At 37.7% G+C, this 135,376-nt stretch overlaps 2 protein-coding genes across 4 annotated transcripts; both read left to right on the top strand.

The window, feature by feature from the left end:
- The first annotated feature begins 5,099 nt into the window (after positions 1-5,099).
- cfap74 (cilia and flagella associated protein 74) lies at positions 5,100-88,716 on the top strand. The gene is made up of 39 exons (XM_038293107.1): positions 5,100-5,229; positions 5,398-5,526; positions 5,628-5,715; positions 9,481-9,624; positions 11,689-11,787; positions 11,878-11,985; positions 12,346-12,519; positions 12,677-12,787; positions 16,203-16,305; positions 16,792-16,949; positions 17,105-17,318; positions 18,428-18,592; positions 21,349-21,507; positions 21,600-21,718; positions 30,944-31,010; positions 32,553-32,642; positions 33,244-33,429; positions 33,649-33,760; positions 37,452-37,552; positions 39,197-39,319; positions 39,407-39,528; positions 51,280-51,408; positions 64,311-64,398; positions 69,380-69,553; positions 70,428-70,561; positions 70,646-70,901; positions 72,005-72,139; positions 74,542-74,648; positions 74,832-74,966; positions 77,023-77,132; positions 77,321-77,376; positions 78,424-78,543; positions 79,632-79,787; positions 82,023-82,161; positions 82,467-82,621; positions 82,818-82,935; positions 84,272-84,399; positions 84,559-84,693; positions 88,218-88,716. Exons 2-39 carry the CDS (start codon positions 5,430-5,432, stop codon positions 88,320-88,322), a joined length of 4,920 nt encoding a protein of 1,639 aa, XP_038149035.1. The 5' UTR covers positions 5,100-5,229; positions 5,398-5,429; the 3' UTR covers positions 88,323-88,716.
- A 6,294-nt stretch (positions 88,717-95,010) lies between these two features.
- Positions 95,011-130,592, top strand: gnb1a (guanine nucleotide binding protein (G protein), beta polypeptide 1a). 3 transcript variants are annotated; one of them, XM_038293103.1, is made up of 11 exons: positions 95,011-95,411; positions 117,511-117,617; positions 118,018-118,056; positions 118,208-118,314; positions 120,006-120,069; positions 120,729-120,891; positions 122,251-122,317; positions 122,720-122,921; positions 123,683-123,899; positions 127,171-127,286; positions 128,432-130,592. In XM_038293103.1, exons 2-10 carry the CDS (start codon positions 117,561-117,563, stop codon positions 127,275-127,277), a joined length of 1,023 nt encoding a protein of 340 aa, XP_038149031.1. In that variant the 5' UTR covers positions 95,011-95,411; positions 117,511-117,560; the 3' UTR covers positions 127,278-127,286; positions 128,432-130,592. The 3 variants fall into 3 exon arrangements, with proteins under 3 accessions (XP_038149031.1, XP_038149032.1, XP_038149033.1); XM_038293104.1 differs by lacking the exon at positions 95,011-95,411 and adding an exon at positions 116,285-116,366; XM_038293105.1 differs by lacking the exon at positions 95,011-95,411 and adding an exon at positions 116,873-117,002.
- The last annotated feature ends 4,784 nt before the right edge of the window (positions 130,593-135,376 follow it).

The following is a 135,376-nucleotide window of genomic DNA, read 5'->3' on the forward strand; positions in this document are numbered from 1 at the left end:
GGATGTGGAGGCTTGGAATGGATATGACTTGCTGGTTGGCTACCTGCCGATGGGGGCCGGTTTTTCTCTCCTTGGTGTGGGCCTGGGTGATGTTTGGTGCTGGTTCTGGGCTGAACTGCTGGGGGGGACTGGGAATCTCCTCCTGGGTCTGTGGTCCTGTCCCCCCTAAAGGGATTGGCCCTCAATGTCACAGTCTTAGTTCTGTTATGTTTTATTTTGTGTATTTTGTTTCACTTTGTTCCATGTTTTCTAGTTTTAGTGGTTTAATTCTTATTTTGTTGTGATTTCTGGATATTTTCAGTTTTCAGGTTTTTATTTGTTGCCCTCTGCTGTTGTTTTGTTTTCCCTTTTCCCTAGCTCCTTTCCTGTTCTGCTCTGTTCACACCTGCTCCCAATCTGCTCGTTAGTCCTCTCTTTGTTTCAGTCTCACATAAATACACTCTCTGTTCAGTTCCTCAGTGCTGGTTTCTCGTCTAACTTCCTCCAACTCCATCTCTCTGATCTTCCTCCTCGTGATAGTTTTCACCCCCTGTCGTCATGGTTTCTGGTTTGTTTGGCTTGGTTTTCATGTTTGATTTTTTGGATTTTGGATTCCTGCTTCAGTTGTTTGTTTACTCTTCATTAAATCATCAAGAAACTCACCTCTGCCTCCCTGTCTCTTCATTTGGGTCCACAAACCTCAACCCAATCTCAACACTCAAACCGGGGATGACAGTGTATGTATTAGGAGTGTGAGAATATGTTTAGTGTGTGCCTTTGTGTGCGTCTCCGTTGAGTGCTTGTATATATCCATATGGTTGTAAGGGTGTGATTGTGACTGGATATATCTGAAGTTGTTTCTGTCTAATTGTCTTATCTGGGGCTTGCAATGCCTCTTTTCCTATCCGGGGCTCTGTAGGGCGAGACTGGGGCCACCCACACCTGCTATTAAGCATACTTTCCTTCTGAAGAAGCTTTGTAAATCCTTTATACAAAGGATAGCCATGCTTATATACCACAGGAGTTTGGCTCAAGGTTTTCAAGGATGCATGCTTATACTAAATACTAAGCTGCAGCTACCACCCTGATTAATATGGATATCTAAGGGATATGAACTGCTCTTGAAGCTTCTTTACATTTACTTTGGTTTTCTGTTGTCTTCTTTTTGCTGTAATGCTTTCTGTTTTTTGTTTTTTTTCTCTTGTCTCATACAGGTATGGAAGCAGATTTCTAGGAGTTGCTGTATATCTTCTGTTGCTTTCTATTTTTGCTGTTACCAGTTTATTTTTGAATCTTTTCACGGGTTCTTTCCTGTCTCACTCTCTTTGTCTCTCCCCTTAGTTCATATCCCCTCTTTCTTTCTCACCTCTCTGTGTCTGTTGGATACGATTTTACTCGCAAAATAATTTTCAATAAAGTTTATTATACAAGTATCAAGTGGAACCTTATGTGAACAATCATAATGGTCTGCTTGTGAAAGCAAAGCTGCTGGGCTATCATATAACTCTGAGACATTTATACCCAGAGTTTCTTTAACAAAACAGGACAAAAAAATAAAAATAAATAAATAAAATGATTAGATATTATGCTCGTGTATTTGTTGGGCTTTTTTTCTAAGTATTAATAATCTAATTCAAATGGAAAAATTACGGGAAAATGTATTTTAAGAATAATTGATGTATTTATATTTCAGTGTTTTCAGTGTTTGTGCCATAATTCGTAGGGATCTTATTCTGAATATTTAAAAATATCTCTATTAAAGTCTTCTAAAACACCACAGTTTTTATGATAAAAAATCTCCATACTGCCATGAAATCTAAACGTTCCAGCCCCCCTGCAGAGACGCAGGCATCTCACAGCATCATGGATCCCTCACTGTACTTTACAGTTGACCTTACGTGCATCATGCATTCATGTCAAACACTGCTGGAGAATTTGATCCTGAAAAGGCAAATCTGATCAAAACACCTTTGCACAGTTTCAGTTAAAATCCCAGCAGAGTTTACCAAACAGGGCATGTTTATGTTTGTGATGGTGTAGAGAAAATAATCTCTCTTGCCATTCGTCTTAAACAACCTGCTGCCATTAATAGCAGTTGTTATGGAAACCAAGTCACTATTTGCTGCAGTTCTCTAACAGTGAACTGTGTAAATGTGTAGATCCATCCTACAAATTTACCAAAAGCTACCATTTTTTAACATGGGATTTATTTTTTTCACCTGGTAAATATTTTAATACAAATTTTTTCGTATATATTTAGTTTGAAAATGTGCTGATGCTATGCTTTTAGCTACATTATGGCAACTTGTATTCTGCCTAAAAATCCATCTACGATTGTTGGAAGAGTTAAGAGGGATATAGTATCCCAATCCATGTTGTTTTAACCCACATTTTGAAAACTTGTGTCATCTTAGAACAAAATAACTTTAATAGCTTATCTTAGGTTACTAATTTTGGTTTTCAAGGGATGTGCATTTTTTTTTTTTTAAGTGTTCACAAACTATGATTCTTTTTTCGACTCAATAAGATCATCTGCTGTTCTCTGGAGCAGGCCCTTGTTTTTATAATGCGTGATTCCTGAGTGTTACATGATTAATTTCTAAAGCCCCTAAACATCAGTCCTGACAGACAGTATGAAAAAAAGCTGATCAAAGACCCTACTTTTAAGAGATTAAGGGTAGTCTCAGAGGAAGTGATCAAAGATTAAATGTCAGTACAGAGAGAGAGAAACTCCAGACAATAATAACAGAAATCGTATTAAAAGATGAGGGAGGTTTGGATCATGCATGCGCTGTGTTTTGAAGCTGGAGATATTCACGGCGCAATGTTGCAAATTCTTTCTCTTTGCCCTATTTCTGTCTACTGCAATCAGATATCTAAAGAAAGGCAATTTCAACATGGTAAAAGTGTGTAATGTTAAAAATGGTGTACAAAAACACTCACCAACCTGCGGCAATAAATGCTAGAAGGAAACGTGCTCATATAAATGATCCAAGAGTTCAATTCAATTCCTTTCAGTTTATTTATATAGCGCCAATTCACAACACATGTCATCTCAAGGCAGTTTACAATTTGGTCATATTGGTTCGAAATCTTTTGTTGATTAAAACCAGTTGATTGCATCAACTCATGGACTAGAATGCAATCCCTCAGAGGAAGCATGCTTTTGGGGAAAGTGAAGAGGAAAAACTCCCTTTTAACAGGAAGAAACCTCCAGCAGAACCAGGCTCAGTGTGAGCGGCCATCTGCCGAGGCCGACTGGGGTTCAAGGAGACAGAAGCAGAGATACAAAAATCCATATGTTGTTTGTCCTTTGCAACATTTTGCTCCTGTTAGATCTTCTAAAGTAAATCTATATTGTTCATGCCTGCAATGTCGGTTTAAACATGGGTTCGTTGTTAGCCGCCCAGGGTGGCAAAGCAAAGGGGAGGATGCACATACACTAGAAAAAATATATCCCTTATTTTTGCTCTGGATTGGTTTTCTATTGATTGGGCATAGTGACAGTAAACTGTGAATAACTCTTTGGAAATCTTAAACAGAATTTTAAAAAGACATTGTTATCAACAATGTTGTTCTTCTGTTAAGTTATGAAGATTTGGAGTTTGACTTGCAATTAAGGTAGAATAAAAAATTAAACCAAAAAAAAAAAATACATTTGAATGCACATTCAGCAGATCAAAGTGCTAAGTTAACAAAATAAGGGAAAAAAAAGAATGAACTAATTGTCAGAATCTCTGAACATAGGACCTAGAATTCAAGCAGAGAGATCAGGGTCATTTCAAAACAAATGTTTATTGAAGAAATAGGTGTGCAGCTGCTCGTCAGCAGGGACAGCCTACTTTCAAATAAATTGACCAAAAATAAAGGCCACTAGAGCCAAAAAATAGTCTTTGAAAGCCTTTACTGTAACAGATGATTTTTTTTAAATTAAAAATAGTTACTGCCATTTTTACAATGCATGTTAAATATTCTGATTTCCCTACCTAAAAATAAGTGGTCTCCATAAAGAAGTTTTTTATCTGTAAGTGATGTACATTTTTCTTGATTTTCAAATAAAATCATGTCTTTTGATCTTTTCTTTCATAAATGAAATGTTCTCAGGCTAGTATAAATGCTAATTCGTTTACATCTTTTTTATATAGCAGAACACTCATATTTGAACTGAAGAATAGCTTAGAAATCAATATTTAGTGAAATAATCCTTATTTTCAATTGTTGTTTTCACAATCGGCTGATCAGGAGCTCATTTAGTAGAATAACAAACAGGAGAATTAGGCTCATGTTTTACTTAAAAACATTATTTTTGACTAACATTAAACTTTTACAAAGTCCTCTTAGTGGATGTTACATTTAATATGGCCGAATATGAAGGGTGGTTTTTGTTTTTTGTTTTGTTTTTTTTACTTAAAGACGTTTAATAACATCCAACAGATAGATAAGGCAGTTTCATGGATTTGGAAACAGCAGAACATAAAATTCAAGGTGAAAAATATTGAATCAGTAGATACAATTAAATAAGTAGGTCAATTAGACAGGCTTAGATTTTATTTTGTCATTTTGTTTACACAAGTGTAAACAAAAGTAAATTTCTTTAAGAACAGCTCTCTAGACTATTTCATTTTTTAAAGTGCAGCCTTGATAAGGTAAGCAGAAGTGATAACAACATTGTGATGAAAAAACAGTAATGTAAACATATGACTGTATAGTTACGGGTTCTAACATTCAGGGTTGATTTATTTGTTTTTGTTTTTTGTTTCTTTTGTTATTTTTGTAACCCATTTTACATAACATTCAGCAGTCTAATGGCAGTGGGGAAGAAACTGTTCTGGAATCTGCTGGATTAAATTAATTAAATCAAATTAAATTAAATTCATTTTAATTTTATTTAATTATTTAATTAATAATAAATTAATTAAAGCAATAGTTTAATAAAATAGTGTGGAAACATAAAAGACCAGGTATTTAGAAAATATACTTTAGTCCCCACCAGTAGATGGCAACAATGCATCTTAACATTTGAGGCCGCCCACCAATAATTCTAAGAAGAAGAAATGATAGCCCCGTCCCCTGGCGCCCCGTTGTCATGGAAACCGTGGAGCGTTACCAACGGAAACAGTGAGTAAAGGTCTCGCGAAAGTGTCTTTTATATTTTAGTTGGACGTCATTTGTTGAAAGTTACTTTAAACGTGACGCATTTTAAATAAAAGCCAAAAAAGGGACCGAAGTTAATTTAGCAGCACCTGTCAGGTAAACAGTCAGATTTTACGTGTTTTTGCTGCAAACCTTGGATTTCCTAAGGCGGTGTTTTTCAAATATTTTAATAGTTTATTTAAATGTAGCTTTGGTATTTAAAAAAAAAAAGATGTAGACAGTTTTAACTGTTTATTAAAAGCTACAATGTTTTCTGTCCGACAGGTTGGACTCTGTCTCATCAGTAGGAAGGATTAATGGCTTCTGATGACAGAGACGGTTCACCTAAATCAAGGGGTTCGATGAGGAGCGGAAGGCTGGATGTCGCCCACAGCAGTGCCGACGTCACCGAAGGTAACAACCAGCTACTCTCACAAGACTAAAGTTACATTTAATTTTACAGTGACAGTGACAGATGGTTGTTTTAAGTTCCATAAACGAGGATGTTCCCACAGCTGTAGACCTTGGTCCAGGACAGGAGGCACCTATGGATGAAGAGGCAGATCTTCCCTCTCACCTGGAATGGTTGCAGGAATTGTCTGAGTAAGAACAAAAAATAAATAAAACCTAAATAAATAAACCTAAAACATGAATTCAGATTTTCAAAATTGTTAGCTTTGTTACATAATCCACAATATTGATGTGATCCCTGAAGTATAGGAGGAGTCTAAATATATGCATAAATACGAATGTGCCATAAAATTAGTATGTCCCATTAGGTAACGTGTATGTGTATATATATATGTGTATGTATATATATATGTGTATGTATATATATATATATATATATATATATATATATATATATATATGCAAATCAATTAATCTGTCAATAAATTTTTCGATTAATCGATTAATAATCGGATAGCCAAAAGTTCCTTAACGAAGACTTTTTATGAAATATACCCAGGTAAAACTTAAGGGCTTCTGGATAGAGCATATTGACAGACGAAAAAAAAAATAATTTTTTTAATTTCAAATGCAAAATATTTATGTTTTTTTTTTTTTACAATTTTGGTTTAATTGCTGGTCTAACTTGGTTGCTCTGTCTGCTAAAACTAAAGCTAAAACAGTACCAAATGATTCAGTCTCTATACTTCAACAATTAATCAATTACTAGATTACTTGACGATTATTTCAATAATTGATTAATCATGATTAATCCGATTAATTGTTTCAGCCATAACATATATATATGATTGAATTCACTCTATATTTATAAAGAAGTGAAGCAGTTACGAGTATTTTTAGGTGCTCACCAGTCTCTAACTTTGTTATCATGTTAAAAAAACAATTGGAAAGAATAGTTTTTAGCAAATCACCCGCTTAACCTTGTGCATTAACAACATATTGAATATGAAGCATGTATTGCTATTTACACTCTATTTTTTATGACTAATATTGTTTCCTTGACTAGAAATATAATTTAACACTAATGCCAATTGTTTTTAGCATCAGACCAGGGTTTTTTTTTTTTTTTTTTTTTCCCTTTTTGTATTTGTTTTTTTTTTTTTGCAAAAGCATGACATGAGCTGATTAGTAAAGGTGATTAAAATAAATAACCACGCTTACTATGAGATAATTTAACCAAGGAATTGAAACTCTCCATAATCAACGGTTGGCGTCCACAACCCAAACTGTTATTGTCTGGGGGGACGGTGAAGCCAGAAAAAAAGCCATGCTACTGTAAACATGTATTAATGATTTAAACTGTGACTGTATCCTTTAGTAACCAAGAATGAACATGTGCAGAAGCCCCTCATGCTCTGCAATAAAATTATAAATCTGCTTCTTAAAAGGGAAACTAAAACATTTGAAACACCAGGGGCTTAGAGGTAGATATAAGGTGGCCTCTGCCAGTTGTCTTCAAATGGTTCATCATAGAACCACTTGAGAACATATGACTGAGGATCAGGCTTCTGAATAAGCTAAACATAGATGCTCCTACATTGTAAAACGTTGAAATTACAACTGGCTCATCAGGGGCACAAATATTCTTGCATCTCTTAAATTGATTTAAAGCTACAGTGTGTACAGGTGCTGGTCATAAAATTAGAATATCATGAAAAAGTAGATTGATTTCAGTAATTCCATTTAAAAAGTGAAACTTGTATATTATATTCATACATTACATACAAACTCATATATTTCAGATGTTTATTTTGTTTAATTTTGATGATTACAAATGACAACAAATGAAAATCTCAAATTCATCATATCAGAAAATTAGAATATTGTGAAAAGGTTCAAAATTGATGGCCCCTGGTGCCACACTCTAATCAGCTAATTAACTCAAACCACCTGCAAAAGCCTTTAAATGGTCTTTCAGTCTAGTTCTATAGGCTACACAATCATGGGGAAGACTGCTGACTTGACAGTTGTCCAAAAGACGACCATCGACACCTTGCACAAGGAGGGCAAGACACAAAAGGTCATCGCTAAAGAGGCTGGCTGTTCACAGAGCTCAGTGTCCAAGCACATTAATAGAGAGGCGAAGGGAAGGAAAAGATGTGGTCGAAAAAAGTGTACAAGCAAGAGAGATAACCGCACCCTGGAGAGGATTGTGAAACAAAACCCATTCAAAAATGTGGGGGAGATTCACAAAGAGTGGACTGCAGATGGAGTGAGTGCTTCAAGAACCACCACACACAGACGTATGAAAGACATGGGTTTCTGCTGTCGCATTCCTTGTGTCAAGCCACTCTTGAACCACAGACAGCGTCAGAAGCGTCTTGCCTGGGCTAAAGAGAAACAGGACTGGACTGCTGGTGAGTGGTCCAAAGTCATGTTCTCTGATGAAAGTAAATTTTGCATTTCCTTTGGAAATCAAGGTCCCAGAGTCTGGAGGAAAAGAAGAGAGGCACTTCATCCACGTTGCTTGAAGTCCAGTGTAAAGTTTCCACAGTCAGTGATGGTTTGGGGTGCCATGTCATCTGCTGGTGTTGGTCCATTGTGTTTTCTGAGGTCCAGGGTCAACGCAGCCACATACCAGGAAGTTTTAGAGCACTTCATGCTTCCTGCAGCTGACCAACTTTTTGGAGATGCAGATTTCATTTTCCAACAGGACTTGGCACCTGCACACAGTGCCAAAGCTACCAGTACCTGGTTGAAGGACCATGGTATCCCTGTTCTTAATTGGCCAGCAAACTCTCCTGACCTTAACCCCATAGAAAATCTATGGGGTATTGTGAAGAAGAAGATGCAATACACCAGACCCAACAATTCAGAAGAGCTAAAAGCCACTATTAGAGCAACCTGGGCTATCATAACACCTGAGCAGTGCCACAGACTGATCGACTCCATGCCACGCCGCATTGCTGCAGTAATACAGGCCAAAGGAGGCCCAACTAAATACTGAGTGCTGTACATGCTCATACTTTTCATGTTCATACTTTTCAGTTGGCCAACATTTCTATAAATCCTTTGTTTTTATTGGTCTTCAGTAATATTCTAATTTTCTGATATGATGAATTTGAGATTTTCATTTGTTGTCATTTGTAATCATCAAAATTAAACAAAATAAACATCTGAAATATATGAGTTTGTATGTAATGTATGAATATAATATACAAGTTTCACTTTTTAAATGGAATTACTGAAATCAATCTACTTTTTCATGATATTCTAATTTTATGACCAGCACCTGTAATTTTTAGCGACATCTAACGTTCAGACTGCAGACCGCAGCAACATGAACATCTCCCCCCCACCGCTTCTCCCCCCCAACAGTACGGCGAGCGTTACGGGACAAAATGTCTTCAAAGACGTCCGCATCACCTACCTTCTCAAGTGATGAGGTTTGTTTACATAGATAATTTTAATACTGCCATCTATTGTTCAGTACCGTCTCAGTTCATCTCTCTCAACTTGCCGTAGTTACTTGCAATCACTAGTTTGTTGGCTCTGTGCTGCCGTAGCGCAAAGATGTCTGCCTCCATGGCTGCGAGACCCGCTCCTATGTAATTATAAATAACGAAATCTAAGGCAACGCAAATATTAAGGTTAAGAGGCTGAGCACGGAGATGATGATAAATAACATAGTTATGTATAATATATTACATTTCTGACTGTATATCCCTGTAATTATTACACACTGTAGCTTTAAAGGTATTTTTACAAAGAAATTGGGTTTCTTTTCAGTTAAATTTATGCGTTTATACTTCTGCACTAAAATATTAATTTATTTTAGGGCTTTTTAGACATCTTTGCAGTGGTATAAATCAGCTTTTTTTTTTTATTCATGTGAAGCATAACCAGGATTTCCATTCAACATTTTTTCCCCATATGTCCTTCTTCATCTTCCCCAAGAGAGAGCGATAGCGATGGTGACCTTACCCTTGTGGCTGACAATAGCAAGATGGAGAGTTATGCACGGATGTTCAAGCTGAGACGAAACCTGGACCAGCTGGACTCTTTTCAGCGACAGAAGGAGCGTGACGTGCAGACAGCCAGGTCTGGACCTGGCATTCATCAACCTCTAGAGCAAACTTGCCCGTTTAACCCAGATGAAATCTGATGTTCCTTTCAGGGATTTACAAACACCTTCACAGGCACATAATTGTCCTTCTCATTGTCACAAGTGGTTTCTGTTATTTTTAGGGTTTCTGTACACCTTGTTCCATTTGTTTGTTTTGTTATCCCTGTTTTCCATAATCTTCGCTCTGCTGCCCTTGTCACACGGGCGCCAATCATTTCTGTACCAAATGATTCAGCAATTTGCAGGAAATCATTCCTGCCTGAGAAAGAACATTTCCAGTAATGACCTCTCCTTCCACTTTTCTTCCCTTTTTATTTGTCTGCACGGCGAGCCATTAAGCACCTGATGAACTGTGATGCAGTCTCCATAAAACAAATGTCAGTCATCATCCTTCAGCACAAAGCAGCGTTGGTCAGCGTGGAGCTTTAGTGCTCTCTGAATAAGCATTGCTTTAATGGAACCTAGGCACAGCTGGCCTTAAAACGGTCTGAATCGTTTACGTTACAGCATGCATCAATTTCCTTTAGGAGAAAAGAGTAATTTTCCCTCAATCACAGAATGTAACCTTTTTGACTGAAAGAAAAAAAAAAAAAAACCTTTGTACTTTTTACACCAACCAGAGTCAATGCTTCATCTTCCAAAATTTGATATCTGGATTTCTTTTTATTTGCAGAATAATTTGGTTTTGATTGTTGCCTTAGAAAATCTCATTATTTTTATACCAAAAAGCATAATATAGTTCAACAGCTTTGAACTTTGCAGGATATTGACTAACAGAAGCATTTAACTTTATCACGTATTACATAACATACCTACTGTTTTAGTTCAAGTCCAAATACAAGGTGCTGGATAATTTTGGAGTGAAAACAAAACGATGCATGGTTTCCAAATTTCGTTTTCACAAGTCTAAATTAATTGAAATCTAATTTGACTTTTTTTTTTAAGACTAATTGTCTTTATAAAATGTTTTTTTGTAGATTCCACCAAAGTTCTGCTGTTTTTCAAAGGCTACAAAGCTTTGATGAGTTGACATAAGGTTAGCTAACAAACAGCAACTAGTGGAAATGTTGCAGTTAGGGTTAGGTTATATACAGAGGTTGGTAGTAACTAGTTCAATTTACTCTGTTATTGTTATTTGAGGGTTTTTTTTGTTTGTTTTTATGGCACTAGTGGCATTTTTTTATTTATTTAAGGACAGTAGGCTGACAGGAAAGGGGGAATGAGAGGGGGAGATATATGCGGCAAAGGACCACAGGTCGGACTCGAATCCGGGTCCGCCGCGTTGAGGATTAAGGCCTCCGTTCATTGGTCATGTGCGCTAACCACTGCGACACCGAAGCACACGCCATATTGAAGTCATTTTAAATTTTCGAATTATAATTTACTTAAAATATTTTATTATAGTCCTTAAAATACTAGAATTTACACATAAATTTACATTTTGGTTTGTTTTTAATACATAATTTTTATATCGGATGTTAAGATGAGTTATTAAGAACTTGAGTAGACTTTTAACAAAATAATTTTTTACTTTTACTTTGGTGAAAAATATGAGGAAGTACTGTCACAGTACTTCCTCATATTTTTCTCCAAAGTAAAAATTTGAACTGAATAAGAACTCTGTACTAGTGTTTTTGGGTATCCTACCCACCTCTTACTATATATAGGTATCCCATGGTTTGGACACCACACAGATCCCTGTTCAGTCCATTGTTTGAAAATTAAAGAAAATTTTGGCTGTTTAAGAATTTAAACATAAGAAGTCTTGTTTGCCTGAAGACAACACAGAAAGTGTATCTCCTGAAATCTGCAACAATGGTGAAATATTATGGTGGGAGCAGGAAAAACAGAAAAATTGTAAACCATCTACCATGTTTCTCTTCTGAAAAATTCACAAATCTTTTTTCTTTGGGTAAAACCCGAATTGAGTTTATTTAGGTTTTCCTTTATAAGATTAGATAAGATTTCCTGATGTGAAAAAGTAAAGAAGCGTATGTTCAACAATGCAGCTTTTCTTTTTTCAAACTTTGCTTTTTTAGAGAAAACCTGGAAATTTGCCGTAAGAATATAGAAAGCTGGATGAAGCAGAGGGACAATTTGGAGTGGGAAATAGAGCAGCAGAAAGCAAAAGACAGCAGGTGAGTACAGAATAAGAAACTATATAATCTAAGCATGCATTGGATAGGCAGGCTGTCTGTTTCCTTTCACTCATTCCTTGTCGTATTTAGCAGCGTGGCTGTGTTCCGACTGCAAGCTCAGCATAAGCAGTTGTGTCAAAAGCTGCAGAATGTGGAAGAGCTGGAAGGCCAGATCCGTGCTGAAGTGAGGCAACAAGAGTGGGTTCAACATGACGATGGTTTGTTTGTTCCTGCTCGGTTTGACAGGCATTAGTGCTGCATGAAAAGGGCAGTCCTCTCATTTGCTCGGATTTGATCACTGCCTCGGTTCTGAGGAAGTAAACAGAAGAAACACTGCAGTCTCAGAAAAAAGAACGACATGTCCAAAAAATGAATACATAACATTGGGTACACTCCTGCCTTAATACTATTATGTTCATGATCACTAATAGATCAAAGAGTCAGATTATATCCCCAAGCATTGCTAAACTGCTTTACTGTGTATGATGCAGATGATAACAATAAGAAATAGATTGCTGCATTTTGTTATGCTTACTCCCAAATTTCTCTGCTCCTCAGACTGAAGCTAAATGAGTTGGAGGTAGAACTTGGCAGGGTCTCCTTCCTCCGCCAGGAGGTGCAGAAGGAAGAGAAGCTCTTCCAGGTCCTTAAAGCACAGAAGGCAGTAACAAGGTTGCAGCAGGAGAAGAAAGTGTGCCAGAAGCAGCAGCACAAGATGAAGCTTCTGAGGGAGTAGGAACAACAACAGCTCACATCATTCATCACACAGAAGCATATTATGCACACAAAATATTGTCTTATCATTTTTGAATTTATCAAACCATTTTTCAGCTTTACAGAAAACCCATTTAAAAGGCTAAATGAAGGGTTGATGTTTTTGTTCTGATAGTAAACATTCAGCAAAGCTGAAGGAGGAGGAGTCCGACTGTCAAAGGAAGATTGAAGAGGCTCGAGCAAGCCAAAAGAAAGTTGCCAAGTACTTGAAGCAGACCATTAAGAGGTAATCACCAATAAACCATCGACACAGTCACGCCACAAAGGAGATATTTATTGTGAAGAGTCGACCTGTCCTATTGATTGTTCACTGACACGGTAGAGCTAAATAAAGCAGCCACCAGTGTTAGAGCTGAAAAGGATTCAATCTGATTGCTGTTTATAGGGCTGAAACAATTGATCGTGATTAATCGATTATTGAAATAATGATCAACATTTGGCAATCAACCGATGACTAGAGAATAGACTCTAAAAAATGCATTTAGCTGACAGAGCGACCCATTTAGAGCAGTAATTATAACAAATTGTAATAAAATGTATAAACATTTTGCATTCAAGATGAAAAAACGTTTTCATCTTTCAATATGCTCTAATCAAGACTCAGCAAGTGGAAACGTTTTAGGTCCACTTGGTTTAATTCTGTAAAAAATCTTCTTTGAGGAAAATTGCTGTCTCAATCGATAATTGAGAAAATAATCCACAGATTTATCAATAGGCCAAATAATTGTAAGTTGCAGCCCTAGTTGTATATAATTTGACCAACAGTAATCTCTTTGCCCTGTGCATGATGCTTATTTGTTTGTACAATGAATGTAGAGTGGGTTATCTCTGTGTTGTGTAGAGTGTAAACGCTATGAGAAAATGTGACTCTGATGGTAGAGTCATGATTTAACTTTACATGCTCCAATCTTTTACTTCATGAAAGACCTACCGGTATTTGGTCTGGACTGGTTTTGAAGAGTCTCGACAGCATTTGATCATATTTAGTGGAAAATTTACATTTTTCCTTTAAGCAAAGTGGACTCACTGCCATGTTCAAGAAACCAGTCTGAGATGATTCATGCTTTATGACAGTGTTATCCTGCTGGGAGTAGGCATCAGAAGATGGGTACACTGTGGTTATAAAGGGATGGACATACAGTAGTCAGCAACAATACTCTGGTATGCTGTGGCATAGACGCAATGCTCAATTGGTACCAAGGGGCCCAAAGAGTGAAACGAAAATATCCTCCACACCATTACACTACAACAAGCCTGAACCTCTTATACAAGTCAGGATGAGTCTATACTTTCATGCTGACGCCAAACTCTTACCCTACCATCCGAATGTTGGAACAGAAATTGAGACTCATCAGCCTGAGTAATATGGGATTCCGTTAGTGCCAAAAATATGTTTATGTGTCTTCTGGTGTGTCCATGTGTCTATGTAAGGTGTGCATGTATCGTGCTTATGTAATGGAAGTTGTATATGTAGTGGGTTAAAGTCTATATGTCAGATTCATATGTTGTGTCTATATGCTGTGAGCATATGCATTGTGTCTACATGAGGGATAATGTGCATTGCATTATTCTTCACTTTATGTTGTTTGACCATGTTGTTGAACCAGTCAGCATGTGATCTCGTTTTGCTGTTGTTTCCTTTGCTGTTACAGCCTCTCGTTCTCCCCTGTCGTCTCCCTCTGCTGTTATACCTGTCGTTGTCCTGTCATCTCCCTCTGCTGGTACAACCTGGCATTACAACCTGTTGTCTCCTCCGTTTGTTAAAACCTGTCGTTCTCCTCTGTCTTCTCCTCTGCTGTTATACCTGTCGTCTCCTCTGTTGTTAAAACCTGTTTTCTCCTCTGCTATTATAGCCTGTCCATGGTAATGCTCATTGAAGCTCAATTTTACAGAAGAGGCGTTTGTGTCATTGACTCTTATTTTGAAATCTCCATTAAACCGGAAGTGTGTACGTTATTTTATCATGACCGCATTGGTCAGTAAGTGAAAAACTAAGGCGTTTACCAGAGCTAATATGTATGAACAGTCAGATTTGAAGGGAATTATTACTGTTGTGACATTAAAGATTAAAACAATATAGATAAAATAGCCAACCACTTGCAAATGGAACCAGGTAACGGCACAAGACGGCAGCAGCAACCCACCATTGTAAAAGCAGTGCAACGCCCCGTTAACGGGGACAATCACAAGTATAACGGAGACAGGTTGTAACAACACAGAAGACGACAGGGGACAACGACAGGTTGTAACACCAGGTTGTACCAGCAGAGGGAGACGACAGGGGAGAATGACAGGCTGTAACAGCAAAGGAAACAACAGCAAAACGAGATCACATGCTGACGGGTTCAACAACATGGTCAAACAACATAAAGTCAAGAATAATGCAATGCACGTTATCCCTCATGTAGACACAATACATATGCTCACAGCATATAGACACAACATTTTAAACCACTTTAAACCACTTTAAACCACTACATATACAACTTCCATTATATAAGCACAATACATGGACACACCAGAAGACACATAAACATATTTTTGGCACTAACGGAACCCCATAGAGTAACATTTTTCAATTCTCCTATTGCCTGTGCAAATTGTTTCCTGTTCTTAGCTAACAGAAGTAGCACCCAGTGTGGTCCTCTGCTGCCCTAGCCCTGGCCATTCTGTTCTGACCTCTGGCATCAACAACTCAGTTGCACCTACAGAACTGCTGCTCACTGGATGTATTCTCTTTTTGGACCATTTTCTGTAAACACAGAGGGTTATGCGTGAAAATCCCAGTAAGATCAGCAGGTTCTGAAACACTCAGACCAGGCCATCTGACACCAACAGCCATGCCGCGTTCAAAGCCACTTAAATCATCTTTCCTCCCTATTCAGATGCTCAGTTTGAACGGCAGCAGATCGTCTTCACCATGCCTAGATACCTAAACACACCGAGATGCCGAGATGGGACTGACTGATTAGAACTGTGTTTTAACCTGCGATTGGACAGGTGTACCTAATAAAGTGGCCGGTGGGTGTAAAGTCCTCACTGCCATCAAAGTTGGATCAATTAACACCAAACAGAATTTCACTAAAACAGATTTTTTCCTTAGCTATAATGTTTAAATCTTGCTTTTAGGCAGCCCTTTTCTAACAGTGATCGCATAGAGGAAAGTGTAAAATCTGTGAAAATGATCAAACCCAGACTTAACTATACTGCATACAGAAGGTGCAATTTATACCATGGCTAATTCTGTTGAAGTAAAAGCTACCATAAAATCCCATGTAGAAGCTTTGTTGCTTCCACATTAATAAGCTTTGCTTTTTAGCTCTTCCCTGCTTTTTCCACATCACTTGTTTAATTAAGAATGCTAAGTAACACATTCAATTAGACCAGGCCAATCATCATGGGGAGAGTGTGTTAAGAAAAATAGAGCATTTATTTAAGGAGTTGAAATCCAAATCTTTTCTTTGCGACAGCCTTTCACAAAAAATCTATTACAAGAAATTAAATACAGAAAGAATCGCTTCGTCAAATTACATGTCAGGTTTAAGAATATATAACGCGTGTGGGGTTGGCTACACTGCCAAAAAGCACTCTTGTTTTCTCTCCACCTTACTCTAAGCTGTTTGTGTCCATTTTATTTTTAGGTTGCATCAGCAAGAGGCTGAGAAGGAGCAGCAGAACAGAGAGTTTATGGAAAGGAGGGTGCATGCTGTTGAGTCTCTAAAATCGAACATAGCAGCCAACCAAGTAAGCAGCAGAACAGAACTCAATCTGATCCTTGCTTTAAGGTTGTTGTTTTTTTTTTGTATATTTCAGATTTTTTTTTCTCCATCTACTCTGCTATGCACTAAATACTGTAAGCCTATTTTTAGAGGTGGAGGAGAACCATCTGCTAATTGGTTTAAACTGTAATTTCTGAACATGAGCAAAAGAGAGAGTTAAAACATAAAAGTCAATATTAAAAACCTTTCAAACGAACAGACGTATTCCATATTTAGACTCATTAAAAGCAGTGAAAAAGTTGAATTTGTTTTTTCTTTTTATTCTCTGGTTCCAATCAAAGGTTTCCATTTTCTTTCCTAAATATGGTTTGAAGATAAGATGCAGTGCATTCTGTACATAACCTGATGCTGTGGAAGAGAAGGAAGCCACATATTCCCATTTTATTTATTATTGCAGTTTTTGGCTAAACTTCTCCTGATGTTGTTTCCAATTTGATATTTGTTACTTTAGGAGAAATTACAGGTTCAGCAGAATAGAGCCAAAGAAGAAGCCCGAAAGAAAGAACAACAAGAAAGGCAACTAAAAGCTGCCTTGGAGGCTCAAGGCATCGACAGTATGAAACATATGTATCAGCAGAAACAGCTAGAGGAGGCAAAACAAAAACAACGGTATGTCCTCTTCTCTCCTCTCCTTTCCTTTTGCTACATGTATGTCCTCTACTCCCACTCCATGCAGTATGGTGTGGGTGTTTTTTTCTCTGTGTGCTGAGGAATACATGACCCCATTTCAGTGTAATGCAGTGTTTCTGATATATACCTCTAAGGGAATTGGAGGAGAGACAGAAGTCAAAGAGATTGGAGATCCAGGCAAAAGTTCTTCAGGAGGAACAGCTGCTAAAGAGTAGAAAAATTTACCAGGGAGAGCCTCCCAGACCAGCAAACAATGGCAGGCCCTTACCTTTGAGGATGAGAAGACAGATTCTCCGGTCTTATCAGGATCCTGACACTCCATCAGTCTGTGAGGAGACGACAACATCGGTGAGAGGTTCTAACATCTCCAATGGTGTTCCGGTCCCATTTGGTGTTCATACAATTGTTTCACATTTTCAAATTACTGAAAAAAAAAGGTTAACTGATTTTTTAAAATATTATTTCAGTTTAATATGGGGAAAAAAGTGAGAATTCTGACTTTTTTCTCAGAATTCTGAATTTAATCTCAGAATTCTCATTTTAATCTCAGAATTCTCACTTAAATCTCAGAATTCTGACAGCTAACAAACATGTTAGCATTAAGCCTTAGCCATGTCTGTTATAGAGACTACTGTAGCTCTCTTGTTTTAATCACCTTCTGCTCTTCTATTAATGAAATATCATCACCTGGGACCCTTTAGTACGGAAGAGGATTAGGGCCACTGGAAAAAAAAAAGTTTTTTTCTCAGAATTCTGACTTTTTTCATTGTCAGAATTCAGTCAGAATTCTGAGAATAAAGTCAGAATTCTGAGAAAAAAAGTCAGAATTCTGACTTTAATCTCAGAATTATGAGAAAAAAGACAGAATTCTGAGATTAAAGTCAGAATTCTGACTTTTTTCCCCATGTTAAACTGAAATAAAATTTAAAAATCAGTTAACTTTTTTTTTTTTCAGTGGCCCTAATCCTCTTCCGTACTTTAGGCATGTAATAGGTCGCCTCATTTTCCACCAATGTGTTACTGGCCCTCCCAAACAACTCACATCCTTGTAAGTGAAGCTGAGTGTTCGTTCCCACATCTCTTCCTTCATGGTGCCCATCTACATCAAGACCCAAAATTCTGAGATTAAAGTCAGAATTCTGAGAAATAAGGTCTTAATTCTGACTCTTTTCTATAAGTCAGAATTATACTGAAATAAAATAAAAAAAATTGTAAAAACTTTTTAAATTTTTTTCAATGGACCTAATCCTTTTCTGTAAAACACAGAGCCAGAGCTGCAGTAGGATAGTTTAGATCAAACCATTTTTATGTTTTTAGACATAAAACACTTTGTCCCAATTTCTGTTAGTCCAACACATAACATGTTGCAAAACAAACTGAGAAAAGCTGCAGGGCGTATCAAGCAACCTGGGCATGACATGGTGTTTGCAAATGTGTGTTTCTTTACATTCCTCCAGCTTGTGAGAGAGTCCAGTAACATCAGTAGGTCTTCATCCCAGTGCTCTGTTGGTGAACATCTGGAAGAAACGGAGGAAACTCTTCCAAAAGACACGGCCAACGAGAGCTTCACTGACAGCCTTACAGAGCCTGAATTCTCTGGGCTGTGGGAGCCGGAATGCAAGGTGTGCTAAAACAACAGCTCCTTCCTACTATATTCAGCAGCCACATAAACAGCCTGCAGGAAAGGGAGCAGATACTCCAGTGTTTACTGAGCTGGTGGGATCAGGATGGAAAATGACATGAACCACCACATGCTCACAGTGACGCTTATTTCTGGCAGGCGGAAAGACAAACATTAAGACTGTCTGTCAGCTCAGGTAGCAGAAGCCTGTCTGAAAGTAGGCTGAGAAGAGCCAGAGTATCTGTGATGCTTTTTCACATATTTAATGTCTGATATCTTAGCTCCAAAGAAGGCTAGACTTTGCTCTATAAATTGTTACATAAAATAAAAAAATCCCTTTAAAGGACTTATTTGATCTATTAAACATACTGGAACTATATAGTTCCGCTCCGTTAATTCAATATATACTTTACTGTAGTCATTTTTATATTCATTTATTTATTTTTTTGTTTTATTTAAGCTAATTGTTCGTTATGGCTGGTATTTCAAAAAAGTTAAAACCATCAAAATAATTTCCTTCATCCAGACAGTTAATTTCTTTGTGGCTGGACTTGATACTGCACCAACTTGTTGTTCTCCACATACCAAAATAAGTAGTTTTTCAAGATGATGCAAAGTTAAATTTAACACTATCATTAGTTATTAAATTAAGAAACTTAAGTGTACGGATGTGTATCATCCAGAATTGTAGAAAAATGTTCCTTTAATAGGGTAGTGCAGTAACCTGTATAAGGTTTCAAGCTTCTCTCCTTATCATTTTTTACTGCATTACTTTTATACTTTAGGTAGTTTTAAAAAAAAATGGTACTTTTACACTTTTACTTGAATAAAAAGTTGATATCCTAACTTCGACAAAAGTGTTTTTAAATAGGGTTTTTACTTCTACTTGATTATATATATATATATATATATATATATATATATATATATATATATATATATATATATATATATATATATATATATATATATATATATGTATATGTATATATGTATATATATATAACAACATAAAAAAATTTTTCTTAAGCAATTGTGTGGGTTGCAAAACCACTTTAGGGGTAATCTGATAGAAACATGCTTTTATAATGAGAGGTGTAATCAAAAGAGAAAAATGTATTTCCAGAAATCATCCGAAGTTTAGAAAGAACAATAATTATAGGGGGGTCTGTAAATGAGCCAATTGCCACAAAGGAAACTTAGCTCACTGTCTCATTCAGCATCCTGCAGCAGCTGAAATAAGGGTCGACAGGCTTCGGTTCCCATTGTGTTTGTGCCTTTGAGGCTTCAGAGCAAACACAGAGTTACAGCTCAGAGATCTGAGCATGAAACGAGTCAAGTGGAAGGGATCTGTCCTGCCAACATACAGTTCAGACCAATTACTATATCAAAAACTAACGTCCAATGCAGCAGCTGAATAAAAGTGGTGCAACAAAGCTAAGCAAATGAAAGTATTTTTAGCTTAGTATTTTTAGAAGAAAACAACAGCTGGAAAAACTAATATGCTTTAAGATCGCAAGCCACAGAGTTTTACATGAAGATAGAAAACAAATGCATTTACAAAACATCTATTTGATTCTACATCTAAATACTAATTGTATATAAGGGGAGTATCAAAGGACCAACTTTGTTATCTTTTAGACGTTTGCAGTGGAGCAATGTTAAAAAGTATATTTACTTGATTAAAGTACTTAAGTCCTTTTTTTTTAGTATCTTTACTTTACTTGAGTTATTTTTTCAGGGGGTCCTTATAACTTTCACTCCACTACATTTCAAAGTCGAATATTGTACCTTCTACTCCACTAGATTTTGAGGAAGTTGCTCGTTACTTGTTCCTTTTAGCTTAGCTTAGCTTTGTAATCCACTGTTACTGTTTCTTTTTTTAAATGAAATTTCAACATGCAGGGTAGCAGCCCTTAGGACTGAATTTGGACAGCACTGTTTTAGAGATTAGCATGGCATTATATATGTGAGACACTCAGGGCAGATATTATTTGTAATTTATACATTTTATTAAGATATTAGTTGTTGCCATGTGAGCAAGTGTTTCAGTAGGATGAGTTCTCAAATCAGAGTTGTAGATTCAACATTAAACCTCTATTCCATAGTGAAATTGTGAGGAGAATCAAGACACTCCTGTTTTCTTTTTGGCCTGTTTTTAAATAAGAAATAATGATCTAAATAAACTGTCCTTATTTTTTGTGGTATTTTTATACTGAAGTTCTTTACACACTAGAAAAACGATCTTAAATTTCTTAAATTAAGTTTATTTACCCTTAATTTGAGTCGGTAAATCAGTTTGCCAATGGAATGAGTTTTTTTACTCTTAAAATTAAACAATAAGACAATGCAACTCTGTTTTCTCATTTTAAGTGTAAATTGTCTTGTTCCTTTGGCAAAATGTCTCTTTTACCTAATCAATCCAATAACAAATGAACTTATTTTAAAAAAAAAATTACTTATGTAGATTTTGATTTTTTTTTTTTCAAAAATATACTCATATTAGAAAATTTAATTAGTATTTTCGAATATTTAAATACTTTAAAAATGCATGTACTTTGAATACTTAAGTATTTTCAAAAGGAGTACTTAAATATTTGAATAGATGTTTGAAGTTTTGCTTGTTGTTAAGTAAGTTTTGACTATGAGTATCAATACTTTTACTCAAGTACTAAGGTTGAATACATCGTCCACCACTGGTGGTTTGGGTGTAAAAGTTTGTTTATTGATCTGGTTAAAGATGTGTTGTGGTTTCAGGGGGCCATCACCGAGGATATGACACCTCCAAAAGCAGAAGTAAAGAAATATGAACCTTCCATGACAAGCAAAAAGTTAGGAGTGACATCTAAAAACATTAATGGAAAAGAGATGAAAGGGCCTCCATTCATCAGCAAACCCAAAGTCGTCCACTTTAAGGTACAAACTTAATGGTCAACCCAAAAATATGCTAATAGCCGAGGTTAATTTATGGTGTTATGTTTTTTTCTAATGTAAATGATCTGTTGTAGGACTTTGAAGTGGGAAAGTTGTATAAGCAGAAGATCACGCTAACAAACAACAGCTACACTGTTAATCAGTGCAGGTTTCTAAAGGTCTCTGCTTCACCAGAGGATGTCATTTCTGTCAAGTAAGCTTCATCGATGTGTTGTTTGTCTCAAACTGTAGCTGCTGGATGTTCTTGTGTTGATCGAAAACAGGTCAAATCTTAAACTGTGTCAATACTGAAATGGCTTCAGCCTCACACAATTTTAGTTGTTCAACTAATTTATAAAGGCTAAATAGTTTATTTCCACAAGTCAGATTTAGGTTACATAAAAACTTTATGTTTAGAAGGATTAAATTAGAAGAAAATCTATTTTATTTTCTACTGCTTCTATACCAGATGATTGATTTAAGGCATTCAAATTTACGCTTTGAATGTAAGCAAAGTCCTCCAAGACGCAGCATAGTTTGACAGGACCGTTTAAAACAGCCTGAATTTGACAGTACTGAAAGTAACATACAACCTAAAATATTTAATTAAATGGCGCTGCTTTACTCTGTTACATTTATCATATAAAGAAATCGTACTTCTCATATTAAAAAGATAGTTATTAAAACACAACAGAGAGGAGAATTCTAAGAGTTTTGAATGTGTTCTAAAAGCACAGTAATTGTGACATTGTGCCCACAGATATTAATAGGAAGAAAAGTGGCCATCACATGTTTGTGCCCTTCAAAACGCTTCTTTAGAAGCTTCTCTCCTCTCAGCCGATAGAAATCCAGCCATCATTTGTCATTTTTAAATATGATGGAATATGCGTGAAAGCAGAGGCTGTCCTCCCACATATGGACGCCAGTTTGGATAACCACGCGCACAGCTCTTCTTATGAGTCCCTGCTAAATGAGTCAGATGATGTTTCTTCTCTCTCCTCTCTGTGAAGTCGGCCTGCAGCCCACAGGCCGAGTTGAGATGCATTGTTCTCCGGGTTGCTCTCTGTGGATCGCTCTCCCATTAGCTCTTATATGGATTGAAGTGGAGTTCTTCTCTCCTCATTCTGCCTGACTGGGTGCAGAGTCTTTAGCAGGGTCAGCTGGAAACTACCGATGCTGTTATTGAGCACTGCTGCGGGATCACTTGTCTGAATATATTACCTTCTAGTTCTGCATTCCTTACTTGCATGTAACAGACACAAACTTCTACCACATATATGTAAATTATACATTTTATAACTTTAAACTTTGTAGTATGTCAAATAACAAATTCATTAACCACATACATCTAGTTGGGTAAGAAATCATCAGGAAAGATAATCACACAAGTAATCAAATTCTATTGACAAACAATACACCAACTGCAGTGTATGCAGCCCAGGAAGTAAAATTATTTATTCACATTTTTTCAGATTGCAACCACAAACTTTATTTTGTCAGGAACTAATTTAATCACAACACAAACTAGTGTATATTTTTAAAGTGGAAGGAAAACGATGCAAAATAGTTTTTAGTTAAAAGCCTTGAAAGTGTGCTGTGCATATTTATTTAGCTTCCTTTTTAAAGTATGTGTTATCATCTGTCTTTGGGGGGATTTCTCTGCCTTCTTGCAGATATTGAGTCTGATGCTTCTCCACATTTTCCTCTGCGGATCTCTTTGCAGTTCGGATGGATATTATCTGGGAATACCAACACCACTATCCACAAACTCTCAGTTGGATTTAGGTCTTGATCTTGTCTGGACCATTTAGACACATTTATTTAACCAACACCAATTCAATGTTATAATAGATGAATGTTGGAAGGGGAATCTCTACTTCAGCTCTAATATTTTGGAGCTTCTCCTCCAGGATTATCCTGTACTTACGTTTATGTTTACAGGATGATGTGCTGAGAGAAGGCAGAGCAGAAGCATATATTTCATATTTCCTCTACATGGCGAGTGGCAAAGTACTGACATAGGTTATATATATTGTTTCTCTCTGAATATACTTGTCAAATAGTTACCGTGTCAACTCCTGCATGACTTGTGGATCTCTGCAGCTCCTCCAGAGTTCTCCGATTAATGGTCTTGTTGCCAGCCCTGCGATTTATTGGAACGATCAGATTGTGAGAGATTTCCTTTTTCAAACTGATTATTTGATAAGCTAAACCTGCTTTAAATTAATCCACAAATGTATCCCTGACCTATCCAGTGTGTTCTTTAATCTTTCAGATTCTGTGTTAGTTTAATAATTCATTTTGGCGTAAAAGGAGCTCAATACATGCCACTCTTTTTGCATTTGCTTCCCTCCTTCCCTCATTAGTGCTACATTTTCAATGACATAAAGTTCCACTAATATAGACAGAAGCTAGTGGGTTTAAATGCGAGAAAATCCAAAGGGTGTGAATACTTTTACAAAGTATAAGCATTTTTCTTTGCATATATAGCACATTTCATTTGCAAACACAAATCATGTGCTTTACATGAACCAGACATAGTAATGAAACACTCATTGTACTGGCACAGAAAGATAAAAAAAAATAAAAAGAATAACATAGAAATAACACAGCTGAATATTAAAGGCAATAGAAATTCATTTTAGTTCAAAAATGATTAGAAATTAGAATGTTAGAAAGGGAAATGAAATGTTGTAACTAGTTTATTTCAACAAGTTTGTTGTATATGTTAATAGCTGTAGGCAGGATGGATCTTTGGTAGCGGTCTGTCTTAGAGTGAATCTGGAGAAGCCTTTGACTGACGACACTCTACTGGTCTTTAACAGTGCAAGAGGATTCTCACTGTCGTCCATAATGTTCTCCATTTTATGAAGAATTCTGCTTTGTGAAATAACCTCTAATCATCTTACAACAGAGTCGGCCTTCTTTAACACCTTGTTGAGCGTGTTGGTTGAATAATTTAAAGTCACAAAATTAGTATAAAAAAACAATAATAAAAGCATTAGTAATATCGGGGCATTGCGATGGACTGGCAAATTAGTATTGATAATAAAATAATGCTGCAGTTAAAGAGAGCTAAGGCTGGTTTAAGCTCAGAAACCAGGTCTCCTGTGTGTGTGTGTGGCAGTGAAAGCAGATATGCCCCCAACCCTTTCGCAGACACTCTGTTGCACCTCTCCAAAATTGTAGTTGACCGCAGACAGTTTTTCCACCTGGATCCCCGTTCTTTTTCACTCTCAAGTCCCTCCGTTGTCACACAAAGTTGGCTCTTGCGTTTTCCCACTTCCTCACCATCTGAGCCGTATCTAGACCCACAGCTAGTCCTTGAAATTGGGCATAAATTAAAAATATCTGCGTCATACCTGCGACAAGCTCACTGTGACACGCTGCTGTGAGAGGATAACCAGCCCTTTAGATTACATACATAGTGTAGTAAAACTGCTTCCCTAAAAGTTTAGGATTGTTATGTCTGTTGACGATGAAGTACAGCAGATTTCTGGTATAATTATTTACTATTGGATACTTTCATATTTAGGGTTTTTTTTGACTTACTTTTTAGTGGCTTCCACTGTGTGGTTCCTTTGGACACTTGGTGCTTTGTTCCTGGTACGATTGATTATCTTGTTAATACTACTGTTTTCATTACTTCAGGAAGCTGCATTAACCCAAATCCAATACAACACAGTGTGTCAAAGATCATTGTACACAGCCCAGAAATACAACTGTTAGTTGCAGCAAATGTAAAATGGTGACTGTTTAAAATTTCTGACAAGGTAATTCTCTTGTTTTTCACTTACCTTCCATTTTCATGGAAACACCAGTTACTCACACATTCAATCCTACAATACTGAGATCAGTCGTGACGACCATAAAGAACAACCTTAAAAGAGAAAAACATGAACTGGGAGCACACTAGCCTTTTTCACACCAGCCCATGGTTTCCTTTACGCCCATTGAAATGCTAAAAATGGCTTCCTCCCTTCCAACACCCATTCCAGAGTGGGCTCTGCTTTTTCTCTTCTGAGACAAAAAGCAGGAAAGCCTGAATTCTGTTAGATTTGGTAGAGAGCCACAATATAGAGTAGATGCTGTGTCTAGTGACTCTTCTAAAGATGAGTAGAAATGAGGGGCGTAGAGGAAAACACCCCTCAGGGAAGCGTACATCCGTGAGCTAAGGAGATAAATAACAGTTGAACTTATAGGGGTAGTGCCGTACAAGATCTCTTTGGCTTTTTGATTTGGTCCAAGCTTGGATAGCCTCAAAATTAAAAAAGATATTGCTAACTTCTTTATCATGACGTTATAAATACCTCCAAAACCCAGCTTTACTTTTTAACTCAAAATGCTTTACAGTACCTTGCGAAAGTATTCTGCCCCTTTTAACTTTTCAACCTTTCTGCCACATTTCCGGCCTCAAACATAAAGTTGGGCACAATCATGAAGAGTAACCAAATGTATAGAATATTTTAAACACTTTTAAGAAACAAGAAAGTAAAGAGTGCAGTGTGAAAAATTAATCAGTCCCTTTAATTTGATGATTCAATGATGGTGAATTGAATCCACCCGTGTGTAATCCAGTCTATGTATAAATATATCTGCACTGTGATAGTCCCAGAGTTAAAGCACAGAGAGCATCATGAAGAACAAGGAACAGACCAGTCACGTCTGACATACTGATGCAGAAGTGTTTAAAGCTGGATTTGGGTACAAAAATATTTCCCAAGCTTTAAACATCCCAAGGAGCACTGTGCAAGCACTACAATTGAAACCACTGCAAATCTATGAAGACCAGGCTGTCCCCCTAAAACCTTCAGCTCCAACAAGGAGAAGTGTGATCAGAGATACGGCCAAAAGGCCCATGATTACTCTGGATGAACTGCAGAGATCTACAGCTGAGGTGGGAGACTCTGTCCATAGGACAGCTCCTGGTCATTAAAGAGAAAATCAACACCATGCTAAGATAGAGAGCTGTCTAAGACCTTCAGAAAAAATATTGTAGCAGCTTATGTTCAAAAAAGGTCTCAAAAGAATTATAGATCAGTCATTCCGCTGTGCAGGAAAGGGTCGGCAAGTGGGCATGCAGAACAACTGCCAACATGTCAAGGTCTGTTAGCCTGCTGGAACTGGCCACCTCACCATCACTAAACCCAACATAAATTTTACTGTGTGTCAGAGGGAGCTAAAGAAAAAGGGAGAACAAAAGGGGTCCAATTAAAAGTGAAGAATAATCAGAGCCTACAACATGACAATGACCCAAAACCTACCGGGAAATCTACCAAGAACTTTCAGAGAATAGGGAATAGGAAGATCTTGATCATATTTAGATGGTTTGGAAGGACATGAAAGGGGCTGTTTATGTAAGAAACCTCACATATGTGGCACATCTTAAAGTGAGAAGTGAGGTATCCTTTCCTTAATTCAGGAAGTGGTTGATTATAAGCCGAAGCTTTGTTTGACCCCGTGCACACAGCATTGTCTTATACATAAAAAAGAAATGTTGAGCCGCAGTTGTTTCTCTACATCACCACAGCGCACTTTTGTCTTACAGTGGCATCAATTGAGAACAGGCTTTAGAGCAGAAAGATTTGAAAATTACTGCCCTTCCTTCAGCATATGCACAGTATGACTTAGCCTGATAAACTAAATGTGAAATGAAATGTGTAATTTAGTCTGACCCTGATGAATGAGACATCGGAAGACTGTTGACGAGAACAACCCATTTTTTTTCAAACCACTGGCTCTGACCAATGAGTGCAACTGACTGTGACGTAGTAAGCGTGACAGAAAGCTGGTGGGGGAGTGTAAACAAACAGCCTGTCAGTAAAACAGCAAACACGTCCTTCTTAAAATGAATGACTGTAGAGCCTGTAGAGCCTCTTCCTGCACATGTTTCAACGAAAACCCCAAGTCTAATCCTTTCAAAACTGATTCCAAAGTTGAGTCAAAAATCGCCATCAGAGCCAGCGGACCTTCACACTCGACCATGCCGCGAGAGGGCTGCTGCAGACAGGCTGAGGTTAGCCCTGGCTGCCGTTAGCCTTGGAAGTCCTCTTAATTGTTTTTTTAATTACGCATTAAATCGATAAATGGACCATATAGTGACACTTTAAAGTGTAATATTCTCGCCTCAAATTATCTTAAAAAGTTCTTTTATTGAACAACAGCAACAGGAAAAGAGAACTTTGCCATCTTCCTTGTTGTGCTTTCTCCAGCGTTGCGCAGATTTGTCGTCACGCCCCCACACCCCGCCCCCTGTGCATCTAAAAATTCAAAACACATCTCTGCGTTGTGATTGGCCTGCCAGTTCTAGGGCCTGGGGCATTGATCAAGGCTAGACCAAACTCACAGGCAAAAATGATTTTGGCCGTTGGTGGGTAGGGCTAGTTTATTAGGCTATAGTATGACTGCAATGAGTAGAAATTAAACAGGGAGTGTTTCTTACCAATGCACAAGTTTTTTTTGTTTTAAAAGACAGACCAACACTGTCATCTTTCCCAGGTTTTATAATTTGTATTTAATATTTTATATTAACCTTTTGTTGTTTTCATCTTTTTGCTTTTATTGCTTTCATATCTATATATATATGAGCATTTCCTAATGTTTATTTCAACAGCAAAAACTGTTTAATGGCCTCATTGTCATATTTGATCAGCTGAATATCCGGCACAAATAATAACAATCCCTAGACTTTGAAGAAATAAGTCTGAAAGTGATTGTTAGAGTTCTTCTGTAGTGTCTTTACCCTGCAAACATCAAGTTACATACTTTAAAGGGTGTTTGAATATTAGGTGAATACATTTTATTCCAAACATAAGCTTTGGGAGTGTTGGCCTAGTAGTTAGAGCAGTGCGCTTGTGCTCTGAGAAGGTTGTAGGTACCCGGTTAGATCCCAACAGCCTGCACTCTGGGTTCCTGAGCAAGACAAGTAACCCCTGATTGCTTCCTGGGCGCCAGACAGTGGCAGTCCACTGCTCCCCAAGGCGATGGGTCAAATGCAGGGAGTGAATTTCCCCATTGTGGTATGATAAAGGGGTTTACATATAAAGCACCATGGCATATTTACACAATATAAAGAGTTTTTAGCCTTCTGCATCTCTTTTTAAATTACTCAGAATGAGAATGAGGTTATTTAGCTCTAAATCATGTCTAAAAGTGCTTATGATTTACAGTAGGAGAAGCCAGTTGGTATCAACACAGCTGTTCACCACAGCACAGACAACTGACAGTGATACTATAAAAGCACATTTTCGCTTCATCGTTTCAGTCCTCTTCAGCGGACACATTGGCCTCATTCGCAGCAGTTTATATAGGGCTGTAGCAGGCATTCTCAAATGCTGCCTCACTCAGCATTTAATCCCAAGTGAACTGCTCTATTTTCCATCACACATCTTTTCATGCCACCTGTCTTGAAGTTAGAAAATAACAAAAGCACAGACAATGGATTTCTACCCATGGATGAAAAAGAAAATGATTGTGATGGTACAACAGGACATTTCTGATTTTCCATCCAGTAAGCAGGTGGAGTCCTTTTATACATTTCCATTTCACAGTCGTGAACCACATGGCAGCTTCTCCCTGCTTGAGAGCTAAACCAGCAGCTTCAAATAACAGGCCAAAATTAAACCTACTGTACTGATCTATTTCCTCTCTGCGCTGATGTACTGTATGCACAGAGGGGTATTCATATGGGGATATCCGCCGATGTCATGGTCAGGCCGGCGCCTATCAGCTATCTATGGGAAAAGGGTCAGGATACACCCTGGACAGGTCACCAGTCTGTCGCAGGGCAACACAGAAACAAACAGGAGCAATTGAAAGACACAGATTGAGCTAACAGTCATGTTTAGCCTGTGGGAGGAAGCCAAAGTACCCGGAAAGAACTACACTATATTGCCAAAAGTATTTGCTCACCCATCCAAATTATTGGAATCAGGTGTTCCAATCACTTCCATGGCCACAGGTGTATAAATTCAAGCACCTAGGCATGCAGACTGTTTTTACAAACATTTGTGAAAGAATGGGTCGCTCTCAGGAGCTCAGTGAATTCCAGCGTGGAACTGTGATAGGATGCCACCTGTGCAACAAATCCAGTCGTGAAATTTCCTCGCTCCTAAATATTCCACAGTCAACTGTCAGCTGTATTATAAGAAAATGGAAGTGTTTGGGAACGACAGCAACTCAGCCACGAAGTGGTAGGCCACGTAAACTGACGGAGCGGGGTCAGCGGATGCTGACGCGCATAGTGCGAAGAGGTCGCCAACTTTCTGCAGAGTCAATCACTACAGACCTCCAAACTTCATGTAGCTCAAGAACAGTGCGCAGAGAGCTTCATGGAATGGGTTTCCATGGGCGAGCAGCTGCATCCAAGCCATACATCACCAAGTGCAATGCAAAGCGTCGGATGCGGTGGTGTAAAGCACGCCGCCACTGGACTCTAGAGCAGTGGAGACGCGTTCTCTGGAGTGACGAATCGCGCTTCTCCATCTGGCAATCTGATGGACGGGTCTGGGTTTGGCGGTTGCCAGGAGAACGGTACTTGTCTGACTGCATTGTGCCAAGTGTAAAGTTTGGTGGAGGGGGGATTATGGTGTGGGGTTGTTTTTCAGGAGCTGGGCTTGGCCCCTTAGTTCCAGTGAAAGGAACTCTGAATGCTTCAGCATACCAAGACATTTTGGACAATTCCATGCTCCCAACTTTGTGGGAACAGTTTGGAGCTGGCCCCTTCCTCTTCCAACATGACTGTGCACCAGTGCACAAAGCAAGGTCCATAAAGACATGGATGACAGAGTCTGGTGTGGATGAACTTGACTGGCCTGCACAGAGTCCTGACCTCAACCCGATAGAACACCTTTGGGATGAATTAGAGCGGAGACTGAGAGCCAGGCCTTCTCGTCCAACATCAGTGTGCGACCTCACAAATGCGCTTCTGGAAGAATGGTCAAAAATTCCCATAAACACACTCCTAAACCTTGTGGACAGCCTTCCCAGAAGAGTTGAAGCTGTTCTAGCTGCAAAGGGTGGACCGACGTCATATTGAACCCTATGGATTAGGAACGGGATGTCACTTAAGCTCATATGTGAGTCAAGGCAGGTGAGCAAATACTTTTGGCAATATAGTGTATATGCAGATTGCAGCACTGTTGCATCAAGAACATTCTGGGTTTGATTCCTGACCCAGGAGTCAACCCCATTAGTGAAATTCGGACTCCCATTTGTATTTAACAAATGACAAAGTGGTTGTGTCTGGTCTTGTTCTCTTAAAAGTAGATTTAAATCATTTTTCAACTTTCTAAAAGTGAGATTCTTTAAATCTTTAGCTATTAGAGATGACGGTGCATTTTGTTTTTATAAATTTTTATGTTTTTGATACATCTATAGTTTTGTAAGTTGTCTAAAAATACTAACAATTGTTTTTTGCTCACGTTGATTTCTGCTTTAGCTTTGATCCTCCTGGTTCTTTAGCTGCTGGGATGTCATTCGACATAGAGGCTCTTTTCCAGCCTCTGGTAAGTACTGTCGGCGCTACATTCAGACACCATATTATGACCTGCATGTTAGTGAAGACTCCTTCCTTCTCCAGATCATTTTGTGTTGTTGAGTAACAGAGCAAACAAATAGGAACAAAACAGCATTGATTGACCTCTGAAAGGTGAAAATATTCTCTTTTTTGTATAAATCAAACTCACAATAGAGGTATTTTTTGTCCTTTTATAACTGCAATATTCTATATGGTGCATTCAATGCTCTATTTACTAGTTCCCTGCTAAACTTATTAATACACCTGACTCACATCCTTAACTGTTTGTTATGTGTCCTAAATTAAAATGGTCAATGCATGAGCATAAAACTGTTTTGAGATCAACAATAGACACCATTTTTTTTATCCCAAATGTTCTTTTTTGTTGTTTTTTTTTTTTTTACTCTGCTGAATCTAAGTAGGTGTTTTCATGCCTGCTCATGCTTGTCATTGCAAACCTTAAAACACAGTCTTGGGATATACTTTTTATACTAAAATATTTTTTTAATATTCGTTCTATCAGTATTTTCTTTATCGTTGCCATAGAGCAGATTTTTCCAAATGCTTTGACATGTAGGTCCAAACTGTCGGGTTGAAAGTGCATGTTGGCCTCAAAATCAGACACACACAAAAAAGGATTTATTATTATTTTTATAAATAAAGTCAAGATGGACATTCTAGATGACATAACAAAGTAATCTATTTCTATATTTTGCAACCTTCTCATCAGTATATCATATCCCCAAAATCAGAGATGGGAAGTAACGAAGTACAAATACTTCGTTACTGTACTCAAGTAGATTTTTCTGATATTTTTACTTTACTTTACTACTTATTTTTATGGTGACTTTTTACTTCTACTCCTTACATTTTTACACAAGTATCTGTACTTTCTACTCCTTACATTTTAAAAAATTGGCTCGTTACTTTAGTTTTGAATCATTTCAATGGAGTTACCGTTATTATTTTTTACGTCATCAATACCAAATTCAATCTAATAGGATGGGAATCTACGTTGCATTTGACGCACCACCACAACATGAATTGACAGATTCTGCGGTATTCATTGGCGGCAAATCATTGCAGCTTGGTGGCGTTAGCATAGTAGTATGGACGACGAGATGATTGAAAATGAACACAATGGAGATCTAGTCCTATTGGCAGACATCCATTTAAAATGTAGGCAACGGCATGAAAAAAGTGGTTTCTACTTTTACTTTTATACTTTAAGTAAATTTACAAGCCTGTACTTTTACTTACTTTTACTTGAGTAAAGAAGTTTAACCACTACTCCACCTTTACCAGAGTATTTTTTAACACAAGTATCTGTACTTTTACTCAAGTACGGAAAGTCAGTACTTTTGCCATCTCTGCCCAAAATTGACCAGAACATTTAGGGGGGTATTTCTGCTCAAACTTTGCTGTTATTTTGGATTTGTTTTGTTTTTTTGTCAGACTTAATTTGTTCATTTTATGTGATAAGGCACATTTTAAATTCAAAAGGACATGTTTTTATCTCCAATCTCTGCAGAATAATGAAGACGTGGAGGGAGAGCTTGAGTTTGGATCATCCCTGGGCCCCTTCTCAGTTCCTGTCAGATGCACTACAAAAAAATGCATCGTGAGTAGACCCTAATAAAACCAGAGGTATTTGTTTTCCTCACCTGAGTTGGTATATTTCATGTTTTTCTTACAATTCTGTTTGTTTGTTTTTTTTTTACTGACTTTACTACACAAGTACGGTGCGCATCTGGGGTTCAGGTGTTTGTCTGTTTATCAACACAGGCTAGACTCAACTAGAGACAGACAGCATAGAAAAGCAAGTGATAACTTCACAGGTTTAATACAAAGCCGCTCAGTCTAAACAAGCCTAAATCCTGAGGGCATAAAAAACAAAGCATCAGAGAAGCAAAGGGCTGTATGAAGAAGAGAAGAGTGGAGCTGTGGACAACCTGTTCAGGATGAAAGATTCACATAGTGAATATAAACACACCGGTATAACTTCATGGAGCAGCAGATGAGGGAGGAAACCCAACTATTTATCATTACATCCATTTTATAGTAACCTTTAATGACTCCTTAAACTACTACACCAGTTTAATTAGGCTCACCTCCATTAATCAGTTTATCTAATCCTCTGAGAAAATGAAGTGGCAGCACATCAGTTCCTGCTAATTCACTCAATTAAATATGCAGTGTTTATGATTATTTCTTTTCTCCAGCCGGAGGTCGACTGTCAATTGGTGGATTTTGGCTCTCAGGTGGTGGGTCAGACTATTTCACGCACTATCACCCTGAGAAACAAGGGAGCACTGGCCACCTTCTTCAGCTTGGACACCTCCACACATCGCTTCCCAGAACGCAGCTGCGTCCAGATGCTATCCCAGTCATCCACCAACACAAGCCTGGTCTGTCATTACTGTTAAACTCAGAAGCTGCTCTAGGTGTAATGCTTTTCCCCCTTTTTAGTCTTATCTTTGAACTGTGACCTGTAAACCAATTTGGAAATGAATTAAGTACAACCTTTAACTGTAAGATTTCATTGTGTACAAAATAGGTTATTTTGTTATTTTGTTTTGAGATTGTTCATGTGCTGCTTATTATTATTTATTTGTGTTTGCTTATAGAACAAATACAGTGACAACACAACTTCAAGCGATCACCAGATTTCTGATTCATGGGATTCAGAGGAGGTCCAGCCAAAGAGTCTTTCCAAAGACTTAGAGCCTATAAAACCAGGTAAAATTCTGCAAAGTCTGCACAGGAAAAATTAAGAAAAATATCCTTTCCAAACACAAATAACTTAATTAATTGTTAATTGCCTCGCATAAACATTTATACTAAAAATGTCTTATATTTATCATTTTTAGGCTTCAGGTCGTTCACAGCTTCTTACAGGTTTGCTTTAAATGTGCTGAAGGAGATCTTGGAAAAACGGTTCCAGCAAGCTATTTTTTGAACATACACAACCGTGCCTCTCCCTTTAGACCATCCCTCGAAACCATGCCTTCAAAACACATGAACGCGCAGGCTGTCTTCAGAGCTGATGCAGTGATGCAGAGCTCTATGGTCACTCCTCTGAAACAGTTTATTAACGACGAAATTAACTTAAAATGCCAAAATCTGCCCGTAAAACATGTTCGCTTTTATTATCCTGGTGCCTGCAATTTGGATGATGTACATGAAAAATGCATTCCAGCCCCCGCGGCAAACTGCAAGGAGGCGACCGGGCCATAGGCTGCGGTTGAATGGGATTCCTAGTTACACTGGTGTACGGGGGTCTGTGTGGCTCCGACAGGAATAATATTTGAAGGCAGGATGGTAATCTGGATGAACTGATTGCACTGACAATGTTTTCAGGTGGACTTTCTCACTTCAAAATAGATTAAAACTACTTTTTACCCACTGATCACAGCAAATATAGCTGCCATTGTTACAGGCAAAGAAAGGATAGGGTAGCTCCACCCAACGTGCATCAGAGCCACTTTGACCAACGCACAGCCAGAGCAGCAAAGATGCTTACGCCACGCGTCAGAACTAAACTTGTACAAGCATCAAAAATGAAGCAGCACCCGCGTTTCTGCTGCTCTTGCTGCTTTAGGTGTGAACGTAGCATAACAGTGGCTAGCTTCCAGCCATGGTGTCCTGCACGAGCATTGAGGGGTTGAATCATTCATGTGTCAGGGTACACGCACCGGGCGGAGGGACAAGCAGACCACCATGATTGACGTGTTAGAGCCAAATCGTGTACAACGGACCGTGTTTTGTGATTGGTTGGGGTTATTCATTGATTTCTCACTGTAGCAGGGATCATTTATTTTAGTTTCACTTCCAGACCTTCTATTTCACTGCTTGCTAAGCGGCTGTGAGATCTTCAAGCCACATGGTAAAAGAAAATGCGTCAGAAAAGATCTCCTACTGCACCTTTAAGTATTGCTGTGTGTTTAGCTTTAGTCTCTCCATCCCAGCTGAAAAAGTCTCCTCACATCATGATGATGTCACCACCTAGAATCATTTCAGAGTTATCAGTTCTTGTTGATGTGCAATATTAGTTTTGCACTATACATAACGTTTTTAATCGTTTAAAAGGTGCTCGGTTCTGGGTTCAACGTTTAGGACAGGGCTGTTTCTTCACTAATGTACTCTTTAAAAAACTCTGCTGTATTTCACTTCAGGTAAAACTGCACATAAGGTAACTGATTACTAAATATGTGACTTCTAAAGGGAGTTGTTTTTGCTATTAAGGTAGAAGAGACTGAATACAAATGCAATCCAGACTTTCTAAATTGTTTTGAAACTCAGCTTTCATGCAGAGTTGAAAGCCAACTTCACAATTATGCTTTATTTTTAAAAATAATGCAAGAATTGTGAAATACAGTAAAGTTTGTAATTGTAAAAAAGGTTTTTTTTTTATTCATAAGGTGTGGATACTTTTGCAAGGGAATCTAATTTCAGTATATATTTAACAGAAGTGCTGATAAATAAGAGTTGGAAAATCTGACTTGTCATTCTGCACCATCAGGAGTTTGGCACGAGTGTCAAACACATGCACCATCTTAGTTTGGCAGATGGCAAACATTAGCAAAATTAACGTGCATCTCAAAATACTGCTGTGTATAAATTCAGACTCACTATGCAAATTAGCTGTATTTGAAAAATATTTCTGTAAAGCTCCAGTCCTGGAATCTACATGAGACTGCTTCCAAGACATAGGGAGGGAGCTGTGGCTCTATCTCCCCATCTCTCCATCTAAGCTAGGACATTTGGTCCTTATAGGAACAAACTATAAAGGAGGACTCACAGAAAGCACAGGGTTCACCTTGCTTTCACTGCTGGTGATAAGGAGGCATCTCCTCTTTTATGTAGTCTCACATCTGAAGTCTTCATCGCTGTGCTCAGCACTCTCCATAGCTGATGCTTTGATAAGAGATTCAGTCTTTTGCTTCTGCTCTGCAGGCTTTGGAAGGTGTGTTGTTGCATCTCTTCAGCACGGAGAGACTCCCTTACCATCACCCTAATCACCCTTCAAAATGTACGCTTGGTTATAGAAACATGCTGGTTTAATCAAAATTCAATTTAAACTTATGAGGCAAAATTCACTCTTTGGCACATTTTTGGTCTTCCATTTATTCCTCTACTGCTTCCAAAAAAAAGCTCAAGTGCTAAAAAGGGAAACATGCAGCAGCCATCTTGGCAATAACTAAATATTTTGTTGGTTTCTAAAAAACCTCAATTTCATTAGATCCTAATCCACCAACATAGCCCCTCACCAATCAGAGAAGTGTAATATACAAAGAAATATCAGACATTACTTTTATATGAAATATTTCATGGAATTATTATTAGAATAAACCACATACACAACTTAAAACTGCCATTCATACTTGCTGAAAATTTGCAGATAATTCACTTGCCCTCAACTCGAACATGTTGCCAGTTTGTATCAAAAATCCACATATGGATGCTAGCATTATTAGTATGTTATTTTTTTCTCAGATTTTAAGACCTGAAACAGCAAAAATTCTTCAAAGACGCACCTAATAAACATTTTATTTACAAATATTTTAGACAAGTTAAAAAAGATAAAACAGAAAAACCAAAAATTGCAAAAATGTGGTTTTCAATTTAGATCTCTGATTCTCTCTCAAAGACAGCAGTGCACTGCAAAAACGATCTAGAAATAAGTAAAAAATATCTTAAATTAAGTGAATTTACTCTTAATTAGTCTATTTGCCTAAAATTACAGCCATTGAAACAGCTCAGCTGGGTTGGTTCCTCCTACTGTCAGTACTCCAGTTGAGGGTGGATGAGGGAGGATAGCATTCCCCTTCTTAAAAAAATCTTAAACATTATCCCCCTTCTTAAATGACCCCCCCCCCCCCCCCCCCCACCCCCACCCCCACTCCCATACCATCCTCTATGACATTTCATTACTGAATGTGTAACATTTCTACTATATATTAACAGTAATTACAATAATTTTGCCCTTTCAACATTTGGTGGGCTGCAGGTTTACGAGTAGCCTAAGCAAAATAAATAAAATCAAAGAAGTGGCGTACCATGACTATGAAGCCGATCCCAGTGGGGAAGTCCTATGCATTTCTCCCTAACTTTGTAGGGGCAGTGATAGCCATGGAAGTCCAGGGACTAACTGCAGTTCTACTGTAAAGTGCCATGATCAAGGTCAATGACCGGCGTACCTGACATGTAACAACCATACTATGCATATTGCTTTAGGTTAATAGACAATATTAATTAGGCTATGTATGCTTCCACAAAAAAAAATCCCCCATCCCCCACTCTTTTTTTTCTTTTTCTTTTTTTACAACTAGGCTACTCCCTACTGTATGTTAAACTCCAAGAAAACAAGGGATGAACAATCAATGTGCATTTTCAGCTGTTTTTTCTGTTATGTATCTGTTTTGTCCAGAAACAGCTGCTGAGTCTGTCAATGAGGCCGTCCTACCCTCTGACATGGACACACAAATAAACCAGAACCTCTGGGACTGTTGTGATATCACATTTGGGGATGTAAGTATGAAACACTATCTCATCTTTTGTTTATAACATGTATGGAAATTACTTATGTTTACATTCTTTTGGAGAATACTTCAAAGCAGTGGTTGTAAAAACTGCATCTAACCGTACATAAATCTGTAGAAGTGATGCTGACTGATGGAGATGAGAGTAAACTGCTTTGAATTTGTTATTATTGTAGTTATTTTTAACAGCTCGTTTGTTTCAGCTGTGGTATCCTCAACATCTGTCTTAACTTTTGTTCTGCTTCACATAAATATGAAAAAATGTGAGTACAAAGATGTATAATTTTTAATTTATTTTGACTACCTCGCTACTGTAGAAGACTATAGCCTTCTTTTTGGCTGCTAACCCTGAAGCTGTGTAGCAGATCGGGGTCCATTCCTTTTTTTCTACTGGGAGTCTAATGGTGCATCACCTCTCCCTCTGTGCTTGTTGCGACTCTGGGTGTTGCGCATGCCTGCATGCCCTCAGCTCTGTTGTCATTTTGACTGATATGTTCGCATGAAATGGTTGCCGGTTGCATCTTAAATTGTAGAATATTCATCAAACTGTCGAGTCAGTGCCTCACGCTTCTTATGTTTTTATTATTGCTCTCAATTTACTGATGGTTTATGGAGGAGCACACAGCCTCACTCCTGCAAGCAGAGTAACATTGCAACCCTTCTGTGTCATTTCAAATTAATGCATGTGACTAATGGAGGCTAAAATCCACGCTGTGGTAATGCTTTAGGAAAGACAAAAGACCGTTTAAATAATAAAATTTTGCATATTTTCAATATACATGTAATGTTGGGCCATATAAATTAATATCAAAGGTATAGTGAAGGAAGTTCTTTTTCCTGGTGGATCATCAAAATAGGTGGTACTCGTAATCATCAATCTTTGTGGTGATATTTTAATGTAAGGCCGTCTGATGTGCTCGTCCCCATTTTCACTTATCGGTGGTGAGTCTGACATAGAAAATTGCAAATCTTATTTTGGAAAGTAAGCTTATATGAATGATGCAAACAGCAACTTTTAAACAGAGCATGCACGAGGAGAAATGGGCTTGTGCACACTCTCACACGTAATAGACGTTCCCTCTCTGGAGCGGGTACAGGGTTGTGCATAACCATTTTTTTTTTAAGTGGAGAGGGCGGTTCTTTTTAAAAATTCATGAAAATTCTCCACTATACCTTCAATGGCAAAGCAGTGATTGGTGATCAATTAGCATACATGAAATTATAAATATTTAAGTATTTTGTTGACAACCCTTAGCTCACATGTGGCATCAGGATAAAACTGTAGATGGGTCATTGCTTCAAATGTGACTCAGATGTGCTACATGTTCCAATCTGGGACTCTAATCTGTAAGCATGGGCGCTAAAACCTATATAAGTACCATATATGAAAGCAGCTCAAACGCACTGCAGCTTATGTAAAGCTGTCCCTTAGATTTAAAACCTAAATTAAGTTCTGTCCATTTCCCTTCACTGAACTTCAACTGAGAGAAAAAAAGCTTTAGGGATCTATGAAGAGCCCCTATAGTTTTTTTTTTTTGTTGTTTTTTTTTTTAAAGATTATTCATTTTATTTTGAAAAAAACTACACTCTATGTTGATCATGTTTGTGCCTGCTGTGTTGTTTACTTCACTAGATAAGAGAGGGAGAGGTTGGACCTTCTCAAAGCATCAAGCTGGAGATTTTATTCACTCCAACCATTCCAGGAGAGACCAAGCTGGACTTCTACATCAGATTCTCTGACACAAACACAAAACCAGTATGTAATTGATGGTTTTCATGCCACAAATATCTAAAATAGCTGGAATTAATCATGATTAAATAGACTGATGATTGATTCAAACAGATACCCATCCAGGTCAGAGGCTTAGCTGTCAGCATCCCTGTATGGGTGGTTCAGCCCAACATTGACCTGAAGATCTGCATGTTTGATCGCCTCTATCAAAGCACTGTCACCATTCAAAGCAGGTGAGTCTTAAAGCCTGAGAAGACTGGGAACTTATGCACTTTGTGGTTGTATTTATATGCAATGACATCAGTACAGTCTATACAATTCCTTCCAAATGTATTCATACCCTTTGAAAATAAACCCTTTGGTTGTATTCTACTGGGTTTTTCTGTGATTAACAAACATTTATCCATCATTGTCAATAAGAAAGAACAGAATAAATGTACTTAAAAGGTTTTTACAGATGGAAATCGAAAAAAGGTGTTCTGTATAGTTTTAATCAGCCACCTTTCCCCTAACAAAATGCTACGTAATTATGTTGCTTAAGAGTGTAGTTAATCAGTAACTGAATTTAACTGTGCATTGATAAAATGCCAGTTCAAATACAGCAATGAAGGCATAATAGCTTTGATAGAAATCATTTGAGAACAGAGTTAAATAGAGTTATTGAAAGCTGATAGTGTGGTTAAGGTGTTAAAACACTTACACATCTCACACAGCATCTTCATTCTATCTTTGATAAGGTATGACAACAAAAAACAAGATCAGATATTAATCATAAAGTAGGGTTAGCAGATATGGGTGACAGTGCCGTCGGATGAAGGAGTTTCACCTGCAACCAGAGGGTTGTCAGTTCTAGCTCCGGCTTTCGGTGTTGTTGTGTCCTTGGGCAAGAGACTTCACCCGCATTGACTATTGATGGTGGTCGGAGGGATGGCTCCGGCCAGGATACTGCAGCTTCGCTGTGAATGTGAGTGATTGACTGAATGTAGCGCATAGTGCTTTGGTCAAGTCTACATAAAGGCCATTTACTATGCCATTTACAAGTCATTTACAGACGTCACATAAAGACGTGTGGCAGAAGGAAAGAGAGTCGATTGTAGAAAACCAGTTTTCATCTCCTTTCATTGTAGCCTATCATGTAGGTTGATGCTACAGTCGCAATCGCAGACCCAGGCATGCCGTAACAAAGCGCCACCTTCTCAAACGACAACACAGAGCATCACAAGATATGAAACTTGTCAAAAGGAGAGGAAGAGGAAATTGTCCCAAAGAAGGGTTTTAGTAACTCACCAGTTTGGTAATATTTCGGTTATAGCAAGTTAGACAAAAAAAAAAAAACACTATGATTTGTAAAAGTTACAAGGAACCGGTAAAAACAAAGTCTAGTAACACTATCAACTTGTTTTATCATCTAAGCTGCTCACACCCGCCAGAGCACAAGCTGTTTCCAAATCGTCGGAGGAATCTTCGAGAACTTCTGCCAAAACAAAGCAAGCTAAACTGGGCTTTCTTTTTAGTGATAAATATGACAAAGTGTCCAAAGGGCAATTAGGAAATCACTCTTGCAGTAACATGTTCATAGCGATGGATATGCTGGGGTTGTCTGCAGTTGAAAAACCTGGCTTCAAACAGCTGTTCGCTACTCTCAGCGCTCCATAATTTATAAAATGAGTGCAGGGGATCGGTACAAAATGAACTACAATCTGTGTCTTACTACGCCATAACATTGGATCTCTGGTTAAGTCGCACATCCGAGCCCTACCTCAGCCTCTCATTTTACTATATAAACAGAGAATGGAGATAATTTAGATAATTTTAACTTTTAGATAATTATTGATATCGATCAATAGGCCTTTTTTTTATCAATATACTTTTTTTCTACATTGTCCAGGCCTATCATAAAGACCACTTGTATAAAAGAGTGGCAAGAGCAAAGGTAACAGTTTAAATGGTGTGCAAGAGATTGGTATACCAGAGATGATGTAGATTCCAGTCTAAAAGAAAACTAGGACACATACAGGATTTAAACATTTTACATTTATTGAGCTGTGCTTGCCACACTGTATGAAGGGAGATGCCAGCCTGCATGACAGGAGGATTGCATCAGATTCGACAGAAATGTCAGACTAACAATAGGAAGACAGCAGGTTACAGGTGTTAAGCTTGATATAAGAGTCAGATCCTAAAAAGAGGAAGAGGATGATAATGAAAAGCAGACAGTTATGGAAGAGCTTCCCACTGGTCCATTGAGAAGATCCAATGATCTGGATTCACCTGCAGTCCCTGAGTTCGATCCATCCTAAACATTTCTTCTGGACAATAGGCTCTATGCACAGCTCCACTACTTCCTGAATTTAATGCAGCTTCTTTGTTTCCTGTCTTTCATGATTGGATGCACTGATTAATCCAGGTGTGTATGACCTAAGTAACTGGCCAGACACACCTGGATTAATCAGTTCGTCCAGTAATGAAAGACAGGAAACAAAGGAGCTGCCTTAAATTCAGGAAGTAGTGGAGCTGTGCATAGAGCCCATTTGTATAAGTCCTATTTACTTGTCAGCTAAAGTGGTGGTCAGTGAAGTGGACACTCTGAATGACCACAGATTTTCTTCCACAGAAAAAGATTTAGGCTAAGATGGACGACTGTTTAACAGTGTGATTTTGCCATAGAGTCTGTAGAGGACAGGGCTGGGTTGGACTTTTGCCTCTTAGTGGGACAGCTTTCCTAAACTTACAACCAAAGAAACTATTTAGTGGATTAGATCAAAGCACAAACCTAAACCTAAACTAAAAATACATTGCATTGCTTTGAAACTGATGCGCCCAAAAGATTTCCATCCAAAAGGAATGAGTAAAAGCTTCTCAGCCTACAATCATGCAAAGTTCAAGAGGAAAATAATACTTCCTAAAATGTATTGCACATTAGATTAGGAAAGCTTTTTTTAAACTAATTTGTTTTAAAAATGTACAACTTTTGAGTATAGTAAGTTGCTGAAATGTGTACTCCAGCATACCCACAAAATTGATAGATAACACTGTCTGTACCTCAGTCTATGAAAAGGTTTTGCTTTTTACCTCCAGTTCTATAAGCATTCGCTCTGAACAACCGTTTATCCATCAAATGCTTCACTCTTTCCGTTTAATTAATCAATATTATGCAATAAAACAGGCTCACTATTGTCTATTGCAGGCCTGTTGTGAGGACTGTCTAATTCACGGCTGTTGGACAAGCATGTAGGAGAAAGTTTAAGAGGCACTAAGCCATGAGAGACAATGTCAGCACTTTTCAGACATGTTCAACCAAATACACAAAGCTGCAGGCTTAACATGACAGCCTTGCATCCATCTAACAAATTTTCAATAGCAACTTAATCCCGTTCATGTTATCTGGGGGCTGGTGCCTATCGCCTGGAGTAAGTGAGAGACGAAGGCTACACCCCAGACAAACTGTCAGTCCATCACATGGTGTTTCATACAGTTATCAACTTTAAAAGCCTTCTGGTTCTTAATCTACAGGGTTTAATATGTTGGCCAATCTTCTGCTAACCTGACAACAGCCAGATGCATGTCTCACTCCGCCTAGCTCCGCTCACATACATCTGGGAACCCGCCATAGGAATTGCCTTTACTGAAGGCTGGGCCTTATCAAAACTCCTTGCATATGATTGGATAAGCCACTTGTCTGTCATCTTTATTGACGTGCTATTTCAACCACTCACACCGAAGCTAACCCGTGACGCTGTGAGAGGAGGAGCCATTTGGTAGATCAAGCTCTTGCCAAATCCGGTCGGGAGAAGGGCGAAAACATTGTTTCCACCAACAAAAGCCTTCAAAGCCGTTCTCTGATGTTCTTTTAATTAAACAATATCAGATAGATTGGACAACACAGAAGAAATAGCAGCATCGATGCTAACGCTTGCTTCCTCAATGCGAGCCGCCATTGTTGTTGGAATCTCACTGTCGCTTCTCCACTCCAGGACACACCCACCCTACGTCCTGATTGGACAGACCATAAATTCGGTTGGGGAAATCCCTTTCAATGAGCGGGTTCCCAGATGTATGTGAGTGGAGCTGGGCAGAGCGAGACATGCATCTGGCTGCTGTCAGGTTAATCTTCTGCAGCCATAACGGCTTTAGTCGCTCTGGAAGACTTTCCATAAGGTTAGCAGTGTGCCTTTCAGGGTTTTGAACATTTCTCTTGAAGATCACTCACTGAAATTGGATAAGTGAAACTTACCTGGCTCAACATCCACAAATCAGAGGATACCAGTCTGTTGCTCAGTTTTTCTGAAGAACTTTCAACTCCTCTCCATGAGTCTTTGTCAGTTATGTCATTTCACACTAGAACAATCTGTTGTTGAAGCGCTGGTGTTTTTAAGGACCTGGAGGCCCATCCTCCAAAGCATATTCCAAGTGTGATGCAAAATGATGACCCAACTGTTATTCTACCGGTTTGTAGATTCTGGCAAGTTGAAAACGCAATCTCCTTTTGTTCAGTTATGGCTTTTCTCTTTGCATAACGATGGCCTCCTTCACCCTTCTTTCAAACCATCTGTCCGCATTGTCCAAACGCTGAATATTTTGCCATTAAAGGTGTATCCTTTGTTCTTGATGTGCAGGTGTACAGCTGACTCATGCCCAGGCTCCCCGGTGTTGCACCATGTGTCTCTGTAGTTGTTGTTTGGTTTCTCTGATGTAGGAGTCTGAACAGTCCTCACTGCTCTGGACTGCATAACCAAAACCACTCAGCTGTTTTGTCTTTGGGATAAACCAGTTTTTGTGTTGTTGGTTATTTTAAATTCACTGCTAATTCACTGTTATGTAAAGAGAAAATCCTTCTTGAGTTTTCAGAAACTCTTGATGCATATGGAATCACTATGTTTTTTACATCCCTCTGTGTTCTGCTCTGTGTTTTACCTCCTGCTAGATTTTTTATTTTTTTTTTTTTTTGGCGGACTTCACAAATGGCTAATTTGGATAAAGACATACTTTGATTGATTTCCTGACCTGTTTGTGTTCTTTTTGGTTCTTCTCTGTAACTGAGGAAATATTGTCATCCCAGTAACTCAGAGGTCAGACAACAGAGTTGGTGTTCCAGTGGGTGATGTAAGTTGAAATGTAGATGTTGGTCATTGTTCTGTATGACTATGACAAGGCCATCTCCAAACCGATCTCTCAAAGTTAAGAATAAGGAACATACACTACAGTCAAACTGCCAACAAATACGATTCAAATGCGATTGTTTTGCCCGTTTGCAACTCATATCCTACTTTTTTACAGGCGGGTTGCTCTGTTCGGTGGGTAATGCCTTCAAAGTGAAAAATTTGACATGAGCGCATGGAAACAGTTCCACACACAGGGAGGAGGGAGGTTGCGCTCGTGTGGAAATTAAACCACACACACACGTAGAAGAGGAACCAGCACTCATGTGTGATATATTGGGAACCCCTGACACTGTATTTACACTTGTAACATACTAAACATGCGTGTGAGGAATAGTTTATGAGTGTCTGTATAAAGTAAAGCTGCTCATAGAAGTATTTATTGTGTGTGTAAACTTTTGGCAGAATAATGATGCCATAGGCCTGATTCCGATCTTTTCACCTTCCAGAATATTCGATTTGAGTCATTTTAACATATAGTACTAAATCAGATACGTATCCGATAGTTTTCAAAGTTTTCAGAATGGGCATGTCACACTTTACCCAACTTTTACATCTCCAACACAGAGACCTGCAGCTGCAAAGCAATTAGCCACTGATTGCTTTGCAAGCAGCTGTTTTTAATAGTTGTGCTGTCTTTTCCTACCTTCCTTCTTTGTTTTGCTCTACTGGGTTTCTTAAAGTGGTAGGGAAATCATATCTAAATGTCAAATCATTCTGGCTTAAACATGTATATAATGTACTCTTTATCAGACAATTTATCAGAAAATTTCTAAAAAAAAAAATATCCTGTCTTAAAATCTGTGCTTTTTTTTCGTCATCTTATGAAGGCCAGTTAACTAGACGTCAGCTTGTAAACTTATATTCACCCAATCATATATCAACGGTCATCTGACAATAAAATTTTTTCAGTCATAGCATCTTTATTCATATTTCGCAACTAATATACGCAATGGTTGAAATAAGAAATAAGAATAATTTACTTTACCATTGAGTTCCGTCCCAGTGTTCACGGGGATGGACGGCTGTGTCTTCAGCAGGCGTAGAGCTAACAGAACTGGCAGCGTTGCGAGGCAAGGGCTCAAACATGTACGGCTGTAAACCTTCTACACCTAACCAAGCTTCTGCCGCCCTGGCGTCCTCTTCCACAACATCTTCGTCCCCACTTTCCTCCTCTAAGTAAAAAATGTATGACGGAGGAGACTCATCCATAACCTCCAACACAAAACTCTCCTCCTCTTGCATGATTCCGCCGGTGTGTGATGCATACTGGACTCTTTCATGTTACTGACCGTTAAGACTGAAGCGTGGCAGCAATCTATTTAATTAGAGGTATGATAGACGACACTGAAAGGATTAGAGTTCATAAAAAACATTAGAATTGAGCATCAAGACCTACTGTGGCTTTGGTAGGAGATAAGAGTTAGTTTCATTGGAACAAAGTTCAACTCCTGAAGAACACTTAATTTTACACCTGACACAACGCAGACGCATGATTTCTCCCTTGAAGACGTGAAGAGTCTTCACTGCTTTAGAGTCCAGCGGTGGCAGGATTTACAGCACCACTTCAGCTTGCATGTTGTGATGTAAGGCTTGGATTCAGCTGCCCGACCAAGGCCGTAATGGCTGAATTAACTGTAGAAATGGACATTGCAATGCTGTAAATTCTAAAAACAGCCATATATAAGTAAAAAAAAAAAAATCCACTGTTTTTATGACAACATGGATTATCTGCTTAAAGTGAAGCTAAAACTCCTTCTATTGTACACATTCATCTCTTTCATTATATTACTTATGGGAAGCAAGTGGAATTTTTTTTTTCAAATCGAATTAAAGGCACATTTCAACACAACATAGTAATCCAAGGTTTCTGAGTGCCCAGGACCATGATAATTCATTGTACCAATGCAAGGATTAAATACAAAAAAAGAGAAGCTGCTTATAAATGTTCATAAATGAGTGATAATGTAAACTGGAAGCTTCAGTCCTCTGAATATTTTTTTTTTTTCAAACAGCACAGAACTGAAATAAATCCTTCTTGATTATGGATATGATGCATTTTATGTAGAGCAAAGACTGCACCAGGGGCAGCAGTATTTCCAGAAGAGTGGTCCATCACCTCTGCCGTCATCAGGGGGAGGGTGTGGGTGTTTGTGTGTGTGAGGGGTAGGGATTTGTGACAACTGCCATCTGGTGCGCTGGCACACCAGCACATGTGACAACATGATGATGACAGTGTCAGTGTGAAGTGCAGCTTTTCAAGTTAAGAAATGCCAATGCTTGGACCGGCAAACTATGCAATATGTCACTCTGCCTCCAAGACAATAATCTGAATACAAAATTGCTTGGCAGACTTTTGGAAGAACAATGAGAGAGCCGCTACTTTCATCACTTAAAACTGACACTTTTTTTTCCTTAAATAGATAACCATCCCACAAGTAGTCTTTAGCTTGTGACAGATTGGTTGAAAGAGCAGCACAAAGCACTGCTGAATATGTCTACCCAGCCTGTGTGCCAGAGATTTGAATATCTCTCTGACTAATTGAACGAATTTTAAGAGGCTCTAAGTTATGCAGTTTTTTGACTTCAGCTTGTGAACCAGTGATTGAATATTCTGAGCAGTGCTGGCAGAGTTTTTCTTTTTTTTCTTTAACATTCAGCAGAGACTTTGAAACCCTCATCTGTTACGAATTCCGGGGTTCAAGATTCTTGCCTAATTTCAAACCCTTCTGTCTTTGTTTTCTGTCTATTTACGGTATTTCTGCTGTGCCAGCTGCACCTCTTCTCAGTGAATTCTGAGGTCTGTTTAATTTATTCTTGAAAAAAGGATGTAATTATTGCTGATGTAAAAGTAAGCAAACAACTGATAATGAAAAGATTGTATTTTACATGTGCATCAACAATCAACTCATGAAAAGTTTATATTTCACGCACAGACATATATATATATATATATATATATATATATATATATATGGATTCTATCGAAATGCCTTACATATCTTTTTGAATACGATTACCAATGTGAATACCAATGTTGCACTCATCCTACCTGTACCTCATTGATACTCTACAAAATTCATGATTCTGCATCTTGCTACGTGGAATTAAGAATAAAGACAACGACCATGGCGGACAATAATGCGGAGAGCAGTCTATCTTGAAAAGATTGCGTTGTTAATCTACAAGCTTCAGTTGGAAAAGACATGAAAGATTCCAAAATGCGCTCCAGCACTACCATGCATGTTTACTTCCATAAACACAATGCAGGTTCGCTACTTGTGTTGCCATTGCATCCTCTCCTGCGCATGAGGAACACTTAAAGTCGTAGGATCGTCATATTTAAATGTCCAATCATTCTGGCTTAAACATGTATATAAATGTAAGCTTTATCAGACGATTTCTATTTAAAGCTAAATCCTGTCTTAAAATCTCTTTTTTCAGTATTTTGTTTTTTCTTATGCAGACCAGTTAGTTATATGTCATCTTTTACACCCAAATTCATTATATATCAGCGTCATCTGTCAATCTAATTTTTTTCCATCATAGCATTCAATACACAAAACTTGATTATTTGATTCATATGTCGCAGCTAATATATACGCAAGGGATGAATGAGGAAATAATCATTTACTTTCCCATTGAGTTACGTCCCAGTGTTCATGGGGATGGACGTCTGTGTCTTCAGCAGGCGTAGAGCTAACAGAACTGGCTGAGTTGTGAGGCAAGGGCTCAAACATGTACGGCTGTAAGTCTTCTACACCAAATCAGGCTTGCATGTCTTCCATTTACTTACAGTTGATCTTGTAATTGATATATTCAAACTGACCCACCTGCTGTTGTTGCTGCCTGGTGCAGGTCTACAGTTTTCCCCTGGTCTCCTTCCACAGCTCTTTGGTTTTGACATGGTTGAGTTTAGAGTCTGGCTCATTGAGGCTGTAGACAGGTGTCTTAAAACAGGTGCCGTTAATAGAGATAAGGAATGGAGAACAGAAGAACTGAAGAAGCTACAGGTCTATGAGGGTTGGACATCCTGCTTGTCTGTGGGGGACAAAATGCTTGTTTTTCACCATCATTTGGAAATGAATTCTTAAAAAAAAATCCTGCGATCATCATGTTGGTTTGTAGTTTTTTGACCAACATGCAGAATCACACGGAGAACCAGTGAATTTAACGTTTTATTTACAAAAGCAGCAAGAATCTGGAAGCAGAGAACTGCAGGAAGTCAGTTAAACTGTCTGGCTGGTTTGAGGGAAGAAAGCAGACTTATCAGGAAGGAGTTGGTTGATGAAAAAAGGATGACTGATTGATTTGCTTACTTGACAACACCCAATGAAAAAAAAAGGCTTTGTTTTACCAAAATCTGCTATCTAAAATCCCTAAAATGTTTCGATTTAAAAAGAAAGAATATATATTTCTTCTTTTCTCTATCATTTTTATTATATTCATAAGATAAAGTTTAATTTTAGAAAAAAAATAGCATTTAAAATTCAAAGATGCAAAGCTCATAATTTGTTTTGTATCTTTCTAACAGTTTAAAATTGTGCATTTTACCATTATTTTAAAAACATTAAAAGGAAATATAGGATGGTTAAATTATTACACTCGATTATTAGACTACAACAACTTTTACAGAAATACTGAATTTATCAAGAGGTCAGAATCTCTGAGACTACCTAATTAAAGGTGATTGAAATTCACACCTCCTTTATGAAGTACTCATATTTTGACTTTTTATAGTTATGCTTAGACAAATAGGATTGCATTATGGGTATAAAAGAAACCAGAACAATGTTTTATTAAGGCCAAAATTGTTGACAGTGGATCTTAATATTAATAGGAAACATTTAGCTCGTTCTGGGTGTAATAAACCCTAAAATGAATTAATCTTTTATTGCAGTTGTATGATTATGTTCATTTATTCAATAATTATTAGTTACCCTTTAAAAAAAAATTTAAAAATAAATGTAACTGAAAATGTTTTATTATATTTTATTTTTGAAAGTTGATCAAAGTTCCTACTAACTTGCTTACCAACGTGTAAAAAAAAAAAAGTCATCTTCACAGGCTGTGTTGTTTTTTTGCTTGTATTTTAACCCACAATTCACTTTTTAAACCTTCTAAATGAGAATTTTTATTTTTTTTAACTCAGACATTTACACGTGTCCAATTATTTTTGCAGGTTGCAATTTGACATGCTGCTTATTTTTGCCACCACGCACAGTCGAGAAGGGTGGTTGGGGAGGTTAAATAAATCTCTGAAGCCCACTGTTAGAAAACTGAAGTAATTTATCTTTGAGTCACCATAACAACAGCTGGAAGTCTAAAAGCCTTTTCCTTCTTCAAACCACAAACATACAGTATGTAGCTTACTAAATGTGACTTTTCATACTGAACCATGTGTCTATATGCCAGAGGAAATTAAGACTGAAATTCATTTTAAAGTGAATTAAGTCACCTTATGCAACATAGGATCTTTGTTGAGGTTTCTCTTATAAAGATCCTGCAAACAGTCTTAAAAGGTCAAGGCACTTTGGAGAAGAATTCAGTGGCTTCTGACTAACATTTGACAGGATGTCTAGGCTTTTACCACTTTTTTTTCACAGCTGTCCCAATAAATGTAAGCAGCGCTTTATTTCTTAAAATATTTTTCTCTGCAGATTTGAATAGACTTCTCTCAAATATCAATTTATATACATGGATAATTATTTTACCTCTATTAGAATAAAGTAATAAATAAGGCATACATCTTTAAGAAGGCAGAGGTTGTATATTGATATCGACATTAACAAAAGATAAAACAGAAAGGTGTCAAACGGAGGAATTAATAAAATAGTATACCCAACAGACATCAATAGGCATTGCTTTAGTAATAAACCAATGACTCTCTGCCAGTAAAACTACAAGCTCAGCCAAATGACCCCGTTAATTAAAATGGCTCATTGGCCAAACTGATTATGTTGCCATAAATATTCCACCAAGCTATTTGAAGGTTGTCATTTAATTGGAGAGAAGTTTGAAACCTAATGTGTCCCGAGTGTCCCTGCAAGTTCTTGCCTCGGGGAAGCGAGCATCTGGCTGACCTGACAGTTTAAGTGGGTCATTTCAGCTGAATGGGGCGGGGGGGGGGATATCTGTGTCGTTAAAGATGAGGTTACACAAATGCGTTATTGTACATGTTCCATCTCTGTAGTTGGATGTTTTTAAAAACCAGACAAATATGGAGTCATTTGTCTGAGTTGCACTTGTTGCTTCTAGTGGTGCAACCATCTTTGAAACGCCACTTAATTGATGTGAACTTTGTGAAGTTATTCTTTCTGAAGTGAAATCCACTGGAGCTACTAAAATGAAGGTCAATTGTCTGTATTCTCGATCTATAAGCAGTGATACGGTGCCTTTCGAAAGTATTCGTCCCCTTTGAACATTTCAACCATTTGCCACATTTCAGGCTTCAAACATAAAGATATAAAAAAAAAATGTGAAGAATCAACAATAATTGGGACACAGTCACGAAGAGAAACTATATGTTTTGGACATTTTACTACTTGTTTTTTTAACAAATAAAAGGATGGGGATGTTCAAAATTCACCCGCCCCTTTACTTTCAGTGCAGCAAACCTTCTCCAGAAGTTCAGTGAGGATCTCTGAATGATCCACTGTTGGCCTAAAAGACTGATGATGATAAACAGAATCCACTTCTTTGTAATCAGGTCTCCATATAAAGCACCTGCCCTGTTATACAGTATTCTCATGAAAAAGTTAGTTACATGAAAGCACTTGTGTTATTTTTATATTCTAATAAAGCTGCACCCTTTTTGCATTACAGAGCAAACAGAGCTTTGAAAGTAAAGTTTGAGGTGTGCCCAGAGATGAAGAAACACATGGAGATTCTGCCAAAAAAGAGCTTCATCCAGGCTCAGTCAACTCTTAATGCCCAGCTGAAATTCAAACCCAGGTAAGGAAGGACACATAGAGGATGTAATGGTAATGGAGTCACTGGAGCGACTATAATCTTATTGTAAAGTCAGCTTGTTAAGATTTGGTTGACCTTCTATTAAAGTGCAAACTGTTTCATTTTAGAGGGGTCTTTTACTGAACCTACACAGATAACAAATGTTTCTGCTCTCAGGCTTTGACTCTTTCTTTGATGTTGTCACTGGATTTTTTTAGACTACATGAATTTTTAAAAAATGACCTAACAGGATCCTATTGGTATCCAGTTTTTGGAGCCCTTTATCCATTATATTAAGATGCCAAAAGATGGGACACCTGTTGGGTTTAAAGGCTGTGAAATTCATAATCTTAATAGCTTGCCTTCATATTGTTCCCACTGTGTTTTTAAGATTTAATTTGGTTTTATGGAGCATTAGGCCACAGCTGTGTCCGCTCAGAAAATTTTGTTCATAATAGGAGAATTCAGCTGTTATAGTTATCTCACTACATTACTGTTGTTCCTTACATGATACCACTCTAATGTACAATGCCAAATCCATATGTCTTTAGGTCACTTTAGATGTACATAAGCGACCTTAATCTCTGCCCTATTTTTTTTATTTATTTTCCCAATCCACTGTATATATGTGGACGCACTGTATATACGCCATGCACCTTTCCCTCCGTTTGGCACCTTCTTTTGGCTATTGAGCCGATATGACAAGTGAATTTCTCTACTGTGAGATCGATAAAGTCTATCTTATTTTAACTTGTATAAACATATCTGATATAATAATATATTTTCATAATTTCTGTAGATGCGATATAATTCCAATATAAACAATATAAAAGCACTTATAAAAACTGCCCAGAAACACAACAACAGAATCCTGTACAAAACTTTGAACGTTATTATGCAAATTGCTGGTGAAGATTCTCAGTGATCAAGATCACACATTTAGCTACATCCTGAACCTTTTTTTTTTCCTGCCAAACTTCCATATGTTCAAACAGACAAACAAACCTAATTCAAATCAATTTACAAATGATGTATTAATTTAATTTCAGAACAGCACATCCAACAAGACAAAAACTCGACAATCACACATTGCCCTAATCACCATATAGGGCACTATGTAGTGGTAACAACCAGTGGCAGCTGGTGAAAAATATTTTTGGTGGGGCTGATATAGCCTAGTGTATGTCTCCAACTAATCCGGAATAAGAATTCAAATAAACAATTGGACAATACATACAATTTAACAGTAATGATTTAATTTACTATATAATAACAGTAACAGTGATGATTTGGGTCACTGTGACGGGGTTCTTTGGCCTCCAAGAATCTAGGCTCAGTCGGGTTACCGGTGTTGTTGATTTATTGTGCTCAAAAACTCAAAACAGGGTGCAAAAGAAACTAAACATATACAAGATCCTCTGGGCCTCAGCCTCCCTCCAGTTACCAGCAATGTAACAAAGAAACAGAAAACAGAAATGGCCGCTCTTCTTCCCACAGCCCTCATTAATTAGTTTAAGCCCCTCCCCTCAGGCTCTCTGATTTCTGATTTCATCTCATAAATCAGTTTTGTCCATATATTACCTCCACAAACAATTGATGTACAAAAACAAACAAATAATTTTTACAACTTAATTCTTTTACACAGATTCATTGACTTATTCAATTACACCAAACTGGGTTTGAACCCAGCAAAGACGCAGCCAGACTGAAGATGACAAGTCCCTGTAGCGCACACACACACACACACACACACACACATGGCTAACCCCACTGAAATATTAAGTGTGCACCCTCAATACGCCAGCAGGTAACCAGGAACAGCTTGTGTGTTTTAAGTTAATGGAGCTACTGGGCTCAGCGCGAGCGGATTGGTCCTCACAATCACAGTATAACAGGAATGTGTGTGTGGCACGCAAAGTTTTCATTGACGAGGTGGATTCGTCGCACTCACAATAACCATGACAGGAAATTTTCATACCCTACAACAGGGATGTTCTTCGGGTAAACGGGTAGATAAATAAGGGTCTCACCGAATTTGGTGGAAGCTGCATCTTGCTCGTTACGTTCGCCATTGTCCCTCTAATTGTCTGCACCTGCGCTTGGGTGCAGAACCCTGTAAAAGCGCAGTATTTTCAGCGCCCCAAGACCATAAAGTTCTGAGACGCTGATTGGCCATTAAATTCACCTAGCAATAGTACATGATTGACAGATTCTCTGCAAATGTGGGGCTGTCTGATCAGCGCCCCAAGACAGAGACGGTAGGAGTCTGTCTGTGGAAATCCACAAAAGAATGACAGTAGAGAGGGAAATGTAAAATATCATTTGTTTTGCTTATAGGTACACAGTCTAGAGAGTAAAATTGACATTTATGAGTTAATTTCTAAAAATATATTTTACGTTTCTCTCTTCTTATCAGGGAGGGCGGTGCCCCAGCGCCCCCTATGGGCCGGCCGCCACTGGTAACGCCATTTTGGATAAGTGACCAAACGTCTAGTGGATGAAAGAGTAGTGGATTCGAAATTTCTGACAATGCACCTTGAAAAGTGGTGTTCATCCATGGTCAGTAGATGAGCAGATATATCCTGCAATCATGGGATTTGTTTTCACAAAGGCCTGCTGTCGCCATAGGCTTTCGCTACCTGACAGCGGCGACAAAAAACAAACATGGCGCAGGCAGCGCGCGGTGGCGGCGGAGTCACATGACCAACAGGAAGTGAAAAGTAGGGATCATCTATTGGAACAGTCAGTTAACGGAGTTCACTATAAAGGCCCCTATATAGTCCCTGCTAAATATAGTGATTTAGGGGATTTAGGCGTTAGCTCAGAAGTTCGGACGCAGCCGCAGTGTCCAAGCCTTGCTGCCGTGAAAGGTGCTTCCCTTACAGTTAAGCAAAAAAGAGAAAAGGATCACAATCAGTAACCTTGAAGGACTGTGTTAACAAATCAATATAATGATTAGAACATTTTATTTCATTAATCATTAATTTCTTCAAAATCGTACTTTTTATAAATTCTTATTGACACTGTAGGAAGCACGTTACAGTCTTTATCTATTTCAAAAATCATCAATATAAGGTTTCTCTCACTTTCTGTCAATAATACCCCCCCTGGTCTAGGCTGCAAATACTTATTATACATATACTTACAAAACATTGCAGTGACAACAGCTTTTATTGTTAACTGTAGCGTGTGTTCTATTAAGCCCATATGATAAGCCAATAAGAAACCACCTTGCACGCTAGTGGCACACCGGCATACAAGCCTACGTGAGGGAACTTTCGAGGTGTCTAGATGTGAGTCGACTCAACTTAATTAAGTCGACTTTTTGGGGAATGACCTACTGCATTGGAGCTTATCCGTTGAGCAGCACAGCCTACAGCTGCAGAGCCTGTTGTGTACGTCAACGCTCACCAGCAAACATACTGTGGCTTGTTCTGGAATCATCTGAGCCTGGAACATCAGTCCGTGACTAATGACATAACCACAGACTGCAGCGTATATCAACATACTGGACATGTGTTAAAATCACCATTAATGAATACAATTATATTGTGAAATGTATAGATCTTTAATTATTGTCCAGCCCTGCATTGAATTTATACCACTATGAAATAATGATTTTTTTTTTTTTACTTCAAATTCACCAGCAAAAGTTTAATCTGCAAAAATAGTCATGCAAAATCTCAACTGCAGAAATTAGCCTGAGAATATTCACCTGTCAATTTGCTGACCTTTTTCTATTGCTTTAGCTTGAGCCACCGGAAGGTCAAAACATTTGGAGTCCAGCTTTTGCAGGTATAATTTGTTAATAAATTTCAAAAAGAAAACAAACTTCTATATTCAATTGTCAAGAAACAATTAATTATTATATTTCAATGTCAATAAAAAGTTTGATTTTAATAGGTCTTGTTATTTCTTCCCTACTCTACGACTCAGAAGGGTAGCAGACTAGTTTCCCCTTCCTCTCTAAAAATATTAATTAGACTGTATAGAGCCACTTTCACTCTCAAAAGGTTTATTTTCTGTTTGAAATAAAAAAAATATCAATTAGCTCATGTTATATGATGCTGCTTTCTTTTTTTGAGTTAATGCCATTTCTTTTTTCTTTTTGTTTATAAAACCTTGAGAATCTTTTTCCCTCTCATGCCTCCTGATGGATTTCTCAGAAGATTACCTGCTCATTCTGATTTTTCACAAGAAAGCAGTCCAGCTTTTACAAAGTGCATAGATTTAAACCGAGCCAGCAGACAAGAGGAGCGAATAACCTGATCAAAGCAGAGCCATGAAGGCTTCTGATAATGATGTCTAATGACTCTGAAGGACCTGCTAATTTTCTCAACAACAATCCAGGTTCTATACATAGATGGAGAGGCAGGAGTTAAATTGTGGTTTGAAAGCCAGGAGAGAGGACAGGGGACCCCCAGGGCGAATATGAGAGGCGTGCAGTATGTAAAAAACCTCTGCGTGGGCGCCCCTCTGCCCACCCTCCTTCTTTCCTCCTTTCACAGTTCGCCAGTTTTGTGTATTGATAGCTGGGCTGATGTGTTTGTTTTTAAACGAAGAGAACGTTTTCACTCCGCTTTTCACAGAATGTTGGAGGCACGTGCTAGTCGTGGAATAGCTCTGTGACTTTAGAGGAAAGTGGGAAAATGTCAGTAATCTGTCATAATGAATCAGCAGAGGTTTAAACACGAGGATTAGAGGACAGCTTTACTCTTAGTGCTGCTGCTGGTTGCTGCGATTGTGCGTTGTTCACAAGCACTAACATAGTTACAGCTTCCACCACCTCCCTATTCCCTCTATTTCACACTCTTTTCACTCTTGCTTCCTTCACTTGCTGTGTTGTCTTCTCCCACTTCCTCACAGATCACTTATTTTTCTTGGCCTCTCACCCTTGTGCTTCACTGTGCTTCTTTCTCTTTTGGTTTCTTTGTCCGTCCGTTTGCACCTTCAATCCTCCTGTTTGTATTTTTCCCTGTTATTATGAAACTACTCCTAGCCATCTCTAAGGGTCAACCATCCTCTAGACTAGTGTTTCCCAACCTTTTTCGACTTGTGTGCCCCTTGGGGCATTTTTTTTTTTACCATGAATCCTAAATAACTAAATCTAAAATCTGAAAGTCTTCTAATTTGAGCTTTTAATTCTTAGGCATTTTATCCTTCGCATCTCAAATAAAAAAAGATATAAATATGTTGCCTTGTAGTTAGTAAGGAATCGAAATAAATACAATATAAAATCATATTATACACCTGTATTTATAAAACTGGAACTCCTCAGACTAACTCCGCTATAATCACATTTAAACTTGATGAAATGGGAACAAAATATAGAACAAAAAATTTTATTTAGACCTATTTAATTAGTTTTACTTTGTCTTCATCAAATCACCTGAGCTGCTTTGGTGAGCTCTGATACCTCAGTGTGAAAAGCAGCTTATCCTAGGCTCTACATCCAGTCTGTTGCTCTGCTTGGTTTTGATGAGTGTCAAAGCTGATGTGCACTCATAGAAAAAAACTACTTTTTGGGTTAACACATAGGAAAACATATCCTAGCATTACTTTGTTGTACGACCTAAGAAAATATTTTTCATGTACTCCTTGCAATGCACTGGCAGGCCACTAGGAGTGCAATTACCGACTTTAGTCAATATGCAGAGGTGTCAAGAAACAAAGTACAAATACTTTATTACTGTTCTTAAGTACACTTTTTAGGTATCTATACATTTCTGATTTTTCTTCCAACTTTTGACTTCTACTCATTACATTTTCACACAAGTATCTGTACTTTCTATCCCTTACATTTTTAAAACAAATGTTACTTGTTACTCTTGGCTTCGGTTTAATGTTTATAAATATTTATTTCACATCATGTCTGCCATCCAATGCAGATCATTGGTGCCATCCACATCTAGTGAAAACTAGTGTAATTGGATGAGTCATATAATGCAAACACTCATTGGTTAGCTAAAGGAAATCATCAGAAGCAAGCAGGAGGTCTTCAAACTGCAAACGTGAATTGTCTATGCCATGCTACAATGTCGGATTCAGAAAAAAATGTTGAAATGTCTGAAAGGTCGGACACAGGCGACAGCATATCATCCTTGGCTCTATCTCAAAGAATTTTTCAAAATAGTTGAAAAATTGAGTTTACAATTCATATAGTGCTATCTGGCTGTTTTTAAGGTTAATTTATACTTTTATACTTAAAGTAGTTATTGGAGCACATAGTTTTTCACTTTTACTTGAGTAAAGAGGTCAAGTTGATACTTCAACTTTTACCAAAGTGTTTTTAAACTGCAGTATCAATATCAATATAAAAGTTATAACTCAGTATAAATGATTGGTTTACATCTTATAAATCAGTAATAAATCAGTCAATCCAAGTCATGTAAGACATTTATCAGTAGTAAGTAGACTATGGTGATTGTGCCCTTCTAAGTCTACGTATTCCTTTCTGTGTGTCTTATTCAATTGATCTTTATTTATAAAGCTCTTTTCATACAGAGTTATGGCAATATAATGTCCTATAAGGAAAAGAAAAATAAGACAAAGGGGAAAAAAAGCGCAATAATGATAGATATGTGAATTTAGCAGAATTGATTTGGTTAGAGAACCTGAGGAAGCATATTATGATCTATTTTTACCTAATCTGTGTCTTTATTTTCTGCAACTCATATATTTTACCTCCACAGCTTTGCTAAGTTGGTTTAGTATGGCATAGCTAGTTTAAAAAAAAGCACAAAGCATACAAAGCAATAAATAGCTTCCTCTACTAGCTGTATTTTTGTATTTGGATAAGCCAATGCTAATGCTAAGGTGTTTACTTTGTGTTTTGATAGGACTTGCTGATTCTTATCTGACCAACGGTGAGAAAAGTAGAGGCTACAAAGCTAAAAAGCTGAACAAATAAAATAAAAAAGTGACGTTATACCAGCTCATATAGTTTTGCTTACACTATGAAAGTCATTGTCAATTGGTATTGCTATTGATCAACCTTGTGATGTCTAGAGCTCATAATATGGGTTTTTCAAAATGGTTACATGTACATCAGCTGACAGGCAGAAAGAGAAATGACAAAGATGGATTACTTCTTTTTATCCAGATTAAAAATGTTCAAGTCTTTCAGGGCTTGAGGAAACAGAGCAGTAACTTATGCTGAGTGATGGTTTAGGCCATGGACTTGTTAGGATCTGGAACAACATATGGGTGTGCCTATCTCCATATGCTGAGGGCACACTGCCTCTTAATTGGTTCAGGGATAGTCAGAAATTACTGGTTCAGAAAAATAAAAGCTTCGGTTTGTAAATCAGCAAACAGGATGATACTGAAAAATCACTCATAGTAGATAAATTCAGTGTTATAAACTATAAAAAAAGGGACCTTAATGAACCAACATATATTCCAATACCCAAAATGCTAATTTTGCAATATTCAGACTCAGAAAGGAAAAATAAACCAAACGTTTGGTCCATCAGTAAGCTGGTTCCTTCCTTTCCCTCTGCCATGGTTGAATCTTTCTGTTCCGATCCGTTAATTTTTGCTTGCTTTGCTTTTGTTTTGTGCAGAGCCAGTGTTTCATTTAAAATGGCACAGCCATTTCTACCAGCCAGAGCACGATTGGATTTCCAAGTCCTCATTATCTGCTCTGGTTCCACTCACTGTCACATCCACGCACACACGCTCTCACAGACACACACATAAACTGTTAAATCTGGAATCTGAAATGACTCATAGCTTTCATTCCTCACACAGGTGATTGAGCCTTCTCTGCCGTCCTCGGGCTTCTGGGAGAGAGCGAGCACATTCTTACTTCCTCCTCTGAGGGACTTCACTCAAGCTGCCCACATCATTCAGCTGCCTTTTCTCTCGCCTCATCCTTTCTCTGCCTGTCTTCCTCCACCTTTATTTGTTAGCAGCCAGCCCACACTCTCCCCTTACACATCCTCACCATTGCTCTGTGCAATGCATAATTCCTTCCCCATGGTATCCACAGTAGCCCCCCACCCCACACACACACACACAGACACACATGCGCTGGTATTTCCAACTAGGATTCAGATTGAATCACTGCAGGTTTTATGAAATATTTATCATTAGAATGTCAATTTCCATTTGGATTTTACCAGTTCCTGTTTAAAACTGATAAAGTTGGCAACCATGATTGTACACAGTGCCCTTTCAAAATATTAACTTGGAGGATATTAAACCTTGCTGCATTCTGACACCTTAATTCACTAAATTCCAGATTAGAGTAGTTTGTATTTAGTACAATTGAAGGAAAATAGTGCTTTATCTTCAAAATATTCTTCAAATAAAATCCCAAAGACACACTTCTATATTTAAGTCCCTTTGATCAATGTTTTGGGTTTTTTTCAGGGGCAGGGTTAACCTTTTGCACATTAAATGACCAACATTTTTCCAATCAGAATAGCTCAAACTCAAAAGTACAGATCATTTGCTAAAAAAAATAAAGTTTTCCCAAAGGCTCTGTTTAATTTTTACCATTCTAACACAGGAGGGCTTTGATCTGAGACATTGTATTGTCCTTCTGCCAGAGTGTGTTGAGGTTTTCATCCACTGGAAGGAAAAACTTCACCCTGGTTTATTTTCTTTCTTTACGTCTTCTGTGATTTGCTTCGGCCCATTTTATTATCAACTTGTACACTGCCTGGCCAAAAAAAAAAGTCGCCACCTGGATTCAACTAAGCAAATAGGTACGAAGCTCCTATTGGATAATTACTGCATTATCTTTCAGCTGGCAACAAGTTATTTAACCCCAACTGGTACAATGACTTGCTTCTCATTTCCTAAACAACCATGTCGAAAGACACATCCCGTGGTCGTGGAAAAGATGTTAGTCTGTTTGAGAAGGGTCAAATCATTGGCATGCATCAAGCAGAGAAAACATCTAAAGAGATTGCAGAAACTACTAAAATTGGGTTAAGAACTGTCCAACGCATTATTAAAAACTGGAAGGATAGTGGGAACCCATCATCTTCAAGGAAGAAATGTGGCTGGAAAAAAATCCTGAATGATTGTGATCGGCGATCACTTAAACGTGTGGTGAGATCAAATCGAAGGAAAACAACAGTAGAACTCAGGGCTATGTTTAATACTGAAAGTAAGAGCATTTCCACACGCACAATGCGAAGGGAACTCAAGGGATTGGGACTGAACAGCTGTGTAGCCGTAAGAAAACCACTAATCAGTGAGGCTAACCGGAAAAAAAGGCTTTAATTTGCTAGGGAGCATAAAGATTGGACTGTGGAGCAATGGAAGAAGGTCATGTGGCCTGATGAGTCCAGATTGACCCTGTTCCAGAGTGATGGGCGAATCAGGGTAAGAAGAGAGGCAGGTGAAGTGATGCACCCACCAGGCCTAGTGCCTACTGTACAAGCCCTAGGGGGCGGTGTTATGATCTGGGGTTGCTGCAGTTGGTCAGGTCTAGGTTTAGCAACAGTATGTGCTCAAAGAATGAGGTCAACTGACTACCTGAATATACTTAATGACCAGGTTATTCCATCAATGGACTTTTTCTTCCCTGATGGCACAGGCATATTCCAAGACGACAATGCCAGGATTCATCGGGCTCAAATTGTGAAAGACTGGTTCAGGGAGCATGACACATCATTTTCACACATGGATTGGCCACCACAGAGTCCAGACCTCAACCCCATTGAGAATCTTTGGGATGTGCTAGAGAGGGCTTTGCGCAGCAGTGAGACTCTACCATCATCAATGCAAGATCTTGGTGAAAAATTAATGCAACACTGGATGGAAATAAATAAAACCTTGCAGAAGCTCATCGAAACAACGCCACAGGGAATGCGTGCCGTAATCAAAGCTAAAGGTGACTTTTGGTGCCGACTTTTTTTTTGCCCAGGCAGTGTATGTTCCCTTTCTAGGAAAAGCATCTCCACAGCATGATTCTGCCACCACTGTGTTTAAAGGCTGGGGAGGTGTGTGTGATGGGCTGAAAGGTTAAGTTTGTTTTCAACTGGCCTCCTTCTGTATATTATGATTTTTGTTTTGTTTGTTTTTTATTGGTAACCATCTTCTTTCCAATTCTTTATAAATAGTTAAACAGTTGACAAATTCTTCCACCTGAGCTTTGGTCCTTCCAAAGGGAGGAAGAACATGTCTTGTCAGATTTCCAGTAGTGTCCCCCTCTCTACAGTGATTACCTGACTGATGCTCCAATAGATGTTTACAGCGTGGCCTACTACTCCGCTCTTAGCTTTCCCCCAGCTTTACTCCTGACCTGTCTGCTCTGTCGTTGGTACCCATGATGCTGATGCTCTCTAACAAACCCCTGAAACCTTCACAGAGCAGCCAGATTTATTTAAATTATTATTATATTTATTTAAATTGTTGTGTTTTTGTTTTTTTTTACTTGTTTGTTTTACAGGACTATCAGTTTAAAAGTACCTGAATGCAAATGTAGCCACACATTAAGAGTTTATTTAAAATTTTATGAAATTCTTTTTGTTTCCACTGCCCACTGTTACTCTTATTTAGGTCAAAGCAGATCCTAGTGTGACGAAATTTAGTGGTTTTATTTTCTTTCTATTTATGAGGCACTATGGGTTTTCGTTTTGCTTTTTTTTAGCATATGCGCTTTATTTCTCGCCCATGTGATCCAACTCATTTGATCCTGGATTCAGTGCTTTGAAAACAGCTACCCAATCTAATACATGAAGAGATGATTGTCTCCTTATTTTTGCCGTGTAAACCTGATGACGGGATCCTCTGAATGGGATTGCTTGTCTGAGCGGTTTAGGTGTAATCTCTGAAGAGCAGTCAGTGGGGTCAACCCCGGCAGTCCCAGCTGATAAAAGGGAGATTACAAGGATGATTTATTACAGATTACGTCAAACGGCTCTCCTCAGTGTTTTTCTTTTTTCTACTACCACACTGTTAAAACTTGAAATTACTATGAAAGACAGAACAAAAATAACTAGTTTAGTTTTCATTTCATATAATGATTTATGATGATGTCAAATCTTATAGATCATTGAGTTGTTTGTAGTCATCTTCATCTTTATTAGTAAAATAAATTCTAGTAATAAATGCTTATTTTTTTATCATACATATAAATTATAACACTTTGGACTGCAGAAGGGTTTACTGATATTTTATGTTTTTCGGGGGGTTTTGTGAGACACTTTTAAAGATTAAACTTTCAACTATTTCCCTTTACTTGTTTATTTCACAGCTCAGAGGTAAACTGTTAAAGGACTAGAAAACTGTCTTAAGGTGAACTAGAAATGCACTCTAAGAGCATAGCTTTTAATGTTTTTTAAACGCCATCATTTGTCCCATTCTTACTTGTGTCCGTTTCTCCCCTCCTTCTCTGTTTCCACGAGCTTCTGTCTCCGTCCTTTCGTCTGTCCCGTACACTTTTATTTCAGATTTTTCTTCACCTGTTTCTCTCTTCTTTGTTTTAACAACAAGTTTTATCTTTTCTTCGTTGTCGGGAGGTCAGTCAGATTGGTGGTATCGCTTCGTATAACCAAACTGGCATGCAATTTGGACGCATGACCACTACCGTAAGAATTATAAAAGCTAAACCAAAAAGTGCCCAATAAGATTTTAGGTTGTTGTTTCCTTTTTTAGTATCAGGTACAGGTCCACATGAGACATCACTGTGGTCTGGATCCGGACCGTGGTCCACCTATTAGTGACCCCTGTCGTAGACCCTCGCCAATCAGGAAATTTTCCTCCACATTGTGACTTCACATGATCTGGATCGTCAAAAAATTTTAATAAATTGATCCTTGACATGAGGTGTGCTTCTGGTAAAGATTTCGTCAATAACTTTTCAAGTTATCCTGTACACAGACACACACACAAACTCAAAAAAAAAAAAAAAAAAACTCCTTGGGGAAGGTAATAATTTTGCAATGAGAAGGAGGAGCACACAAGACAAATCTGTGCAGGACACCAGCAAATCTCTAGCACAAATTCTCCCAAACATATGGGCCTGGCGACGCCCTACCAGGCTTTTCCACTCTGCCTTGCCAAGCTAATTCAAGAGTGACTCTCCAGCAGCGATGCTATTAGCAGGCAGAACAAGAGTGCTTCTTTAAATATACCCTCTGAGCTCATTTGTCAAATAGACAAGTGGAAAGGGATGGAAAAATTACAGTGTAATTGAAGAGAGGGGAGGAAGTGACCTTTACCGGATTTTGGGATGTAATTGTGAAGCCGAAGGCTTAAGACATAACGTGAAGGTGTTCGCTGTATATGAAGGGCAACTCTCAAACATGTTAGCAGCGTTTAAACTCCTGAAACTATCGGCTTTTGAGGCTTCAGCATCGAGAGCATAATGAGAGACAGCAGAAAGATGAAGAGGGCGAGTAGAAAGGAAAGGATTCCTGGTAACAAAAGTAAAGGAGGCTCGTGAATAAATGTAAAATATATATAAATATATGTATATGTATATATATATATATATATATATATATATATATATATATATATATATGCAGTATGTAATGAGATCAGCTCTCCACTTCTGCTGAAGGACTGTAGTTTTACATAAGCCTGTGTATGACTGCTGGTCCTCTTTGAATCATACTTACGTCTCCCATCACCATGGCTACAACCTACAGTAGTGTGGAGGCGCACTCTTCATCTCTCCCCTGCTTTCTCTGGCAATCCGATCCTACAGTCGTGGGTTACAGTAGCATAACGGGTCTGAATCTGATGAGCCTGAGAGCAGAACGCAGATTCTGACTTTTTAGATCTGCCATCTGTAAGGAAAAACATGTGTTGTTGAAATCACTGTTACACTTAACGTTTCTAAGCATTTATAAGTTTGCTGTTGCCTATAAAAAGCATTGCTCTACATAAACAACTCTATTCTCACGCTGCCCTTCCCTCCTCTCTTGCCTTCTCCTTAGACAATCCTTGTCCAAAGATGCAGAGGATTTTTTTGACAGTGACACAGGAGTCCTGGAGGTTCCAATGACAGTTCAAGTAGCAGGGCAGGTTTGTACCGGATTGCACAAGTCACATTCATTTCACAGGAAGCCTCTGTGATCCTGAGGAGAGTGTGCTTCCCGTGCAAAAGCGAGCTGCTTGAGTCCTACTTTGTGACAAACAGAAGCAGCACCACTGAAGGTTGTAACCTATTTTGCTGGTAACAAGCTAAAATTATCTCCGCCCTCAAGGCCCAGTTGCTCCACAGGCGCTAATAAGCCAAGCATAAAGGTTATCCAACATTGTTTCGCTGAAAATGCCTTCGCTTGCTTCCAATGGGCATGCAGAACCTGAATACATGTAGTTCCCTTCCTTATAAAGAGGGTAACACTACAAGGAGGTCATAATCTTTCTTTATTCTAGAAATATCCAGTTAGTTTGGAGCGACACTCAGCTTTAAATATTTTGATGTTGATGAGCCACATACATCGTGGCCATAATAGGAGCCCAGTGAAAGAAAAAAGTCTGATTTATATGATCATATAAATACAGAATGTCTTTTTGTTTTCTTCAAAATAACTTTAAAACATAATTTCTGTGACTTCTTCTGCAGAATAAACGACATGAATAATTTAAAAGAAATCATCGTGTGAATCTTATGTATCTACCCTTTTCAAAAACAACGTCAAACAAGAGAACTAACCTCTGTCAAGGCCTGAACATTTGGAAAGCTTCTTTTCCGTTATGCTCTTTTACACACTTTCATTAAACAGAGCAATCCCTGCTTAATGAGGCCATCACCTTCTTGTTGCCAGGGGTGAGCTGCTTCCTCTAATGACTGCAGCTTCTCGTTCCTATTTTCTCCATCTGCAGTCTTAGCTAAATGTCACACAGATCCCTCAACTAAATTTGATTTTTAAAATTATTCTGCACCTTGATCTTTAAGCATCCTCATTGTTTTTGGTGCATACTGTTTTTTGTTGTAAAATTTTGCTTTTACATTTTTTTTATATTCAGTGTAAACATTCATGTATAATGACGATAGTAGTTTATTATGTTGAGTTTGTTTGTATATTTACATCCTAGTTAAAGTGAATTTGTATAAAGGACTGCTGGGCTCTGATTTTTTTTAAGAGGATAGGTTAAGGGACTCTGTCTACCAGTTATGCTGCACATTTGGCCTTGATGCCCACTCTGAGTTTATCTTATAGTGACTCAACCTGGAGCTAACAGATAGTTGCACTTGCATGTTTCCTGATTTCACGCAGCCCTGCACAAAATCTCCAATTCATTTGTTTTAGACTTCTTTAATCATGCTCCCATTTTATAGGGAGGTTTCGTTTCTTTGATTCTTCTGTACCGCTATTTATGCTAGGTTCGAATAGAAAAGAAGGAAAGTCTACTTCCTGTTGCTGATTTATTAGCGGGTTTAAGAGATCATCCAGGATTTATTTTTTACAAACACGTATGGACTAACTACAGACACAGTCACATCATGATGTCTGAATTTCCAGAACAACTTTTGAGAACTAAGAGAGAAAAGAGACGGCCTAAAGCTGCGTAATTGGGATGATAACTGATCGGCTGCTATTGATGGATATTATGGCGGAGGAGCGACTTGACTGATTCAGTTCTAGATCATTCGATTGCATTTGAGACATTACATTATTACATCCCTCTGGTGTCGATGGGAATGATGGCGGTGCTGTCACGAGGCTCGCTTGATTCATGATGAGGCTTATTTGGTAGAGTTTGGCTGTGAGTGCCTGCTTGCTGACCATTTTTCAGGAGTAGTAGATAAAATATTACTTCTGCATTAAACATCAAATCTAAATCACATTAAAGGAACAAACAAAGCAGGCACAAGACAACTTCAAATTTGTTTAATTGTTGGAAATTTTTACTGATATCTGTGAAGTGTGATGGCTGAGATTAAATTGGAAAGCATGTAATCTAATTTTATTCTGCCTATCTGACTGTTTTAATCATACATTCTGGATTTTTTTTTTTAAACTGGAACATTTTTACTTGTAAAGTGCTTTGTGTTGATATTTGGTTGAAGAGTAGCCTTAAAAAACTGAACTGAAATAAATCTCTTATATTTCTAAAACCTTTGGCTGCAGCCATGCAGTATACAGGTCATCACACCTGAGAACGTGTAAATATAGAGGCGGAAAGGCTTCAATCAATCGTCTTGTTGAAACAAGAAAACAATTTATGAACACATAAAAGAAAAAGACACTAACTGTCCATGTAGATTTGGATTATTTGTTTCTAAATTCTGATTATAGGTTTAAAGCTATAATCGACGCAGGATCTTTTAGAGCTTTGGACATAAATTCAAAATGATTTGAATTCCTGAATAATGGAAGCCATTGTTTTACGATTAACTTTTAAATCACACAATAATATTCTGGTTTATTGCTGCTATTTCTTTGGCATGTTTGGTCTTCCATTTTTCTGATACCAGAGTCTTAGGTGCAAAAAATTAGAAATGTAAGGAACCTAGAAACGAGATCCTTGATTTGGAATTACATTTTAGATGTGATCCTTTCAGTCATTTCTGATCTGTATTTTATGTGGATAGAAATGACCTCTCTGTTTATATTTGAAGGGACTTTCTCCTCTGGTCAGAGGGCATATAGACATAAATCATACCTGCGAAATACCCCTCAGTGCAAAGCTACTGGATCCCATCACTGTAGGGGTCAAGCTCTCATGTTTTTTCTTTTAATTAGCCTCCATCTGTTTTTTGACTTCAGTGCACAAACATTTACAAAGTTGCAATTTGCAATTCAGCCTTCATTTAAAGCTCAAATATAAATGTTATTTTCTTAAGTTTTATCTAGTATGTTTAAATTATGTAAACTGTATTTTTTATTTAAAAAAAGGAGCCCAAAACAGCCGTTGCAACATTTGGGCTGTGCGTCTGCCAGCTTTTTTTTTTTTTTTCTTTTGGTTTGTTTTCAGCAAATCTAAATCTGGTTACACTTCTTGCCAAACCGTCACCTTCCTCTCATTTGCCAGCCAACCAATGGTCCACTCCTCTACAAGGGCAGAAAGAGGAGAGGACCGCTGTGTCTGAGCCAAATAAACCCAGCCAGGATGTTCCTGTGAAGCATCAAAGCTGTTGCCCCCAGCCTTGGGCCCTGGGCTCCTGGCATTTAACCATCAGAAACAGTCGCACACATTCATACACTCACCGTTTGGTCAGCAGACAACACAGCAGCTGGGAGAGAAATGCTGCAGCAGCAATGTCCACCAATGAGTACTGACATGACTCAAGAGGATGCCAGCTTGAGTCAAACAAGAAGAGGGGGAGAAAAATGTCTCAAACAAGTTTTCTTCGTTTTCTTTTGTTTAATGATTCTAATTAAATACAAACACGACCACAGTTCAGTAGTTTTATCAGACAATGAAACAAATTATCCATTTTGGGCCAAAGTATTGCACCTGGTGATAAAATGACTCATTAATGCCAGCATGCTAGAGTTTATTTTTGGATGATGCTGCTTTATCTGTTAACAGGGATAAAATCTGCATTAATCCTCCTCTTAAAATAGTCCTACAGCATATGTTTGATTTTTCTGGCTTTTTTGAGAAGCAAACACATTTCAGGATGTGACTGGGGTTCTTACTATAAGCTTCTTGGTACAGTCATCCCATCCAGTGGATCAAAAGCTGAACCAAAAATTTATCAATGACATTATCTTGAAAATAACATCATTTTCCAAAACACACCAGTTTGGCTAAAAGAAAGCTGGTCTTCAAAGAAACATGGACCAGAATTCCTTCACTTGTTAAAGAATCACATTCCCCACCAAGGGTGGCACGATCAGTTTAAAGGTTCACAGAGTAAGCACTCTTTAACAGGGGGTTAGGTAAGTCTGTACATCTTTTTTCCCTACATTATAATAATAACATTTAGACTGACTTTTGTTTCAACAGTTAATCCTTCTCTGAAATATTAAAATTTCTGTGACAGTCTAAAACATATAAAAGGGTTTCCGCTGGTCATTAAAAATTGTTAAAAAGTCTTAAAATTATGATTCTTGTAAATTAAGGCCTTAGTTGTTTGCGTGGAACTGCTTCCAGTTGATGGTAAAGTTCTATGTTCAGAAAAGAAGCTCAAGGCAGAGATAAAGGTAGAGAATGGGAAAATGCATAAATGGCTGGAAAACGAGGAGTTCGGGACATGGCTGCAGCCTGTCAACGGTACAGATGACTAAGGATTTTGCTGTATTTTTATATAAATAAAGCTAGCTCCTTTATATAGATATATATATATATATATATATATATATATATATATATATATATATATATATATATATATATATATATATATATATATATATAAATAGATATTCATGGGTACCTATTGATGGCATTAAAATTGTTTCTAAGACCATTAAAAGAACATTAAAAAGGATTAAATTAGAGTTACTCATTCTTGTATAAACCCTGTATAAGTTTGACAAATAAAGTCAAAAGAAATTTGTAAGGGAGTAGATACTTTTTGCTGCACCAACAATGTACTTAAAATGAATGTAGGTATTGATAGATCCAACTTTATGTGACCGAATGAAATGTGAGTAAAGTTTCACAGGAGGAGTATAAGGAAATGTTACATCCTGTACTTTCGTTTGATGTGAACACATAGGACGACACCAAAAAAAGGAGAAAGTTTGATGTCCTTTTCATCTGTTGTCTATTTCAACTTCCACTGCACACTTCAGGCCAGAACTGTGTCTGATACACTCACAGAAACACACATTTAACGGCTGCCGAGTGATGAAATACAACCATATGCTTAAAAACATACTTTGTCTTTTGTGTTAAGATTAAGGTTAAACAAGTCGATACTGTTCTATTTATTTATATCTCCAAACAAGAATGACTTCTGTTTTCAATGAATGCTGGGTCTCTGTGTTTCGTTAATGTCATACTATAAAAGAAATGAAAAAACAAAACTTGAAATGAAATAAAAGTTCAAGGAAGGGTAAAAAATGTATCCCTTATCCACTGTATGCATTATATATCTCTCTAGGTGCAGCCTGCCCATTTTACAGTACAGGCAATTGTCACATCTACAGACCTGCAGTTTGACCCAACAGAGGTGGACTTTGGTTACTGTTCAATCTACAGTTTGGTTAAAAGCAGAGTCCGCCTGACCAACATGTCCTTCCTCCCTCAAGACTTTGGCTTTGTGGCCGTTCCTGAGGTATGCTTGTTCCAATACTGTTGAGCTCATAGTTAACTTTTACTGGTTTACTGACGAAATCTTGATATTGACTATTTTTAATTAAATACGAGCATAATAAATATGATGCATTTAGTTAGTAACACTGTAATTTAGGAAAGGTTTCAAACTTTAATAGTGTTTTAAAATTGAGATCTACAAAGATTGGCTAATTAGTATTTTCAGAGATCTTTTTCATTTTTGTCAACATAACATGCTTAAACTTGTGTTTCTCTGCACATTCAAATTTTTTATTTTGTGCAAACATATTGAATTAAGGAGATTTACGTGGTGCGTCTGTGAACGATTTAAGGAAGGAAAATTTATCTGTGGGAAAATACACTGCTGCTATCACACATGCAAGTCGGCCATCTTGGATCGTGAAACTCTGGTGTAATCACTCTGAACCCCAACTTCTGGGGATCTTTATGATATTTTTCTCATTTAAACGGTAGAAATATCAACTTTTTATAAAAATTAAACACATAGTTAACTATCACCTGCCACAAAATCTTGCAGTACCAACGAAGGAAAACATTATTATTGTCCTTTTATTGATAACCACCACTTCTGGGTGTGCTACTATTCTTAGAATCTGTATAGATGAGGTTCAAGGATGTATATCGGATGGGATTCAAAGCTATTCTATAGCAAATTCATGAAAAACGTGGATTAAGCCAAATTAAGGAGATATTTTAATCCCTTGTTTCAGCCTCATGCTTATGTAAAAACCTGTCATCAATAAATACCCAGCTGCTCATTGTAGATTAATGCTATTATTTTGATTAATGACATGTAGAAAGTTTCATCTGTCAGTTTGAGTTCTTGTCATAATTTTTAGCTTCTGATCCTACAGTTTATTGAGGTCCAGCCTAACGATGGCTTTGGGACTCTGCTTCCTCAAGAAATTCTGGAGGTTGATCTTATTTTCAGCCCTGAAAAAGCAAAAGAATATAACTTCCAACTTATCTGCAAATCTGGAATCAACAGGTTAATTTTCAACCCTTTTGTTTTTGAGTAAATGTTGCATATGTAAGTTTATAGAACATTGAAAATCTTTCTCTGTTTCACCAGAGACTTTCTGCTGTCTTGTCGAGGTGTGGGTGTCCGTCCTCCGCTACAGCTGTCCCACTCTCTGGTTCAGTTCAGACCTACTGCACTAGGCAATGAGTCCACTGCCTTACTGTACCTGACTAACCAGCCGACTGACGGTGACCAGTGCAAAGAACCAACAACTCAACCTGATGGCCCCAGGTTGTTCACCTTCAGTGTGCCAGAGGATTCAGACATCAGCATTATTCCTTCAGCAGGACGCCTTTTACCCAGAGAGGTTAATAACAATGTCTCCTATGTTAATGTTTTAATTTAAAACGTAGAGGAGCTTTTCTGATGCAATGATTTTTAGTGCATCTTGAATCTCCATCATTTTAGGGCTTCTACACAGAATTAAATCAGATCTATTTCATGATGATTTTTATTTTATGGTAAATAATACTAGAGGATCATAAAGAGAAAGCTCTCCATGTCACAATTACAGACAGTTTTGCACCAGGAGACAGTCGTCACTTATGGTCTGCTGATGCACTCTACTGGAGGCTTGATAAAAGTGAAGGACTAATATTTTCTTTGCTCTATTTTCATGAATGCTTCAAAAAAGTGAAGAAATTCTTTTTTATAGTAGAGATTATTTCCCAATTAGTTTTTCTTAACCTTTCAAAAAGGAGCATTCCCTTTAAATTTATGCTAACTTTGTCACGTTATAAACAGAATTCAGTGGAACCAAATATATTTTAAAATCACCTGATTAGAATTAAATTCCAGAGTAAATCAAGCTGCTTTTGCATCATAAAGCCAAGGAACACAGCAGAAAGGTAAAAGTGAAAGTTGTAAAAGAATATCTTAATCTTTTAGAAAATATATTGAAAAACTGGTGGGTCTACAAAGACTTGACCAACCTCTGTGCCAAAATCTGAGGGGATGCAACAACAGGTGGAAGACTCGTCTCTGCTCAGATTAAACAAAAAAAACGCACATTATCTAAACACACCATCCCTTTAATGACACATAGCAGTGTTTCTTAAAAGGGATCAAAAACTCCCATGTAAACACTGTGGACTTCCAAGAACAGTAAAGTTGGTCAGAGTTGATGACGAAATGGGGGGAGCTAAACACCAAAGCTGTAACAACATGCTTAAAATAATCAGTTATATCGCACGAGTTGTCTGGTTTTAGTTTGTTTCATTTTTTTTTTAAATAGCTTTATTTTCCTTTAGGTTTCTTATCAGTTTTGTGCTTCTGAATAAACACAGATTGGCATAAACACAGCAGTAATTATCCTCTGTGGTCCATTTAATGTTTTTCACCTCGGGAAAAACCCATGAAGACCATAATTCTCTGAATCTCTCTAAAATATAACCACACTTCCCTCTCCAGAAATGTCTGGTTCGGGTGATATTCAGACCTCGACTTTCAGAGGAGGAGATTAAAGAAGAGGCCCTACGTCAGCTGCACTGCGATATGTTGAGCAGAGAGAATGAGGAGACAAAAAATAGACCGATTGAACAGGAGGTACGAAAGCACACCCACCAACCCGCTTCACTGACCTGCTACTATGACAAACATTAAACAGGAACCCTTCTCACGCTGCTGTTGTTAAACTTATACATTATAGCTTCTAAAATCCTTCTCTTCTCATTCAAAGCAACATAGATTTTTTTTTGGTAATACAAGGGGTGCGGTTACGATAAACAAGCAAGGTATGATGGTATATAATGATCATGTTGTCTGTAGAGATCAAAGCAGGATGACAGAAAAGCATGAAGCAAACAGCCTCTCTGGGCGTGTTATAAAGTATTGTAAAGTCACGAGTGTGGTATGAAGTATTGTAAAGTCACGAGTTTGGTATGAAGTATTGTATAGTCACGAGTGTGGTATGAAGTATTGTATAGTCACGAGTGTGGTATGAAGCATTGTAAAGTCACGAGTGTGGTATGAAGTATTGTATAGTCACGAGTGTGGTATGAAGTATTGTAAGGTCATGAGTGTGGTATGAAGTATTGTAAAGTTACGAGTTTGGTATTAAGTATTGTATAGTCACAAGTGTGGTATGAAGTATTGTAAAGTCACGAGTTTGGTATGAAGTATTGTATAGTCACGAGTGTGGTATGAAGTATTGTAAAGTCACGACTTTGGTATGAAGTATTGTATAGTCACGAGTGTGGTATGAAGTATTGTAAAGTCACGAGTTTGGTATGAAGAATGGTAAAGTCACGAGTGTGGTATGAAGTATTGTAAACTAAGGAGTGTGGTATGAGGTAATATAAAGTCACGAGTGTGGTACGAGGTAATGTAAAGTCACGAGTGTGGTATGAGGTAATGTAAAGTCACGAGTGTGGTATGAAGTATTGTAAAGTCACGAGTGTGGTACGAGGTAATGTAAAGTCACGAGTGTGGTATGAGGTAATGTAAAGTCACGAGTGTGGTATGAAGTATTGTAAAGTCACGAGTGTGGTAGGAGGTAATGTAAAGTCACAAGTGTGGCATGAAATATTGTAAAGTCACAAGTGTGGTATGAAGTATTGTAAAGTCACGAGTGTGATATGAGGTATTGTAAAGTCACAAGTGTGGTATGAGGTATTGTAAAGTCACGAGTGTGGTATGAGGTATTGTAAAGTCACGAGTGTGGTATGAGGTATTGTAAAGTCATGAGTGTGGTATGAAGTATTGTAAAGTCACGAGTGTGGTATGAAGTATTGTAAAGTCACGACTTTGGTATGAAGTATTGTATAGTCACGAGTGTGGTATGAAGTATTGTAAAGTCACGAGTTTGGTATGAAGTATTGTAAACTAAGGAGTGTGGTATGAGGTAATATAAAGTCACGAGTGTGGTACGAGGTAATGTAAAGTCTCGAGTGTGGTATGAGGTAATGTAAAGTCACGAGTGTGGTATGAAGTATTGTAAAGTCACGAGTGTGGTACGAGGTAATGTAAAGTCACGAGTGTGGTATGAGGTAATGTAAAGTCACGAGTGTGGTATGAAGTATTGTAAAGTCACGAGTGTGGTACGAGGTAATGTAAAGTCACAAGTGTGGCATGAAATATTGTAAAGTCACAAGTGTGGTATGAAGTATTGTAAAGTCACGAGTGTGATATGAGGTATTGTAAAGTCACAAGTGTGGTATGAGGTATTGTAAAGTCACGAGTGTGGTATGAGGTATTGTAAAGTCACGAGTGTGGTATGAGGTATTGTAAAGTCATGAGTGTGGTATGAAGTATTGTAAAGTCACGAGTGTGGTATGATGTATTGTAAAGTCACGAGTGTGGTATGAGGTATTGTAAATTCATGAGTGTGGAATGAAGTATTGTGAAGTCACAAGTGTGGTATGAGGTAATGTAAAGTCACGAGTGTGGTATGAAGTATTGTAAAGTCATAAATAGTGATCTGTTTGCCTTAGGATTCAAGCAATGGCTTACAGTAGCTTGGAGGTGGCATTACTTAGAGGTGGTGAAATGTGTTGTTCTAGTTTGTTTCAGAGAGACAAAGGGCATCATTCATTGATCATTATGCTTTTTAATAAGCAGGAGTGGTCAGAAAGAAAAACTCTCCTCAGCCCTCTTTTCACTCGCTGTCATTCCGAGCTTGACTACTGCTATCCTCACCATGTTTTGTAAAGTTCAACAGAGGGATTGTTTTTAATTGGGCCTCAGTTCTATGTGTTTACTCTCATTCCCACTGCTCCTTTGCTCTTGTTCTCCTTCATCATCTCTCCATTCAGGGAGCTCTCATTCATTATGAGTTGATCTCTGGCTGTGGTTGTAAGCAATGCATGCAGATCAATGGGGTTATGTGAACTATAAGAACTGTCTACTGTTTGTGGAGGGTTTTGTTGAGTGGTGGTGACCTCCACCTCCTCTGGATCACGTCAGTGGCGCCTTTCTGTTTACTGTACATCTTTGTTGTGTGATCCAAGATGAAAAAGGACATCTGTGCTGAGGCCAACAAAGGGAAGAGGCCATCTGGGGATACAGAAAGCAGCAAGATGACCGAATCATCTGATCCAGTCAACTTAAAGCCAGGGTGAGTGAGATCCCCCAAAGCCTTTTTTTATTTTCTTTATGTATTTAAACGATATTAAATAAATATTCAATGACTACCTATTGATGAGTACTTCAATAAACGACAATGTGTTTACATTGGAAAGTCATTTACCTTTTAAGAACAAGTATCTAGCCCAACCTGAGAAATAGTTTCCTTTTAAAGGTCTGTGCTGTACGGGAAGGCCAGGGCCTCTTTGCTGAACTCCTTTGTGCGGCGCTACAGAGAGTACACCGTTCCCTGCTTTGTTTCAGATGGAGACCCAACGAAATCAGAACCACAAATCCAACCAGCATGGAGGTAATACGAGTCTAAAACTTCATATATCCAACACTAAACCAGTCGGTAAAGAAGTGCTTAGAAAAAGAAGAACTTCAGTTTCTGCAGATTAACTGTTGTTTTTAGAGAAAGAAGAAAAGAAATGCAAAGAAATTGCAAGCCTTAGTTACATCCTCTAATAAACCTTAAAGGGATATTGTGTTAGAATTACCATCACCTAGCGGTAAAATGGGGCTATTTCACTCCAACGAACACTAAACGCCAGCGCGACAATGCCTAAAACACACATTATGGCAATGATAGCCGCTTAGTGTCAAAAAAACATTGACAGCGCAGACGAAGTGAAGTCTCTACAAGCTGGAAATTACTGTGACAAAAAGCCAGCTTTCACCGCGGCTTTGAAAGCTGCTAAATCCTCATAAACCTACAATTCTGTACCAACAAGGTTTGTTAATGTTTACAGGATTACTGGTATTGTTTCTGTGGTAACAAGCAACAGTGTCTAATCAAACCAAATGGAAAAGTTAGCTTTACACTAATTTAGGCAGAATATTTACTTTACTCTTTAAGGACAAACATGTTAACTTTGGCGTCACTTTTAAAATCTTTCTCCTTCATTATCTCCTTCCACCCTGAAAAAGACTTACCTGATGTTTATTTTTGTTTTTTGATGTCTGCAGTTTTGTTCTGTTAGAATTCTCTTTTTTGCTTTCTTGGGGACGGTGAAACCGTGTTTCGTGCTGTTACTGCATATGCATGGTCCTGCATTCTACTGCATTGGTGCAGACTTTCAGTTGTTGGGTTAGTGTATCCAAATAATCTACACCGTCGTCGCCTCTCAAGCCCCTGTCACACCTTAACGATTTAGACCGACGCATGCCTGACGTACGAGAAATCTGGTAAAAACGCTGGAATACATTGGATAAGTTATGGGTACTTTTTGTTTAAGTTATGAGAACGCTGAAGCACGCTGGCACACGTCGACATACAGCGAGTACGTATGCCAGCATATGCCATACGTGAGGCCTAAGTTACGGGTAAGTTATCTGATTGTTGACATAAGTTAAGTGTAAGTTACTCATAAGTCATGGCGTCTAGCTTATCCTAAACCTATGAGCAACTTGTGCATAACTTATGCGTAACTTATCAAGAACTTATCTCTAACGTACATTAACGTATTTGACGTGTTCCAGTCGCTCGCTGAACGTGTTTCTAACTTACAGCTACTGTATAACAGTGTAATGGGAGAGTTTTGGTATAAAAGGTGTTTCACAGGAGGAAACAGTCATCTTTCCTCCAGACTTCATCCTCCTCATAGTGTGAGCGAGAAGGTGCGTTTGAATGATCCACCCCGCCTTCACTCCGACGTCCAACAATCTTCCTAGCAAACATGATGTTGAATCTGCTGCGACTGCAAACCTTCTTTCTTTTTCTCGTTTTTTTATTTATTTATTCTTTTTTTTTTTTTGGTGGGTGTTAAACAGCAGCTTGGTTAATACCACAATCAAAGACATTTTTTTATGCACATACGCCGAAACTTTAAAAAATACATAGAAAGTTCAGCGTATGCCAGCGTTTTAGGAGATTTTGGGACGTCAGGCATACGCTGTATGAATCAGCAAGGTGTGACAGGACCCTCAATCACACTGAACTTCCAGCCAGGAGAAATGCTTTATTATTCTTTGCATTGGTACTATTTTATCTCTCACTGGCAGACGTCATGGAGCGTCTCAAATGGGTGACCAACCCTATGTATAAACTCATATAACCCTATGTATAAACTCATATAACCCTATGTATAAACTCATACTCTTGGGAAAATGTATCTGATTATTAGTGGAGGTAATAATGCACCAATATTTAGACAAATGTAAATAGAGTCATGGAGTTAAGGCAATAAAAAAAGAGTAATTGTTGCACAATGCCCCTTAAATGTTTTGCTTCCTTTTTTTTTTCTCCCAAAAAGTCAGTTTAATATATTACTAAGAACTTGTATGATTTATCCAATAATTATATATATAAAAAACATGTTTTAAATAACTCTTTTCATTGTTTTCCACATACTTTATCTTTTTAGTCCCATAAATAAGCTCTACCTGAAGCTGGAGTGTCCTGCTGTACGGCCCCCTCTGCTGGTGATATCCAATAATGGCAGTAACGTCTTAGACTTCAACCAGGTTTTTGTGGGTGAGAAATAGATGTTTTGTAAATATATAAGATATGCCTGGATGGATGGATGGATGGATGGATGGATGGATGGATGGATGGATGGATGGATGGATGGATGGATGGATGGATGGATGGATGGATGGTGTACTTTGTACTCATTTGTGTTTAAGTGTTTCATTTGTTTTCTTTTTGTGCTTCCTTTGCAGGAAACAAAGAGCTGAAACAGTTAACACTTCAGAACATTTCAAACGAGCCTTTGGATGTATCTTTTCTCCGGGCAACTTTAAATGTACCTTTAAAGTCAGATTTTTATTTATATATATATATATATATATATATATATATATATATATATATATATATATATATATATATATATATATATATATATATATATATATATATATATATATATATATATATATATATATATATATATATATATATATATATATATATATATATATATAGCTGACTACTAGTAAAATGCATACGCTTTAAATAAAAATAAATATCCCACATAGTATCTTAGTATGCACTCTGCATCCAGCCCCCTGACATTTAGCCTCTTGACAACTTTTTTTCTTTATGCTCTTTAAAGTTACTCTTAAGAAAACTGCTAGAGCCTTCTTACAAGTTCAGTTTTATCTTTGAACGTGCTAACTTTTCAAAGCTGAAGCAGGCTAAATGAATTTTCATCAGACCAGGAGGAGAAATGGCTGGTCTGTATGTCCATATATAAAACATCATGGTCTGTTTCATCTGTCTGTTACCCCATAGATCTTTGCTATTTACTACTACTAACCGAATGAATCTCCAACAGTTAACGACATCATGGTAAAAAAGTGATGAAAAGTGGCAGATCAATTGGCCATACATGCATGATACACGATGCAGCCTGAGACCAAAGCCAACCTAAAGGGGCCTGCAGAAATGAGTGGAGTTACTTAGAAATATTTATGTAGAATGGAAGGAGTTTATTGGGCTCTAAAACTACCCACACGTGTATTGATATGATCAAGCAGCATCTCTGTTGACTTAATCCAATCCACACAGGAATCTACAGAGCCCAGAGGACACTAAGAGATGCTCTTAAAGTTAATTATAATGTTATGCCCAATCTATATATGTCAGATACTGCAGAAACATCAAAGGAGTTTAAACCTTCAAATAAAATCTAGATGGATGGAAGAACTGCAAACACACAAATCTACACAAGATGCTCTAATGCCCAAAGTAATATCAAATGATGTCCTTGGATTTCTATTATTGTTATGAATAATAAAATTTTTCTTTAACTCTTTGCAAGCTGAGGTCGTCACTGTTGGATCTGAATAGTCCCTTTTCTCTGCTTAGCGCTATGAGAGGCGTTAGTCCTGGAGAACAACTTACTTTGGTTTTAGCTTTCAGTCCGACGCTGGAGAAGAAGGTGAGTTTACAGCAGTGGCAGAGCTGGGCTTTTTTTCTTAGTGGGTCAGAGGGAGGCAAGGAGACACTCCACAGATTCCAGAATGATGTTTTCTCTCAATCACTTTTAACTGGAATTTCTCAACTTTACATATATTTGAGTGCATGTTAAGAGATAATATTTGTGTGTAATTTCCATTTATAAACAAGAAAAATGTTTGTGTTAATGTATTTTGAATGAGTGATTGAATATCTTGAAAACAAAAGTTAAAATAAAATGTTATAAAAGTACAGCCATTTTACCATTTAACTATTGTTGGTCCAAAGTAACTCATTATTTTTCAAGATTCTAATTTCTTATCTTATTTATTGCAGCTGTTGATTATTGATTGACGGTTTAAAGCCAACATCCCATTTTCCTCTATGAGGGACTTTTATTCAGGGAACATTATGCTTTAGAAACTTAACATTTATTGGAGTAAGATTGTATCTTACATGTAATCTAAGCATGGCTGCTCAGTGGGTAGCACTGCTGCCTTGCAGCAAGAAGGTTCCGGATTTGGAACATGCATGGAGTTTGCATGTTCTCCCTGAGCATGCGTGGGTTCTCTCCGGGTACTCCGGCTTTCTCCCACAGTCCAAAAACATGACATAATTGGCTTCTCTAAATTCTCCTTAGGTGTGTGTGTGTGTGTGTGAATGGTTGTTTGTCCTGTTTGTCTCTGTGTTGCCCTGCGATGGTGTACCCCGCCTCTCGCCCGTAGACAGCTGGAAATAGATGATGGAGTGATGGAAAATAGATGGATGGATGTAATCTAAGCTATTTTACTTTTAGTTGAGTAATTTATTTTTTCAACTTTTGTACCTCTGTATAGCACCAATTACTCTGTAGGAGTGATCTGATGCTGTGAGATCAGATATGATCGGTCCTGCCACCGTTAACAATTCAAAAGGCTATTTACTTAGAAGTGTTGTTGTCTTTTTCATTCTCTAGTGTACATAGATTAAGGATTTCGATTAAGAAATCAGCTAATAGATCAAATAATAAACCAAGTCATCATTCTAAATGTGAAGTTATATGTTACCCAGCCTGCATTTTATTTTTCACAGCACTGTGAGATACTGAAGGTTCAAACCATGAATATAGCTTTGGAAATCACTCTTCGAGGGGAGGGTGTGCTTCCTGTTGTCACTTCATTTCCCACTGGAGATCTCCTCGACTTTGGCTTCATGTTGGAGAAGGAGCAAGCCTCTAAGCATGTGCAGGTGAGTTGGTCACCATGGTACAAGACAGAGTACACAATGCAACTCACAACTATATTTGAAAAGTTTGATTAACATGTTTAACTTTATTCAAATATAAATATCAAAGAAATATGCTGAAAATGTTTACTGCATGAATTATCAAGTCGTAGCAAAATCTCCCTGTGAAAAAGGCAGCCTTTATTTACAGTGCTTTCATTCAGAGAGGGAAGAATAATTCCACAACAATCAATAGATTTAAAGTCAGAGAGCAGACACAACAATTATTTTAAAATAAATGTAACTTTTTTTAAACTATATATTTGTGTTGGCAGCTGTTGAATATTGGAAAAACAAAGAAACATGCCCGGATTTGTTTGTGTCTGTTAAATAATCTGAGAGTCTTTAAAGGCTTTTTGAACACCTTTATCAGCTGTACTTTCAAAGGTTCAGGACATTATAATAGAAACAATTAAACTCTACTTTTTCTAAAACACACACACACACACACACAAACACACCACCCCCCAAAAAAACAAAAAAGCTGGATGTGACACTGTGATTTGTGAAAAAAAGATCTAACAGAGGCCTGATACATAATGGATGAGCACAATATCAAGAGAAAGGACAAGAGAAAAAAATAAGCATCTTTCATTAGTTCAGATGACCTTTAAGACCAAGAAACAAATAGCTTTGGTTCCTAAGCAGCAAGGGCGGAGCTAGATGCCAATGATTGGCTAATGGTGGCCATGGGTGGCCATGGCCACCATTAGCCAATCATTGGCCACCCCTACCATTTTTTCCCTCTAATACAGATGGTGGCAGCAGTAATAATCTCAAGTGGAATATTCATTTTAATTTTTTATATATTACTTACTATATTTTCATGTATTCATAATTCCTTGACAACAAAACCACTGTGGTTCAGTATACACATCGATATACTAACACATATATCTTTTCAGAACTAGATTTTCTGTTATATGGGCTAAAGAGAAAATGATGTGTCTCTGCAAGTCATCTAGGAGTCTTCAGGGAAATCATAGATAAATAACTATTTTAATAAAAACGTATTTAATAACCAATTTATGTAGATATTTGTACTTGTAAATAACAATTTTATGCAGAATGATTATCGATAAGTAGTGACAATGGAAAAGATGTTTGCCCCAGATCTTAAACCTGAAAGTATTTTATCCACTATACCTTTTATCTACCTAGCACGGATGTTTAAATATATGTGTCTGTTTGTTAGCAAAGGCTGCAGGAAAGTATAGTTATTCTCATCTTAGGCTTGACCCTGAGGTTCTGGCGCCTTTTCACTTTCGGCCACCTCTCAGTGTACATTGGTTATTGTCTGGCCACCTAGGAATATTACTAATTTACAGCGATGGGAAGTAACGAAGTACAAATAAATTGTTACTGTACTCAAGTAGATTTTTCTGATATTTTTACTTTACTTTACTACTTATTTTTATGGCGACTTTTTACTTCTACTCCTTACATTTTTACACAAACATCTGTACTTTCTACTCCTTACATTTTTAAAAATTGTCTCGTTACTTTAGTTTTGAATCATTTCAATGGAGTTACCGTTATTATTTTTCACGTCATCAATACCAAATTCAATCTAATTGGTTGGGAATCTACGTTGCATTTGACGCACCACTACAAGATGAATCGACAGATTCGGCGGTATTCATTGGCGGCAAATCATTGCAGCTTGCTGGCGGTGGCGTTAGCATAGTAGTATGGACGACGAGATGATTGAAAATGAACACAACGGAGATCTAGTCCTATTGGCAGACATCCATTTAAAATGTAGGCAACGGCATGAAAAAAGTGGTTTCTACTTTTACTTTTATACTTTAAGTAAATTTACAAGCCTGTACTTTGTTACTTGAACTTGAGTAAAGAAGTTTAATCAGTACTTCCACTTTTACTAGAGTATTTTTTAACACAAGTATCTATACTTTTACTCAAGTACGGAAAGTGAGTACTTTTGCCATCTCTGCTAATTTAATAACTTTAAGACATCCTAGTAAAAAATAAATAAAGAATATATATAAAACATTTTTTTTACAAATTTAATATATAAATGTTATAAAATCTTAATATAATAGATACGGTTTACATCTTTATAACCCTTTTCAGAAATAAGGACATCATTATGTTATTATATCATACCCCTTCACCTCCCTTCAGTCCCTAACAACACCAATATTCCTAGAGAGTGTTTCTCTCTGTTTTCCCCTTCAGTTACAGAACAGCTCCGTGTTGGCAGCACCTTTCAGAGTGCTGCTGGCCAGTCAGTCTCTTACCAGGTCTGAGAGTGATGCTGAAATCATGGCCTTGCTGCAGGATGGACACAGAAGCTCTAAGATCCGCCCAACTGTGGGTAAGATCTGAAGGCCTTTTGAGTTAATTATTTCTAACTTGTCTTTTGTATCTTTTTGGACATTGGTATCATTTTGGATGTGATATTCTGGTAGATTTAAGGAGGAGAAATGTTGTATAAACCTTACAGTGAGTTAAGTCTATTGGACTCTCTGACCACACAGTGACCCATATGGTGTTGATTTAGTGCTGATCTAAGTATGAATAAAAAGGGTGATACTTTATCCATCTTAAATCTAAAGGAGGTGCACGGATGCAGCTGTGTAGCAGGTATAGAAGTCAATGAAAACCCTCCGTCTCCTGCAGGAACCCAGAACTACAGTGGGTTAAGTGCTTTCAGCGTAACGCCAGTAGAGGGCACCATCGCTCCTGGACAGAAACAAAACATCACCATCACTTTTCAGCCCGACCATCCGTCTGTCTGCTACTCTGACAAACTCACCATAGAGCTCATAAATAAGGTCAGCACCACCACAAACACATTTGCTGTCACGCAAACACCAGTTTTCAGGTTATATCAGTTTTCTGCTGTCCTTTATACAAAGTTTCATGGGGACTTTCTACTCTTCTCATGATAAAAGTCATTATTTAATGGATTTTCTACACTTTGATCATCATGATGTTCTTACTTTGAACATGAGCTTGTTCTCTTCACAGAGAAAAGTCTGTGAGATGGATCTGAAAGGGGCAGCTTCTTCACATAACATGTATCTGTATGGAGGATGTCCTCTAACGTCCCCTCCTGAATCCCCCCTTCCTCCTCTCATCATCCCAGGTATCAAAACCTCACCTCCATCCCCTCCTGAGACTCTGATGAAAGTCACATTCTCTTAGGAATGAAAATCCTAATCAAATGTTTGAAATGTCATTAATAAATTGCTGACACATTTTATAATTGATCATAATCACAGGATCCTGAACTCATCAACCATGACATCTGATGCCATGCTTTTTGATGTTTTGTCTATTTTGGATTTTATGATGCGTTCATGAGTTTAAAAGAAAGTATGGCATAGCTGAGAAAGTAAAGGACAGAGACTATTTTACATTTCTTTTCAGACCCCATGCACTTGAATTTTAAAAGATGTGCTCTTGTGTGTGTAATTCAATCCCATTTTTTTCAATCCGTAATCCAAAAAAGAGAAGAACTGTGCCACAATTTTAAACCTACAAAGGTGTCAGTCCATCGAAATGGGAAAACCAGATAATAGAGAGATATGATAAGAGATGCAGCCAAGAAGGCCTCAGTGAAGACAACCACAGCTCAGGTGGGAAAACCTGTGGCAGGAGAAACGGTTTGTGGACGGCTTTGACTTTACAGTTGAAGAACGCCAGGTTGCACAAGCCAACTATGTAACAGGCTGGGCTTACGTGTGAAAGAACACCCTCTACTTAATTCAGACCAAATTTTACTTGTTAGCATGCAAAGAGTATATGCTTCTGATAATAATTTTTTTGTAGATCTTTAATTAGGCTGCTTTTTTACCGAAATACTTCTCTTTTCTTTTCAAAATTTTGATTTCTAACTCCTTACTGTATATTTTACAAGTTTTCGCCTGATGTATTCCTGTATGTCTTCATTAGATATTTACTTTGCCATTGAGGCGCCTGAATCTCCCCCTGTGGGATAATAAAGAGTATTTTTATTGAATTTTACCACTCTATCCTTCTATATCACATTTGTTAAAATTAGGAGTTGAATTTGGATAAAATGTGAAACGTTTCAACAGCTAAATACCTTCAAACCTTTCAAACTGTTCCCGGATATTCCAGATACCTGCTGTTTATTTGATGGTATTTTTAATAATTTAATGCCTTTTCCTCCTCCATTTACTTAAAAAAGTCCCAATTTTATCAAAAAATATATATTAAAAAATCAAAGAAAACATTGACAATGGATAGCAAATAGAGGGAGCTGCAATACATACGACTCACTGGATTTTAGCCCATGGCTGCTGAATCATATCTTTGTCATGAATGAAAAAGAATTCCAAAAGAAAATGCAAATATCGGCAAAAATAGGGATGGAATCAACTTGTATTCAAAGAGAGATAAAACAGGATATAATTTGTACCTAAAGCGCTAAACTGTAAAACTTTCTCCACAAACAGATCCAGAGGAGGAGTCAAGTTTCCATGTATTAGTCACCCTGAAGGCCCGGTGCAGTGGAGGTGTCATCAGACCTGCTGTCAGGGAACTGCAGGTGGGCTGCATCCGCTCCCGAAAAGCCACTAAGAAGGTACCTGGATCGTACTGGAGCTCTCCGGAGACAACCTAGTTATGTTTGATCAGCTGGAGGGGACAAAACATCCTTCAAACATGACACTGAGCTTCTTTACTGTATGATAATCAGTTATCAGTGACGTTTCTAACCTTTGCGTTTTACATGTTTCTCCAGAGTGGTAAGTTTTCTTGGGATGACGTAGCATCTCTGCATCAGCAGGGCTTTCAGGTGGAGCCTGTTAAAGGCAGCGTGAAGGCAGAAGACAGGTGCTGTGTCACCATAACATGGACGCCCCAAAGCGGATATAAGGTGAGCTACAGATACATTTATGCTCTGGTACCAATATCTTCTTCAACAATAATATTCACAAAATATATATATTAACCATCTATTTGGAGTAAATTATAATATTTAGTTTCATATATATTTACTTTAAACACTACAGAAAAACTTGATTATTTTTTTCACTTTTATTTCATCAGGGCCATTTAAAGACGAAAGACTACTAATCAGTGCCTGGTTGTGGTTCTTGGCTTAAAAACATAAAAAAAAATTAAAAATTGCACGTCCAAGTTAATTAAAAACAAGGAAAAACGTTCCTTAACAAATACTTAAGCTATTACCGTACTAGAATTCAGTGATAAAGCACCTTAGATTGATATGAATAAGCAGGTGAGATGATTTATTTTCAGGCCAGAATGAAATACTTCAATATTCCATAAGGCAAGATATTTCCAAACAACAGCAGTTTGGAAATATCTTACTAAAACATTAAGAAAATAAACATCTTCTGAGAATGTTCAGCTGACCAGGGACATTTCATTTTGCCGTTTTACCCTGTCATCATAAGTCCATGATTTTCAATGGTTTATGGAAAGGACAGCAGTGCTCACAGAGAAGTATCAAAGGGAAAAATTAAACTACAACCAGAACTTTGTGGCTATTAATGTGACTCATAACACTGCTCATTTGTGTAATGATATAATGAAAGTGACACCAGTGGTGTTAAAAGTACACACATTTGGTACTTAAGTAGAAGTATAGATACTGCAGTTTAAAAACACTCTGGTAAAAGTTGAAGTATCAACTTGATCTCTTTACTCAAGTAAAAGTGAAAAAGTATGTGCTCCAAAAACTACTTAAAGTATGAATGTATAAAGTAACCTTTAAAATAAACAGCCAGATGCCACTATATGAATTTTAAAGTCTTGTTGGTCTCCATCTCCCGATACGCTCTCGCCTGTGTCTGACCTTTCAGACATTTTAACATCTTTTTCTGAATCCAACATTGTAGCATGGCTTAGACAATTAACGTTTGCAGTTTGAAGAACACCTGCTTGCTTCTGATCATTTCCTATGAGTGTTTCCGTTATATGACCCATCCAATTACACTAGTTTTCACTAGATGTGGATGGAGCCAGTGATCTTTATAGATATTAAACCAGGGGTAACCAATTAAAAATCAGTGTGGTCCGAATAAAGCAAATCATCAACCAGTAAAGGTTCCATCCGGTTTATCCTATGTAGATTAGACTTACCTGGTTCAGTGGTTGGACAGAATAAAAACATGACATACAGATGACTTGTTGACTCCAGATCCTCCATCTCTGGGCTAAGCCCAAAGGAGGTATGCTAAGAGGATGGAGCAGCATACAGAGGTGGAGGCAACCTGATCTACAGATGCTTATTATTTTAGTAATGAGTGACTAATTTAATAACTTTAAGACATGCTAGTAAAAAAGAAATAAAAAATTATTTATAAAACTTTTTTTTTTTTTTACAAATTTAATATGTAAATGTTATAAAATGTTAATGTAACGTTTAACATCTTCATAACCCTTTTCAGAAATAAGGACATCATTATGTCATTATATCATACCCCTTCACCTCCCTTCAGTCCATAGCAACACCAATATCCCTGAATGCTGTTTAACTTACCGTACTAGTCCATACTGCTGTAATTCCATTCCAAAAAAGGAAACTTTTGTTTTAAATGCATTTATTGCACACTGACTCACACATCTCAAATATTTATTTCTTTTCATTTTGAAGTTTATATTGTATAACTTAAAAAGACAAATCAGCATCTCAAAATTTTTTTTTGAAACAGTATAAAAAAGGATTTCTACAAATGATGGCCAACTAAAAATGTTATATGGAGTTAAGGCCAGGTGAGTTTGCTAGCCAATAAAGAACAGGGATACCATGGTCCTTCAGCCAGGTACTGGTAGCTGTGGCACTGTGTGCAGGGCTGCATTAACCTTGGACCTCAGAAAACACAGCAGATGATATGGCACCTCAAACCATCTCCGATTGTGGAAACTTTAATCTGACCTCAAGCAGGCTGGATTCTGCGCCTCCGTTCTCCTCCTCCAGACTCTGAATCTTTGATTACCAAAGGAAACGCTAAATTTACTCTGATCAGAGAGCATCCCTTTGAACCATAAAGCAGCTGTCCAGTCCTTCAAGCATTGACTCCAGTTACCCACTCTTTGTGAGTCTACCCCACATTTTTAAATGGGTTTCATCATCCTTTCTAGTGTGCAGTTATCCCTTTTGCTTTTACACTTATTTCTACCACATATTTTCCTTCCCTTTGCCTCCTTATTGATTCCTGTGGACACAAAGCTCTTAACAGCCAGCCTCTTTAGCAATGAGCTTTTGTGTCTTACTGTCCCTGTCCATAGTGTCAGAGCTCATCTTTAGGACAATTTTCAAATAAGCAGTCTTCCTGTGTCCGCACATCCGCCCTAACCCCTATATATGGCACTACAGTAGTAGCCATTCAAAATTTCCCCAGTTTCCTTGACGGGCCCTTGGCTGGTCCCCTATAATTCCTTTTTAGACATCAATCTTTGTACTAAAATATTGTTTCTTTAATGACTTGTGGACAATAAGATCTAAAGAGAAGCGTCATCTCCTGGTCAGACCCTGTAATTTAGTGAACGGGTGGAGTCAGAGTAAAAAAATATGCACGCCCAGGAAAAGGAGGCTGGAAGTTGGAGGGGAATCTGCTGGGAGTTCCAGGGAATGGGCTGCCATTCGGCTGGCAATTGACTAGGAAGGTCCATTTTGAATGGCTGCTACTGTATATAGTATTTACACCATTTTAGATGAGTGTGCAAACATCTAGTGTTTAAAAACAGTAGTGGAATTGAAATTTCCCACAGTGCCCCTTGAAAATTTGTGATCATTGAAGGTCACTAGACGAACAGATATATCCCTGGATGCTTTGCAAGAGCTGTCCTCCCAAAGCTTTATAGGATTTGTTTTGGTGGCGACGAAAAGCAAAGATTGTGCATGCATCGTGCTGGAAGGTGAAGCTATAGCCAACGGGGACTGAAAAGGTAGTGATCATCTGTGCAAACAGTCTGTTAACTGTGTTCACTATAAAGTCCACTATATGTTCTCTGCTCTGTATAGGGCTGAGGGATTTAGGGCTTAAGTCGGATGTTCAGACACAGCCTGAGAAATCCTTTAAAGGCCTCGCAGGCAGCAGGTTTCTTCAATATTCAACCTTTTCACAATTTTGTTATTTTCTTAGAAAATTAATTCTGGGTTTTCATGAGTTGTTAGTTATAATTATTAAAATTAAAAGAGATAAACACTTTGACTATATCAGTCTGTTTCTAATGAATGAATATAATATACAAGTTTCCCTTTTTTTTAATGGACTAACAGTAAAAAAATCAACCTTTTCATGATATTCTAACTCCATGAACAGCACCTGTATTTTGTGTGTATTAGATTTTGCCTTCAAGTTGACGATTTAGAAAAAATCTGTTTTTGATCAAAACTTCTTGAAATGATTTATCATGCATCTGTTGTTTCAGCCCTCTGACATTGTCCAGGTGTGTGTCCCCCTGACTTTGAAGAGTGATAAGGTCATCGTTTACAGAGTGACCTTCATGGCGATGGTTTCTTCCACTGCTGACTGACAGATGCAGGACATGGATTAAATGAGAAGACAGGAATCTTTTCATTAACTCCACTTCTTTAACTGAAAATATTGTGAGAATGAAATTCATTGAAAGGTACTTAAACTTAGCGGTTACAGGTTGTTTTTGTTTTTTTTTCGAGGGGGCTTACTCTTTTTGTTTTATTTATGATGCAGAAACCTTTCACTCTTTGGGAGCATCAGCATTTTTTTTTATCTGTTTTTAAATACTTAGGATATACAAAAAAAGAACATCTTACCGTATTTTGCTACTTTAGTTTGAAAAAATTGCCAAACGAAAAACTTGGAAAGCATTTCTTTGAAACTGTGCCTCTCTCATAAAGTTTCATTTGTCTAGTTTAAAAAAAAATAAAAGAGGAAATATGTTTGAGTTATTTGTGGGGTTTTTTGTCGTTTTTTGTAGAATGTGTGAAAATACCCAGGGCGACATTAAAAACAGACAGCCAGAATCACCAAATATGAAATATCTAACTTTTCAAACACCTGACCCTGAATACACTGTAACGGTTTTATTCATGTGTAGTGTATGCAGAGGAGGTACAGTACCTCCATGGGTAAGAGCTGGAGTCCTATTTATTCTGAGAGAAGGAAGACAAAGTAATGTTTGTTGGATTTTTATGCACCATTGTCATTTAAGGTGGATGCTATAACAGAGTACATAGGGCTGACAACAATATTCTAGGTTTAAACTTTTTTTTTTATGTATTTTTCTTTTTCCTTTCATTCTAAATATTAGAAGCTACTGTATGTTTGTCTATCAGATAAAATTCTACTAACATGCATAAAATGCTTTTGTGTTATAATTAACACAATGTGAAAATCATTTGCAGGATGTGAACACTATTGCAAAGCATTAAAGAGTAGAGTTGATTAAGGTGTAGATTATATGAACACATTTTTCTTAATACAGTTTAAAAGTGTACATTTTTCAAGGTTTATTTCTATATTTTAGACTACTTAAAGCTCCGTCTTTCCATTTATGCACTAAAAAATATGATAGACATTTCAGGACAATTATTGTACTTATTCATTGTTTTTGAATGTCTTGAAGTATTTCTGCATTAAACAACCAGTTCAACTGATTGGAACCTCCATTTAATACAGCTTTATTGGAAAAAATATTTCATTGATAACTATCCCTGTGACTGAATAAAAATTCTTAGGGAATAAAAGGATAGTAGCCAGATTTTATTGTATTGTTGTTGCATTAGTTACATAGTCTCCAGCTGAACTGACATCAGGGGTGATTCTAGAACTAGAGTTTTAATCGTGCCAGAGAGCTGTCTGGCCAGACAAAATTAACTTCACTGTTTTCTACTCATATTTTTGAAACTTGTTTATTGCGTTCTGATAATGACTAACTCCATCATTCACTTATGCGAATGTCTTCAACAGGTGTCCACGACCCCTAGGAGGTTCACGGAGGTACTGCATGGGGGTTGCGAAAGTTTTGGTTGTTTAAACAGTTTTTTTTTATATTCCCCCCAGCAATTTTTTCCACTAATTGAAATATCTTTATCTATTAACATGAATTCAAACCACTGTAGTAAACAGATAAATGGAGGCAGAAGATGTCTTTCAGTCATCAATGCCAGTGGCGGTTCCAGACCAAATGTACCCAGGTGCCAGGAGTGGGCCAGACTGTTTTCATTTGGGCACAGAAAAGCATGAAATAAAAGAACAGGGCAAGGGATTCAAATATATTAAGAGAACTGCATGAGGTGGAATTTATATTCAATTAGGTTTAATTAAAATTCTATGTCTTATTAGGTCAATATACATTCATAATTTTTTTTTTTTACATTTTTTGACTTAATTTAAGTTAAAATGACCGTTTTCAATAAAATCTGAATTAGAACTCAAGAAAAACTGATCAATTCAGCTGTAAAAATGTTTAAAAAATAGTATTGTTTTGAAAAAAACATTTAGCAAATGAAAACTTGGATCCTATCTCAATGCTACTAAATCTATCACCTTATTGTTTTTAAATAATTAGTAAAACAGAATTTGTAAAGAAAAAAAATGAAATAGATCCAAAGGACCTATCAGTAACCATGTCTGATCTAGCACAGACAGCAACAGGACATGAGCTACAGGGCCACTGGCCCCCGTTGGCTCCCATCTAGAACTGCCCATGATCAATGCACACATTCAGCGAACCACAGGAGCTCTTTCAACCTGAACGCCGTTTCATTCACAACACCTGTCCCATCAACGAGGAATCAGAAATATTTTAATAATCCCAGGGAGACATTACTTTTATTACATTACTCCATCTGTAACAGAGTGACTATAGGACCAGTTTGATATAACACAATTTCATACAATATATATAATTGGGGGGTCCCCGCTCCATCTCGCCATTAGTTTGGGGATCCTTGGCCTGGAAAACGTTAAAGACCCCTGTCCTAATGCATCGTATCTGAGACGTGTGCCAAAAACCTAACAACCAAAACAAAAAGCAAAGAATATTCCAACCAATTAAAGCTTTTAAATCAACTCAATTCATGGAAACCTTTGAATCAGTTTTCATGAAATGAGTTTTCTCTTTTGTTTACCAAAATTACCTCCGTGATATATGTAAAATAATCTCCTGAATTTTCTTTGCCACGTTAACAGCTGCTGCTATTCTGTCAGTTTTCTTACCTGGTTTTTCCTCACCTCTCACTTTGCACACACCTTGCTGCTTGAAGGGGTTAAATAACCAAATACTTTATAGTTTTTACAATGTCACATTTTTTTTTTTTTTTTCTATTGTAAAAAGCACATACAGTATTAAAAAAACAACTCATATTTTAGGGGTGCTTTGATTCAAATTAGGGTTGCTTCAGCACCCCCAAGAAAAGACTAAAATCTGCTATGCCTGACATTAAACCTAACCCAGATTGTGACTGAATTATATGTTGGATTTCTATCCGCTCCACACTACATATCCAACAAGGCTTATTTAAATTGTTTAGTTAGGCTCTGTGCGTCTGAACAGCAGATGTCACTAATGCCTTGTAATGGACCAATAGGAGCTGACCTGTCTGAGATTCATGCAGTAAGCATTTATCAGAGATTGTAAGAGATTATAATAAATCAGATTACTGCATCCTAACCTGCCTATAAAAAGCAAGGTCATTAAGAGCTTAGCCTCATGTAATGTCACTCGTTTTATGAAATCTATTAGATTATATGAGACGATATTTGTGTTGCTGTTTTGCCTCTTTTTTTAATCTGATTTCTGCCCTGATCTCTTACTAATACGCTTAGATAGTGCTACTTAAACTCCACATTCAGGCTAACTAGGATCTTTGAGTATTTCTATAAATCTGAACAGAAACGTCAGAGTGAAAAATATACAGATGTTTTCCAACATTTCTTTCTTCTGTCTTTAAGAATGTGGAATCCCAAACCAAAACACTGATTTTACATTTAAGATGTTAACCAACGTTTTATTATGTAGAACAAGAGTGAAAGTAAAATGAAACATTTTGCAAACATAACTTGTTTTATTGTCAATGAAAACAGTCTGTTGTATGCAGTACTTGAGACGAGGAGGGATGGCATCCCCTTTCTTAAAAAAAAATCTTTAAAATCATACCCCTTCTTAAATGACCATTCCCCCATATCATCCCCTATGACATTTTATTGCTGAATGTGTAAAATTTCTACTATATATTAACAGTAATGGCAATAATATTGCCCTTTCAACATCTGAAGGGCTGTGGGCTTATGAGTAGCCTAAGCAAAATAAATGGCCTACCATGATTATGAAGCTGATCCCAGTGTTAAATTAGTCCCTAACTGTGTAGGGGCAGTGATAGCCATGCCAGTCAGGGACTGACTGCAGTTCTACTGTAAGATTTCTTGGTCAAAGTCATACCTGACATGGAACAACAATACCATGCATATTGCTTTAGGTTAATAGACTATATTAATTAGGCTATGTATGCTTCAAATTTTTTTTTATTTTTACTGGTTGTATGCGGTGGACTTTTAATGTAACAGGTTTAAGAACTGTGTCTGTATCTGTTAGAAAGTGATGTAATGTTTGATTCGGTCATATGAAGATGAGGAAAGATTGTTTTTCTTGAATTGTTAGTGTTAAAGCAGATAAAACGGAGGTCTCCTTACAGCAGGGCTGAGGAACCTTCACAGCACATGTCTGCAAACGGATGAGAGGGTGAATCCAGGGGCGACTAAATATTGGCAGCAGGTAGAAACCATCACCTGTCTCTCTAAAAAAAAAAATGGCTTAAATGTTTATTTACTTACATTCTAAAATCTGACTCTGCTATATCAAGTAACCCTGCTCCTTTACATACACCCACAAGAACAGTACATTTGCCTTTGTGGGTTTTATTTCCTTCATACAAGCGTGTGTGCTCACCTTTATGGTGTTTACTTACTGTCTTTGGAGGTGAGCTTAAATGTGGCTAACTAACAACTAAACAAAAATAGATGAGAAAAATAATATTTTGACAAATAGTTAGAATTTTCCCCTTTACTTAAATGACTGTCACCACTGTATTCATGTTAAAGTTGCAGTATGAGTGAAGGCAGAGTCGGCAGTAACATTGTGGAAGGTTCTCACAAACCAGGGCTTTCTCTGAAGCTGCTTTCGTCCCCCATCGGACCGAACCCAAAGCACACTTTGTTGCCTCAGAGGACTGCAAAGTGTTCCACGTCTCCAAGTAACGCCTTAACCTACTGAGCATTAACTCCTCCTCAGAGCGTGCTGCCTGGAGAACCGGTGATAATGATTAAGACCTCTCTGTGTTTCAGTGATGGTTCACCCACAGGACATGTATCCCTAGTGATTACTTATCCTAAGCAAAAGCACAGAGACATTAGTTTTATAAAATATAAAAAATGACAAAGGTAATCTCATTAAAATGCATTTCATATGCACACTTATTTAATAAAACTGCTTATTTTAAGAGTTAATAATGAACATTGCTCAGAATGAAATAAACCAACAGGAAAGTATTGGAGGAAATAACTAAAATTTGATCCTTTATTTTTCCATCCTTTCTGAAGCACTTTTCAGGCTGGCACCGTGTGTGTGGTAAAAACTGGCCCGTCTGCTTTGAATTTCAAATGAAACAGTGCTGTTACTTCCGAGGTAGCAGTTCAGCGTACCGACATTTTCATATCACACGTAAAAAGCAACTTTCTGTCACACACTCTGCTCACCAAGATTCTAGTATAACATACATACTGTCAAACATTTGCTTTCCCAGATTTAAAAAAAAAAAATTAATTATGCAATAAGTATTTTATTCCTATTGAGATTATTTCTGGGCTAATGCTTCAAGCCTTTTAAAACACAATCATAAGAGGATCCAGGTAGGTTTTGCAACAGACAAAGAAAAGTTTTTTCTATAGGGATGTCTTCAACAGGGGGTCAGTAATCCCTAGGGGGTCTGTAGAGATACTGCCTGGGGTTCGCAAAAGTTTTGGTTGATTAGAATTTTTTATTTTTCATTTTTTTTATATTCCCCCCCTGCAATTTTTTCCATTAATTGAAATTTCTTTAAATTCACATTATCATGAATTCAGCACACTGAAATAAACAGATAAATGGAGACAGAAGATGTCTTTCGGTCATCAATGCACAAATTCAGGAGCTCTTTCAAGCTGGGCACCATTTAATTCTCAACACCTGTCCCATCAACCAGGAATCAGAATCAGAAATACTTTAATAATCCCAGGGAGAAATTACTTTCATTACATGTCTCCATCTGTAATAGAGTGACTATACGATCAGTTTGATATAACACAATTTCATGTAATATATATAATTAGGGGGTCCCCGAAAACGTTGAAGACCCCTGCTCTATTAGATTTCAGATCCAGTATGCGTTTAAGAATGCTTCATAAAAATCAGCATCTAAGGATATTTATGTTTTGGAGGATATATAAGTTTCAGGATATATAAGTTTTGAATTCAAAAAAAAATTTGAGAGTAAATGTAAAAGTTTGAGAATAAATAAAAAGGGGCTACGGCCAAGAGATGCCCCTGCTTTCTGATAGATGTGTAGATTTATTTATTTTTTGTGGTGTAAAGTGGGTAAATATTCTCTAGCTCTATCTGAATAAGACAGGAGACTGTAATAAGATTTTAAGATTTAGATCTATTTAATTTCTAAAACTAAGCTGTTTGTGTTCCCTGTTGAAAAATATGCATTATACATAAAAAAATCATTTGAAAAATGTTTAAAAATTATGTGTTATTTACTTTTTAACAGATGTAAGAGTCTACCACTGTCCTGTTTTGTATTTCCTGTGTAATAATCTTTTTATTCATGTTTGAAATTATGTTAGTTCACAGTTAAATAATTTTTCTATTTTAAAGCCATGTTAAGCTAATTATAGGGATATGTTGTTTTGCTAATAAAGTGTTTTTGTCACTTTTAGAAACTGAAAATGTGGAACCTCTTGCTTGAGACCAATGTTTAAACTTACTTCCGAGTATACTAGTTGCTCACCGTGTTATTATAAACTTTGATTTCATGAATATAACCCATCTGTTGGTTTGGGTATCAGAGTTTCGCAGGTATATGTCATTTTTGGGGGGGGATATGTTTTAGTTACCGAAGATGGCAGTGTTCGCTGATGTGTAGAAGTGGTCTCCGACCCTCCGCCGTGCGTTGTGACGCTGCCGTCAGCGTGGGGTTTCCCAGCGCTGAATGCAGGGTTACCGCGCCCATCTCTGCTGTTTGATGGCCGCAGGAAGAAGCGACTGAGATCCTGGCGTGAAGGAAGAAACAGAAGGGGACGACGACGGTTGGGAAAGACGAGGAAGGGACATTAGCTTTAGTTGGAATATTTTTTTAACCAAACATTGGGAACGAACAAACGAGGCTTTGGCTCTTCCGTCTGGGTGAATACCGCCTCGTCTCTGCGCCTCTGAGCCGGTGTCTCCCCCTGTCAGTGGGTTAAAAAAAAACTGGGTTCGGGGAGTGCCGCTCCTCGGTGGCTAAACTTGATCAATCTGAGCGCCTGGGCTAAGAGGACACACAACATTTAACCGTTTCCAGTCAATGTGATACAAACGACGGATACCTTCGATTGAAAGCGGGTAAGGAACTGTATTTCTACTCTTATTTGCGCTTCAGGAAATGCATTAACTGTGTGCAGTTGGCTAGCCTTCCGAGCAGAGAGGATGAACGACAAGGGTTAAACTTGGTTCTCCTCCGCTTAGTTAGCCGCCGTTAGCTTGTCGCTGACTAGTTATTGGTGCCAAGACTGTGGGTGGGGGGGGTCAAAGATAAACTTAACTAACTGCCTCGTCGTCAGTGCTAATTAGCTTGCTCTTTTTAAAAGCACAACAAGCTAACAATTCCCTCCAGTTGGCAGAAAGGCTAATTAGCTATTCTGGACATTAATTGCTAGAATATGTGCGGTACTTAAGTTAGCTTAGCACCCCTCCAACGTCCGGGTATCTCCCCTCTCTTATTACCTGTGCTAAACCGCTGAAATATATCTACCAGAAAGCTATTTAGTCCCCATCGTTAGTCAATAAATTTGATTATTTCAGTTTTCATCTGTATCCTAGATTTTCTTTTTCCTAAATAGGTTATTTTTAAACATTTTCTCCACAAACCCCACAGTAGGAGCTAACGCTTATAACAGAACATGATTGCAACTAGCACTCTCTGTCATTATAGGGCTAATTTAGAAGATTGCATAACCGTAACAAACACCAGTGGGCTTTGGATACACTTTCACTCGCTTAGGGCTTTTACAGCATCATGGATTGACAACGAAGGAAGTCTAAAAATGGCTACTTCGCCAGCAGTATCACCACTACCACCCCCACTATTCTGTATCCTGCCCAATAAGTCGCCGGCACTGGTCAGAAAATATGTCTGTGTAGTTTTGATTGCTGATCAGTGCGCGTTTGTGTGTGTATTACGAAAACGGACCAGAACAAAGGTTCTATCCTTATCGTGGATTGGATAAAAATAATCTGGTTGAAATTAAATCCGGACTACATGCTTTCCAAGTTCAGTTGATCTCACGGTATTTACTTAATTGAATCGAAACTAAACCTGTCGTGCATTAGGAGCATTGAATGTCACAGATTTCTGCTCCCACTAAGTCAACCAGATGTTTACTCATTGCGTGGAAAATAGTCACCCGATTATTTATTTTTATATTAAATTAGTTTATAAACAGCTGCTTAAAATCAAACCGACCGCTGTTCTGACATGTAAGAGGCCATTTTAATGGGGTGTTTAGATATTTGTTCTTTAGTATGCCAACCAGCTATTCGACCCTAATCTGAACTTCTTCTTTTAACGATGTGAAAACAAGATTGTCTAATTGGATTTTGACAATCTGTTTATCTTGATCACGGGTCAGGCTGTTGGCGGCTTCGTTGGGCCGCGCCGCTTCATAGCTTCCTTAGAATGGGCACCACCATGTAGCATGGAGCCCTCAGCGGCTGCTGTCATATTGGTTTGAGGCGGATCGAGCATCACTGAATGTTTAAGTTAAGAGTTCGGTGTGTCGAAAGTGGGCTTAGCATCGAGTTGTCACAGGAAGCCATGCTGAGCGCCGAGGGAAAAATCCACCGAGCGCTCGCAAAGTTGTTTCCCGGTGACCGGATCCCTCCAGGGATCTCTGTCTCCTCCAGTGGATTACTAGTTGCTTGGTTAAATGATTAGTTTCCTAAAAGAACTAGTCGCATTTACTGGTTCACAAAGATGAATTGATTTAGCCAGTGGGCCCCCTCCCTCCCTCCGCCTCCTCGAATGAATGGGTTCCTGTATTCAGGGCCCAGGCAGCTGCAATGAACAAGATGGCGTTCAAAGCCTTTTTCATCAGCGCTTTTTCTCAGACAGAGAGAGGCAGCTGCCGAGCAGCGGATGGATTCAGCTCTGTCAGCTTCATGCGTCTGATATGTCCCTGTCAGATAAACCTATAGAATGCTTTGTGTTGGATTATTATTATTTTGTTGGATTAATGTTTCCTAGATTATACAATCATTGCTACCAGGTATATGCTAACTCAGGGCAGGGAGGGTGTTGCACATCTAGGCTAATAAGGAATCGGAATAAAACGTCTACCTATGTTAAATATTTTCTATTGCTGTATGTTGATAAATTAATCCCTGATTTGTAATTAGTGCTTTATGGCTAAAAATGTAATTTAAATGCTTTAAATTGTGGGTTAAACAAAGTTTTGCTTTTAAGTAAAATTACATGTTTTGACTAATTTGTTTTCTTGGCTCTAAATCTCTTAATTAAATGTAAATATGGAAACCTAATGTTAAATTTACTAGATTTAGTTCTTAGGGTTTTATATAAATCTCCTTATTGCACTCTGTCACATTAAGAACAGGATTATACAACTGGCTGTTTTTATTTTATTTAGTTAATGTTTTAAAGTTGGTCCTAAAAAGCGTTGGGGTATAAAAACCTTTAGTGTTTTTTTTTTTTTTTTTTTTTCCAGTTCAGATAGAGTAGTGTGACCCGACTGTAACCCATAGTTCAAACACATCTGCTCAATCTATGCTTCTCTGGGGTTCAGCTTTTTTTCCCCCCTCTTCCATCCCTTTGGGTTGTAGGGGGGTGCTATAGATTATGACCCTGTGATTTAAACTAGAATCCATTTTTTCCCATGACATTCCAGTAAGGATTATCAACTTGTCAATGTTTTAATTCGCTTCCAGCCTTTTGATACAAGATGTACAGGGGGTTACATTTTTGGGTTTCTGACTTTCATTCATCAGAATTATGGGGCTTCAGTCTGTAATAGTGCTGATTTTTCTTTCTACCTAAAGAAAATGTTCCCAAGGTAAGTTTGAAGCACAATCAATATATATATATCTTTTTTTGTTTGTTACTTTCCAGATATTACAGTTAAAGTTGTTTGTCTCTTATAAACAGCTGTGCATGAAAAAGGACACTGGGATATTTGATCTTTATGAAATAAGCAGTAAACCATTATGAAATAACATCAAGCAAATTAAAGGGAAACATTGAAATTATTTAGCACTTGACTTGACATGACTCAACAATCCTTTTCATCCATTGCTAGTTAAAGTACCAATCAGTCTGTCAGCCTTAATATGTAGAACACTTAAAACTTTTAAAAGTCTTGTACAGGTTCAGAAGTTTAAAAGAAAAAAAAATAGATTAATAACACATTAGACATTAACTAAGATTGCATCATTAAGATCTTTTATCCTTACAACTTTTTGTGAAATTAGACTTAGACAGACTTTATTGTCATTTTGTACACAGAGCGCATTCTAATAGAAAATTTGTTCAGTACAGCTCTCAAGACATTTCCATTTTTAAAGTTCAGCAGTGATAAAATATAAACATAAGGCTGGTATATGATTTACAGATTCCAACATTCAGTGCTTTTTTTTTTTTTTAAACCCCATTTTATACAACAGTCAGCAGTCTAATGGTTAAATTCCGGAATCTGCTGGACCTGCATCGGATGCTTCGATATATAATACAGTTTCTCCTTTTTTAATTTTCTCCATTTAAATACATATACTATTAGAATGTGCTCTTGAAATAATTGTACTTTAGTACAGGGTTTCTTCTCTGTGGTCCTCAGGGCCCACTGTCCTACATGTTTAGGTCTTTCCCTGCCTCCACACACCTGACCTGAATGGAAAGGTGATCAACAGGCTTTTGCAGCATTTAAAGGCTGACAAAGGCGGTAATGTGGCCATTTGAATCAGGTGTTCTCGAGTAGAGATGTATCTAAAACAAGCCATTGGCTTGAGTCAAAAATATTAGTGTGATAAAAATATTGCCACTGTTCTGCTACAGCGTTCACTACTGATCCTTTGGTGGGTTGCATCGATTGATCGGCCTTGATTTAGTGAAATCGGCGGTCGGCCGATACTTTAATGTGAAATCAATCTTTTCCCCCAGTTTATCTTCTCCCGCAAAGGCCTGAAAATTCCCCCACTGTCAGTGCTATAATCTATAAATTTCAATTCAGTTCAATTCCGATTAAATATAGCGCCAATTCACAACAAGTCATCTCAAGGCCCTTTACAGAGACAATTCAACCAGATTATGCAGTCAAACTTATTCAAAGTTTTCCATCTAAGGAAAACCAGTTGATCGGATCAACTCATTGACTTGAAGTAAATCCCTCACTCCAAGCATGCTTAGAGCGACAGTGGAGAGGAAAAATTCCCTTTTAACAGGAAGAAACCTCCAGCAGAACCAGTCTCGGTGTGAGCGACAATCTGCTTAGGCCAACTGGGGTTCAAGGAGGCAGAAGCAGAGATAAAAAAAGAGGCAGAGATTCAAAATGCAACTGCCAGCCTGCTCCACAGACAGCCCCTTCCAAGAAACACACTGCCAGGAAGACGAGCTCCGAGCCAGCTCTCATGTCAGAGCATGAAAGAGAGATCATACAGTTAGTCACAGTCAGAGAAACGGGACTACACTGGAAAAACAGGCCAAGCTCAAACAACCACAATTTTGAGAGTATCTAATTTGCCAAAAATCTGCAATCCATGCACCCTATATTATTTGAATTCCAGCCATGTTGAAGTAAAAGTCTGAATTGCTATGAGGTCTCCAAAGTCAGTGGGTTTTGACTCTCAAGAGTTTAAGCTCAGAAAAAAAAGGGCAGGTTGTAGTGGCTTCTGCTCTCACACTTTCATGGTTAGCTTCTGGTTATATTATTTAGAATTGTAATTACCAGAAGATACATATTTTCTGACTGTTGATTCGGAGGACACCACAGCTGTTGAACATTTTGCTATTGCAGCAGGATTATTATCAGTTGGTGTTAATTAGCACACAGGTTTACATTGCCAACATTGATTTAAAGTGACTCCTGCTGGAATTCTGATACATATGCAGGTCTTTACATTTTTTTTCTTAGATTTTTACATGTTAAAATTGTTAAAGTGAGGGAAATGGTGTTTTATTTTGTATAAAAGAGATTAATCAATTATATTGAGTTTAAGAATTAGGCATAGAAATAAATGGCATGGCCCATATAAAAGCCCTGGAAGAATGATGGTTTAAAACATGTTTAGAATTAGGTCAGCATATGCAAAGATTCCCATTTGTTTTTATTGCTTACTGTGTGTCTTATAGTTCCACAGAAAGACACGCCTAACAATTTATTTATTAATCTTTGTCCTACATAATCACCATTACTGATCCATTTGCTTTATGTCATATTTTTTGTTTTAAATCTAATATTTGTTAGGTGATTTGTGTACATTTCTCCTCTTTAAGAACTTTTTAATTTGTCGGAAATAGTCCGACAGAGTTATAATATTCATTGGAAACACTTTTTCTGAACAATGATCCTTGCTAATACAGCTTCGGTTGAATACGTTCCTCTTCCAGCTGCAGCTTGTAGGTGACGCAGCAATCCTGGTGAATCATTTGCTGTTGCAGCAACAGGAGGCAACTTGTTGTACATCTAGTTTAGCATCATGCACCCCAGTATGTTTTAGGATCTGCAACATATCCTAAATTGTCCCTCAGTCCAAGCAACAACCCAAGCAACAACCCTCCATCTCTTGGTGGCGGCTGGCATTAAACTATTAGCAGTCGAAGGAGAGATGTAGTCTGCTTTTATGATGGAGAAAACATTAAATATTCCTGGTTTCCTTTACAACTTCATGCAGATTATTACCAATTGTGATTGCTCATTGTTGGTCATTTTTTTCATTTAGGACGGCTGACGTTTCCAACAGCTGAACCATTTCATTTGTAAATGTCGGATAATAATTTTTTTTGGGGGGTGGGGGGGGGGGGGGGTGTTTGAAGGACATTGTATTAATTATGGGGTGGAACCATATCCATGTAATTTGCCATATTTTGATTTTATTTATTTTTTGCTTTATCATTGACTGTAATTTAAGGCATGCAGCAGCATATAGTTTTTAAAAGTAAATAAGCTTCCGGTTTGGTCAGTGTCCATTTATTTGGGTTTTGGATTTCAATAGTTTTAAATTTGGAAAAAATAACCATGAAAATAAAGCAGAGATTTGAATTTGGTGATAATTCTTGAGTTTAAGTGTCAAGCAACTATTAGTAATTTACCCAACAAATTAATCTAAAGCAATTTACAACTGGGTTTTCATGAGAACTAGTTATAATTCTGGACTATGAGATCTCCTGAATATTCAAACCAAATTGCTTAAACAGTTTTCATGATAATAGTTAATACTTGTGAAATTGCCTCATTTATTTGCTATAATCACTATTACATTATGTTTTAGATAAAACACTGATCAAACCTAAACCATGATTCATGTAGGAGCTGGCTGGACTGAATTTGAACGATTTCACCAACATGTCCCTATTACATTTGACACAGATTTTTTTAAAGGCAAATCTAGCATAGTAAGGACAGGATGCTTTGTTTAGGGATACTCTTTTATGGTGGATCTCTGAAACTGATGGTGATGAGAAGCAACACAGTGATAATCATCCATCTTTCTTACCTGCTCATTTGGTAGAACTTCGGTCTCTCAAACATTTCAGGATTTGTCCATGGTACCTTAGGAGAACTGGTAGTTTTTATCGGCCCAATTAAACCTGATCAAACCAATGTGCTGTGCTGGGTTTGATATCTATGTCCATGGTTCTTTTCACTGCTTTCACTGACCTGCTGACACGGTCTTTTTAAACCCTTACCTGCCTATTTGCATATGTGTATGCGCAATCGGCCTGTTGGAGGACCTATAGTGAGCACTATGAAAAATTTGTCAGTGACAGTAAAGCGTGCTGGATAAGGTGTGCATTTCTAGCCTTTGACCTACAATTATCCAAGGTGGGGGTCCAGCCAATGAGACCCCCAAATGTGAGAGAAACTGGATGAAAACCTGTGCTGAGTCATTTGCCCTTAACATTACCTGCCAGCTGTATTCCAGCTGGGTTTGTGCATTCACAAACGAGAATCCATCTTGTACCACTTATTTGGTTTAAAGACCAATCATGTTACAGTATTATGGTTTAAGGCAGGACACATAGCTGGGATGAAAGCTTGAGCTGCCCAGCCCACATTCAAACCAAAATCAACACACCACAGGATGATGCTGCCGCGATCCCATCTGTTTGTTAGTCGCCACTATTTCAACTTTGAAAGAGGAACTTAAAGTGAAAGTTGTGGTTCCTCATGGTATCTGCTGCTCTTTCATTTGTTACTGTGATTGGCTAGAACCAAAGTTTGTTAGGGCGGTCCAATCCCAAAGGGCATGTCCCAGATCGATTATGTTTAGAGCTAAAACAGAGTGCTACACTTCATTAGTTTGTCTTTCCAGGTTAACATTTTCTTGTACAGAGGAGATGCACTGCTCCAAAATAGCCCAAATATCTTGGATCCCAGTTCATAGGAAATACATTAGTCATAAACCTGTAACCTGCAAACATATTTACTCCCACACTGTTGGTATACATTTGAATGTTTAGTAAAATGATTACTCAATTATCTGGTACAACATTTAAAAACTAGATAAATAAAAGGAGATGTAAAAATTGTAGAATCTATAAGGCTAGATTAAAAGTTGTGCTGAAACATGATCCCACAATAATAAATTCAGATGGAAGGCACACTTTTCCATATCCGCTTTTACATCAAACTAATCCTTAAAGTAGGTGCCTTATAAGTTTAAGACCAGTGACAATATTTACTGTTAAGGTCTCTGTATTGCCAAATGGCCCAGGAGGTTTTGAAAGTAGGAAAAGACATTAAAACATCAAAGCTTCAGTTTAAACAATAAGTCTCACTTTAACATGGAGTGTTGGTTAAAACACGCCTTTTTACAATCAAGGGGTAGAATTTTCATACATTTTACAGGGCATTTTCTTTCCTCTAATAATAATAAAAAAAACTGTCAATTTGAAGGAATTCATCTATTTTTGTCATTTTATGACTGAATTTCTTTGTTTCTTTTTCTAAAGAGTCTTAAGCTTGAGTTATTGACACATATAGAAACTCTTTAACAAGAATTATCGCATGCTATGAAAATATATTCCGACTGATTGTTATCCATTCTTACTTTACGTGCATTGTTGACTGCATTCACCCTGCTGCTCTATTAGAAAACAGTGCAATATTTCGGTCAAATTTGTGATGCGGTTTGCGATTTCTACTCACTTTCTTTTTTCACGTCTACCCTTCGTACACTCCTTGACCTTTAGCTTTAAAGGCTATGGTGTTTGTGTCCAGTGATGCCATAAGCATGACATTAGCATCCAAGTTTGATAGTACATGGTATATAATGGTCAATAATCATTGGACTCCTTTATATTCCCACACTGATGCTGTGATGAGTATCTGTCCTACGCAGTCTTAGGATGCCTGATAGTGTTAGGTATGGGTTGCCAAAACTATCGGTATACTTTTTATTTTTTATTTTTAGTCGATATGATATATTTTCAACACAGCTATAAAAAAAAAATGAAGAAGAATTACTTCAAGAATGCACAAACCTATATATTTATAAAGGTTTTATAAAATATTTGAAATCTCATATCACCAATATTGGATTATAGCTCGATATATACTGATCTATAGCAATGCTGATGTTAAACACCCAGGTAGAAGTATTTTTATTTTTCTATTACAAACAAATTCATATGAATTATTACATGTTAATGTATCCTATCCAACCATTATATTTTGAAAATAACATCCTAACTGTTGCTTTGAGGCCCCTTGCTTGAAATTGGCTTTTGCTGCTCTGCTCATCTTCTCGGTATTTTAAACAATACATAAAAAAGGAGAAATCTATGTATGCCAATTCATGAGTTACTTTCTTAATCAAGAGGCTCATATTTTCATCCTATAATCAGTTGGGAAGTCTACCGGTCTTACAATCAAAACTGAAAACTTGAACGATTACATGACAAACATAACTGGAGTTAATCAGACATGATGAAGGAATGTTGTAGATCAACAAAGTTGAATACCTAGGAAGATGAAATAGGTTTTTCTTGTTGCTTTTTTTCTTTTCCCAGATGATATTGCTGCGTCAGCAAGTCGTTTAAATATCCCAGGTTTAAAAATATGTTTTGGAAACCTGTGTCTTTCTGCATATAAACTAAACATTTCAAATTAAATATTGAGTTGAGCTGTTATCTGAAATTGTGAACAAATTCCTGTGTAATGTTAATTTTCCTTATGTATTCTCACAGGACAGGCAATCTGATAGAAATGTCCTGTAATATTATTTGATGGAGAAAATTAGGTGTGCCAATAGACAGGATTGTCAAAAAGAATGAAGATTCACAGAAAGGTTAAAAATATAAAACCGGAAACTAAGAACAAGACACTGATAAGAAATGATTTTATCTTGCTGTACTAGTTGAAAGAACTATAACTTCAACATGTGCTCTTGTACAGCCACGCATAATTAGTGATTCTTGGTCTGCTGTTCGGAAAATCAACTCGTTCTGGGATTTAAGCTTTCAGCAGAAATTCTGTCAAAACACGTCCCTCTATCTTCATCTGTGTGTAGTTGGGGAGGGAATGTTATGTTTTCCCTGTCACCACTTGCCACAAAGCTAAGGCCTCTGTTTTGAATAGTCAAAGTAGCTGGCAACGGAGCCGCTCACAGACCCAAATACAACCTTGTCACCACTCAGGTACTGTAACCCTGTTGTAGGCTCATCACAAGTCCTGGCAGTGCTTTGCATGTGCACTTCCATACCCACTCTGGTTTGAATAGTTACTGTCTCGCTGTCTATTTACATTCAAACCCTTACATTTGACTGCCACAGGGAAAATGTGACCAAACCTGTATCGCAGGATGATTGGAATAACAGTGCAAGTGAGGTTGCTTTCTCTTTAAAGCATGGCAGGCCTCACTAATTCTGGCAAAATAGTGGGGCAACTGTCATGTGACTCCTTACACACTCGTGTTCCTATCTCGCAGGCTTTGGGAGCAAAGAGGGAGCGGAATGTTTATTAATGCAATCAAAGGAGTGTGTTTTCTGTTTTAAATAGTCATGCATTTAGCTTAAGGCTAGCCTGACTTTTTTTTCCCTCCCCATTTTAAAACCAGCTTACTGTTAATCAGAGAGCACAGATAAGCAGCAAATCATACTTTCTTGGTTTGCATCCTAAAGTTCTTTTCATATAAATCTGTAGATTACTGTGATTTAGCATAACACATATAAAATAAGATGGCTTCATGTTTATAATTTTCTAGTGATGGTGTTGTTCTCATTATATCCCAGTGAAATAATCAGAAGGCTTTTTTGTGGTCTGTTAGAATCTGCTCACGGCCTACAGCAATGTTTTACTGATCAATTGAACCGTACTGTCCTTCTGATTGTTATGTTCCCCATCTGACGTGACGCACAAAATGCAGCATGATTGAAAGAACTGGTTTGGACAGTACAAGCAATTAATATAGAGGGAGCTAGATGGGATGGATACAAGTAAAAATATATAAAAAAGGTATTTCCTAAAAGTTGTGACTGGTCGATAATCTACAGCAGAGCTACAGCAGATTACTTTAATTATGTTTACTTTAATAAAGCTGACGACTCTGGGTTAATTTCCATTTGGAGCCAGGGTAATAACAGAGGCAAATTTTAAAATGACAGTAATATAAAACAGCAGTCGATCGATTATATAAGCCTTTAAACTAACATGTTTGTGTTCTTCTAAGGTTATTTGCAATGAAGAAGTTCTTGTGTGCAATGCGTAACAACGACCTTTACATCTAAAATGCCTTCTACCAAAAAAAAAAACAGGGTTGTAATCAAGCAGCTTTATTATCTTTAGGGAAAAGGGAAGTAGTTTGTTTGTTTGATAAAACTCTATGTAAAACTTCATGGTAAAGCTCTTCAATTTCTCTGGCTGGATAACTTGAAATGTTAGTTTTATGGTGTATGAGCTCAGAAAGAAAACACAAACCCAACAAAGCTGTATAATAAGCTGACAAGCCATTAGCTTAAAAAAAGCTAATTGATTTAAGGAAAGTAGAAATGCTAAGAAGTGTTATCTAGCATTACTAATCAGAATCCCAGCTCCTAAAAAAACAAATCTGCATAAATTTAAAATATAACAGGCAGAAATCACCGAACAGACCAGCCCCTTTTTCCCCCATTTGGTAAATTTGACCCTGTTTTTTAACAAAAGCAAAAATCTGCATCTACACGGCTCTTTAGAAGTCCAGTGAAAACTCTGTCAATCACATGTCATGCCAGCTGGTATAGTGGTAATGCTGATCATAATGGGATTAAACCTTAAACTTCCTGAGTAGTGTAAAGCAGTGCCAGGTTAAGGACTCTCCTTAGCAACCATATTACGTTATTTATCATACACCTCCTGTCATTTACAAGTATACTTTGCCTATGCGATGTTGTTAGAGTACAAGTATTTTATTGCAAATTACTCATTTAAACCATGCCTCTTCAATTTGTACATGCACCAAACAACTGCATTATTTCACAAATAAAATTTCCATTCATTTATTTCTCTTTGAACAAACTAGCCAAAACAAACCGATCTGTGAAATGAAACCTATGCAGAAAAGAGTTATTTGTAGATGCGTCACTAGTGGGTGGTCACTTTTTCCCCCCTAAAGGTTTATGAACCAAGCTACATATGACTTAAGTCATGGATCAGCTTACAGTAGCAGCTTTACAGAGAATATTATTAGTCAAGTGATAGTATAGTTTATATAGAGCTATGCTAGTCAAACACTCTAAACCCTTTGCACTAGAGATGTGCTGTGCGTTCACACTCTTAAAGCAATGAATCTTCCGTTTGGGCAAATAGGGTTGGGTGTAGGGCTGCAACTAAGCATTATTTTGCAAGTCGATTAATCTGTTGATTATTTTCTTGATTAATAATCAGATAGCAAAAGGTTCCTTTAGGGCTGGGTACCGAACTTCGGTACTTTTATGGTACCGACCGAAATGCTTCGGTTCTACAGAGTATCGAAACATGCCTCGTCTTTCGGTACCAAGTTTCGGTGATTGGCTGGAACACTTAAGGTGATTGCGTCATCCAGGAAAAATACACAGGTGGTCACGCCTACAGCCAGGGTTCATGTGTATCTTTTGTGAACTGGTTGCAGCGTCGCGGAACCCCTTTAAAATGCCCCCCAGGTCAAAAGTGCGGCTTCACTTTATTAAGACTGATGCTAATAGTGCACAATGCAATACATCGTGCACGGAAATAATTTAAGAGCAGAAAGTCGCTCTGTGTTTGACTGCAAGAAGAGCGGACCGCAGCCAGCGCGACCATCCTCCTCTCAGCAGCCCGTGGGCGGTGCAAAGCCAGAGCGGAGTGAATCATGCTGCTTTCAAACTGGACGCAGCAAGAGCAGCAAAATCTCGTCTGCTGCTTCATTTTTACTGCTTGTACCAGCTTCTGACGCGCTGCTGAAGAAGCTTTGCTGCTCTGGCTGCGCGGTCGCAAAGTCGGCAGACGCGCGTTGGGCGGAGCTACTCTATCCTTTATTTGCCTTGCAGCTATATTTGCTGTGATCAGTGGGAATAAAGTAGTTTTATTATGTTTTTAAGTGGGAAAATCCACCTGAAAACGTAATCAGTGCAGTCAGTTCATCCTGCCTTCAATATTTCTGTCGGAGCCGCTCAGACCCCCCCCATACCAGCGGTGCGCTGTCAGTAGGATCCCATTCAACGGGCTTGTTTGTCAGACATGGTAATTTTTCTAAAGGAAAACTGCTAAGTAAAAAGGTCCTCACAATGTAACAGTGAATATTAGACACTGAATTATTTATTTTTTTATGTAAGAGGAAAAATGTAAATGGAAAAACAGAGCTTAAAATAAAACTCAAGATTTGTACTTTTTTATGTTGTGTAATTTTCTTTTTTTTCGAATTGATATTATAAAACTGGTATCGAAAAAAGTATCGTTCAGGAACCGGTATCGAAGTGAAGGTATCGGTATTGGTACCGGAACCGAAATTTTTTTTAACAATACCCAGCCCTAGGTTCCTTAAAGAAGAATTTTTACGAAATTAAACCAGGTGAAAATAAATAAAACTTTTCGACCTGAGGAGTTCTAGATGGAGCATATTGACAGACAAAAAGTTTTCTTTTTCTCAAATGCAAAATATATATATATATTTTTTACAATGTTGGTATAATTACTGCTCTAATTGAGTCGCTCTGTCAGCTAAAGGCATGTTTTAGAGTCTCTATATTCCAGCTTATGATTAATAATTACTAAAATCAGTTGACAATTATCTCAATAATTGATTTATCTGATTGTTTCAGCCCTAGTTGGATGTCTTGCCCTGGTGAATGCACCATTTTACAGGAGGTAGTTGGGATTGAAATCACTAATTTTTAGATAGCTAGATATTGTCTAACATAATCTTGTATGAAGGGACTGCACACGTTACTAGTGGAATAAGATACACTTGTTTGCCATTTACTGTAGTGGAAGATAAAACCTGCATTTGGTTAGATATAAAATATCTTTTGTTAAATGGGGTTGGTGATTGAGGTCCTGAAAAACACCCTGACTAAATGTTATGAAAAATGTTATTGAAACTTATATGCTTTTCTGTCTAAACTAAATGTTACTATATGTTTAAATTCCTCCTAGCTAGAACATATATTTTACTCATTTTACTTTAAAAAAGGTCCTTACTCGTGAACCTTTTTTTCTAATGTCCTATTGTAAAAAAAAAAACGCTGTAATGTTTATTCAGAAATCTGCACCTAGACTGAATGAAACATGTCAGCACTGTGCCAGAACATGTAGCCCAAGGATTATGCTCCACTTTCAGTGGACCAAAATGGGTTATGAGCCCTAAAGCCTTTAATGTTTAATTCAACCATTCTTCTTTTATTAAGCAGTTCTTTTGGATATTGGGAGTAAATATACTTTTTTTTTTAAAGGTAGAATCCCCACCCACATCCCCCCACTTCTCTAAAGAACATATTGCCCAAATGCTCATTTTGAACTGAGCAGGAAATTGGACATTTCTGATGTAATGAAGCTCTACAAAGGGAGTTTGCAATCACTTTATTCTTTATTGTGCTGCAGTTGTCATGTTATCCGGTAAGGAAGGGAAAGAGACAACTTAAAGAGTAGGAATGGGGCTTTTAAAAAATGTCCAGAAGCATTCCCTTCTGTCTTCCCTGGCTGCATCATCAGCCCTGTTGTTCCTGCTGCTTTCTTTGTGACCTGGTTGTGTTTCAGCAACATTTACCATGCATCACTTCACCACAGCACTTAGATGGACTCTCATCCACCAACTGGACCACAAGAGGGAGGGGTGGAAACACACATCCACTTAAAGCATCATATTGCTTGTTATATACTTATGCAAACCAGCCAAACTCAGCATCCAGGAATTATACAGAAATCTCCTTTTCACTTAAACCTGTATTAAAGAGATCTATATAGTGTAGGTATTTAGTTTTTTTCATATGTTAGCTATTATAAGTCATGTTTTCATTTCAGATTTGTTAAATTTAATTGATCATTGCATATAGATTTTATTTATACTAGCTTCATCTGCTTGTATCTGTGGATACATCCATTGTTTTTACATTCAGTAATGTTAATTATCATCCATCCATCTTAATGTTTTTGTTGGCAGAGGATTAAATAGTTAGAAAATGTAATATTAAACAATAACATAAGCTTGTTGGTGCAGATTCTCGAAATATGCTTCAAGGAAGAAGATATTTCCCTTATGTGTTAAAATAAATGCAAACATTCACAAAGCCTGTACTTAAACCTAGATTATTTGTTCAAACCATACAGAAGTTCCTGCGGCTGAGTGCTGTGGAAACCATATTTGTCTGTTTTGATTTCGTCCTGTGATTTCTCTGTTTGTTACCAGACAAATCTGTTTCTCTTTGCCTGCCTCTCCAGATGTTGAGTGTAACCAGTTACTGCAATCTAGGTGACTACATTGCTTGATTTAAGTCCTGGGCTGGACATTGGCAAGTGAAGAAATGGTGAAAGAAAGGGGGAAAAAAAAAACACAGTGATTGTATTTGTAAAGTGTGTGTGCTCTGTTGCCACATCCGCTGAATGTTTTGACAAAGGGAAGAGAGATGTACTCGGTCAGGGAACACCCATGAAAAGGAAGCGTCTGCTCTTAAATGCCTTGTTCTTGTGTTAAGGTGTAGAGTTAGATGGGTAATCATTTGTTCAGGGAACTAGAGACGGCTACAGGCTCACTTCAGAAACCACCCGCTAACTTGCTGCAATTTAAAATGTTTGTAGATGCAACAAATTAACCACAACCCAACTGGCATTGTGAGGAACCCTGTCTTGCACTCAGGAAATTGAGAAGAAGAGTCGAGAGAAGCAGGGCTGGATGCAGCATTTCAAGAAAGCACGGGGTGGGGCAGCTGGTATCCAAACAGGAGGGTGTAAATTATTAAGGTCACCGTTCTTAAAGCACCTTCACAACACCACTTTGTGCAAAGAGATCGTCTGGAAGCTGACGAAGTTAACAAAATAAAAGGTCAAAAGACTTGAGATATTATATAACCATCAGATTTGGATGTGCTGTTGCTAAGCTAAACTGTTGCTCCATGATAGTTAGCTCACACATGATGGTGCAGAAAACTGTTAGACGGCTGCTTAGGTATTTGAAGCCTGTGTCCTCTGAATGACTCAGGAAGATGATTAATTCTGTTATGTTATAGATATTGTAAATGTAAACGCAAAGCAGTTTTAAGAATGGATAAGTAAAAATTTAATATTTTAGGGCAGTAAATATCCTCCTCAGCCGGGTAACAGACTTTCGTTATCTAACATTAATGGTATTTGGTGCATCTAGAGTAACTAATGGAGTCTGTGTTTTTGTGACTAAAAGTTGAACATATTTGGCTGAAATCTACCCTTTTAGGAAAACCTATAACCCTGTTTACCCTTACTATGATCAGACTTGAATGTAGGGAAGCTTAGAAGTCTTGCTCCCCTTTACCAAGGGGTTAATTAGCAGCTCCCCTCCCAATTGTCCTCTGCTTGTTCACTCTCATTAGTTTAATCTGGCTGTGTCCTCCAGCTTGCCTCTCTTACCTCTATCCTCTTGTGCGGCAGAACATCTCTCCACCTTCCCTTCTCCTTATGTCATCAGTGTGACAACTCTTGTCTGCTCCAAAAACTACTGCCAGACCCCATTTATAGCATCTTATGATTCATTTCCCTGTTCACATGCTACACTAGTGCTTTTGTTTAGCTTTAATGACTGGAGTTAAATAAGGTTGTGATCCAGCGCTCTAATTTTAACAAGTAAACCAAAGGTTTTCATTGTGGTGTGACGGGAGTTATATCAGTCGCAGTTGCTTTGAATGTACAAATTTAGGACTTCAATCAGGCACTTAAAAAAATGGTGGCAGTTTCCTTTCAATCTGAGTATTCTATTTTAATTACATTACAGTATTGTTCATGTGAATTTGTTGTTACTATTCAATCTGCTTGTATTTTATATATTTTACCTGTTTGCCTGTCACATTGTGCCTAAATTTCCCCACTTAGGGATGTTAAAGGTTATTTCCATTGCATTCGTTCTTATTTCCAAGAAGTTTTATAAATCACTGCCTTTTTTATCTCTAACTTTTAACTGTCCTTTTTAGACGAGGCTGTAAAGATTGAAGTAGTGTGAAAATGAGCTGTGCATATATTTTGGCTGCTGTTTGGGAGAAAGAAATAACAATGAACTCTGTGTCTGTATGGAATCAAATTACACTTCCTCTCTCCTTGTCACTGTTGCACTCGAGATGTGGGAGCCGATAGGAGTGGCTGGAAAATGTGAAGTCTGCTCCGCTCCTCCTTGTTCTCCTCCTCCCCCACCGCCTAACTAAAAATAGCTAGCAGAAAGAGAAGGCAGCAAAGTCGAGGCTCTATCTGTTGCACTGCCAGTGGTTTCTATACTCCCACCACTAGCAAAATGGGAAAAAGAGATTCCTCTGAATCATACCACTCAAGCTAAAGCTGATCACCAATGAGGGGTTCAGCCATTATGCTTTTAAAACAGCATTTTAACAGTTTTAAACCATCAGGATCTTCTGAATTTTGTGATTTGGAGGTGGTATTATCTTGGAGCACAAAGTCTAAAGTTTGAAAGCTGCAAAATGCAACCATTTATTACTGAACAGATTATCTCTTTAAGCGTGCATTTTTGATAGTTTTTGTTTGTGGAAGAGGTTAAAACATTGGAATGTTGCTGATAAGTTGCATTGATCACCTGACTTCAGCCATCTGAGCAGGAGTTTCACATTGTTTTTAACCCATTAACACCTGATTCAACATTCAGCGAGCCATCATTGAAATGGTTTCTCTGCTGAGAGATTTAGTTTGAATTACTCTAAAGGAAAAGAGTAAAATTGTTTATTTACATCTGCTATTAAAATCCTGTTTTAGAATGGATGCAAACATCCCTCTTCCACTGAAAGCTCCGGGCTTTGTGGTACCCGAGTAAGAGGAATCCCGACTTATTCATCACCTTCCTTCTTTTAAGGGCCAATCATGCAAATCTACAAAGTGACGTGGTCGCTGTAAAGAACAGCTCATGTTTGAGCATGGTCATAAACAAAGCGTAACACACTGTGGATAAAAACACGTGTTTCGATAACTTTCCCACCTCCTGCTGCGCGATAGAATAAGAACAGGCCATTCGCTCTGACTGCAGTCCAAGTTGGAGAGCTCTTCTTGGCTATCAGACTCCAGCAACGATGATGCAGATTCTTCTGTTGCTCCGGCAACCATGCATGAGTGTTTTGACTGGCAGTCTCATCCGCTTTTTCTAGTCTTGCTTCATTTTCTCGAGCTTGCCTAGCCCTAGCTTTGTGGTGTGTACAACGTTTATTTCGCCAGTCTGGTTGGTTGGCGTAGATGCGATCTTTGCGCATTGCCAACTCAAACTCCGTTACATGTCCTCCTTAGCAAAAATGCTTAAAAAAGCCTGGACCTCATCATCCATCAAATGGTTTTAGCTTCTCCTCGTCTGCTCCATTATGCGTCTAAGAAACTAGGCGACGGTAAACTAGACACCTGCAAAAACTATATGTGTGTATTCGCTGTAACAAAACAATGGTTTAATGGATGGGCGGACTTAAAAAAAAAAATGAATTCCGACAGTCCACCTTTTATCAAGGCGAATTTATGCTTCTGATAGCCTCTGCAACTGTAAAATCTGTCTCTGTGTGCGACCATGTCCCCCAAAGAGGTCCAGCAGACGTCGTTGCTCACCTCCAAAAACTTCTGACTATGCCTCGGATGGTTGCAAACCCGCGCAGACCTCAAGCGGAAGTGTGCTGACAAAAAGCAGCTGTGATTGGTCCTTGGTATGCCTTTCCGACTGTCTGTGTGGTCGTCCTTCTCGACTTGGTGTGAGGGCGCACCATTTTAAAAAACCGAGGAACAACTACAATGGACAACTAGGACGAAAGGTTCATCAGGGAGGTTCGGAAATACGACTTGTACGATACCCCGACAAATTGTATAAAGATGCCAAGGTCTCTGCCAAAACGAAGTTCTTGTGAACATCCTTGGAAGTTCTCGCGAGTTCTCGAATAGGCCCCCCCCCTTACGTTTTGGCAGGAAACTGCTGTGCGTCCCTAGAATTCCAGACTGATGGTGCTGCCCTTTAGTCTTTGCGACTCCACCCCCTTCAAACGCCTGCCTAAGCAGAGCAGAGTACGGTGTCCCTTACCTTACCAAAGCCCCGTGAAAGAGAAGCAAATTAGTCCAGTAATACTGTATGGTAAAGCACAGAGAGTTTGCGGCAGTGGAAAAGGGGATATACCATATCAAGCTGATTAAATGATTAAAGTTATTGAATCTAAAGGTTTGTTGTTTTATCTTTATAATTTCTAATCAAATTTAACTTTGCTCAAGGTGTTATTGTCCTCTTAAATGTTCTGAGCAATTCTTAGCTGTTTATACCAGAAGCAAATCTGATTTCACACTGCAACTGCAGAAACATTAAAACCAAGGTTTACCATAATAAAACAGAATGATTAAAGAGGCGACATGTTATTGTTTTAGCACCTTATAGTAGCTTTTAGCATCCATTATCATAAACACCTTTAAGAAATCAGTTCCTGATATAAGCTCTATTTCTAAAGGGCTGCCCGGACTCTCTATGATAAAAGGATGAAACATGACCTCTCTGCTGTTTTCAGTATCCATGCGGTCTACTGAAGTCAGCTAATGGTCAAATAGCTCCTTTGCCAATTCAATGAAACGTTCCCAAGAAGAGAACAAATAGACTTCCTGTATCTTGTGGCTCCCAGGGTGGAAATGTACATATTACTGTCAGTCTCACAGTGGCTAGTGAAACATCATTTGTAATATTTGTGTTTGTTAAAAAAAAAAAAAAGACAAATGCAGCAGTCTAAATGTATTTATTGAAAAACCCACAACCCTTTATAAATGGTGTTAAAGAAATGCATTGTATTGTTTGGGATATTTAATTATCCCAAACAATCCTTCGCTTTTTTTTTATGGGCTACATTTTTTAGGTTAACACATTCTTTAGATACATTTCTGTTATTAAGAAGCACACAACAGTGATACCATAAAAAAAAAAAAAAAGAAAAAAAAATCTACATGTAATGGGATTATTTTAAAAGTTTGTTTTTGTAGAGCTGAAATGTACATCAATCATATCTTGGTATTTTTGTCATTTCAAGCTAGCAGCACAAAAACAAAGTAAACTAATCTGAGGTGAATTATAAATTCTCACTTTCCATTGCTATTACCTGACATTGTAAGGAATTGTTTTAGTTTTTGACTCCCTCTTATATTTTGTCTTTCTAAGACTTCGTAGACCTTTTCTTCTGGTCCAGCAAATGGTTAATATGATCATAACAGCATTTCATCTAAAAGCTCCACAGCTTATCCTTTTTAACCACAAAAATGGATCCATAAACAGACATCTGGCTCCGCTTAGTATCATTAACATCATGCAAGCACTAGGTTTTTTTCCTCTCTGATAATATGCAGATTAAACTTAAAGGAGAATATGCTCTGGTGTTGATGATCAGTCTAACGACAGAACGGCGTTGTGTTCAGCGGTGTTGAACTAAAGCACAGCTAAGCTCTTTCTCAGAAGTGCCCTATCTGAAAGTGATGGTAGCAGCTCTGCTTTATTGTTTCCCCCGACAGGTCTGTGATAGAAACTGTATCTGGGTCTCTGAAATTCACAGGTTCACTGCTAGGGTTTGTAGGTTGATATATTTGCATGTTTTTTCCACATTTAGCCAGGGTTGGGTGCCAATTTCTACGTCATCTAACGGCTAGGAAAGTTGGTTATAAAACAACCAAAATAGCTTCAGTAGAAAATGGTAAACCATAAAATGTCAGGAACCCATCAAAGTCTAAAGATGTTTTGCACTGTTACAAATAAATGTTTCCATAGAAAATTGTTACTTTTTAAATGGCCCCTCATACACAACACACATCTTCTTACTCAGGCATGCCCAAAGTTTGTCCTCCAGGGCTGCTGTCCTGCAGGGTTTAGAGGTTTTCTTTCTTCAGCACAGCTGATTTCCATTGATGGCTAATTAACAGGCTTTTGCTGAACTGAAATAATCAGAATCAGCTGTGCTGAAGCTGAGAAACACTGAAAATCTATAGGACTGCAGCCCTTGAGGACCGACTTTGGACAGTCTAACGTTGTGGATACCTCACTGGCACTAAAGATACCAAACTTGTTCTTTACACAGAAGCTACATCCACACTAAATACTGCTGGGGTTTTTTTCCTTAAGACCTGCTAAGTGGTATTTTCAAAGATTAAGGAATATAAGTCATATTTAACAGTTTCTGACCGGCTATAAAGATAAATTGTCAGTTCTGTCACCACTTTGCTGTTAGTCAGTTATTTGTTAGTCAGTTATTTGTTAGTTAGTTATTTGTAGAGAAGATGAGAATAATACACTGACATTATCATGGTGAAGATTAGGAGGCGAAGGCACCTTGCTTAGACCCATTTAGAAGCATCGTCCAATCAGGTGGCGGATATAGTCTCAGGCGCATGAAGTGTAAGGTGTTCATTCAGAGCGTCTCATCAGCCTCCAGGACTAAGGACATACATTTAAACCGAGAGACGCAGGGAGGTAAGATAATCTTCAAAGGTAGATATTACTCTAGCCGACGTGTGTTGGACCGGCAGGTCCTTTCCTTATTTAACCCTGGTTGGTTTTTGTTTTTAAATTGATGGTAAACTTTTTTCCATTTTATGCATAGTGGTTGGAATTGATGGAAGAAGTTAATGACATTGGTGGTTCTTTGTTTTAACTGGAGAAACTACACTAAAATAATGTAGATTAAGGTGTTCGAAAGTTTTTCGTGTTTTGCTTTTATGGCCTGTTAAACTCATGGCTTTTTATGTTTGCCTCATTTTGCAAAAATGCCTCAAGCTCCTGAACCAAAGCCTTGTGGAAACAGTTCTAAGTTTTAAATGTATTTATTTTAAATGGATAGTGAAAGTACAGGTGTTAAGAGGGTCAACCTGAGGATTGGGGTCAGCGAGATGGCCACTGCTTTTAGGATCATCAGCAGGTTTTGTCTTAACCGGATTTGGCTGGAGGAGCTGAATCAACTGTGTCCCAGGATTACAAGAATGACATTGGAGGGCAGTTTAGAGTCCACAGGCCAGAGCATCGACGGCTTTCACCTGCGGCTACAGTGGTGCTGGAGAACCCTGGATGGTGCTCTCTATATATCTGGATACGTGAATCCTTTGTTTCAGAGTATGTTTTGGCTCAATGTTCATGTGGATTTTTTTTAGCACCTTTTTTTCCCCCCTTAGATCCTATTTGCCATTCAAGGACTCTTAATGGATACTGATTGTTCCAAGTCTTTTGTCTCTGTTTAGTTGAAGAACGAAGAAATTCAACATCTTCCTCAATTTTGTTATCTTAAGCCTAAAGTAGCTCCCTCGTGCTTGTTGCTAGGTAACATTTTCAAGCTGGCAAGGACAAGTTGTGAGCTGCCTCAAAAGTGATTCACATCCACTTTCTGTCTGAGCCACACAGAACTGATGGATGAGAAAATGATTTTTTTTTATGAAACTATTCAGGATTTTATTTCATTTAGGAATTTATTCAGGATAAAAAAAAAAACATTTCTGCCATACATGTGATTAGGGACCTAAAATTAAAGTAAACCATGTCATTCAAATGTAACTTAAGTTGGTGTGGCTGAAAAGAAGCAATTTAAGGTTTTGATGCTGAGCTTGTTATTTCGTGTCTTCACTAGATCAGCAAGAGTCTAGGCGGCGGAGCGAAGCGCACCATTAGCAGTGGAAAATGAGTGAACTGGATCAGCTACGCCAGGAGGCTGAGCAGCTCAAGAACCAGATCAGAGTAAGTCCAGGTTCTACCTTTAGTTCAACTCATGATGCAGTTTACTTTGTTGTGAAATTGCTTTGTAGATTTGTGAACCAGATCCACTGCAAAAATAATCTAAAACAAGTTAAAATTTCTTAAAATAAGTGTATTTAATTTGAGTGGGTGAATAAGATGAGCAAGTATTTTTACCCTTGAAAGAAGATCATTAGATGTCATTCACTTAAAACAAGACTGTAGTTGCTTTTTTTTTTCTTAAATGTAAATTGTCTTATTTCACTGGCCAGTTGTCTCATCTGCTCAAATCTGCTTAAATTTTCATTTTATTTTAATGTTACCACTATAGGCCCTTAAGCCTGTTCAGTTTATTTTGTAGTCGAATGTTTTCTTGTTTTTAAACTGTGTCATTTTGTTTTAGGATGCCAGGAAAGCGTGTGCGGATGCTACCCTGTCTCAGGTAAGAATCATTGCTTGTGATCTTAATAAAGAGGAATACAGTAATTGGCTGTCTTTATTTCTCCACCTTGTTTGCTCAGGGTTCATGACTACTCTGTATCTCATGCTAATGTTAACGGGTGACCTCCCTCTCTCCTTCTGATCATGCTTAGATCACAGCTAACATCGACCCCGTTGGCCGAATTCAGATGCGCACTAGACGGACACTGAGGGGGCATTTGGCTAAAATCTATGCCATGCACTGGGGAACTGACTCAAGGTAAACTCATTTGGTTTATAACTGAGCCTGTCCTCCTGGTCTGATTCCAGGAAATGAATAGAAAATCTTCTTTTTGATTACATGTGAAATCACCCACTATAAACTCCTCCAGTTTTAAAGTCTCACCTTATCATGTTATTGCTCATTTTCTGATCAACAGTTGACGTTACATTAACTCCAGGTTGTGCATACGGAGAATAGTAAAACATTTGGTCGTGTAGAAGCTCACTGGACATGTGCCTGCTGTTTGGTGTCTTGGTGCGGCGTGTTTGTGTGCACTGGGATGTGGCATGAGGGTAGGGAAAATACTCAAAATGGAGTCACTCTTTGTTGAAGACAAATCAACCAGCCTCCTCACTGCTTTTAAAGCCTTTCTTTTATACTTTTATGCTTTCTAGCAAAGCAGAGCATTAATCAGTGTTGCTGAGGTCATGAAAACCACTACTTCCTGCTGCAGTGGAGTGCTTATGAGCGTCAGGCCTAATGGAGAAGAAAGATACTCAGACCTTTTCATTCAATATTCTGGGCTTGAGCTTCTTCTTGAATCTAAGCAGGGATGGAGTTAAAACGATCTAAAGTCCTGACATCCTCCCTCTGTTTGTCCTGTATTGAATGTTTCAAATTAAGCAGTTACTAAAATAACAAAAGTCAAGTATGTATTTCATGGAACAAAATCATCCGCATGCCACGTAATACAGTTAACATCCTTTAAAATATTTTATGGCTTCAGGTTTATTTAAGGAAATGGAACAGATTCTTTAAAATAAATACTCAATCTCAGTTATTCCAGTTATCTTTAAACAGCTCCCATCTCATCAACACGTTTCTGCATTAGATGGGAACGAGGCCCTGTTACCTAAGTGATCCGTGAACATCAGCAGGGTGATAATAGTAAAGGGGAACCTCCGAGGATTTTTTTCTCTTTTTGATTTGAGCTGTTCAACACGAGGATGTTTTGAACTTAAACAGTTTGAGTTTCTTTAATAGATCTGAGCTGAAACCAGAATTAAAATATTGAGATGAATGCCTCAAAGCGATTTATCACCATCTCTCAGCTGATCCGTTGACTCTTTCACTACAGGCTGATCCAAAGGAAACACATTTTATTACAGGATACCAGAAGCTCCTTGTTTGTTTTATTCTTTGTTTCCTGCTGTAACCTACATAATGTTAGGTTCAAGTCATATCGTGAAAAGTTTTATCACAGTAGAAATGCCCTCGTGTTTTATTTTTCTGCCATCTCGATGTGAACTCATTACCGTCAGTGCTGTAGTTAAGTGGAGCGTAGTCCCTGCAGTCCTTGCTTTGCTCACCGCTGCTCCTGCACCTTTGGGATCGTCTCTGTGGTTACTCTTGTTGGATGGCAGATTACATCCACAGAGAGCACCTGAGAGGGCTCTCTGGACTAAATCTGCTTTTAAAAAGTCTCCATCAGAAAAATATTATTGATGTCTTGTGAGAAGTGGAGAGCAAATAGTCAAAATGTTTCATGTTGACATTAAAAGAAGTTAGCATTGACAGTCTTGCTTTATATTTGAAGATGTTGAATTTATTTGCTATATTCAAACATGATTTTTTTATGTGTTTTTTTTTTTTTTTTTTTTTTTTTTTTTTTTTAGATTCTTGAAGGATTTTAATAAGAGAATATATGAAATAATAAATCTTAAATTTATATATTTTTTCTCTTCAAGGCTTTTGGTCAGCGCCTCCCAGGATGGCAAACTCATTATTTGGGACAGCTACACCACGAACAAGGTAAAAGCTGGTTAAAACATGGAGCCGTTCTAACCTGCTCCCCAAACATAAAGCATTTAAATAAAGTCAACATTCAGCCCTATGCAGAATTAGGAATAAATTTAAGGGAATAAATGTAGCTGCATGTGGTCCATTTTTCTATGGTGCTCTGTAAATTTAAATTCAAAATAAAATAGAAATTTTTTTAATTCTGGCTTTAAGGGAGGTGAATAAAAACATTAAAGAAATGTGTTTATAAAATAAATAGGTTACTGTATCATTTAGGATTAGGCCAAAGTTCCTAATAAGTTCTTATCCATCCAGACTAGATGAGCTTTTCCACTGTTACACTGAAATTGAATCACGATATAATCACAGTGATGGATAAAGGCATTTCATTAGTGATCAAAGGTGGATTCCTGACCTCAAACACATTTTTTGATACTTTGCCAGGTAAATGGCTCTGACGGTAACCTGATCATCAGAAGAATTATCTCCATATTTCCAGTGTGTGTTTGTTTAAAATAACAGTATGTTATTTATCGGTGTGTAGTGAGCCTTGTGCCCTTGAAAGGTTATTACTGCAAACAGAATTTGTCACATGCCCCCTGCTCTCTTTCTCTCTTCTCTGGTCCATCTGTCACTGCATACTATCTAATATTAAATCTTTCTTCCTCCAGGTCCACGCCATCCCACTGCGCTCCTCCTGGGTGATGACATGCGCCTATGCTCCTTCTGGGAACTACGTTGCCTGTGGTGGCCTGGACAACATCTGCTCCATCTACAACCTGAAGACCCGTGAAGGAAATGTGCGCGTCAGCCGTGAGCTGGCCGGACACACAGGTAGACCTGATGTTTGGATCACCCTGGTTCTAGTTCAGCCATCAGTCTCTGGATCGAATGGGTTTTAGTTGCAATTCAGTGCTTTGTTTGTTCTATGAAGGTTCTTAAACCTCCAGATAAAGCAGCCAGGAACTGATGATTCATACTGCTGCACATAAAGATCATTTCCAAGTCTCAAACAACCTGTGCTGATGTTTAATTTTATATACAAAGTGTGACTATGTCATGTACAGCGTTCCAAGTTTTTAGGTTGCAATTGGGTAGAATAAATCTGTCAGATTATGAGGTTTAGCTAGAGGGACTTTACATCATTTACTGCACTTTTTTTCCTTTTCATAAATCAAAAATTTTGAAATTGATGGATAAAATTTCCTAAACAGTATTGAAGTTAATAGAAATGTTAGCATAGATGACTTAAAGTTATGGAGGAAAAACTAGATTTTTATTCAATAAAACTGTTGGAGCTTTTACACTTATATCATCTCTCCTACGCCTGGAAAATGACAATCCAAACTTTTCTAAAATATAGGAGTTTCCATAATTTCATTTCACTTAATATTTTGTTACTTTAACCAAAGTTTTAGTCCAGCTCCTCAATGGTCTAAACAAGACTTTCTTCCAGAGTAACGTTAAGCTGAACCTGTAGTTCTTCACCTGGATCTGGTTTATACTCCAGAGGAAGAATGAACGCATTTCTGCAAAAAAAATATCTATCTATATTCAGTATTATTATTCACCCAATGGTAGCCATCCTCTTCTTGGTGTCATTTCATGATGTGGAGCATACAGAGAATACTCTAATAGGATCATGTTTTGTGTTCAATTTTTTCAAAGGTCACAAAAACCTTTTGGGAAAAAAAAAAAAAAAGAATAGTCTGAAATTGTGAAGAATGTGTAGGAACCCTGCTGGTTTGCTTCTTTCATCCTCATGGTCTAAGTATATAGATTTCCATGCATTAAAGGACCTTAGTATCATCACAAACTAATGAAAGCATTGAGCACTAAAGCAAGGAGCATTCATCTGATCAGTGTCACATGATGCAGGAAGTGTGTCAGCATTTTAGTCCAGTTCCCTCACTATGGGGAGGGGTGAATGCACTCTGCCAGCTAGTATTGGATGAGTTATGGAAGCAAGCTGTAAACCAGGAGATGCCCTCGAGTGTTTTCATGTTTGTTTGTGGAGAATTGGGCTGTTCATCTCCCCCACATGCAGCTCACTCAGCCTTCTCTGTGGGTGTGATGACTGTTTGGTATCAGGACCCTTCCTCTGTTTGCAGAAAAAGTAACATCCCATCAGTTTGACTTGGAAGTAAAGTGAACACCATACCTTAGTTGATCTTTGTGTTTGATTTTGTTCAGGTTACTTGTCCTGCTGTCGCTTCCTGGATGACAACCAGATTGTAACGAGCTCTGGAGACACCACCTGGTGAGTTTGGGGTATTGCACCAATTACATTTCAATGTGAAATCATTGTGAATCAAGACCTGTAATTATATTTTCTATATTATATATAATATATTTTGTATTTTAGAATAATTGATTGTATGCATCACCACATTCTTAAGATATCATTTTTTTTTTTTTGGTTCTTTAAAATATATTAATCTTAATATGACACCACTTTTACATCCATATTTGATCAAAGAGAGCCGAATAGGATCAAATAAAACCAAACAGGTTAAAAACTGCTTTTCATTCATTTTATCTGCCCAAAATATTGGGTTTGTTTTATTCGGATAACATTATACCTGCAGTCAGATAGCTGCAGATTTAATTCTGTACTGAATATCAGTTGTTAATAGTACTTTTTTTTTTTTTCCTTTTTCAGTGCTCTGTGGGACATTGAAACTGGTCAACAGACAACTACATTTGCTGGTCACACCGGTGACGTGATGAGCCTCTCCCTGGCGCCGGACAGCAGACTGTTTGTGTCTGGAGCCTGCGATGCCTCAGCCAAGCTCTGGGACATCAGAGAAGGAATGTGCCGACAGACCTTCACTGGCCACGAGTCAGACATCAATGCCATCTGTGTACGAAGAGCACACAAACACACAAATCATAAATACATGATGGGTCGGGGTGTCTACTGACCATTGGAAAGTGAATGTTTTCACCTGAACACTTGCTGATGCCAGTTTGATGGTGGGAGCATACAGTGATGAGGCGTAGCTCTGCCTCAGTGTCTGGATGAAGCTCAGAGGCAGACAGTATAGCCTGAAGAGAGAGAGAACTGATATTAATTAGATTAATTAAAATGTGGTTATTATCAACCAAATATTTCCAAGAAGTCTTTGCTATTCAGCTAATCTCTATCTGACAAATGATTTTAGAGGCTACTGGTCATTTATTCCCTTTAATATTCAGTGTTTTCATCATTGTGTACCAACTGTGCGTTAACTTTACCTTCTTTTGACGACCATCCATTTAGAATAATGTTTTTCTTATAGTTTGGTGTAAGAAAATGTAGCAATGCAACAGGAATACATTTCTACCAATAGGTTCTTGTTTTATTTTTTTATTAGCCACGTTCTCTTAATAGATAATTAGTAATATATGCCTTTTAGATGTGATTATATTTTATGTCTGATTTAATCCGTTTTACAATCTATCCAATTTAGCTGAAATTAATTTACTGCAACACAATTAATTTTCTCTGCATATTGGATGATTAAAATAAGCTTCTCTCCTACTTCTGCCTCTGAATTTCTCCTATCGAGAAATTAACGTAAAATACATCTAGGTTGTTTATTTTAATAGATATGAGCCCTTATAGTTTCCTCTCCTCTTACAGTTCTTCCCCAATGGCAACGCCTTCGCCACGGGCTCAGATGACGCCACCTGCCGGCTTTTTGACCTGCGTGCCGACCAGGAGCTGATGGTTTACTCACATGACAACATCATCTGCGGCATCACCTCCGTAGCATTCTCTAAGAGCGGCCGCTTACTGCTGGCTGGCTATGATGATTTCAACTGCAACGTCTGGGACACTTTGAAGGGCGACCGCGCAGGTAAGCCGTGCCGCAAAAAATACTGTGGTGAACTTTAACTGAATTTCACCAACTGTTTCAGCCATATATTCCTTATTAGGCCTTATGGTATAAAAAGTTGTGTCCTAACTTCTTCAGTTAGCTCTGTTGTGTGATTCTAAACTGAGAACTTCGGCACCTTTATGATTTCATGTTAGACGTTTAAAGTTTAAAGACATGTTTTATTACATAAACAAGGCTAATCTTTTATAGCTATTTTATTGTTTGATACTTGTTTCTCTCTCCTTTTAAACCTGCAGTATAGTTGATAATTGTGTCGATGTGCAGTACATTTCATTAAGTATGAAGAAAATCCTTAATTTTTTAAGATTTGGTTATAAACCAAAAATCACTGTAAGATGTGGAAGTTTAGCTTAGTCAACACATTTTAAACGTGTTTAGTGAGTATACTATTAAGCCCCTTTTCAAAATAAATAAATGTTTTTAAAGTGGACCTAAAGTCTAAATCGCAAGATAAGAGCTCTTTTGGTTTATCCAAACAGTTTCCTAATAAAAAACATTTATTTTATAAATTAACTATGAATTGAAAGATGAAGAAAGTCTTGGCTCTAGTATAAGGAGTAAGATTTTGTTTGCCCTTTTCTAGACCTGTGTAAGATTACATCAACTTCTTTTATAAGTACCTTATAAATGACTAAGTCAGGATCTTAATTTTTCTGTTTTATTGTGAACAAAATCTGTTAATTTATGAGCAGTTTGTTGTTATTTCTGTAATATATGGTCACGTTTAAACTGAATTGAGGATATACATTTTTTTTTTTTTAGAAGGAAAGGTTTTCTGGAAGCCTGCAGCTTCTCCTCTAACGGTTTGAGATGTGAAGCATCCCCGGACTTACATCTTTCCAAAAGCCTGATTTAGAAAGATTCCTGTATAGTCTGATAAAAGAAATACCTTTCTTATTAACCTTTAAAAAATTTCTAATAATGCTTAATAAAAAGTTCAAGAGCTCCATAATAAAGCCTATCCCTAGTTTTTGTTCAGACACCACAAAATTAGCTGTTTTCACCGCTTGATTATTTGTGTGATTATACATGAACCAGAAGGCTGCTCAGCAGCAGCTACAATCAGAGAATTAGGGATGAATAAGGCCATTACCTGTACTGAGAAGCAGTGATGTAAACGTTTGAAGGCTTTCAGGGTGGAGGAGAGCAACTTAAAGCTGCTAGAAAAGGGACCATAGATACTTTTTTCTTCAAGGATCTTAAAGGTTGAGATCTGGGACTTAAATGCTGAGATAAACGTCTAAACATTTGAGTCTGGACCTTTGTAGTGGGTGGAAAAAACATCAGAAAGCTGCTAAAATCAGGAAATGATCTTGGTGAATGAGGTTTTCTACCTTATCCTAGAAATGGTTTAGATAACTGATATTTCTATCATTGTGAGGACTTTTCCTGTTTCTCTGATCCCACTGTCTACATCTTTTTTTTTTTACCAAATGCCAATGATTTGTCATAACGTTAATACTGAAGCTTAACACTTTTACCTCTGGAAAATCTCACTGCTCATTGTTCAGCCACTTGTCAGCATGTCCAAACAGAGCTGTGAAGTGCTATTCAGGATAGGCTGGCCTTTTAAAGCTTCTCACAGTCTCCCATCATTTAAACGCGAGCGTCAGAGATCCCAGGCAGCTGCACGGCTTCATCACTGCAGTTTCAGAAACGAGGTGGAAATTTGAAGCTTTATTTAAGGGCATCATAAAGGCTAGGGGTTTTTTCTAGGTGGTTAGCTTCTTGGCTTATGATGTACAACAGATCCTCTGAACATAATCACTGTTAGTGTGTGACAGCGCTACGCTTACAGGAATACACGCACATGGTGTTTATCAGAAGAGGTTCTGACCTCTGGAGAGTATAGTGCAGCTTGTTGTCAAGTCAGACTAAAGGTTTAAGCATGAAACAGAAATGCATCATGGGACATTAGCAGGCATTTCAGCAAAAGATGTTTGCCAGAGTTGGAATTTGTCCCTAATAACAAAAGCACACTGAAGCAGTTACAATGTTGCTGAAATTATGTTTTCCTTTACAGTCCTTCTGGTAAACCTTTCTGTTTTATCCAAAATCGTTTCATCTTAAGGTTACTTTCAGCTACCACATTTGTGGGGCTATGCATTTACAAAACTGTTCTTTAGTAAGTGTTCCACCATTCAACTTAGGATCATTCAATGCGGATAATGTTTTACACACCATATGGTAATGAATCTGAACAGGCCTCAACTGGATTCATTATGGATTCATGTAAACAGATCAGAGTCCTGAACACTCAGCTTCCTACTGTAATAAATAACTTGGTATTTACCAGTAGATAAGTTATTCCTGAAAATATTTAGCTGTTACAAAAATAATTTCTACTTTTCTAACGGAAATATTTTGATTGTCAAGCAGTGTTGTGTTTTTGTGTTTTTTAGCACAATACCTGTAAATATTTAAAAGTGTTTTGTTTTTCTCATTTTCCTTTTTGTATAAAATTCATATCCTGTCAATATTATTAGACTGATAAGATATTGCAGTTCTGGGTATTAACCAGTAGTGATATTGATCCGATACCTTATTGGCACAAAATGTATTAAATGTTAGAAACGATTTGATCAAGTTGTAAACAAGAATAAAGCAGCAGTACATATGAGAGTAACTGACCCAGAAGTGAACTATTTCTACCTGCAAGATGATACCTGAGATTTTGCATGTAGCTCCATATTGTCCATATTTTTTTAAATTACAATATCCACATCACATCAGGACATCCTCAGTTAAAATAGCTATTATTATTACACTCTAATTATGGGTAATTAATATGTACTTCTGCTTGCACAAAAAAATATACCTGTATTTCTAGGTCACGCTGATTGGTCTGCACAAAGTTGCACATAATCAAAAATCGGCTAATCATCCCATGCAATTAATTTGTTGCATGTGTGTTTGAGGGTAAGAAGGAAGGTAGACAAAGTGTCAAACTAATTTGAAAGGAGCTCCATAGCTTGCATAAAAAAATAATAATAAATAAAGATGTCGTAGATTGAGAATTTATGGTAGTAGTTGCTGTACATGTGCTTTTTTTTTAAAAGGACAGTTTTCTTTTGTTCTTTTTTGTGTGCACTTAAATGTAATTTTGTCCTCCGTTACCAGAACCTGAACGCTGTGCTGCTTTGTCTGATTTATAAATCCTTTTACTTTTCACGTTTTACAGTTTCACATCTGCCGTTTCATTGATATCTCCTGTTTGCTGTTTCTGTAGGTGTCCTGGCTGGTCATGATAACCGGGTGAGCTGCTTGGGTGTGACCGACGATGGCATGGCAGTGGCGACAGGGTCCTGGGACAGCTTCCTCAAGATCTGGAACTAGAGTCCGAAGGTGAGCTTTCCACGAGGAACCAGGAGCGTTCATATCCTGTAACTAAGAAATTAAATGGTCCAAATCAAAGGCTAAAATGTATCGTTTTCTTATCTAAAGGGTAGTATTAAACAGAGCAAATAACCTCTCATGTTTTCAAAAACAAGATCTGGGTGCAGAATTTTATGTTTTATGAAATTACACCAACATCTGGTTAGTGATCACATACTCACTGTAAACCTCAACAAGCCTCTGACCTGATTCTGTATTTGATAACCTATATGAGAAATGGTCGCCATAATTTAAATTAGATGTTTTTTTTGTTTGGTTTTTTTTTTATCACAGACAGATTTAAGGTATTATTAACTTAATTAAAACCCAGTAAGTATCTGGGTCATTCCAGATTTCAAAACAAGTTTGGATGCATGTTTGGGAGTCTTTGTCCCACTTGATTCCATTGTTTTTAACATCTAGCTGTTATATTTGGCAGTTGATCAACTCTTGGGTGTAAAACCTAACAAACGCCATTTTATTGACATTATGTTTAAAGAACTTAATCTTTCTCCAGACTCAGTGTCGTTAAAATCTCTCAATGATGGACAGGTAATGTAATGTTTGGGCCATGAAAGGCTTTCAGGCTAAATAGGTTATTTGATTCTAAAACAGATTCTCCTCTATCCAAGAAATGTACGCAACATATTTAAAAAGGCTTTAAATTTGTGCCCGTTTTTATTCTGCTCTAATTTTGTAAGAAATGTTTTCATGGCTACAAAACATTTATCCAAATATGCTCTTTAGTTTTTAAACCTATTAAAGGTTAACTATATCTAATTTTTAAGGGTTTCAAAAGCATAAAGCTCATGTTTCATCATACATGTACTGCTGTTAACTTATGATTGTATGTGCTGCCACCTGGAGGTTAGGAGTGAAAGTACAGCATGTTAAACAACAGCCTCTTTTTATATTTAGTTGAATTTGGTTTAAATTCCAATAATGAAGCATGATACAGTTAAATGATTTAATATTTATCATATCATGATCTGTAAAGTGCCTTGAGATGGCATTTGTGTTGATTTGGCATCTTATTAATAATCTGAATAGAATCGGCCTGTGTGGAATAATGTTGTAACCCATTCTTCATTGTTTACCCTTTTTTTCCCTTCTAGATGTCATCCGGACTCCAAAGTTGAGTGAAAGACCATTCCAACATCACAATGTTCATTTTATTGCATATCCAATCTTTTTTGAAAGAAAAAAAACACCATGATACTGACTCCAAACACCCCCCCCCCCCCCCCTAAAAAAACAACAAAAAAAACTATCAAGGGCAAAAATTCTCTCCTCCTCTCTTCTTCTCATTTAAAAGAGCACAATTGTCTCACTCATTCAGCTTAGAAAAAAATTACACAAAAAAAAGCTTGAGGAATTTAGTGATTTCCAAGTGGGCTGCTGGGGGTAAAACCTCTCCAACAATAGTCTGGTAATGTAATAAATGAAAAATACGAAGCCCCCTCCCACCACTGCTACACCACACAGCAAATGTGTCCTGCATCCTCCTTATGCACAGGTCTGAATGAAGGCAGTGATCTAACTCTTCATGGCTTTTTGACCATGTTTCTTTTGCTTCTCTGTTCATCATTACACTCTGTTGAAGAGAGGTAGATCAGTGAACTGTCAGTTAATGTTTAAAACGAGGATCAAAGCTTTGATTTATTTCCTAGTCTTTAGGCGAATGTTTATAGACCGAGAAGCAAGCGAAGCTTCAGACCGCGTCATCGTAAGCCCAGCTTTATCCCACTGGAGAACAAAGTGAGAGAATTCAGCTTCAACGGGGAGTCCTCAAGCCACATCTCACCCTTCTGTATATTTAGCTCCATGATACTTTAATGTTCCTTTTTATTTTATTTTATTTTTTTTCCAGTGTAGTCCACAGATCTTTGTTTGCACAAAAATTAAACGTTGCATATATAGGATAATGTCTAAAGGAAAAAAGTTAACTAACCAAGCACATGCTGTTTATGATAATGAATGCTTGTTTTTAAAATGTAAAAAAGAAAAACAAAAAAAAAAGAAACATTTTAACCATTCTTACACCTTTCTGTCTGGCAACAGTGTAGAATAATTAAATGAAGATTAACCCATCAGATCATAATCTACCCTGCCCACCCTTTTCCTTTTTGTTCCTTTATTCCCCCCCTACTTTTACTTTAGCTCTCCCTGGTTTCTGTTGCCCGTGGTCGGGACCGGTGAGGTGATCTGGTTGAGTAGGGACTACCTCCGCTTTAGCCCGGTCGCGCTCCGGATGTTTCTTTTTAACAGAGGGTCCCATTCCGTGCTTGGAAATGCAGTTACTACTCTGTGAATGACATGTTGTATAAATCAATGTTTGAAAATAATGATATTGAAACTTTTTAAGTTAAAAACAAGAAAAAAAAGATTTTTGGTTGTCTGCCATGGGTGGGTTATCTCTTAGAATCGCATGCTGTAGAATTGCTTAAAAGGTGCATATGGAATTAAGTCCTTTTGATGTTTTTCTTTAAGAAAAATAACCTGTTGAATATATCAATACAATGGTATTTATATTTTTTTTCTCTATTTTCCTTTGTTTTTGTTTTTTTTCTTTTTGCTACTCTGTGCATACATGTTTCAACTGAAATGTCAAAGCTATGCACTTGAGAAGCAAACCCTGCAACATAAACGGTTACTTGGTCCATTCTTGGGAGGGATTCCACTAATTTTAGAAGTCACATGAATGCTTAAATTGTACACACAAGCGTACATACATTCATTTACCTTAAACACATACAGTCCAAATGGAACAAATAGATTTTCATTCCTTCTGTAGCAAACGAAATTTCCATTTACCGAAACCTTTTATAACAGTTTCATTTTTTTTGACCTTTTAATAGAAAATGAGAAAAAAAAATCTTGCAGCATCTGAATGGCAGAACTTTCTGTTATTCCCTTCTCCTTGTAAACAAAACGCTTTTCTTTAGCAGTAGGATCTTTTTCTTCCCAACCTGTTATTTTTTCTCTCTCTCTGCGACATTCTGTACAAAAGAAAATGTGCTGTAATTGTGCGTTAGGCCTGGAGTTGGCAAAAAATAAAACGAATAAAAATATTAAAAATTAATTAAACTTTTTTCCTTTTTCTCTTTCTCCATCAAATAACTGTAGAGCTCTGCACCCCCCTCCCCACTGCCTCCCCTTCACCTTTTGTATTTAATTTTAAAGTCAGTCAGTGTACAACCGAAAGCTGGATGCAAGATAGAAACTATATTAAAATGTACTGTTATTTAAGATGTAATAAAAAGCAGTTTGAGATGACCTGCTGTGTTGAGTGTGATTCACTTAGAGCAATTCCCACTGAAGCTAGAAAACTGCAGACTGTTTGGTTTCCTTGTAATTATGTTAAAGTCAAATAAAGGAATTTCTTATCCACTGTTCCATCAGCCTTGCTCCTCTGTAAAGTTTAATAGTTTCTTTTTAAATACCGTCTTAACATCAGCATGCCAGTAATCCTTTAATTGTATTTCATTTATCTCAGTTTCTTAGCTTCCAGGTAGTTACAGTCTTTATCAGTAATTCACTTATAGGAGGCTGCCAGGTCAGATGCTCCCACAAGTCTGTTTTTGGTGGGGGTTAACGTTTTCTGCATCTCGGTGCCCTCTACTGGAAAAAGTGAGGAGGTGCTTCTCCAGCTGTTTTGAAAAAATAATTTTCATTCATCTGTATTTTTAGTCAATTGACTTTAGCATTGCCCTAACACAAAAATTAACTGAAAAGTTTTTTTTTTTTTACTAATATATAATACTTTAAACACACCTTTAAGGTTTTTTTCATGCCTAAAATTTGCAGCAAATGCAATCAATGACTTACAAGACAAATGGGGTTCAGGTTCACAAGCATTTACAAATAAAGCTGATGAAAGTTAAGCATGTATGTTGTTGGGGGGGTAAAGCACAGCTTAAACAGTAATAATCCATATTTTATATTCTTATAAAAACAATGTTTTGAGCCTAGGGGACGCAGAGAGTGTGTCAGATGATCAAGGTGACTGCTTTATCCTGCAGATGTTTCTCTGATGCCAGACTTTTTGGAATTACACAAGCAATGAACTGTTTGAAAACATTGATAAATACTCTGTTAAAAAAAAAAAAAAGGAACACTTATCACAAAATAACTTCAAATCCACTTAAGAAGCAACAATGAATGACAATTTCATTCTCGTGTAGATGGAATAGACAATGGGTTGATATTTTTTGCAATTAGCAAAACAATAAAGGAGTGGTTCTGCAAGTAGGACCACAGCCTTGCTTTCTGGCTGATGTTTTGATCACTTTTGAACATTGGTGGTGGTTTTATATTCGTGCTGGAATGAGATGGACTCTACAAACACAAGTGGCTCCGGTAGTGCAGCTAATCCAGGATGGCACATCAATGACAGCTGTGGCAAGAAGTTTTGTTTCGTCTGTCAGCATAGTGTCCAGAGGCTCCACGCACTCCCAGAAGACACTGAGGAGGCCTTAGGAGGGCAATAACCCAGCAGCAGGACTGCTACCTCCCCCTTTGTGCAAGGAGGAGCACTGCCAGAGCCCTGCAAAATGATCAACAGGCGACAAATGTGCATGTGTCTGCGCAAACAGAAACCAACTCCATGAGGATGGTATGAGGGTCAGATGTCTACTGATGTGGGTTGTTCTCACAGCCCAACACCAGCAGGATGCTTAGCATTTACCAGAGAACACCTGGATTGGCAAATTAGCCACTGCCGCCCTGTTCTCTTCAGAAAGCAGGTTCACACTGCGTACATCTGGAGACAAACCAGAGAGTGATCCATGGCCTGAAACATCCTCCAGCATGACCGGTGTGGTAGTGGGTCAGTAATAGTGTGGGGTGGCATTTCTTTGGAGGGACGCACATCCCTCCATGTTCTCGCCTAAGGTAGTATGGCCGAGATGAGATCCTCAGACCGATGTTAGACCATATGCTGCTGCAGTTGGTGCTAGGTTCCTTTTAATGCAGGACAATAGTAGACCTTATGTGGCTGTAGTGTGTCAGCAGTTCCTGCAAGATGAAGGCATTGAAGCTATGGACTGGCCCACCCATTCCCCAGACCGGAATCTGAGCAAATCTAAGACATCATGCCTCGATCCATCCACCAATGTCATGTTGCACCACAGACTGTCCAGGGGCCTGTTTCAATAAGGAAGTTCAACCAACTCTGAGTTAAAACTTGAACTCTGAGTTGACTTATCCTGAGATGGGAAACTCTGAGTTTTGGGTTTCAGAACAGCTGAAATGAGTTAGTTCAATCAACTCTAAATTGACTGACTCTGAGTTAAGCGCATGCACCACAACTATAAAAAGCCATTATCAATGGAGCACAGATATCACGAGTCACCATGGCAACAGCGTCAGACAAAAAAAGATGTGCATATTTCTCACCAGCAGAACTGGATGTGCTTATGCAAGCATATGCAGAATTTGAACATGTATTTTTTTTAAAAGCAACACGGCTGCAGCGGCGAAGGAGAGAGAGTTAGCTTGGGTGAAAATAGCTGCTCTAGTCAATGCGTAAGTTTACATTTTAATTACTTTTATACAGTGTTGGGTGTAATGAATTAAGTTACTTAAGTCATATAAATACTGTAATTAAATTAAAGACTATAAAACAATAGTGGGTTTAATATCAAATTTTAAAAGGTATATTTTGATTTGAACTTTCTCCCTCTAGTTACACACCTTGGTCAATTTAAGATTAATTCATGCAATTGAATATTGTTTATTTGAAAGCATTAGAAGTGCAGTTTCTTGTCTCTCTTTGTATTGTTCAAGTGGTTGAGGTTGATTTGGGATTTAGAAAGTAATTAATAAGTAAGTAAAACAAATTAGTAAGTAGACCAATACTTTCTAGAGAGAGTAATTATTACATTAATCTAATTAGACTTGTTGAAGATAAAAGTTGTAGTTAGTAATTAAGAACTATTTTAGAGTAACTTACCCAACTGTTATAATATCAGAGGTGAAACTGGAAGAACAGTATTTTATTAAACCTAATTTAGTTTTCATGGATAGGCGCAATCCTGCAGGAATCAAAAAAACATGGCAGCAGCTGAAAATGAAATATAAAAAAAAAATTCAAGCAGGTAAGCCTTGAGCACATCATGGGAGTAGAGTAGCTACCTGGCTTTACAAACAGGATCATCCATAAAAGGACATGCCATTTCATTCCCTTTGATGCGCTCTACGTGACTGAGATGTGTGCAATGAATACTGTATGTCCCCAAAGAATCAATGAGGTGTTTAAACACCACTTCCTCTTTAAAAAAGGGGAGGAGACCAAAATAAACTCTGGATTTTCTGAAGAAAACCTGCTCCCGACCAGGTTAGGTTCACAGAGTAAATTGCCATGGTAACTGACTCTGAGTATAAGTTACCTCTCTTTCAGAAACGGGCTTGACTTACTCTGCTTTCTCAGGTTTAACTTACCTCCCTTTCTGAAACAGAAAACCCAGAGTTTCCCTCATTTCAGGGTTAACAAACTCAGAGTTTTCACTTAACCTCCTTTCTGAAACAGTCCCCAGGAGTTGGTGGAGGCTCCCTAGGGTGACCACCCACCTTCTCATCAGAAGCAGGCTCAGGACATTACATCAAAGTTCAATCCTGCAGTGTGTTTTTCTACTTTAATTTTGTAAACGCCTCCAAACCCAGGCCTCTTTTGGTTAAAAAAAGTTTATTTCAATTGTTAATGTTTGTGTGATTGAGCTTTCAGCACATTTGACTTTTTGCAGAACAAAGTATTCAATGATATTATATATATGAATATTTCAATCATTTGTATCTAGGATGTGTTATTTGAGTGTTTCCTTTATTTTTAGGAGTATATAAATACCTATATTTTGATGCTCTGTAAGTAAATGTATTCACAGGGTTTCCTCTCATCCACTGACTGCTCAGCTCTCCATGAGTAAGCCCATACAGAAACTGGATCACATCATGGTTTTGCATTTTGATGGTTTAATGGTGAATTGATCCATACAGTATCTTATACTTCAGGTCAAACTTTTATTTGATTATTCCTCCCATTATTTTATACAGACTCTCTTAATCCAAGACAGGTTAGATAGACCAGCTTCCTTAGGGATCCATTCCTTGGTTTGTCCAGGCATGTTCAGGTGGGTCTTTGTGCCGTCCTGCTCCTGAAGCTATATATATATTTTTGTTATCTTGGCTTTGTGTTTCAGGTCATTGTTTTGAAAGATGAATTATCCCAAAACACTTTGAAGACTGTTTTCTGAAAGAGTCTCTTTGTATTTGACTGTCATCTTGCCATCTATACAAGAAAAAAAAAAAAAAAACACATCCCACAGCATTAGGCTGCCATCACCATGCTTCACATTTGGGATGATGAGATACAGATATAATATTCATGCCTTAAGCTATGCTCTAGTTTCATTTGACAAAATGATCTTGTTTTTCCTGTTCAGACATTCTTATGTGGTTTTTGGCTAAATTAAAGGCGTGGCTTTTCTGGATGCTTGGTTTTATCAGACAGGCCAGATCTAGTGGGAATCATTTCCCTCCATTTAACAGGAAAGTTAAACCCTGGACAGCTTGCTGCCACATCTAAAGGGTAACATTTATTTTGAACTGATAAAAACAAAAACATTTGATTTTGGCAAAATTCTTTGTATCCATCCCCGGGTCTCTTCTGGTTTGCCCTCTGCTTAGATAGACTGAATAAGAATCCAGAAAAGTATTTGTCATTATAGGCCCCATCAAGAAAATTTGTCAGAACATTTGGTTTATAATATTTTCTGTTTCTATATGTGTGTGTGTGTAGGAGCCAATTATTTTTTGTTAATAATTAAAAAAGGTTTTTGGTTATTTAGTCATGTTCCTTAGTTTTTCGTTAGTTATGATTAATATGGGTGAATTATTTTTATAAATAGGCAGTCAATGGTAGGACCAGCATGCATCTGGGTGGGCTTATTTTTTTTGTTTTTGCTTTTACATGCCCAAGAGAAGCAAGGAGGAAATGTTTGTCTTTTTCTGTTTGCTTGCCGGAAGAGAAAATAAACTGAGAAATCTAAAGTTGAACTGGATAA

This window comes from Cyprinodon tularosa, unplaced genomic scaffold (assembly GCF_016077235.1).
Source record: "Cyprinodon tularosa strain WSP-4 unplaced genomic scaffold, ASM1607723v1 ctg320, whole genome shotgun sequence".
NCBI lineage: Eukaryota > Metazoa > Chordata > Actinopteri > Cyprinodontiformes > Cyprinodontidae > Cyprinodon > Cyprinodon tularosa.

What these genes read in the sequence shown, in the direction of transcription:
- cfap74 (XM_038293107.1), top strand. Translation starts at nt 5,430, where the DNA reads ATGGCTTCTGATGACAGAGACGGTTCACCTAAATCAAGGGGTTCGATG. An exon ending in GCACTACAAAAAAATGCATC is followed by an intron (nt 32,643 to 33,243) that starts GTGAGTAGACCC and finishes TCTTTTCTCCAG; the next exon opens with CCGGAGGTCGACTGTCAATT. An exon ending in AAGCCTCTAAGCATGTGCAG is followed by an intron (nt 79,788 to 82,022) that starts GTGAGTTGGTCA and finishes TTTCCCCTTCAG; the next exon opens with TTACAGAACAGCTCCGTGTT.
- gnb1a (XM_038293103.1), top strand. Translation starts at nt 117,561, where the DNA reads ATGAGTGAACTGGATCAGCTACGCCAGGAGGCTGAGCAGCTCAAGAAC. An exon ending in AGCTCAAGAACCAGATCAGA is followed by an intron (nt 117,618 to 118,017) that starts GTAAGTCCAGGT and finishes ATTTTGTTTTAG; the next exon opens with GATGCCAGGAAAGCGTGTGC. An exon ending in CGGATGCTACCCTGTCTCAG is followed by an intron (nt 118,057 to 118,207) that starts GTAAGAATCATT and finishes GATCATGCTTAG; the next exon opens with ATCACAGCTAACATCGACCC.